This window comes from Oryx dammah, unplaced genomic scaffold (assembly GCF_014754425.2).
Source record: "Oryx dammah isolate SB20612 unplaced genomic scaffold, SCBI_Odam_1.1 HiC_scaffold_21, whole genome shotgun sequence".
Taxonomy (NCBI): Eukaryota; Metazoa; Chordata; class Mammalia; order Artiodactyla; family Bovidae; genus Oryx; species Oryx dammah.
Window position 1 is genome coordinate 62,308,711 of NW_024070205.1, and position 144,179 is coordinate 62,452,889.

Genomic DNA, 144,179 nt, shown 5'->3' on the forward strand with positions numbered 1-144,179 from the left:
TTATCCCCCTACCGCCTCAACCTTCCCCTTTTGTAATCATAAATTTGTTTTCTGTGTCTGTGAGTTTATTTTTGCTTTGTAAATACGTTCATTTGTATCATTTTTGTTTTTAAAATTCTACAGATGAGTGATATCATATGATGTTTCTCTTTGTCTGACATACTTCACTTAGTGTGATAATCTCTAGATCCATCTATGTTGGTGCAAATAGCATTATCTTTCTCCTGCTAGATAATATAAAGTTCTTCCCTTCCTCCCTATACCCCTGATTAATTGGTATGTACAGTAAAGATGCAAACAAAAGGCTCTATTAGTTTAATAATAACTTTAAAAGTTTACATTCTAGAAGTTACAGTGAATTCTAAAGTCATATTTGCCTCATATTATTCGTATTCCAGTTACTTCTTATTTGCTCATATAGTCCAGTGCATAGTGAAAAGAATATGTAACTCAGGTTCCTTCGTGAACATCAGGCTAATGACCCCCTGCAAACAGTTAATGTGGGTACACGTGCATATTCCAGAATTTGGCCTGAGTTGGCATTTGCCAGGCAGTCTGACATTGCAGAGTTTCATGGAAGATAAACTATAGGTATTTATAGAACTGGTCTCATAAAGCCATTTTGTAAAAACTGTTCCTTTTTTCACCTGCTGACTGAGGCAATATTTGACTATTGTGGTACATAGCAGAGATCGATCATACCTTTTTACTAGGATAAAAATAAAAACAAATTCAAGAGAGATGGGGAAAAGCTTTTTTGTTCCCTTTAATACTTATTCAGACTGCTCAGATCTGGGTTTTAAATTTAACTTGAGGCTTTTCAGATTTCTGTTCCTTTCACAGGCAGGGAAAAAAACCATTCTCAGTTTCAATAAAGAAAACAAAAAGTAGATACACCAGCTTAGTGCACACTGCCTTTTTAGTATATTGGAAAAAATGGTTTTCTCATGAGACTCATATAAATTTTCTTTTCTGCTGTGCAAGACTCAGTTTTACCATAAATGAAAGCTATAAAAAAAAAAGTATATAACAAAATTCAGAGACTAGAGACAAGATGGGGACATACAGATAAGTGTAGTTAAACTAGGGTTGGATTAATGAGAACAAAAATCAGTGTTTTCATTATGAATTTCTAGATATGGGAATATACAAATAGCCAGAATGAGTCAAAGTAAAAGCATTCCCTAGAATGTAAATGAATTTTGATTCAAAGATTGTGGAGTTGGGTGGTCCCTGTTATCAGGAAGTAAAAGGGAAACAAGATTTAACACCCAGGTGTTACATCCAGTAGTTTAAAGAGCCCCTAGTCCATGGAATTCCCACGGTGGAGCAGAGTCTCCATATCATTTTTGTGGAGCTCCTGTGAAGACGATAAGATACCACTTGAATTTTTGTATGTATATATAAAGTGTTTTCACACATAAGTAAATACTACTCGTAAAAAGTTCATTTCAGTTTGAAATTTCCATTCTTAAAACCTCGATATGTTCCCCTAAATTAAAGAAATTATTTCTTGGATCATTTAATTTTGCTAAAGGGCTATTCTAACTAATAAAGTAAACGTGACAAATATTTTCTCAAAACTTCTACTTGGATGATGAAACTAGAGTGATTCTGGTCATATCAATGAGTATTTAGTATTTATGAGATAAAAGCAAAGTTTTAGGTAGAAAAGTCCATTCTGAAAAACCAAGCTATAAGCAGCATCTTTCTTGGGGAATTTAAATGGAATTGAAAAAAGTAAGAGAAAAGAGAGGACAGAGGACCAAGATTTAGTCATTGGATTTTTTTTTTTTTTTTTGAGAGGGAGTAATATTTTATAATGCTCATTGTTTCCATGTTTATCTTTGTTCGTGCATGCACACTCAGTCATTTCCAACTTTTGCAAGCCCATGGACTTTGGCCCACCAGGCTCCTCTGTCCATGGGACTTTCCAGGCAAGAATACTCTAGTGGGTTACCATCTCCTCCTCCAGAGGATCTTCCCAACCAAGAGATCAAACCTGTATCTCCTGCATCAGCAGGCAAATTGTCTTTGTTCGGGAAGTGATTAAAAAAAAACAAAAATAGGTTGGCAACTTATAAACAGCAGAAACTTATATTTCCCAGGTTCTAGAGGTCAGAAGTCTGGAAACAGCATATCAACATGGTGAGGACTCTCTTCCAGGTGGGAACTGCCATCTGCAGACTGTGTATCAAGTTGCAGAAGGGGCAAGTGAGTTCTCAGGACTTCTTTTTGTTTTGGTTCAGTTGCTAAGTCATGTCTGATTCTTTGCAACCCAATGGACTGCAGCACACCAGGCTTCCTTGTCCATCACCAACTCCTGGAGCTTGCTCAAATTCATGTCTATTGAGTCAGTGATACCATCCAACTATCTCATCCTCTTTTGCCCCTTTCTCCTCCTTCCCTCAGTCTTTCCCAGCATCACAGTCTTTTCCAATGAGTACGCTCTTTGCAACAGGTGGCCAAAGTATTGGAGCTTCAACTTCAGCATCAGTCCTTCCAATGAATATTCAGGATTGATTTCCTTTAAGATTGACTGGCTTGATCTCCTCAATATCCAAGGAATTCTCAAAGTTTTCTCCAATATCATAGTTCAATAGCATAAATTCTTAAGCATTCAGCCTTCTTTATGGTACAGCTCTCATATCTGTACATGACTATAGGAAACATCATGGCTTTAACTATAGAGACTTTTATCGGCAATATGGTGTCTCTACTTTTTAATATGCTGTCTAGGTTGGTCATAGCTTTTCTTCCAAGGAGCAAGCATCTTTTAATTTCATGGCTGCAGTCACCATCTGCAGTGATTTTGGAACCCAAGAAAATAAAGTCTGTCACTGTTTCCATTGTTTCCCCATCTATTTGTCATGAAGTGATGGGGCCAAATGCCATGATCTTAGTTTTTTGAATGCTGAGTTTTTAGCCAGCTGTTTCACTTTCCTCTTTCACTTTCATCAAGAGACTTTTTAGTTGCTCTTTGCTTTCGGCTATTAGGATGGTGTCATCTGCTTATCTAAGGTTATTGATATTTCTCCCGGCAATCTTGATTCCAGCTTGTGCTTCTTCCAGCCCAGCATTTCACCTGAGGTACTCTGCACAGAAGTTAAATGAGGAGGGTGACAATATACAGCCTTGATGTACTCCTTTTCTGATTTGGAACCAGTTCATTTTTCCATGTTTGATTCTAACTGTTGCTTCTTGGCCTGCATACAGATTTCTCAGGAGGCAGGTAAGGTGGGCTTATATTCCTATCTCTTGAAGAATTTTCCCCAGTTTGTTTTGATCTATACAATCATAGGCTGTAGTGTAGTCATTAAAGCAGAAGCATGTGTTTTTCTGGTTTTCTCTGAGGAGGTCTTACAAAAACATTCATAACTGCATGTTTCTTATATAAGAAAAAACAAAAACAAGGTGCTATAGATACCAAGGGAACATTTCATGCAAAATCAGCACAATAAAGGACAGAAATGGTATGGACGTAACAGAAGCAGAAGACAAAAGATATTAAGAAGAGGTGACAAGAATACACAGAACTGTACAAAAAAGGTCTTAATAATCTGGATAACCACGATGGTGTGGTCACTCATCTAGAACAGACATCCTGGAGTGTGAAGTCAAGTGGGCCTTAGGAAGTATTACTGTGAACAGAGCTGGTGGAGATGAAGAATTCCAGCTGAGCTATTTAAAATCTGAACAGATTATGCTGTTAAAATGCTGCAGTCAATTTGCCACCAAATGTGGAAAACTCAACAGTGGTCACAAGACTAGAAAATGTCAGTTTGTAGTCCAATCCCAAAGAAGAGCAGTAGCAAAAAATGTCCATAATACTGTACAACTGTGCTCATCTCCCATGCTTCCAAGGGATCTCATTTATAAGGGTCCTAATCCCATTCTTGAGGGCTCTATCCTCATTACCTAATCACCTCTCAAATGCCCCACCTTCAAATATCATCACAGTGGGGAATAGGTTCCAATATGTGACTTTTGGGATGTACAGAGATGTTCAATTTCTATGAGTGCTCAAAGATTTTGGAATTAGGAAACAGTTACAGAAACTAACCATAAAGATTCTTTGGGTGCTCTGCAGACCAAGTTTAAAAAACAATTATCCAGATTGGAAAGTATTACCCCAGTCCTCCCAGAGCATCAGGAAAAGCTTCAGAGGAAAGGAAGACCAGAGTTAAGAGCTTGTCTGGGGCAGAGTCTGAGTGGACAGTGAGGGACCATTTAGCCTGTGCCTCATATTTTAAATAGACACTAGATATAAATGTGTCTTTATCTTCAAACAAGGCAAATATATTAGAAACCTGTGTGTAAGTTTGTATGTGTATGTTTGCCAAGTGTTTTATTTTGTTACGTGTAAGCATTATAAATATATAACATTTTAAACCCTGTCTATAGTTTTTTTTTTTTTAACCTTTTGAATAATAGCAGTATAGTTATTCAGAAAATGGAAGAGATTCAGACTTTCACAGCTCCTTAAAGGACCTAGTTAGGAGTTTATTCATCTTACAGAATTAGATGGAAACATAAAGCCAACATCATACAGGAGTGGTTGTAATAGTTCACTGCAGACCAGGCATTGTTCCTGTATATATTCACTTGTCTTAAATGTACTCACACCATCCTTTTCTACCCACACTATATCACCATCCCACCCTTGAACCTCACTCCTGAACCTCAACTCCCATGATCTTCTTCATCTTAAAAAGTATATTCCACAAGAAATTGTTAAGCCTAAGAAAGAATGTATTCATCTACTCCTGAGTTGAATTTTATATTAAAAACCTCTGGTATTCAATCAATATTTGAATGATACTATAGGCCAGGTAGTATTCTAGGTCCTGTGATAAACAATGAGCAAGATAGAAAAAAAGTCAGTATCCTAATGAAGCTTATAATTTAACCTGTTATTCACATAATTTTATATGCATATGGAACTTGGTCATTAGATGGTTCTCTGGTAATACATTTCATAAAGAAAAAAAAAAAAAAAAGAAGCAATGACCTTCCTGCCAGCCTTCAAAGAGGCAAAGTTTAGAATAAGCATATGGAAATGGTATGTGTGACAAGATTGTTAAGAACCTCAGAAACAAACAAAAAAAATGGTTAGGAGAGATTTGTTCTCTCAAGTCAGACATCAAATTTCCTTGCAAAATTATTCCCTCCAGGAGGAAAATCTCTGTCAGTAACAGTGAAAAGTAACATCGATTTTAACGCAATGTTTCCACAGTTGTCATTTTTTGGAAGTTCACTTGCAAAATATGTAACTTTTCTCCTAAGGTGGAGTTCTGCTTTTCCCAAAGACATACTTAAACAGACTGTCAGTTGGGTGTGGGAGCAGTAAATAGACAGGCTGGCTCCAAATTCTCACATTGCCCACCAACACATGTGTTTTCTCAGAGTCTATTTAGCCCGGCAGGAGATGTTAGGATGCCACTGAGAGCCAAGCTGCTACCCACCAAAGCAGGATATTTGCCACGCCTTCCTTAATTACCTCAGTTGTGCATATGGCTGAGCATGTAATGTATATGAAGAACCTATGATGTGTGGATCATTCTGTGGCAGAACCTATGTTTTAGTCATTTTGTTATGAGCAAAGAAACTAGGTGAAAATGTGTACATGAGAAAAAGAAGTAAATTCAATTAAAAAAAAAAAGCCTACATGCATTTAAAGGTAAAAATGGATGTGTGTACATCTACGTATTATATATATATATATATATATATATATATAGTTACTTTACAATGTTGTGTTATGATTTTTGTGCTCTACAGCAAAGTGAACTGATGATACATATATACATATATCCTCTGTTTTGGATGTCCTTTCCATTTAGGTCACCACAGAGCAATGAGTAGAGTTCACTGTTTTATGCAGTAGGTTCTCATTAGTTATTTATTTTATATGTAGTATCAATAGTGTATATATGTCAATCCCAGTCTCCTGATTCAGCCTAGCTCTCCTTCCCCGCTTGGTGCAGATGTGTTTATTCTCTGTGTCTTTATTTTTCTGCTTTGCAAATAAGGTAATCTGTACTGTTTTTCTAGACTTCATATTTATGTGTTAATATATGATACTTATTTTTCTTCTTCTGACTCACTTCACTCTGTATGACAGTCTCTAGGTCTCTCCACATCTCTTAAAATAGCACAATTTTGTCCCTTTTTATGCTTGACTAGCCTTCCATTGTATATATGTGCCACATCTTCTCTATCCATTCATCTGTCTGTGGATATTTAGGTTTCTTCCATGTCCTGGATATTATAAATATTGCTGCAGAGAACATTGGTGTGCATGTGTTAGCATTGTTTCATAGCAGCATCAGTTCAGTTCAGTTCAGTTCAGTCGCTCAGTCATGTCTGACTCTTTGCGACCCCATGAATCGCAGCACGCCAGGCCTCCCTGTCCATCACCATCTCCCAGAGTTCACTCCGACTCACGTCCATCGAGTCCGTGATGCCATCCAGCCATCTCATCCTCTGTCGTCCCCTTCTCCTCCTGCCCCCAATCCCTCCCAGCATCAGAGTCTTTTCCAATGAGTCAACTTTTCGCATGAGGTGGCCAAAGTACTGGAATTTCAGCTTTAGCATCATTCCTTCCAAAGAAATCCCAGGGTTGATCTCCTTCAGAATGGACTGGTTGGATCTCCTTGCAGTCCAAGGGACTCTCAAGAGTCTTCTCCAACACCACAGTTCAAAAGCATCAATTTTTTGGTGCTCAGCCTTCTTCACAGTCCAACTCTCACATCCATACATGACTACTGGAAAAACCATAGCCTTGACTAGATGGACCTTAGTTGGCAAAGTAATGTCTCTGCTTTTGAATATGCTATCTAGGTTGGTCATAACTTTTCTTCCAAGGAGTAAGCGTCTTTTAATTTCATGGCTGCAGTCACCATCTGCAGTGATTTTGGAGCCCGAAGAAATAAAGTCTGACACTGTTTTCACTGGTTCCCCATCTATTTCCCATGAAGTGATGGGACAGGATGCCATGATCTTCGTTTTCTGAATGTTGAGCTTTAAGCCAACTTTTTCACTCTCCTCTTTCACTTTCATCAAGAGGCTTTTTAGTTCCTCTTCACTTTCTGCCATAAGGGTGGTGTCATCTGCATATCTGAAGTTATTGATATTTCTCCCAGAAATCTTGATTCCAGCTTGTGTTTCTTCCAGTCCAGCGTTTCTCATGATGTACTCTGCATAGAAGTTAAATAAGCAGGGTGACAATATACAGCCTTGACGCACTCCTTTTCCTATTTGGAACCAGTCTGTTGTTCCATGTACAGTTGTAACTGTTGCTTCCTGGCCTGCATACAGATTTCTCAAGAGGCAGGTCAGGTGGTCTGGTATTCCCATCTCTCTCAGAATTTTCCACAGTTTATTGTGATCCACACAGTCAAAGGCTTTGGCATAGTCAATAAAGCAGAAATAGATGTTTTTCTGGAACTCTCTTGCTTTATCCATGATCCAGCAGATGTTGGCAATTTGATCTCTGGTTCATCTGCCTTTTCTAAAACCAGCTTGAACATCTGGAAGTTCACAGTTCATGATTTGCAGAAGCCTGGCTTGGAGAATTTTGAACATTACTTTACTAGCATGTGAGATGAGTGTAATTGTGCGGTAGTTTGAGCATTCTTTGGCATTGCCTTTCTTTGGGATTGGAATGAAAAGTGACCTTTTCCAGTCCTGTGACCACTGCTGAGTTTTTCAAATGTGCTGGCATATTGAGTGCAGCACTTTCACAGCATCATCTTTCAGGATTTGAAATAGCTCCACTGGAATTCCATCACCTCCACTAGCTTTGCTTGTAGTGATGCTTTCTAAGGCCCACTTGACTTCACATTCCAGGATGTCTGGCTCTAGATGAGTGATCACACCATCGTGATTATCCGGGTCCTGAAGATCCTTTTTGTACAGTTCTGTGTATTCATAGCAGCATACAACATACTGTCTCCCAGGAGAAGCCCACCATCATCCCCCACTCCGAGCCCCCCTGCTGATTCTAGAGAGGCACATGGAACCTGGCCAGGGAGTACACATCTCAACTTTCCTTATATGTAAAACTGGCTAAACAACTAAGTTCTGGCCAGTGGATATAAATGAAATGACATGTTCAACTTGTAGGTTTCATCCTTGTAAAGGAAGCTACTTGTCCTCATTTTCTCTTTCCCATTCCCATGATCTAGAACATGGTGGGAGTAGAGGTAAGATAGCTTTTTCTGTGTGGAACAATGAAGGACATTATCTCAGGCATGGTAGAACAAAAAGAATTTTAATTATTATATCTAGTTTATTTATGTACATGTATATGACAGGATACTAATAATTCAACACTATGAATATAATTGCATTAATTATGTCCCCTACAAAAGCAAAATGTATATTTTGTTAAAAAGCTAAATTATAATTGCACTCATCTCGCACGCTAGTAAAGTGATGCTTAAAATTCTCTGAGCCAGGCTTCAGCAATATGTGAACTGTGAACTTCCAGATGTTCAAGCTGGTTTTAGAAAAGGCAGACGAACCATAGATCAAATTGCCAACATCCACTGGATCATAGAAAAAGCAAGAGGGTTCCAGAATAACATCTATTTCTGCTTTATTGACTATGCAAAGCCTTTAACTGTGTGGATCACAATAAACTGTGGAAAATTCTGAAAGAGATGGGAATACCAGATTACCTGACCTGCCTCTTGAGAAACCTATATGCAGGTCAGGAAGCAACAGTTAGAACTGAACATGGAGCAACAGACTGGTTCCAAATAGGAAAAGGAGTACTTCAAGGCTGTATATTGTCACCCTGCTTATTTAACTTATATGCAGAATACATCATGAGAAACACTGGGCTGGAAGAAACACAAGCTGGAATCTAGATTTCTGGGAGAAATATCAATAACTTCAGATATGCAGATGACACCACCCTTATGGCAGAAAGTGAAGAAGACCTAAAGAGCCTCTTGACGAAAGTGAAAAATGAAAGTGAAAACATTAAAGCCTGACATTCAGAAAACTAAGATCATGGCATCCAGTCCCATCACTTCATGGCAAATAGATGGGGAAACAGTAGAAACAGTGGCTGACTTTATTTCTTCGGGCTCCAAAATCACTGCAGATGGTGATTGCAGCCATGAAATTAAGGAACACTTACTCCTTGGAAGGAAAGTTATGACCAACCTAGACAGCATGTTAAAAAGCAGAGACATTACTTTGTCAACAAAGGTCCATCTAGTCAAAGCTATGGTTTTTCCAATGGTCATGTATGGATGTGAAAGTTAGACTATAAAGAAAGCTGAGTGCCTAAGAATTGATGCTTTTGAACTATGGTGTTGGAGAAGACTCTTGAGAGACCCTTGGACTGCAAGGAGTTCCAACCAGTTCATCCTAAAAGAGATCAGTCCTGGGTGTTCATTGGAAAGACTGAGGTTGAAGCTGAAACTCCAACACTCTGGCCACCTGATGCGAAGAGATGACTCATTTGAAAAGACCCTGATGCTGGGAAAGATTGAGGGCAGGAGGAGAAGGGGACGACAGAGGATGAGATGGTTGGATGGCATCATCAGCTCAATAGACATGGATTTGGGTGGACTCCGGGAGTTGGTGATGGACAGGGAGGCCTAGCATGCTGTGGTTCATGGGGTTGCAAAGACTTGGACACGACTGAGTGACTGAATTGATTGATTGATTGATCCTATGATCATATAACAGAAGTTTCTCTTTATAAGTATTCTATTAACTTCTTGATTCATAAGATGAGAAAATTTTCCTATTCATCATTATTTTTTAATGCAATAAGATTTCAAACTATTGACTGTACTAATGCCTTGTGTTTACATCTTGTCTCCTCAGGCAAATTCTGAATCTGTCTTTTCCTAAAATTGTATAGATCACAACAAACTTTGGAAAATTCTTTTAAAAATTGGAATACCAGACCACCTGATCTGCCTCCTGAGAAATCTGTATTCAGGTCAAGAAGCAACAGTTAGAACTGGACATGGAACAACAGACTGATTCCAATATGGGAAAGGAGTATGTCAAGGCTGTATATTGTTACCCTGCTTATTTAACTTCTGTGCAGAGTACATCATGTGCAATGCTGGATTGGATGAAGCACAAGCTTCGTCCAACACCAACTGAGTGACTGAACTGAACTGAACTGAAATTTTAATGGTTTAGAAACTATTGAGAGAATTCTTTTTCAACAGTATCTGTAGGTTAATTTATATGCTTTGCAACTTGAAAGAAACTTTCTCAATGTTTAATAATAGCTACTGGTACAATCCAGTAGCCTGGTGGACTACAGTCCATGGGGTTGAAAAGAGTCGGACACGACTGAATAACTAACATACACTCATACTGGTACAACAGAGAAGGGTGAAGGCATATGCTCAATCGTGTCTGACTCTGGTCCTGCCAGGCTCCTCAGTCCATGGGATTTCCCAGGCAAGAATATTGGAGTGGGTTGTATTTCCTTCTCCAGGGGATCTTCCTGACCCAGGGAGCGAACCTGTGTCTCCTGCAAAGGCAGGCAGATTCTTTACCACTAGCACCATGTTGCTACAAGGTATTTGTTTCCAGATATCCCAGTTTAAACACTGTTGTCAACTAGAGATTATCATAATATGCTTTACGGGATGAACACAAGGCTCTGGAGATGTGTTAATACCCTCATGATCCCTTTCCCCTTCATATATCACTGTCTGGCACTATAGCAACCTGAAACTAGAAATCTCCTTCCCCTGCCTGAGGAAAGAAAATTCCTCCATTTTTTTAATCTCTTAAAAATGTATGTGTATCTTATATAGCAGTTTAAGAGACTCCATGAGATAATCCTGATTTAATTCTCTTAATTAATAGGTCATTTCAAAAGCTAAAACTGGATGTTGTCCAGCAGGCAATATTATCACAGATTCCAAATCATTTTTGGATTATTAGCTCCCAGAAGCTAAATCCATTCAGATGGCTGAATTAATTGACTTTGATTGGATTGCCAGGTAGCAAAGCAAAACGACCAATTATTTATACAAGCTTTACATATGCTCTAGAATGCTTTGGTAACTTCAGTTTGGATAGTGGATTTCCTTTGCTGGTTAACTAGATTTTGCTAGGAAATTTATTTTAAAATGTTGTATGGCATTTTACTGCTGATGCTACTGCTAAGTCGCTTCAGTCATGTCCTACTCTCTGTGACCCCATAGATGGCAGCCCACCAGGCTCCCCCGTCCCTGGGATTCTCCAGGCAAGAACACTGGAGTGGGTTGCCATTTCCTTCTCCAATGCATGAAAGTGAAAAGTGAAAGTGAAGTTGCTCAGTCGTGTCTGACTCTTAGTGACCCCATGGACTGTAGCCTACCAGGCTCCTCTATCCATGGAATTTTCTAGGCAAGAGTACTGATAAAAAGAGTACTGATATTATACTGAATCTTCAGGAAAAAGTAGAAATGCAGATGGAATTCTAAAACCAAAATTGGCAAGAATTCTAGAATGGGATTCTTCAATATGATAGACACTAATCACATGTGGATATTTAAATTTGAATAAATGAAACTGCTGTAAAATAAAAATCCAGTTCTCCAATTGCTCTAGCCACATTTCAAGTGCTCAATAGCTATGGCGGTCTAATAGCTACCATATTAGTTGTAAAGCTCATATTCATTTTTATAAAAAGTCCTATTGGAGAGTACTGCTCTAGAACTTCCATGATTTTCTGTGTAAACCTTGATGATTTCCCCCTATAGGTTTAGAAAAAGACTACCCATGCCCCATTGGAATTTTATATTTGATTAGAGACAATATCCTATAGAAAACCAACAGGAATACAAACAATTCTTATACCAACAAAGTCTTATCATTAAGTCAGAAGAAACAGCCTTTCCAAGATCATCACATAAACAGCTCCTGGAATATCTGAGACAGAGAGATCTCCAGTTTTTAACATCTATGGAAAGGAGTTTATCATATCGTTAACTATTATCACCAAGAAAGATCAACCCTTGATCTTTGGATTTCTGTTTTCTGATTGAAAAGATGCCGTTCTCATCTATCGTTCATTGGTTGTTGTTCAATCCCTAAGTCGTGTCTGCCTCTTTGTGACCCCATGGACTACAGCATTCCAGGCTTCTGTGTTCTTCATTTTCTCCTGGACTTTGCTCAAATTCATGTCCACTGAGTCAGGGATGCCATCCAGTCATCTCATCCTCTGTCACTCCCTTCTCCTTGCCTCAATCTTTCCCAGCATCAGGGTCTTTTCCAGTGAGCAGGCTTTTTGCAAAAGGTGGCCAAAGTGTTGGAGCTTTAGCATCAGTCCTTCCAGTGAATATACAGGGTTAATTTCCTTTAGGATGAACTAGTTTGATCTCCTTTTCCATACAAGGGACTCTCAAGAGTCTTCTCTAGCACCAGTGTTTGAAAGCATCAATTCTTTGCTGCTCAGCCTTCTTTACGGTCCAACTCTCATTTCTGTACATGACTACTGGAAAAACCATAGCTTTGAATGAACTTCCATCATATTTGGGAACCTTGAACTGAGCAGCCTTCAGAATCCTATAGATATAAATAATCTTGGGAGACAGTTAACATCGCCCTCAGCTTGACTACATTTTAGATGGGCTGCTTCCTTACTCTAGGCCTCTTAATTTTCTGAGAGCATTTGCTTTAGAAAAATTGTAGTAATTATATGCCCTTTCTGCTCCCTTTGAGATGTAAATCTTTTTAAAAGCTTCTTTCAAGTTTTACAACCAAGAAATTTCTTTCTCCAGGCCCTGGGAGCCATCCCTTTCAAAAGTAGCCACTGAAGGAAATATAGTCCTTATCTTGCAGTCTCTGGGTTAGGATAGGAGCCTAACTTGGATAATCCTATTGCTCCAATTTTAACATTATCTCCTATCATGAAGGTACAGAAAGTTTGCTTTTCCTTGGGGTAAAGCCAGTTAGTAAAGACATAAGCCCTAAGATCCCTCTAATCCTGCTCTTAAAAACTTTTCAAGCCTATGTCTGAGTATGCAACTTGGCCTGTGCTTTTTCCTATTACTGGAAATCGTGCTGGTGATGGTGTAGTCATTAAGTCTTGTCTGATTCTTTGTGACCCCATGGACTGTAGCCTGCCAGGCTCCTCTATCCATGATATTTCCCAGGAAAGAATACTGGAGTGGGTTGTCATTCCCTTCTCCAGGAGATCTTCCTGACCCAGGAATCCAATGCATTTCCTGCATTGCAAGTGGATTCTTTACTGCTGAGCCACCAGGGAAGCCCACTGGAAACAATATCAGGATGAAATCAATGGCTCTTTGCTTCTCTTGTCTGGTGTATTTTTTCTCTGACAGTAGATAGCTTATTCCAAGACTCTTGGTTTAAATGATAAAATATACATATATTTGAGTAAAAAGCCTCACCACCAACAAAAACCCAAAGCGTACAATTTTCAACCAAAAAGCTGCAACAATACTACTTTTTTAATATTGCTATAGTTTTTCCAGTACTACTAATCATGAAGAAAGCTGAGTGCTGAAGAATTGATGCTTTTGAACTGTGGTGTTGGAGAAGACTCTTGAGAGTCCCTTGGACTGCAAGGAGATCCAACCAGTCCATTCTAAAGGAGATCAGTCCTGGGTGTTCTTTGGAAGGAATGATGCTAAAGCTGAAGCTCCAGTACTTTGGCCATCTCATGCGAAGAGTTGACTCATTGGAAAAGAGTCTGATGCTGGGAGGGACTGAGGGCAGGAGAAGGGGACAACAGAGGATGAGATGGCTGGATAGCATCACAGACTCGATGGACGTGAGTCTGAGTGAACTCTGGGAGTTGGTGATGGACAGGGAGGCCTGGCGTGCTGCAATTCATGGGATCACAAAGAGTCAGACATGACTGAGCGACTGAACTGAACTGAACTTAATCTTATCTATTATCACATTCCCATGTTGTCTGTGATCCATTAAATGGTACTCAATATGCTCCACTCTAACTCGGTCTTTCTACCACCACACCCTAGTTTGTTATCTGTTACTTAAGGAAGGAAAAAAACTCCCTTGTGAGATTTGTTTTTGGACCATAACTACTGATCTGTATCTAATCATTGCTGAATATGTCAGCTTTCAACCTTGATCTTGCTGATAAAAATTCAACCACTATTCTTTAAATTCTTCAGAAGGTTAGTTTTCTTCCTTCACATTTTACTTATGCAACTACTTACATTTTTACCTTATTATTAATCCCTACTTCCATCTCTTTAAGAGTACACTTTGACCCCATGTCCACAAGATGCTTCTATAGTAATCAGTATATTCCTTTCATCAAAACATTACTTGAGAAAAGTAAAACAAATTGCAGGACGATCCTTTTATTTCATATTCTGCTTCTTTGTGGAGCATGTTTAACTTCACTCAGAAAATCCTCTGTCCTGCAGGTGTCAAATATTGTCACTCCCATTGCCACACATAATTCTTACATTTCTGATACATTTTGTGGTCCATGGTGCTTTTCCTTTTGTGGACATCCGTTTTTCTCTAGAAATCTAACAAACAAGTGTACAATGATTAACCAGCACTGTTATGGACACGAGCCCTTGATTTTCTTTTGGCTTGCTAAGAAGTTTGCTAAGTAAACACTTCTTGGTGTTTTTATATGGAATGGTCCATGGTCAGGTCAAGTTAAAAAGAAAAAAAAAAGACACTTATTTTTCTAATAAAGACTGTGAAATATGTGTTTTGTAGTCAGTTTGTTTACCTAGGTTCCTGGCCTCTGTTATAAGGACTAATAAATAGCCTTTTTATTTTTTTCTGGTAATTGCCTATATTGAAGTTGACTGATGAATTCTTTCCTGATCGTAAAAGTTACTGTGTAGTCTTTATCAAATTGGATGATAACTTATCCTACAACAGAAAAGTCTAGCTAGTTAATTAGAGAAATGTTGCCTGCATAGCTTTCTCATCAGTAGAGTCAACAATGTCCTGCAACTTACCTTTATCAGCCCTTGGCCAAAATAAGTACTGAGAAAGAAAAGACCAAAAAAAAAAGAAAAGAAAAATAGAAGCAGCCCTAAGAGCTTTTAGCTACTGGCTGACCCAGTTGCTACCAACTAATATGATCACTTTCATACAGTATCAGCATCAAGCCAGGATGTTCCATGACCATTCCAGTCTCATGGCTGAAAAAAGATAAAAACAGACTACAGACACCAGACTGCTACCATTTTTTGACTGGAGAACAGATTCATGCTTCCTTTGACCTCCTCCTAAATTAAAATAATAAGCCTCTTTTAAGGTAATGGTAAACCCAGAATTCAAACACAAGGAGTCTGGCCCGAGAGTTCATGCTGTCAAATGCCTGTTAGGCTCAAATGATGTGACGTGAGCAGAAGCTATGCCAGCCTAGATCTATTCAAGCTGCCACTACTGAAAACAGGAAGAAAAATAACAGTTTGACAAATTCAACTAAAAAAAAAAATCTCTACAAAATAGATAATCCTGTAGCTCCTGAGTACCTTAGTTCAAAAGAATCTAGCAATTTCTTTAAACATTTATTATTATATATCTTATTTATGAAATTGCAACTCATTCTATTGCCTAGGGTTTAAATAAAAATTGTAAAGAGGATCAGTCATACAAAAATATAAATGTACTCTATCTTAGTGATCTTTCTCTTGTTTATCATCATAGAAATATGTTTCTTGTGGAAGAATTTATATTCTAATTGTTATTAATAAGTCATTTTAGCTGATTATTCTAATTCATATTCTAACTTAAGAGAGCACAAAAGGTGGAAAAAGAAATAAAAGATGGGCCAAAATGAATCAGAGTGATGTCAAGTCAGTTATTTTTGGCTCCACTGAATTATTGTAAGCTCAGGAGAAACTGGCAAACCAACTGACAAGAAGCATTTAATCTTGGTTTTTATTATGAATTTCTTACTCTGTTTCACTGCCTTTATATTTTATGAATTTTATTTCCTATAAATTCTTACTATATGAAATGATTACATCCTAGAACAAATAGCTTTCATCCATAGAAAACACAAAATGTAGTGCAATCCTTGGGGTCAAATGGCTGATTAAAATAGAAGGTAATTGTGGATATAATACGAAATGTGCATTTGCTTTTAAGCATTTTTTTCTTTGAGTAAATTACACCTCTTTTGCTATAGTTTCTGGGCCCTCTGACAGGCTAATTAGTAATCTGAACTATCAGATTCGTTTGGAGATAATGGAGCTGATCGGTTTTTGTGTTATAACTGCTTTTCTGAGGCCCCTCCCCCTGCCTGTCCCCAGTACATTTAATCCTGTTTAAATAGCAACATGTCAAACACGTCTGCTAATCAACTGACTGCATTCCCATGGAGATTTCTGCAGTTTTAAGCACTGTATTTCACAGTGTAAGGATTTTATCCCAAATATTGACTTCTGGTTTTCAAGGTTACCGATGATGTGCTTTGGCACATTAATCATTCTAACCACCTTAACAAAGAAGCTCATTAAAAAGACAAATACATTTATCAAGCAAAACATCAAGCAGATTATATACTTTCTACCCATAATGGATTATAGCTGAATAAATGACTTGAGTATTTTATAATTAAATATGCAGAACATTTAATATTTTAATCCTCTGATCCTTCATTGAGGAATGGGGATGGACTGGGTTTTATAGCACATAATTAATATAGCACAATTTAGTTGCAATTATGTGAGTTAAAATTAGAAATAGTACTTTGAATATCTAGATTAAATAATATTTTGATATCGTGATGAAACATTGAAGACATTTGAAGTTCAAATGATTGGACATTTAATTTCTGTGGAACAACACTTCATATTTCTAGTATCTAACAAATGGATCGTTCCTGCATTAGAAAGGCTTTAGGTTGGAAGACACAGATGTCTAGTCCTTTGCCCTTAGGCTTCCACTGGGACTGGAGTGATTATTTCTTTTGTCAGTCAAATAATGCTTTAAAAGCTTGGAAAAGGCTGAAAGTGTCAGTTTTCTTCTAGGATGCAATTGTATCTCCTGCTAAATCTCCCACTAACCTATCTCACACAGATCACAGTTTCGTTTGGAGAAGTTCACTTTTCTATCTCTGGGTCTCCAAATTAATGGACCATAGATAACCCTGAAATGCAGCCTTCAGGCAGAAAAGATCTCTCTTAGCAAATCCATATTTCCTTATTAATCTGTTTTTAGTTTCAAAGTAAGTATATTGCTTTCTAGTAGAACCTTATTAAAATATGTACAAAAAAACCTAACACATTCAATAATCCTAAAAACATTGCTATCAAATCTCCCAGTGCTGCTCACTGAATTTTAAAGGATAATAGGCTACAGTTTCATTAAAATGTATGTGACCATTTAACAAGCCTTTGCTGACTCCAGTGATTGGTGCCAAAACCAAAACTGCACCAGAGTTAAGCAGATAAATAAATATTCTTCAATGCTCTTGCAGTAGTGGAGAGACTAGAAGGAAGTCTGAGCTCAACATGCCCCACTACCCCACCCCTACTCCGGCCAAAAATAAAGGGGAGGGGTGTGAGAGACTTTTTTAAAACCTGGTAATCAGGAAGAGTCTTCTCCAACACCACAGTTCAAAAACATCAATTCTTCTGCACTCAGCTTTCTTTATAGTCCAGCTCTCACGACCATACATGATGACTGGAAAAACTATAGAATGACTAGAAGGACCTTTGTTGACAAAGTAAAGCCTCTGCTTTTTAATATGCTGTCTAGGTTGGTCATAACTTCCAATAACTTCCATAACTTCCTTCCAAGGAGTAAGCATTCCTTTAATTTCATGGCTGCAATCACCATCTGCAGTGATTTTGGAGCACCCCAAAATAAAATCAGCCACTGTTTCCACTATATCCCCATCTATTTGCCATAAAGAGATGGGACCAGATGCCATGGTCTTAGTTTTCTGAATGTTGAGCTTTAACCCAACTTTTTCACTCTCCTCTTTCACTTTCATCAAAAGGCTCTTTAGTTCTTCTTCATTTTCTGCCATAAGGGTGGTGTCATCTGCATATCTGAGGTTATTGATATTTCTCCCAGAAATCTTGATTCCAGCTTGTGCTTCTTCCAGCCCAGCGTTTCTCATGATATACTCCGCATAGAAGTTAAACAAGCAGGGTGACAATATACAGCCTTGACATACTCCATTTCCTATTTGGAACCAGTCTGTTGTTCCATGTCCAGATCTAACTGTTACTTCCTGACCTGCATATAGGTTTCTCAAGAGGCAGGTCAAGTGGTCTGGTATTCCCATCTCTTTAAGAATTTTCCAAAGTTTATTGTGATCCACACAGTCAAAAGCTTTGGCATAGTTAATAAAGGAGAAGTAGATGTTTTTCTGGAACTCTCTTGCTTTTTCCATGATCCAGCGGATGTTGGCAATTTGATCTCTGGTTCCTCTGCCTTTTCTAAAACCAGCTTGAACATCTGGAAGTTCACAGTTCACGTATTGCTGAAGCCTAGCTTAGAGAATTTTGAACATTAATTTACTAGCCTGTGAGATGAGTGCAATTCTGCAGTAGTTTGAGCATTCTTTGGCATTGCCTTTCTTTGGGATTGGAATGAAAACTGACCTTTTCCAGTCCTGTGGCCACTGCTGACTTTTCCAAATTTGTTGGCATATTGAGTGTAGCACTTTCACAGCATCATCTTTCAGGATTTGAAATAGCTCCACTGGAATTCCATCACCTCCACTAGCTTTGCTTGTAGTGATACTTCCTAAGACCCACTTGACTTCACATTCCAGGATGTCTGTCTCTAGGTGATGATCACACCATCGTGATTATCTGGGTCTGAAGATCTTTTTTGTATGGTTCTTCTGTGTATTCTTGCCACCTCTTCTTAATATAATCTACTTTGGTTCATACCAATTCTGTCCTTTATTGAGCCCATCTTTGCATGAAATGTTCCCTTGGTATCTCTAATTTTCTTGAAGAGATCTCTAGCCTTTCCCATTCTATTGTTTTCCTCTATTTCTTTGCATTGATCACTGAGGAAGTCTTTCTTATCTCTCCTTGTTATTCTTCAGAACTCTGCATTCACATGGATATATCTCTCCTTTACCCCTCTGCTTTTCACTTGTCTTCTTTTCCCAGCTGTTTGCAAGGCCTCCTCAGACAGCCATTTTGCTTTTTTGCTATTCTTTTCCTTGGGGATGGTCTTGATCCCTGTCTCCTGTACAATGTCACAGACCTCCGTCCATAGTTCATCAGGCACTCTGTCTATCAGATCTAGTCCTTTAAATCTATTTCTCACTTCTACTGTATAGTCATAAGGGATCTGATTTATGTTATACCTGAATGGGCTAGTAGTTTTCCCTACTTTCTTCAATTTCATTCTAAATTTGGCAATAAGGTTCATGATAGCCACACTCAGCTCCCGGTCTTATTTTTGCTGACTGTATAGAGCTTCTCCATCTTTGACTGCAAAGAATATAATCAATCTGATTTCAATGTTGACCATCTGGTGATGTCCATGTGAGAGTCTTCTCTTGTGTTGTTGGAAGCGGGTGTATGCTATAATCAGTGCATTCTCTTGGCAGAACTCTGTTAGCCTTTGCCCTGCTTCATTCTGTACTCCAAGGCCAAATTTGCCTGTTAATCCAGATGTTTCTTGACTTCTTACTTTTGCATTCCAGTCCCCTATAATGATAAAGGACATCTTTTTTGGATGTTAGTTCTAAAAGGTCTTGTAGGTCTTCATAGAACTGTTCAACTTCAGCTTCTTCAGCCTTAGTGGTTGGGGCATAGACTTAGATTATGATGATATTGAATGGTTTGCCTTGGAAATGAACTGAGATCTTTTTGTCATTTTTGAGACTGCATCCAAGTACTGCATTTCAGACTCCTTTGCTGACTATGATGGCTACTCCATTTCTTCTAAGGGATTCCTGCCCACAGTAGTATATATAGTGGTCATCTGAGTTAAATTCACCCATTCCAGTCCATTTTAGTTCACTGATTCTTAGAATGTTGACATTCACTCTTGCGATTTCCTGTTTGACCACTTCCAATTTGTCTTGATTCATGGACCTAACATTCCAGGTTCCTATGCAATATTGCTCTTTACAGCATCGGACCTTGCTTCTAGCACCAGTCCCATCCACAACTGGGTGTTCCTTTTACTTTGGCTCCATCCCTTCATTCTTCCTGGAGTTATTTCTCTATTGATCTTCAGTAACATTTTGGGCACCTACCAACCTGGGGAGTTCCTCTTTCAGTGTCCTATCTTTTTGCCTTTTCATACTGTTCCTGGGATTCTCAAGGCAAGAATACTGAAGTGGTTTGCCATTCCCTTCTCCAGTGGACCATATTCTGTCAGACCTCTCCACCATGACGTCCATCTTGGGTGGCCCCAAACATCATGGCTTAATTTCATTGAGTTAGACAAGGCTGTGGCCCATGTGATCAGATTGGCTAGTTGTCTGTGACTGTGGTTTCCGTCTGTGTGCCCTCTGATGCCCTCTCTCGGCACCTACCATCTTACTTGGGTTTCTCTTACCTTGGACATGGGGTATCTATTCACAACTGCCTCAGCAAAGTGCAGCTGCTGCTCCTTACCTTGATGTGGGGTAGCTCCTGTCAGCCACTGCCCCTGACCTCTTGAGAGTCCCTTGGACTGCAATGAGATCCAACCTGTCCATCCAAAAGGAATTCAGTCCTGGGTGTTCATTGGAAGGACTGATGTTGAAGCTGAAACTCCAATATTTTGGCCCCCTGATGCGATGAGCTGAGTCATTTGAAAAGACCCTGATGTTGGGAAAGATTGAAGGCTGGAGGAAAAGGGGATCACAGAGGATGAGATGGTTAGATGGCATCACCAACTCAGTGGATATGAGTTTGCATGAATTCCGGGAGTTGATGATAGACAGGGAGGCCTGGCATGCTGCAGTCCATGGGGTCTCAAAGAGTTGGACACAACTGAGCGACTGAACTGAATTGAATCAGGGAGAGTATCATGAGCCCTTCTGTGTTTGCTAATTGGCTTTACTCAGAGGAAAAACTAGGGCTTCATTGATGGTTCAGTGGTAAAGAACTAGCCTGCCAATGCAGGAGACAAGAGTTCTATCCCTGGGTCAGGAAGATCCCCTGGAGAAGGCAATGGCACCCTACTCCAGTACTCTTGCCTGGAAAATGCCATGGACAGAGGAGCCTGGTGGGCTACAGTCCATGGGTTAGCAAACAGTCAAATGCGACTTAGCGACTAAATGACAGCAAAAAGGAAAATAGGCTTTCTTGCATCTTCATAAGAGGTAATGCTCTAACTTGGAGCAAGGGGCCCATCAAAGTTAGACTTCAACTCTAAAACAGAGCATGGGAGAGTGGGTTCTGTACCTCCTTCAATGGCTACATTTGAAAGAGATGACTCCTAGGTTCTTGAGAAAAACATTCCTGGGTTGTAAAACCAGCAGAGGCTTTCAAAAAGATTTACATCTCAGAAGGGCAGAGAAAGAACTTATAATTACAAGTTTTATCAAGTAAACATTTTTGGAGCTTTAGAGTCAGGAAGAAGCCTGTCTAGAGCAGAATGGAATATTAGAGGTCTTTTGGTTCCTGGGTAAGTTGGTATTTATTGCTTCTACTGCCCAACCCACATTTTAGGATCTGCTTCTTATAAGAATACATTTATTGCATCAATTTCTGTCTCAGAATTCCTTATGGTAATTAAGAAAACTCAGTCTAAATTGGATTAAACAATAGATTGATTGGGGAACTTAAAGACTCAATCAACTAAATTTCCAAAGCTAGGCAGCTTCAGACTTCTGAATCTGCCCACTTCTATGTGTGGGTTGGATTCTCTGGCTGACATCTCATGAGAAAAAGTGTTCTAATGGCAAGAAGGCTATGTGTTCAGATTCAGGGAGAGAAATAGAGAGGGCCTTTTCAGAACTATTAAATAAAAATCTTGAGCTTTACCCTGACTAGACCACCCTTGAATCAAAACTTGTGGCTAGAATATCCCCATGTACTTTAGTTTCCCTGTCCAGATACTGTGAAAATGAAGACAGAGTTTCCATGACAATGTAGAAGACACTCTACTTTGGGTTAATCTCTCCAAACCTCTTATTTGCTACACAACTGAGAGATAAAGACTTATGTTGAAGCTGAAACTCCAATACTTTGCCAGCTAATGGGAAGAGCTGACTCATTTGAAAAGACCCTGATGCTGGGAAGAATTGAGGGCAGGAGGAAAAGGGGATGACATAGGATGAGATGGTTGGATGGCATCACCAACTCAATGGACATGAGTTTGGCTAGACTCCAGGAGTTGGTGACGGACAGGGAGGCCTGGCGTGCTGCAGTCCATGGGGTCACAAAGAGTTAGACACGACTGAGTGACTGAACTGAACTGAACTGAACTGAACTGAATGTACTCTGTAACTCCCTGTATCTTTCTTAAACCTTAAACAGTCTTATAAACTACCAACAAATAAAACTTTTTTCCACATGATACTATGTTTCCACCCAAAGTAAGACTAACCTCAACTGAACTCGTTCTTCCCCTACCCATTCCCCTTGCTAAGTGTCCCACTTTGCTTTAGGGTCACTCTAAAACTACGGTGTTGGAGAAGACTCTTGAGAGTCCTTTGGACTGCAAGGAGATCCAACCAGTCCATTCTGAAGGAGATCAGCCCTGGGATTTCTTTGGAAGGAATGATGCTAAAGCTGAAACTCCAGTACTTTGGCCACCTCATGTGACGAGTTGACTCATTGGAAAAGACTCTGATGCTGGGAGGGATTGGGGGCAGGAGGAGAAGGGGACGACAGAGGATGAGATGGCTGGATAGCATCACGGACTCGATGGACGTGAGTCTGAGTGAACTCTGGGAGTTGGTGATGGACAGGGAGGCCTGGCGTGCTGGGATTCATGGGGTCGCAAAGAGTCGGACACGACTGACTGGACTGAACTGAACTGAAGGTATAGTTCAAATCTAAGATCTATCAATGACTGCTTGTGTGATTGATAGTAATTTACTAAACTCTATTGTTCTATTATAAAACAGGAATTAAAATTTCTTCCTGATTGGATATTATGATAATTAAAAGAATGATCATTTTTAATGTGTCTTACTCTCTACCTGGCTCCTGAGAGAAATTCACTTAAAGTCAATTCTTATCCCTCCTTCACATTGTCCCATTGTCTACCATATAGGCCAAGCCTTTCTGTATGGATTTTCAGATACTTCATCTCCATTAACCTATTCACTTATCACTTTATTTAGTGGAATCAAAATAACTTTTTGCCTGTGCACTAATATGACACTAATGTCATATTCTTTCTTAAGCTTTTGCTCACTCTTCCTTTACCACTTGGGAAGTCCTCTCTCCAGCTCCATCCACTTATATTTCTCTGATACGCCTTATCACTGATGACAATTTCTAGCTAAAACTTCTCTCTTTCTCTTCTTAGAATACCACATGCTCTTAAACCCAAACTGTTGTCTCTGCTTCCAGTTCAGTTCCAGTGAGAAAGAAAATGTAGCCAATCAGTGCTTGGCCTACAGTTAGATAGGCCTGAACCAGGCTTGAACTGATTCTTTCACTTATAGTTTGTATGATTAATGCAACTCAATTTTTTTATGCTTTGTTTCAAACTGCTGAAAAGAAATAAATGAGTACCTATCTCATGGCTTGTCAAAATGAAAGATATACTCTAAGGCTTAGACTACTACTAATACCCAAATTGTGCTGTAATCATCATTTCTGTTCCACACATTGTATACCCAGGGTCCTAGGAGCAAATCTTCCAACTGCATTTATATGGACAATCAACTGAAATTGTTTTAAATACACTTACTTTTTTAATCACTTGATTATTAACTTATTTGAAAATTCCTTGAGAATATTTTAACATTATAAAGAAAACCTGTAAAGCTTTGATGAATTCTTATGTATTTTCCTAAGTTAGTTTGGAGTAGAAAAGAAATCTCTCTTCCATCACTTTTCCGTTAGGACCAAATAAGTTAACACATTCAGAAGAAGAACAAATTCAAGAAATCATTTCAACTGGCTTCTGAGAATCAAGAAACTCCATAAAATCACTAATTCTGGTAAGGGACTCATTCTTGCTGTCCAAAAAGTTGCGAGTCACAGAAGACCACCTCTCAAAAAAATTATCCTCTTCCTTCTCCTGTTTCTGAACAATGTGAGACACAAAAGAGCAACAGATGAGAAACCAGTGCATTATTTTTATTACTCCAAATTGGAGGACATGATTTGAGACAACTTTAGTTAAATGATCGAGCTTATGTTGGACCTTCAATTTAGATAGACTTAATCTACTTCCTCCTGAGATAAATCCAGCAACTCTGAAGGAGAGAAGGCTTCAAAGAGAGTGAAAACCAGCCTTCTGAGTAGCAAAATAGCATCCTTATTCCTCTGGTGCTGCTGGTCCTTCTGAAGAAGAGCAGAATCATTCCTAGCAGGACAGAGGTCCCTGAGGCCATACCTGCCCCCAAGAGGAAAGAGGGAGAAGTTGCATTGCACATGCCCAATTCTTTGTGAGAAACTCTCAGCTGGGAAATGTTCATCCCCTTCCTCATGGTGCAGGAAGAGGCAAGCTAGAGAGACGCCGAGTGTGTTTATGGAAAACCTTCCTTTATGTAAACCAGACGAGTGGGACAGTGTGTTGTTCAGTCATGTCCGACTTTTTGTGACCCCATGGACTAGAGCATGCCTGGCTCCTCTGTCTATGGGATTCTCCAGGCAAGAATACTGGATTGGGTTGCCATTCCCTCCTCCAGGGGATCTTCCCGACAGAGGGATCAAACCTGGGTCTCCTGGATTGAAGACAGATTCTTTCCCATCTGAGCCACCAGGGAAGCCCATTGTATCCAAGGAGATAGCTAAATATTTTGTCCTTTCCAAAGGAATGTACAAGTGGGATCCAGTTCTCAGATCTGTCTAACACACCTGCAAAGAGTTTTATTGTTGATAAAGTACTTCTTACCATACCACATGTGTTAGTTGCTCAGTTGTATCTGACTCTTTGGGATGCCATGGGCTGGGGCCCACCAGGCTCCTCTGTCCATAGGATTTCCTAGGCAAGAGTACTTGAGTGGGTTGCCATTTCCTTCTCTAGAGGATCTTCCCAACCCAGGGATCAAACCTGGGTCTCTCACATTGCAGGGAGATTCTTAACCATCTGAGCCACCAAGCAAGCCCAGAGTACTTCTTACAGGCCTTAAATGAAGAAACATCAAGGCAGATTATTTTAATTTTTATTTTCTTATTTAAAATTTTATGATTCATGCTTGCTTTTTAGTTGGATTCTTTTGTTTCCATTTTATTTATTTTGACAGTTTGTATTTAAGAGAATTTTACCCTTGTTTCCATTTTTGTTTTAGTGTTAGAAAATTTTCATTTTATTAAATAAAAGCACAATTTAATTTATTGACCTTTTAAAGAATTGCGGCACAGAATATAAGCATACAGTAAAATGGAGAAGTCAGGACGTGGAAAACTAAAATTTCAGAAATACTGGTTTCAAGGACAAGAGTGGTCTATATGCAATGTAATACGTTTTATAATATTCCCCCATAGGTTTGAACTAGTAGAGTCAAAAGCAGGTCCATGATAGCTGAGAGAATGATCACTGACAATCTCCTCTGAAAGCACTGTTTACTAATGGGCACACAAATGACAGACACGGCACCAATTTTGAAGACCTTGCATTTATAGCCTCAGCTGTCTCTGTTATCAGATTCTGCATTTTGTCCTGCCTTTTGCTTTGAAAGTGCTTTAAAATTGATGAACATTCTTGGGAAAGACCCACTGTCAGCTTGTGGCAGATGTTTCGGCAGCTGCTCCCAGACTGTAAAATGCCTGCCACAGGACACGGCCCAACACGTGGAGAGCAGCTTTCTGAGTAGTCAGGGCAGCAGCTGTGGCCGCCGCAGACCTTCCAGTGATGGAGCCCGTGGAGGAGTCAGTGTGGTTCCAAAGGACAGGAAGCTGGACTGATGAAAATCCAGTCCTCCTCCTCTCTCTGCTGCCAGGCCGGCTGTGATGAGGGAGAAGGAGCCGGGCCAGTGCTGCTCTTGGGGTTAGAAAGCCTTTATTCTGCAATGAATATCCTTGGGTGTTTCTTTCTCCAAATTCTCATCAGCTTGTTGCATCTGATCCTCCATAGATGAAGTTCTAAGATCAACATTTATTCACTTAACTATTTATTGAGCTTCTGAGGTGGCAGGCTCTGTGAGACCCTAGGAATTCAATAAGAAACAGGAGAACATTATGGGGAAAATAACATATCAGTAAAAAAATCTAGGGCTTCCCTTGTTGCTAAGTCAGGAAAGAGTCTGCCTGCAATGCAGGAGACTCGGGTTCAATCCTTGGGTCAGAAAGATCCCCTGGAGAAGGAAATGGCAACCCACTCCAGTATTCTTGCTGGAGAATCCCATGGACAAAGGAGCCTGACAGGCTACAGTCCATGGTGTTGCAAAGAGTCGGACACAACTGAGCTTTCACTTTAAAAATTCTACATGCCATAACTAAGGTCTTTGTTATTGTCAGATGTTATTGACACAGTTTTTGTCATTCAGAAAAAAGATTCCTAACTAAGGTATCATATAGGAGGAAGAGGGCAAAACTAGGGAAAGCATATAAAAAGTGCAAGTGGATTCTAAGGACAATGGGAAACAACGAAAGGTTTGAAATAGGAGAAGATCATCACTGTCTTATTGGAGAAGGAAATGGCAACCCGCTCCAATGTTCTTGCCTGGAGAATCCCAGGGATGGGCGAGCCTGTTGGACTGCCCTCTATGGGGTCACACAGAGTCGGACACGACTGAAACAACTTAGCAGCAGCAGCAACAGCATCACTGTCTTAAAAAAAAATGTCATTGGAAAGAGGCACCTCTATTAACTTTTTCCTAAGACAACTTACCAATATGTTCAGTATTTACATGTACTTTATTAAAATATACAAGGGAGCCAAACTTGATCCCACGGAGGCTTAAGCAGCCCTGGAGCCAGGAACAGGCCCCCTGACAAAGTTAGTGGTGAGGAAATGATAATTATTGGTACTCACTGACTGCCAGGAACTCCACGGCTCCCAGGGGCTACTGTGGTCATTCTGAAGCAACTAGTCTTTTTTTCCCAACTATCCCCCCAGGCCTGCCTTGTGTTCCCATCCCATAATGTCTGGTCTGTCTGTGACTGAGAAGATCAGGGCTTATTGCTATTTTTGTCATTGGTTAGTTGTGAAGTCATGTCCGACTTTTGCAGCCCTGTAGACTGTAGCCTGCCAGACTCCTCTGTCCATGCGATTTCCCAGGCAAGAATACTGGAGTGGGCACACATTTCCTTCTCCAGGGAATCTTCTTAACCCAAGGATCAAACCTGCATCTTCTGCTTGGCAGGTGGATTCTTTACCACTGAGCCACCTGGGAAGCCCCTATTCTTATTTTTAGGGGATAGGATAGAATGGTGACATCATTTTAGTCTCAAGACCCAGCTCAAATCTAGAAAAGATGGAATTTCAAGGGCAACCTTTTACCACCCTTTATCCTTCTCTCCCAACTCCCAGCTCTTCAGCTCAGATCCTCCCACAACTGTCACCTACAGCTGGAGTCTGCTCATGGACACAAGAACAGGACCAGTGCTCAGAAATGTCTCACACTTGGGTTTGAAGCAGCTTTGAAATTCTCAATACCTTAATCTGTGAATTTGTGTTTATTAAGCAAAGTCAGATGGGACCCATGAGCATGCAGCTATGGACCTGGAGTCTCACTTTACGTGCTGTCTCCCTTCCCATTGCCACCCTCAGGATGAGCTCTCAGCTGCCCACCTTCCTGGCCTTACCCACCAACTGGCTCTTCCGTGATCAGGGCCGGGGCACAGAGAGGGTCAGGTTCAGACACATACCAGACAACAAGTTGCTGTGCAGGGCCCGGGGCAACTGAGGTCCAGCTCAAACTCTGCAAATGTCCCGTTGTCTTAAGGAGTACAACCCTAAACAGTCATTGAAAACACCACAATATACCAGTCATGAGAGAAATCATAGGAAAAATAATGCTTTTTTTCTGCTTTTTGAATATGCTAGTGCTAAGTTGCTTCAGTCATGTCTGATTCTTTGTGACCTTATAGACTGTAGCCCACCAGGCTTCTGTGTCCATGGGGATTCTCTGGGCAAGAATACTGGAGTGGGTTGTCATTTCCTACTCCAGGGGATCTTCCCAATCCAGAGATTGAACTCATGTCTCTTGCATTGGCAGGGAGGTTCTTTACCACTGTACCAATCCTTGAGCCTTTAGTAAATGCTTCAGGATTCATGTACTCTATATATTATATAGACTAAAACATTAAAGGGGAGGCAGTGTCTCTTAAGACCATTGTGGCAGTGGATGTGGCCCACGAGGCTGTGATGGCAAAGGTTATTTCTCCTCTATTCTGTATCCTAGTATGTAGCCCAGGGCCTGACATATGGCTAATACTTGTTAGCTAGTATATCCCTAGTGCCTGAAAGGATGCTGGTTACTATTAGATGCTGAGGAAGAAGCTACATTTCTATTTGGCTCTGGTACCGAGAGCTTATGTAGACATCGATGATCCTATGTAGAGCCAAGTAGCAGGTGTTCTCCTGGGATGTGTCAGGAGAACTCAGGTTTTATAGGCTCCAACCTGATAGCTCAGATGGTAAAGAATCTGCCTGCTATGCAGGAGCCCCTGGTTTGATTCCTGGGTCAGAAAGATCCTCTGAAGAAGGGATAGGCTACCCACTCCAGTCTTCTTGGGCTTCCCTTGTGGCTCAGCTGGTAAAGAATCTGCCTGCAATGTGGGAGACCTAGATTTGATCCCTGGGTTTGGAAGATTCCCCTGGAGTAGGGAAAGACTACCCACTCCAGTATTCTGGCCTGGAGAATTCCATGAACTGTATATAAATAGTCCATGGGGCTGCAAAGAGTCGGACATGACTGAGCAACTTTCATTTTGACTTTCCCCATCATCTCCTAAACCGGGAGATGGGTGTTGGCTGGATTGCTTTTATTCCTTTTGGTCCACCTCACTTGTTGATAGTTTACTGTTTGATTTTAGGAACTTTAATGTGTGATATGTGCTTGGCAAGCATGCTTTCTAGAATATCTATAGTTTGAGAGAAATAATAAATATAAATTGGAAGGCAGACCTTGGTGGGGAAATCCAGCAGAGAAAACATGGGGTCAGGTTCTGAGTCTTGACCGAAAACCTGGCCGATAGATCGTTACTCTTGTAAAATGAACGTTTGAAATTAAGGTGTACATTGAGATTAAGGTCTTCCTTTAATCATCTCATTCCTCTCAGACTTACAGCCACGACATTATTTTGCCCTGTATGGATAAATAACACTACACTTTTACATTGCAATTAGCACACTTGAATTCAAGGAAACTATTTTGAAATACAATTTGCACATTCTGATTAATTTTTAAAGGACTAGTGGTTTCTCAAGTCAGAGTTTGTATCTACAATATGTTTGTGGAACTATTTGAGAGAAGAAATTAAAGGAATTTCTTACAAGAGGGAGACACAATTGGGAACAAAGTTATAAATAAGCATTAGCTACCATTTTTACAAGGGGCCCAATTGCCAGAGTACCAAAGAATTCTTCAAAGTGTTTTATCCATTGGTTGATTTTGTGTGAAGAAAATTACTACTGAGGAGATGTAATGAAGTGTCTTCAGATGCAAAACTCAGAAATTGGGATGGGTTCTAACTTGTATATTGAATCAATGGAATCATTAAAAAAGATTACAGTGATGGGGTGTACACATATTGATAAGAGAAAAATCTGAGCTTAATTTGAAAGCAGTGCCTTATATAAATGCTGCTGCTGCTAAGTCGCTTCAGTCGTGTCCGACTCTGTGTGACCGACAGCAGCCCGCCAGGCTCTCCCTTCCCTGAGATTCTCCAGGCAAGAACACTGGAGTGGGTTGCCATTTTCTTCTCCAATGCATGAAAGTGAAAAGTGAAAGTGAAGTCACTCAGTCGTGTCCAACTCTTCGCAACCCCATGGACTGCAGCCCACCAGGCTCCTCTGTCCATGGGATTTTCCAGGCAAGAGTACTGAGGCCTGCTCAACTCTTAACAGGGTGATTTAACTTAGTTCAGTCTTTCATGAGGGAAAAAATAGATCTTATGTTTTAAATGAGTAAATGAAAACACCTTTATAGTGAATCAAAATTCAACCAGTTTCTTCTGCCTTCCAAAAAATTATATTTTAAGGTCAATTGCATGGAATATGTATAGATGATTGTTTCTGACCTTATTACAAAAATGTCATATTTACATTTTATAAATAATGAACATGAATAAGTTCAATCTGTGGCCATAAAAATCAGAAACTCAGGGTTTCTTCATTTTAGGGCCAGTCCCTTAAGCAAAGAGTGCTGAGTACAGCTCTTTCTGAATCCCAGAAGGGTTCAAGAATGTCCTGAGTGCCGGGTAAGGCTTTAAAGAAGTCACAGAATTGTTTGTTGTCTTCATTGCAGATGTGCTCTGCTCCTGGGACTGAAACAGATGCAGAAAATCAGAAAAAGCACTGTGTATACCTCTAGATTTAAATCCCCAGTGAGCATATCACCAAGGTGAGTTTGGGGTTCAATTCTGTGATCCATCTCAAAAGGATATATATTCATCCTTCTGCATTATATTGTCTTGTAATTCAATGATACATATTGCCTAAACTATTATATGAACAAGGTAATTTTGTAACTTAGAACTGTTGTGATTTTAAGAACCATTATTAAGTGCCTATTAGACAGCAGGCATTGCAAGTTACTGGGCCTACAAAGTAGACCCTATCATTGACCTCTGGATGGGAACAAGGGGATTGTACACATTCAATAAGAGACTCCAAGCATTAGTGAAAAAACAAGGATGCTGGCCTGATACCAAGAAACCAGAAAACAGCAGGAGAGGATCACTCTGTAGAATAAAGCAGAAGTTTCAATAGAAAACTATTTTAAAAGGAAGAAAAAAGTCAGTATTAATAATAATTTAAAAGCCCAAATTTGCTCAAAGATTCTTCAACAAAGCAATTTGCCCTTGCCTATAAGAGAAATGACTATTAGATTATAGTAAAACTGTACAAAGGTACAAGCCAGGTATATATATGAGATATATTCGTGAATAAGATAGATAAAATGTCACATTGTTTTAGTAGATATAATGCAGAATTCAAGCTTTTATTCAATCTTTTCTTTTCCCATCCAATTAAATTTAGTCCCACACAAGCTCATGTGCACGTGTTGAGTGCCTAACACATTTCATGTACTGTGACTGACAGCAAAGAGAAGAAAAAGGAAAGAGTATACTATAATGATAAGCCGTCCTGAAAAACTGGAGGTTAAGACAAAGCAGAGAGTACTTGGATCTCTGAGTCTTTGGGGATTTTCTTCCTAATCTTGCTCATTTATACTAAAATAATTTATAAAAAATAACATACCACTTTTGTTGGTTTGTAACAGATTGATTAATTACAAATACCCTTTCCTTCTTTAACAGTGCTGTGGACTTGGCTAAGGAACTATTTGGTGGATGAAGTGATTAATTTTACAGAGTTTTACACTTATTTTACTTAAAAAGAAATCTCAAATTAAATCACATCATTATTTCCCCTCCTCAGCGTTAAATAACTGCCCCAAATGACCATGTAACTGGCTGATATTAACAACTGGCATGATTATAAACAAAAGTTAATTCTGATTTTCATTTTATTTTATAACTAAATGTTATTAAAATTTCCTCAGGCTTTTCTTACTTGTAAAGAATAAAGTACGAATCATATTTTCCATTTGGAACTGTTCTTATCCCCTAGGAAAAAAATCAATGCATCAAAATTAAATCTCAAAACTGCATTAACAGCATCTTTGAGGTCAGGTATTCTAATAGTCTCTGAGTAGAAAGCAAATTACTAAGGTATTATATATGGACAATATAATTATTTTTACCACCTTTTACTTTATAGAAAACAACAAAAAAAGAATTCAAACTCATGTAGGTTTGTTAGAAAATGGAAGTGTGTTCATCTATATCATCTTAATATCATGAAATTTAATTATTTCCATTTGAGCACTAGTTTAAACTTGTAGAATTTGAACTAAAGGGTAGATATTTAAAAGCTTTAGCAAAATAGTGAAATTAAAGAAAATATAAATTATTAGATTTAAGCAATTGCCCTCTGTAACAGTATACTAATTCCTTAAAGACATTGAAGTATTGTTTAATAGAATAGGAGAGCTGGAAGAAATTTTCAAAATCAATGAGTCCAATCACATTCCCTTTAAATAAAATGAGAGCCATAACAGTGAAATGATAGATATGATCCTCAATTTCACCTCATAAGAAGCATTCTCATATAACCTCCTTTTTTTCCCATTTTTTCCCCCTCACATATTGGTCTCGTATTTGGAGCCTAAATTCTTGGGAAATTCTGTTGCTTGAGATGCCTAGCTAATATCACCATGTCTCCTACTCCATGAGGGCAGGAGCTTGTGTCTGTTCTTTTCTGATGTGTCCCTTGGCACGCCCTTCTTTGTGTAGCTAAGGCAGTCTCAGAACAGGTAAATGGGTTTGGAGAAGTGGGAACACATAGTGGATTCATTGTTGGGACCCCAAAACTGTCTGGCATCATAGCATAAAAAAAAAGCCATCATGATTTTAACCAGATAATTCTTTGAAGATCGTACCATTTTTGATTTTTTGAAGATTACATTGTTTTTCCTTAGTATGACATGGCATAGGCTGCTTATTGAATTCTTCATGTCCGTATTCCCTCCTTAAATTGATCACAACACCTCTACATTTGCCACGACACATGGCTGCTTAGTTAGAGACTGCATTTTCCCCTGTGAACTTAGTTGCTCAGTCGTGTCCAATTCTTTGTGACCCCATGGACTACAGCCTGCCAGGCTCCTCTGTCCATATGGATTCTCCAGACAAGAATACTGGATTGGGTTACCATGTTACCTGAAGATAGATATGCCCATGGAATGAAGCCATCAGGATTGGGTGTGGAGGAGTTTTTGCAGTCTGTTCCCAGAGCTAAAAAGGAAGTAAGTTATGTGCCACCTCCTCTTTCCCTCTCCTAAATGGATGAAATGTGGACACAGTGAAAGTGAATTCATCCTAATTGTGAAGAGAAAGACCATACTGAGTACGGGGGAATGAAAAAAAAAAGTTGAAATTAAACTTCCTTGATAGCCTCATGGAGAACAATTTTCATGTCCCCTGACCTACCTACTTTGTGTTAGTTGTTTAGTCATGTCTGACTCTTTGTGACCCCAAGGACTATAGCCCACCAGGCTACTTTGTCCATGGGATTTTCCAGGTAAGAATGCTAGAGTGGGTTGCCATTTCCTACTCGAGGGGATCTCCCCAACTCAAGGATCGAACCTGGGTCCTACACATTGCTGGCAGACTCTTTACTGTCTGAGCCACCAGGGAAGCCTACTAACTTTAACCAAAAGCCAAATAAACTTTCAACCTTGTTTAAACCACTATTTAGTGTTTTCTGATAAAGCCCTCCAAACTTCATGACTTGTAACCTACAAATTAAGAATATATATATACATATATATATATATATTCTTTATATCTATATATCCTGGGAAATAGAAGTTGTATGTGTGTGAGTGTGCACACTTTCAGAAGATTAACTTAAGTATAACACGAGTCTGTGTGTAGAAAACCTGTATAACCACAGAGGAAATTTTTAACTCATACCTGGCAGGAATGGAGGAAAGCTTCACAGAATAGCTTTAAAGTTTGCCTTTGCTTGCCTGTCTGGATTTTCTAGGTTTTCTAGATTCTTCAAAGCATGCCATCTTTCAACTGGATATTGAGTTCCAATCCCTAAAACATTTATACATTATTAAAGACCTTAGTTTGGTATATTATTTAAATTAACTCAATTCAGCTTTATGCCATACCTATTGGAGGATCTTAGCTCTGACATGTCTCTGATTTTGCTGGTCATCTTCTCTCTGCCACCCTCTTCTAAGATCCCATGCCTGTGGCTCTTGCAGGCACTTAGTAGCAATTTTTATTACAGAAGTATTTATATTAAAAACACACACGTGTGTGTGTGTGTGTAATTTATATATTAACTTATAGTTGAATAGTGGAGTTACAATAATGATACAGGTTTTTGTTATAGGTAAAATAAATTCCTGTTGATTGGCTTGCTCTCTTCAATATGTAGAAGGAAACAAATTTAAGAGCAAATCTCATTTAAGAAATTTGTAGGCTGAGTTGGGACTTTTATTTCCACTTATGAGAGTTGCATGGTAAAGTAGTCCACAAGTCAGAGAATATAGACGATCTCTTCTGAGAACATTATTCTTTTTCTTAAAAATACTATGAACCTGACCATGAAATTGGACCTGATATATGAACTTGAACAATTCATAGTTGCCTCACACAGTTAGGGAGACAGTTAAGTTACATAATAACAGGAAAACTTCTTAAGACACCATTTGTTATTTCAAACTTTCGTTTTCTTTCTTTTTTAGTTTCAGTTTTCATCACCAACTAATGAAGGTAAAACTTTTAAAACTTATTCCTCTAAATGTAGTATAAGCCAGTGAATTAAGTCTATGTGGGAATGAGTTATACTATTCACACTAAAATGAATATCTATATTGGTGGTGGTATTTAATCACTAAGTCATGTTCCACTCTTTGTGACCCCATGGACTGTAGCATGCCAAGCTCCTCTGTCCATGGGACTTTTCAGGCAAGAATACTGGAGTAAGTTCCCATTTCCTTCTCCAGGGAATCTTCCCAACTCAAGGATTGAATCTGCATCTTTTGCATTGGCAGGCAGATTTTTTACAAGTGAGCAACCTGGGAAGCCCAGTGGTCTATATTACTAATGGGGACAATAATAGATGACATAAAATGGAAACTTTTTAGGTGGATTATTTACCATCTGAGCCACTGGGGAAGTCCCACAGGCATCATCACAAAATAATATTATTGCAGAGCTCCAATTAAGTCAGTTCAGGTCAGTTGCTCTGTCCTGTCAGATTCTTTTTGACCCCATGGACTGCAGCATGCCAGGCTTCCCTGTCCATCACCAACTCCCAAGCTTGCTCTAGCTCATGTCCATCGAGTCAGTGATACCATCCAACCATCTCAATCTTTGTCTTCAACTTCTCCTCCTGCCTTCAATCTTTCCTAGCAGCAGGATCTTTTCCAATGAGTCAGTTCTTTGCATCAGGTGGCCAAATTATTGGAGCTTCAGCATCAGTCCTTCCAATGAATATTCAGGACTGATTTCCTGTAGGATACACTGGTTGGATCTTCTTGCATTCCAAGGGACTCTGAAGAGTCTTCTCCAGCACCACAATTCAAAAGCATCAATTTTTGGCACTCAGCTTTCTTTATAGTCCAATTCTCACATCCATTCATGACTACTGGAAAAACCATAGCTTTGACTAGACAGATCTTTGTTGGCAAAGAAATGTCTTTGCTTTTTAATATGCTGTCTAAGTTGGTCATAACTTTTCTTCCAAGGAGCAAGTGTCCTTTAATTTCATGGCTGCAGTCATCATCTGCAGTGATTTTGGAGCCCAACAAAATAAAGTCTGTCACTATTTCCACTGTTTCCCCATCTAATTTGGTAAGAAGTGATGGGATCAGATGCCATTATCTTAGTTTTCTGAATGTTGAGTTTTAAGCTAACTTTTTCACTTTGTTTTTTCACTTTCATCAAGAAGCTCTTTAGTTCTTTTTCACTTTCTGCCATAATGGTGGTATCATCTGCATATCTGAGGTTATTGACATTTCTCCTGTCTTGGTTCCAGCTTGTGCTTCATCCAGCCTAGAATTTCACATGATGTACTCTGCATATAAGTTAAATAAATAGGGTGACAATATATAGCCTTGACATATTCCTTTCCCAATTTTGAACCAGTCTGTTGTTCCAGGTCTGGTTCTAATTATTGCTTCTTGATATGCAATTATGATCCTGATTTTCCACTGAAGAAATTAAATATTATGAACCACAATCACAGACAACTAGCCAATCTGATCACATGGACCACAGCCTTATCTAACTCAATGAAATCAAGCCATGCTGTGTGGGGCTACCCAAGACAAAAGGGTCATGGAGGAGAGGTCTGACAGAATGTGGTCCACTGGAGAAGGGAATGGCAAACCACTTCAGTATTCTTGCCTTGAGAATCCCATGAACAGTATAAAAAGGCAAAAAGATAGGACACTGAAAGATGAACTCTTCAGGTTGGTAGGTGCCCAATATGCTACTGGAGATCAGTGGAAAAATAACTTCAGAAAGAATGAAGGGATGAAAACAAAGCAAAAACAACACCCAGTTGTGGATGGGACAGGTGATAGAAGCAGGATTCGATGCTGTAAAGAGCAATATTGCATAGGAACCTGGAATGTCAGGTCCATGAATCAAGGCAAATTGGAAGTGGTCAAACAGGAGAAGACAAGAGTGAACATCGACATTTTAGGAATCAGCGAACAAAGATGGACCGGAATGGGTGAATTTAACTCAGATGACCATTATATCTACTACTGTGGGAAGGAATCCCTTAGAAGAAATGGAGTAGCCATCATAGTCAACAAAAGAGTCTGAAATGCAATACTTGAATGCAGTCTCAAAAATGACAGAATGATCTCTGTTTCGAAGGTAAACCATTCAATATCACCGTAATCCAAGTCTATGCCCCAACCAGTAGCCCTGAAGAACCTGAAGTTGAACGGTTCTATGAAGACCTACAAGACCTTTTAGAACTAACACCCAAAAAAGATGTCCTTTTCCTTATAGGGGACTGGAATGCAAAAGTAGGAAGTCAAGAAACACCTGGAGTAACAGCCAAATTTGGCCTTGGAATATGGAATGAAGCAGGGCAAAGGCTAATAGAGTTCTGCCAAGAGAATGCACTGGTCATAGCAAACACCCTCTTCCAACAACACAAGAGAAGACTCTACACATGGACATCACTATATGGTCAACACTGAAATCAGATTGATTATATTCTTTGCAGCCAAAGATGGAGAAGCTCTATACAGTCAGCAAAAACAGGACCAGGAGCTGACTGTGGCTCAGATCATGAACTCCTTATTGCCAAATTCAGACTTAAATTGAAGAAAGTAGGGAAAACCACTAGAGCATTCAGGTATGACCTAAATCAATTCTCTTATGACTATACAGTGGAAGTAAGAAATAGACTTAAAGGAGTATATCTGATAGACAGAGTGCCTGATGAACTATGGATGGAGGTTCGTGACATTGTACAGGAGACAGGGATCAAGACCATACCCAAGAAAAAGAATTGCAAAAGAGCAAAATGGCTGTCTGAGGAGGCCTTGCAAATAGCTGGTAAAAGAATGGAAGCAAAGAGCAAAGGAGAAAAGGAAAGATATACCCATTTGAATGCAGAGTTCTGAAGAATAGCAAGAAGAGATAAGAAAGCCTTCCTCAGCGATCAATGCAAAGAAATAGAGGAAAACAGTAGAATGGGAAAGACTAGAGATCTCCTCAAGAAAATTAGAGATAACAAGGGAACATATTATGCAAAGATGGGCTCAATAGAGCACCGAAATGGTAGGGACCTAACAGAAGCAGGGATGTTAAGAAGAGGTGGCAAGAATACACAGAAATACTGTACGAAAAAAGATCTTCATGACCCAAATAACCACGATAATGTCATCACTCACCTAGAGCCAGACATCCTAAAATGTATAGTCAAGTGGGCCTTAGGAGGCATCACTATGAACGAAGCTAGTGGTGGTGATGGAATTCCAGTTGAACTATTTCAAATCCTGAAAGATGATGCTGTGAAAGTGCTGCACTCAATATACAGCAAATTTAGAAAACTCAGCAGTGGCCACAGGGCTGGAAAAGGTCAGTTTTCATTCTAATCCCAAAGAAAGGCAATGCCAAAGATTGCTCAAACTACTGCAGAATTGCACGCATCTCACAGGGGAGTAAAGTAATGCTCAAAATTCTCCAAGCCAGGCTTCAACAATACATGAACCGTGAACTTCCAGATGTTCAGCTGGTTTTAGAAAAGGCAGAGGAACCAGAGATCAAATTGCCAGCATCTGCTGGATCGTTGAAAAAGCAAGACAATTCCAGAAAAACAAGTACTTCTCCTTTATTAACTATGCCAAAGCCTTTGACTGTGTGGATCACAATAAACTGGAAAATTCTGAAAGAGATGGGAATATCAGACCACCTGACCTGCCTCTTGAGAAATCTATATGCAGATCTGGAAGCGAAGCAACAGTTAGAACTGGACATGGAACAACAGACTGGTTACAAATATGAAAAAGTACGTCAAAGTTGTATATTGTCACCCTACTTATTTAACTTCTATGTAGAGTACATTATGAGAATTACTGGGTTGGATGAAACACAAGCTGGAATCAAGATTGCTGGGAGAAATATCAATAACCTCAAATATGCAGATGACACTACTCTTATGGCAGAAAGTGAAGAAGAACTAAAGAGCCTCTTGATGAAAGTGAAAGAGGAGAGTGAAAAAGTTGGCTTAAGCTCAACATTCAGAATACTAAGATCATGGCATCTGGTCCCATCACTTCATGGCAAATAGATGGGGAAACAGTGGAAACAGTGGCTGACTACTTTTCTGCACTCCAAAATCACTGCAGATGGTGGTTGCAGCCATGAAATTAAAAGACACTCCTTCAAAGGAAAGTTATGACCAACCTAGATAGCATATTAAAAAGCTGGGACATTACTTTTCCAACAAAGTCTGTCTTGTCAAGGCTATGGTTTTTCCAGTAGTCATGTATGGATGTGAGAGTTGGTCTATAAAGAAAGCTGAGTGCTGAAGAATTGATGCTTTTGAACGGTGGTGTTGGAGAAGACTCTTAAGAGTCCCTTGTACTGCAAGGAGATCCAACCAGTCCATCCTAAAGGAGAGCAGAGCTGGGTGTTCATTGGTAGGACTGATGTTGAAGCTGAAACTCCAATACTTTGGCCACCTGATGTGAAGAGCTGACTCATTGGAAAAGACCCTCATGCTGGGAAAGATCGAGGGCAGGAGGAGAAGGTGATGACAAGAGATGAGATGGTTGGATGGCATCACCGACTCAATGGACATGGGTTTGGGTAGACTCCAAGAGTTGGTGATGGACAGGGAAGCCTGGTGTGCTGCGGTTCACGGGATCACAGAGTCGGAAATGACTGAGCAACTTAACTGAACTGATCCCAAGGTGTGTGCCCCAGATCACATAGTAATAAAGTCTTCTGTCTATATGAATCTAGAGCCTATATAATTAACCACTGCAACATACTTTCTATAGTGCTTATATGCTTAGCAATTTTGAAAATCTGTATTTTCCTGAAATGTTTGAACTGAAGATGAGGAAAGTCTCAAGTTACTGGACAATGGAAGAGTTTTCAGTTTATTTTGCTGGAAGGCAATAGCAAGCATTTGCTGATCTTTCCTTCCACCTCTGAATACAAGCACGTTAGATTTTTAGAAAAGACCATGACAAATAACTGAATATAGTCTAGATCAATAAAGCAGCTGCTGTAAAACAGCCTTGGGCCACAGATTTCTGCTAAACTATCAACATCTAATGTCAGAGTGTTCTTTGAAGGATGAAAGTCAGACTGATGTTTGAAAGTAATTTTCTTTTTGTATGTCAATGATTGAATTTGGGTCAGTTTTCCAAATTGTTTAACAAGACAATAGAAAATGTGATTACTCATATGTCTTGCAGAGCAGTGATAATTTACAGAATTCTGAAAGATGCCTTAAGGGGGGAAAAGCATCTTGGTCAAATAATGACATATTTATATACAGTGTAAATTACATGTAAACAAAGTGAGATAAGACTGTTTTAGGATTTATATCTAATCATTTAATTTTTTTTTTTTTTTACTATATATGTGTGTAGGTGTGTTTGTGTGTAGTGTAGTGTGTTAGTCTCTCAGTCATGTCCAATGCTTTGCCACCCCATGGACTGTAGCCCACATCTTCCTCTGTCCATGCAATTCTCCTCTGGAGTGGATTGCCATTCCCTCCTCCAGGGAATCTTCCTAACCCAGGGATTAAATCCGTGTCATTTCTCTTATGGTAGTATAAAGATTTTTATTACTATTTCTCTTATGGGAAATATAAAGAATTGAAAGAACATAATGATTATTTCCTTAATAGAGAGGAACACACAGTAGTTGAAAGCCGGGAGCCAAATTCTCCACTTGGCTGGATCTCTGCACTAGGAGATTATGACACATCATATGGCCATTAGTGGCTCTTACATAAAAAGATTCCCTAGATATTTCTTAGTTCAGTTCAGTTCATTTCAGTCACTCAGTCGCGTCCGACTCTTTGCGACCCCATGAATCGCAGCACGCCAGGCCTCCCTGTCCATCACCAACTCCCGGAGTTCACTCCGACTCGGACCTTAGTCGTCAAAGTAATGTCTCTGCTTTTGAATATGCTATCTAGGTTGGTCATAACTTTTCTTCCAAGGAGTAAGCGTCTCTGAGATCTCTTTTGGTAACGTGTTTACTTGGTCCACTTGGAACAGCAAATGGAGTGCTTTCTAAGTTGTCCTTCATGTCAATTAATTACAGAAACTATTTGTTTCTCTTTGTAAAGAAAGCAGATTCTGGACCAGAGTCACATGTGTCCATCCCACAATGACCTCTGCTGCCCAGGGAAAGGGTAAGAACAGGAGTTTACTTCTGCTGTGTTCCAGAGTGTACAGACAGTGTACCACTTCACACTTTTTTGCTTTTCCGATCTCACTCTTTTCATGCCTTTTCATATGAGTGTGAAAGTGAAAGTCACTCAATCGTGTCCAACTCTTTGCAACCCCATGGACTATACAGTTTATGGAATTCTCTAGGCCAGAAGACTCGTGTTGGCTAACCTTTCCCTACTCCAGGAGATCTTCCCAACGCAGGGTTTGAACCCAGGTCTCCTGCATTACAGGCAGATTCTTTACTAGCTGAGCCACAAGGGAAGCCCAAGAAGACTGGAGTGGGTAGCCTAACCTTTCTCCAGTGGATCTTCCTGACCCAGGAATTGAACCGGGGTCTCCTGCATTGCAGGCGGATTCTTTACCAACTGAGCTATCAGTGAAGCCCTTTATATGGGTGATACTATTGTAAATCTCCAGACCAATGAATGAATATATTAGCTGAGTTTTTACTCTTAGGTGGTATGACCTTAATAATGCTCTTCTACATTATATTCTGGACTTAAACAGTGTACCTCTACTGTTGATGTAAGTGATGAGAATGAAAAATACTCAGAAATATCACTAGATTATGAAAAAGGGTTCTGAATTAAGAATAATAAAATAAAAGGCACCAATAGTTCTTACTTCTGTAGCACTCTTAATGAGTGCATTGGAATAGTCCACAGAATATCAGTGTGCCTCAGAGCAGAAATGGTGGGCAAATCCATTATTCATTCCCGATTCATAATTCATTGTGGCTTCTAAGTACTGGCTTCTACACTCACAGCCACCAAAGGGAATAACAGCTTCTTAGACACATGGTTGATTCCAGACCTGGGGTAAGAAATTTGAAGATGAGCCTAGGAAAGCTTATGCCTAAAAGCAAAAAATGATACATTTTGTTAAAGGGAGCAAAGGGTTAGCATTTGACAATTATGTGATCATTTGAACATAAAAATAATAATAAATACAGATAACTAAATGATACTGAATATATAAACCTCCCTAAGTTCATGATGCTTATCAAAGACAGAAGAGAAAAATAAAATGATACACAGCAAATAAATCATCAAAATTATTGGAAGTAACTAAGGCACCTACAACTTACTCTGTCCTCATTCATTCAAACTGTATTTCTGGGTACCCAAATAATTTCAGTCGAGAACAGAATTTATTTTCTTTACAGGTAAACTTAGGTTAAATTGTTATAGGAATGGTAAAATTAGAAAATAACCAATTTACTGTACCTAATTAAATACTTGGTTAAAGTGGTAATCACCAGTCAGTGAAAGCATTTGGTGAAAAGTTGATGGGAAACTTGTAATAGAAGGATCAGATATTTACTGAAACCTAAACCCACAAATCACCAGCTAAATGTGGGACCACAGACATTACCTGCCTCCTGATGTGATACCCATAGTACTACTCATGATCTAACACTCAGAGTAATACTTAGGAAGCATTCTTTCCCCAAACGTGGAACCTGCACCTAGATCTATCTAGAGTTGTAGGAAATGGGGATAATGATTTTACAGACCAACTTAAGTGAGAAAAATGGAAAAATCAGAAGGTGAAGCTTTCCATAGGACAACTGACTGATTTTCTACAACAAAGAGAAAAAATAAATTAAGAGCAGGGAGAGGGCTGGAATGTTCACTTTAGATCAAATGACTTAAGAATCATAACCATCAAATACAATGTCTGGGCCTTATTTCAGATCCTTACTTGAGCCTATAATAAACTGTAAAAAGACCATGAAAATTTGACTCTGGACTGATCTGGTAATAGCAAAATTATTTTACTTTAGTAAGATATAATAACAACATTATCATTACATTTTTAAAAACCATGTTTTTAGAGATAATGTGAAATACCTAAAGGTGAAGTGAAACAATTCTTGGGATTTACTTTAAACTATTTCATTAAATATAGACAGATAGATAGATAGTTATAAATAAAGGAAATGTGTCGTTTGGATAATTGGATGATGTCGCTATTGGAGATCATTTAACTAACAATTTAACTGTTCTTTACTTTTGTGGTATCTTATTGTAATAAAATTAAGCAGTGATATGTTTCTTTGAGTTAGGAATCACATGAAAGTAAAAAGTTTAATTGCTTTATAATAATCATCTCTCAGCTCAGGCATGCACATCCTTTATCTGTATCTCTTGAAAAAATAGGATTCAGTTCAAAATGTATCATTCTGTGTCAAAAATAGTTGATACAATGAACCATATACAACCAGAGGGCCAAAGATACTGAATATCACTGAATTTCATGCCTGTCATAGACGATTAAAGCATAAAACTCCAAACTTAGAGAAATCTGTCTGCAGCACATCATTTCCCCTATAGTGTGGTATTTTTCTAAGTATCAATAACTTAGGATTATGAGTTCTTTCAACTAAATTATAACTTTTTCCAGAGTTTCCCACAATTCTCTGTGGATTAATTTTCTAGTTTTAGTTTTTTGCCATAACAAAGCAGCAGAGGCTGGGAGGCTTGAACAATAGAAACACAGTTCTGGAGAATGGAAGTCCAAGATAAAGGGTTTGCTTTCTTCCAAGGGCCTCTCCCTTTGGCTTGTAGGCGGCGGTCTCCTTCAGTATCTTCATAGGGTATCTTCATAGGGTCTTTACTCTGTGTCTGTTTGTGTCCTGATCTCTTCTCATAAGGACACTGATCCTTGGATAGGGCCCATCCTAGTGACCTCAGTTCAGTTCAGTAGCTCAGTCATGTCCAACTCTTTGTGACCCCATGGGCTGCAGCATGCCAGGTTTCCCTGTCCATCACCAACTTCCAGAGCCTACACAAACTCATGTCCATCATGTCGGTGATGCCATCCAACCATCTCATCCTCTGTCGTCCCCTTCCCCTCCCACCTTCAGTCTTTCCCAGCATCAGGGTCTTTTCCAATAAGTTGGTTCTTCAGCCTTCATAGGAAGCATAACTATGAACAAAACTAGAGGAGGTGATGGAATTCCAGTTGACCTATTTCAAATCCTAAAAGATGATGCTGGGCTGCACTCAATATGCCAGCAAATCTGGAAAACTCAGCAGTGGCCACAGGACTGGAAAAGGTCAGTTTTCATTCCAATCCCAAAGAAAGGCAATGCCAAAAAATGCTCAAACTACTGCACAATTGCCCTCATCTCACATCAAAGTAATCTCAAAATTATCAAGTAATGCTCAAAATTCTTCAAGCCAGGCTTCAACAAAACATGAACTGTGAACTTCCAGATGTTCAAGCTGGATTTAGAAAAGGCAGAGGAACCAGAAATAAAATTGCCAAAATCCATTGGATCATCAAAAAAGCAAGAGAGTTCCAGAAAAACATCTACTTCTGGTTTATTGACTACACCAAAGTCTTTGACTGTATGGTCACAACAAACTGTGGAAAATTCTTAAAGAGACAGGAATACCAGCTCACCTGATCTGCCTCCTGAGACATCTGTATGCAGGTTAAGAAGCAACAGTTAGAACTGGACATGGAACAATAGACTGGCTACAAATTGGGAAAGGAGTAAGTCAAAGATGTATATTGTCACCCTGCTTATTTAACTTATATGCAGAGTACATCATGAAAAATGCTGGGCTGGATGAAACACAAGCTGAAATCAAGATTGCCAAGAGAAATATCAATAACCTCAGATATGCAGATGACAACACCCTATGGCAGAAAGCAAAGAACTAAAGAGCCTCTTGATGAAAGTGAAAGAGGAGAGTGAAAAAGTTGGCTTAAAACTCAACATTCAGAAAACGAAGATCATGGCATCTGGTCCCATCACTTCATGGCAAATAGATGGGGAAACAATGGAAACAGTAATATACTGTGTTTTGGGGGGGGCTCCAAAATCTCTGCAGATGGTGACTGCAGCCATGAAATTAAAAGATGCTTGCTCCTTGGAAGAAAAGCTATGATCAACCTAGACAGCATATTAAAAAGCAGAGACATTACTTTACCAACAAAGTTCAGTCTAGTCAAAGCTAGTGGCGTCACTTTACCTGAATTACCTCTTTTAAAGCTGTCCCTGCAAATAGAAACACATCCTCTTCTTTTGGCCATGCCACATTGTGGGCAGATGGGATCTTAGCTCCCTGACCTGGGGTCAAACATGAGCCCCTTGAGGTGGAAGCATATACTCTTTTTTTAAAATAAATTTATTTATTTTAATTGGGCAATACCAAAAAATGCTCAAACTACAATATTGTATTTGTTTTGCCATACATCAACATGAATCTGCCACAGGTATACACGTGTTCCCAATCCTGAACCCCCCTCCCGCTTTCCTTCCCGTACCATCCCTCTGGGTCATCCTAGTGCACCAGCCCCAAGCATCCAATATCATGCATCAAACCTGGACTGGTGATTTATTTCATATATGACATTATACATGTTTCAATGCCATTCTCCAAAATCATCCCACCCTCTCCCTCTCCCACAGAGTCCAAAAGACTGTTCTATACATCTGTGTCTCTTTTGCTGTCTTGCATATAGGGTTATTGTTACCGTCTTTCTAAATTCCATATATATGCGTTAGTATACTGTATTGGTGTTTTTCTTTCTGGCTTACTTCACTCTATATAATAGGCTCCAGTTTCATCCACCTCATTAGAACTGATTCAAACTGTGATGTATTCTTTTTAATGGCTGAGTAATACTCCATTGTGTATATGTACCACAGCTTTCTGATCCATTCATCTGCTGATGGACATCTAGGTTGCTTCCATGTCCTGGCTATTATAAACAGTGCGGCGATGAACATTGGGGTACACGTGTCTCCTTCAATTCTGGTTTCCTCTGTGTATATGCCCAGCAGTGGGATTGCTGTGTCATAGGAATCATATACTATTAACTACTGGACCTTTCAGGGCATCCCTAGCATTACCTTCTGAGATACTGGGGTTAGGAGTTCATCATAGGAATAGAGGTGTAACTCAACACATAGCACCACATTATGGCCAGAAATGAAAATTAAGGAAGACTTAAGAGAACTAAGATTTCCAGAATGATAACTGAAGTTGGCAGAAGGAAAAATAGGACTTAGCAAAGAAAATCACTACCTAAGAATAGAGGTGGGCTTTGAACCCAGCCTTGGATCTTAGTGTTCTGTATCTATACAGAGCAGTGAAAATCAGCAGGCTGGATATGTAATATCTACTTCATATGAGAAATATCATTTAAAACTTGGGAGACAATTATGATTTTATATTTAACTACCAAGTGATCAGCTCATGAAATAAATTAACTCTTGATCTTTTATAATTCATCCATATCTTACTATACCTTATCAATACTTTCCTGTAGTATTGTAGACTTTTACCTGTTCTTATGCTTTCATTGAAAGGTTTATGTTGTCATGTCTCAGGAGGTTGGACTATTATTCCTCTAGCCCTTCAGTGCTACTTGAGATACTTTCTTCAGCTATAATTTTGCTGGGAGATTAAAGGGAATGTTCCAGTAGTGAATATGTTAGGTACTGTGAACAAGTCAAATTATTTTTTTCAAAGTGGGTAAAGTATAAATGATGTCTATTAATCAACTATAGAACTTGCTTTATTAAACCAAATTGACATAAACCATGCTTCTGATTCAAGAACAATTTGGTTAAGCATCACTTTATTCTAGAATTTCCAGTGCCTGCATTTGATGAGACAAATGTTTGATGGACTTGCTAATTTGATGCTGAAGATTAATCAGGTACTCTGAAAGACTAATAAATATGTAAAAAGACAATAAGAAGTTAACTCTGAAAGCAAGGATTCCACCATTTTAGCAGGAATAAATCTGTCTTCATCAGTAGTAATCACTGAGATTAATATTATAATCAGTATACAAAAGACAGATTACTTCTGTCCTTTTTTTAGCCCCTTCTTTTATTCAAATAATATCTTGGGTCTGAAAAGAGAAACTACTTCTTGTGAGGAAACTGCTCATCCATGTTAGCTGAATTGACTCTTCCAGGACACCAAGGTATAATTTGGAAAGTGGTGATTTTTTGTGCCTGAAATGTTACCCTCAGGTTCTTCAGCTGCTTACTCATCTCCTTACTATTAAGTATGTGTAGTTAAGTCTCATTCACTTTTCCCCTTAAATGAATCTCAGTTTTTAAAACTAGTCCTGAAATAATTGTTTAATTTATTTAATAATTAAAAATATGTTTTCTAGAATACCCATATTGTATTGTTTAGCATTCGGAAATTAGCAGTTAAATATTTGCAAGTGTTGTGTTAGTTTCAGGTGTACAGCAAAGTGAATCTGTTATTCATATACATATGTCCACTCTTGTTTAGATTACTTTCCCATATAGGTCATTACAGACTTCTGAGCAGAGTTCCCTGTGTTATACAGTAGGTCCTTATTAGTTATCTATTTTATATGTAGTAGTGTGTTTATGTCAATCCCAGTCAACCAGTTTATCCCTTTTTCCTCTCTTACCCACTGGTCATCATGTTTGTTTTCTATATCTGTAACTTTATTTTGTAGGTAAGTTCATCTGTATCTTTTTTTTTTTTTTTTTTTTAGATTCCACATAGAGGCAAAATTCCATGTAAAAAGCAATACACTCTCTGACTTACTTCACTGAGTATGGTAAATCATTATTTTTTGAAACAATCCCTTCTATTAACAACCTTGATTGTCCTGTGCTAAGTCACTTTAGTTGGTCCAACTCTTTGCGACCCTGTGGACCATACTCTACCATACTCCTCTGTCCATGGGACTCTCCAGGGGATCTTCTTGGCCCATGGATCAAACTTGCATCTGTCTCCTGCGTTGGCAGGTGGGTTCTTTGCCATTAGTGCCACCTGGAAAGCCCTGATTGTCCTATAGTCTTTCGCAATAATGGGCAACCATCTAACTCCCCATAGCTTCCACCTTTTTATCTTGGCTCTACCATCAGAAGCTACTGAGAATTCTAATCCATTCCCTGAATTAAAGTTGATTGTGTATTAATATGAAAGCCACTCATCATTCTCCTTCTCCCCGTCTTCTCAAATCCTTTCTTCTTAAGAGAAGGTACTTTGGGGCTTCTAAAGGAGTCCTTATATAACACAGCTTCTGACTTTTCATCCTTTTAGTTCTCTGAAGATCTGATTTTTCATTGTCTTGTTCATATTAAATAAAACATTTCTTCTCACCTGAACAATAATTTCTATTGACTGTTTTATTTCAATACCTTCCAACAGTTGCTTTATATTAATGGCTTATGCTGAGATTGAGGAAGACTGAAATCTTTAGGCCATCTTCATTTGAGCACCATCTGGATAATATCCAGTGATTTCTCCCTATTTTCTTAAAGTCTTCATTGAAGTCCCTTCTGTGATTATCAAGACCTCATGCTGGTGTGCAGAAAAATAAATCCTATATTTGGGGTGTAAGAAGCTACATTTTGCAGTGTCCAAGGCATTGGCAAATAGCAGAGAGACCTGGACAGTATTGTTAGGTAGTTAGACTAGGAAAAAGGAGTCCAGAATGGCAGTGGCTAAGAGACAAAGAAGGGGAAAGTCCGCAAAAATAGAACAAAGAAAGGTCCCAGGGCCAAGTGAGGACCTCAGGTAAAACAAACAGCCCTCCTGGCCAGCCCAGTTTACACAAGGCAGGCTCAGGGGAGGAGAGAAAACATAAAAAGAGGAGCCAAAATCAGGCCAGGGGTTTCTCTTCTCTTTGCGCCTTTTGTGTTGACCCACCCTCATGCCTCAAGGATGTATTTTCCTTTGTTTTCTAAATAAAACTGAGCTGTAACACTGTCTGTTTGTAGCTTCAAATTTTTGTTGCAACAAGACAACACCGAGAAAATTACAAACTCCCCTGACAGTATCATTCTGACCTTAGGATAGAAAAAAAGATCATAAACCAATAGGGTGATGTTGACAACTAGAGTGAGAAGTAGATCTGCTTAAGACAAATGTGGTTCCTGACCTCTTAGTCTAGCAAATATTTCTTATACACCAGGAGATCTTTCTTCAAAACAGCGTGTCATCTATTTAAGCTATAGGCCCACTGCTTCCACGTTCAGATTCTAGAAATTCATGTTATTTCTTACGGAAAGAATGTGGAAAACACAGTGTTCTGACATTATTTTACAGCTATTCTTGTACATTTTAATTTTTGCTAAGTGCATTTTAAAATTAAATCTTCAGGACTCCAATAGAGTTTTCACAGTGATTCTACAGTCCATTATATTTTAAGCCCTCAGACTTTCTTCTTTGAACACTGAGAATATGGGATACAATAAATTATAGGTATTAGATTTCTGGCAAAATGCAGTTTAGGACACTGCACATTTTAGCTCAAAGTGCAAAAAAAAAAAAATCAATCTTTTTTGGTGTCATAAAGCTTATTGAAAACTGCTATTGTGCCCTTAAAATTAATGTAATCACTTTTCTCTTTCTCCCTAAGTCAGATTGCCCTTTTGCCCAACCCTTCAGGTCATCTCCCCTCAAAGACAATGAGCCCTTTCTGGTTATTCCACTTGAATTAAATATTGAAAGGAAAGCTGTGAAGTGTTGCTTTTCAAATTGATTTTTTTTTTTTTACACAATAAGATTTAATTTTTACTTAAAATTACAAAATTTCTATTTGGATATTTCTCATACTCTGCACCATTTAAAATTCACTACTATAGAAATGTAGAGGGAAATGGGCTCCCTTTTTGAAATATGCTTGAAAAAGGGATCAAACTTAAAATAATTTATGACAACTTTTTGATTGAAGACAAACCCCTTGGGGTTTTATTATGTTTTAGCATAGGCTTTGGAATTTGGATTTTGGATCTGTAGTATATTAATATTTAAATATGAAGAATATGTGAAAGTGAAAGTCACTCAGTCAAGTCCGACTCTTTGAGACCCCATAAACTATACAGTCCATGGAATTCTCCAGGCCAGAATACTGGAGTGGGTAGCCTTCCCTTCTTCAAGGGATCTTCCCAACCCAGGGATCGAACCTAGGTCTTTCACAATGTACTCAGTATTAACTTAAGCATTTGCTTAAGAAAATGTAGCCTTCCTACAATGTCCTAAAATTTATACTAAGTGTTCCTTTATTGATACATAAGTGACCAGCTTGTGGTTAACCTTGGTTAACTTCACTGACCCTTTTTTTTTTTTTTGCTTTTTGACCACGTCCAAAGTCATGTGGGATCTTAGTTCCCTGACCAGGGATTGAACCCATAGTCCTTGCAGTAGAAGTGTGGAGTCTTAACCACTGGACTGCCAAAGAGATCCTCTCCACTGAACTTTTAACACTGAGAAGAAACTTGGGGGTCACTCGGTTCTTCAGGGAGGTTTGGGTAGACGGCAGTGTGAAATGAAAATGTCTCCTCCCATATTAATAAACCTATCAATAAACAAGAAATGTCACAGCCATTGGTGATTTCTGGCTTTCAAATGTGAATGAGGGCTCCCAAAACTGATCCAGCAGATGCTGCCCTCCCCCATGGTGACTGCTGAGGAGCTGGAGGTGGGGGTGATGGCAGAAGCAGCCATCAGCCACCTCTACCACTCCTTGAACAGGATTTGACCCCCGAGAGCTGAGGTGTGTACAAAAGGAATGGATTCAGTGAGCCCAGACGCTTGCATTTTCCCATACATAGGATGCTAAATTCCTTAACTTGATACCTGATTTTTCTTAACTCACAATAATCTTTGATGCTCAGACTCCCTGCTCCCTCTTTTGCACTCTTGTAGATACCCTAAACACCCCTCCTGCCTCCTTGGAGCAGTTTTCTCAGAGCTACTGAGATGCTGTCTCTTAGGCTGAGTCCTTAACATTCCCACCAAAAAAAATAGCTCTCTGCTTTCAGGTTGTGACTATATTTTTTTAGTTGACAGTTTTGGCAACTACGAAGGTTGTGACTGTATTTTTTAGTTGACAATAGTCACTGAATCGGAGAAGGCAATGGCACCCCACTCCAGTACTCTTGCTTGGAAAATTCCATGGACGGAGAAGCCTGGTGGGCCGCAGTCCATGGGGTAGCTAAGAGTCGGACACGACTGAGTGACTTCACTTTCACTTTTCACTTTCATGCACTGGAGAAGGAAATGGCAACCCACTCCAGTGTTCTTGCCTGGAGAATCCCAGGGACGGGGGAGCCTGGTGGGCTGCCGTATATGGGGTTGCACAGAGTCGGACACGACTGAAGCGACTTAGCAGCAGCAGCAGCAGTCACTGAATAAGGCTCTTTGAACAGTGAGACAGTTGTGTACCTAAGCTCCAGGTTTTTGAACTGGCTTCAGAGGGCACCTGGGTTCTTCTCCTCATAGCTCTTTCCTACAACCCACATTCTGATAAAATATTTCTCAGCTACCCTCAAATTACTAAGCCCTTACAGAAGTGTGAATTTGTCCCAGGTCCCTGCTCAATCTGAGCAATGTCTCTTGACAAATCGATTACACCTTGACTCTTAAACAGTCAGGATTTTTTATCCTAAAATTGTTTTTTATGGACATACATGCTATGGTTAAAATTACAAGTTAGTCTGACGTGACACTTCACAACTTACACAATTCACTACGTAATTTAAATCCCGCTCTTCCCTTGTCAGGTACGCACATACACTCTTGTTGCAGAAACCAGTACTCGAGAAACCAAGCACCACACTCAGATTTATTACGCCAGTGGGCCCAGAGGAGTTAACACACCAAGCTCTGAGCCCCGAACAGAGGGGTTACAGAGTGTTTATAGACAGACTATAGTGGGAAACACTAGCTGTTAACAGGCTGGTTTAAACTGAGGGATTTCGTGTGCACAGGAACAGCAGTCAAGATGGGGAGGGGGATGCCTGACCTTTACATGGACAGGCATGATTAAGCAGGTTTGCAGGGGTTGGGCAATTGCAAAGCGCAGGACAAGGGTGAGTGAGATAAGCTCCAGTTCCTAGGATTCTAAGTCCTCACTTTCTGAGACTATGGGACCTCCATGGTCCAGACTTTGCAAGGAGCAAGCTGAGTTACAGAGCCCGAATGGGCAGGAGGTTATGTACAATTGTAACTTTTCCTCTTCACTCTCACGTTCTATTTGGCAGAGAAAACCTATAATCTGTTTCCGAGCTTGATTGTGTGGTATGCCCTCCTTAATTTTCTTGCAACTCTCAAACAGAAACTGTTTTTATTCTCGTCTAAAAAGAATATTCTTGGTACTTGCCAAATGGAACAAGTGGGGAATTAAAGAAAAGGTTTGCTGTTTGTAAGGCGAGTGCAGAGAAAAAGAGAGTGAGCCAGGCAGTCAGGCAAGAAAAGAGAAATTTATTAGAGGGCAATGAGAGGGTGACAGGCCCTTAAGGAGAACCAGCATCCTCCCTTTCTGATGGGGTCTTTCTTATATCCCACCAATGAAAAATTCTCTGAAGGGGTGGTTAGCTTTTAGCCTGTAGTTGAGTCCTGTGGTCACGTAGCCAGAGGTCTGCAATCTGGTGGTCTTGTAGCTTTGAGAAGGTAGGCGCCAGTGAGAAAACAGAATGTTGTTTGGGCAATTTGGTTTGTCTCGAGGGTCACTGTGATCTTATTTTTTGTTTACAAGGTCAACATAATGAGCCACCTCAACAGTGAGCCCCCATGTAGACCCTACCAACTTTCCCAAGGACTCAGTGAAGAGAGAGTAACTGCAACCTGTTTTCTAAAGCACTGTCGTAGCCTTTCGTCTCTTTCCTTATATACCTGTTTTGTTCTCTCTCCTGTCAAATGACAAAACTAAGATGAGTTAGTGAGGAAATTGATGTCCTTTATTCAAAGGAAATCAGTCCAGGGACAGGGGGAGGACAGTACCTCGTGTGTAGTGGAGCTCTCTTCTGAGTGAATATTATAGAAATTTGGAAGATGCAACACAGACACAGGGCATGATTGGCTCAGAGGTCAGGGATTTACTTATAAGTCAAACAAGTTCTATTTTCTAGGGTAAAATAAGCTGCTGAAGCTGAGTTGGCAGATTGTGATTGGTGTATGCTGTTTCCTGGACTGCAAGGTGGCTTCCATAAAGGTAGGCTGACTTACATTTAGATTTGTGACATAGGCTGAGCCATGGAAAGTGAAAGTTGCTCAGTCGTGTCTGACTTTTTGCGAACCCATGGAGTATACAGTCCGTGGAATTCTCCAGGCCAGAATACCGGAGTGGGTAGCGTTTCCCTTCTCCAGGGGATCTTCCTAACCCGGGGATTGAACCCAGGTCTCCCGCATTACAAGTGGATTCTTTACCAGCTGAGCCACAAGGGAAGCCCAAGAATACTGGAATGGATAACCTATCCCTTCTCCAGCAGATCTTCCAGACCCAGGAATCGAACCAGGGTCTCCTGCATTGCAGGCAGATTCCGTACCAACTGAGCTATCAGGGAAGCCCACGGAGACAGCCTCTATTCTGTGGGTCCCAGCATATGAATTACCTTCCTTACCTACTGTTTGGTGCTAAGCTTGCACTGTTCCATCATATGCTGAGAGTGTAGCCTGCTGAGTAGGAAGCATAGGAAACTAGTGAAGCTGCCTTCTGTTCTCCACCCCTGCCCCTCCCCAACAAACTGGAGCCTTCACACATGGAATTGGGATGCAGGCAACACAAAATACAAACACACCTTTTAGGCTTTCCTATATCATCTCTTTTGCTTTTCCCGATTCATAAAATTGTACATGTAGTAAATGACTGCCTACCTTGAGGTCTCATTTTGATATGAGTGGTATTTTAAAATAATAGCATAAATGGCTAACGGAAGAAAGAACTATTAAGAGATTTGAATTCCAATTAACTGCCAGTGATTGCTTTGTAGCTCTGGGTCAATTGAATTGAGAATTTCAGAGATCAGTGTTTTCTGAGAGTGGCAGAGGACAGGGTCCTAGAGGCTTGCAAAGCTCCTCAATAGCCATTGAGACCATCAGTTAAGCTTCGGTTATCTTGGAAATTTACTTAAGAAGCACACCTCATTTCCTAAAGTCAGAAAAGCAAGGGAGATTTTCTCTTTCTTTCTATGTTCATATTGAACTATTTTCTTCACTTTTCTCAGCTTATTTTGCCCTTTTCCTCTGTATTTCTAATCATTTGATTAATAACAACCCTCAAAACAAAATAGCTGAGACTGTTTAATCAAAAAATTTGAACGGATTGAAGGAGTATGGAGAAAGGAAAATGTTATACGTCAATCATAAGTATATATAAAAGTAGCTGATACTTAATGATGTGCCATTCAGTAAGGGCATTATTTATATTAATTTAAACTTTATAAAAATCTTGTATAACATTATCCTCATTTTGTTGTCGTTGTTAAGTCACTAAAGCGAAAGTCACTCAGTTGTGTCTGACTCTTTGTGACCCCATGGGCTATACAGTCCTTGGAATTCTCCAGGCCAGAATACTGGAGTGGGTAGCTTTTCCCTTCTCCAGGGGATGTTCCCAACCCAGGGATCGAACCCAGATCTTCCGCATTACAGGTAAATTTGTTACCAGCTGAGCCACAAGGGAAGCCCAAGAATGCTGGAATGGGTAGCTTATCCCTTCTCCAGAGGGTCTTCCCAACCCAAGAATAGAACCAGGGTCTCCTGCATTGCAGGACAGCTGAGCTACCAGGGAACCCTTAGTCACTAAGTCATGTCCAGCTCTTTTGTGACCCGGTGGACTGTAGCCCACCGGGCCCCTCCCTCCATGAGATTTCCCGGGCAAGAAGACAAGAATGGGTTGTCATTTCCTTCTCCAGGGGATCTTCCTGATCCAGAGATCGAAACTGCAGCTCCTGCATTGTCAGGCAGATTCTTTACCACTGAGTGACCTGGGAAGCTCGTATTATCCTCGTATTACACATAAAGAAAATAGAATTTGAAATTTTGCTCGTTTAGCTCCAGATTCTACAATACTCACCAAAATACTATGTAAATAGTTGGTATGGCAGTTGCACGAGTATATGAATATGGCTTTTCCTTTAGAAAATGCAGTCTCGGCAATAAACATGGTGCTAGGAAGAAGAAAATGCAGGAAGTGTGTTTCTCCTGTTTTGTGTTCAGTAGCCTAACACAGAATCTTTCCTTCTGCCTCTTCATTGCCTTCTCCCAGTCTTAGCTGAGTGGGCCTTGAGAAGAGGGGTGCTTGGCTCAGCCACCCTTCTTCCTCTGAGGCCCGGCCACTTTGGTGTGATCATGTCCCCTGGTCTGTTCTCAGCCTCGGCACTGGGCTTTTCCAGCCTTCCTGGATGTGTGAGCCTCTATCATGCTAGAGTGCAAAACCAGGGGACCACTTTCTCCAACAGCTCTATCGGTAACGAAGCTGACATTTTGATTTCCATATGGCTGTTTCCTCTGTCTTCACTCAGTACATGTCAAACTTTGAAAGTAGGAGAACAAGGATTTATTAGTCTTGTCAAATATCAACCTAGCACCAAAGGATAAATGATGTTTCAGAGTGATGAAACAAAATGTCCAAATGTTATGGGACCCACTAAAAGGAGTCACCAATTCTGCTGAGTTTGGAAGTGAACTTTGTAGAGTAGGTAGATTTTAACTAAGTTTAGATATCAGTGTAGGGATTTTCCAGAAAAGCTGGGAAAGTGGAGATTTTATGCAAATGAAACATCAATTCAGGCATAGATCATGCCATTGCACCTGGCACCTCAGGGATGTTGCGTGTTTTTTTCAAATTAAAGGCTTGAGTCAAGCCAGCATCCAGCAAGTCTATTAGCACGACTTTTTCAACAGCATTTTCTTACTTTGTGAGTGGGTCATGTTTTGGTAATTCTTGCAATATTTCAAACTTGTCCATTATTATTATTATTGTTATGGTCACCTGAAGTCAATAATCTTTGATGTTACTATTGTAATTGTTTTGGGGCACCCTGAACCATGTCCATACAAGATGGCAAACTTAATAGTTAAATCTGTGTGTTCTGACGGCTCCATCAACCAGCAGGTTCCCTGTCTCTCTCCCTCTCCTTGAGCCTCCCTATTCCCTGAGACACAAATGCTGTTTTAAAATTGGGCCAGTTAATAATCATACAGTGGCCTCTATTTATTCAAGTAAGAAGTATGCTTTAAATCAAAACCTCGGAATGATTAAGCTTAGTGAGGAAGGCCAGAGAAAGATAAGACAGGTTGAAAGCTAGGCCTCTTATGCCAAACATTCAGCTAGGTTGTGAATGTAGAGGAAAAGTTCTTGAAGGAAATTAAAATTGCTACTCTGCAGAATACACAAATAATCAGAAAGTGAAACAATCTTGTTGTGGATTATGCAGCAAGGTTTACTAGTCTGGAGAGAACATCAAACCAGCCACAACATTCTGTTAAGCCAGAGATTAACCCAGAGCAAGGCTCTCACTCTCTTCAATTCTATGGAGGCTGAGAGAGGTGAGGAAACTGCTGATGAGAAGTTTGAAGCTAGCAGAAGTTGGGTCACATTGCTTAAGAAGAAGTAGTCTTGTTAACATAAAAGTGCAAAGTGAAGTGCCAAATGCTGATGGAAAAGCTGCAGCAAGTTATCCAGAAAGATCCAACTAAGATCATTAATAAATGTGAAAACAGATTTTCAGTGTAGATGAAGCAGTCTGTGGAAGAAAGTACCATGGAGGATTTTCATAGCTGGGGAAGAGAAGCCAAAGCCTGGATTCAAAAGAGAGATTGACTCTTATTAGGGGCTAACACTGCTGATGACTTTTAACTTGAAGCCAGTGCTCATTTACCATTTTGGAAATCCTAGAGCCCTTGAGAATTTTACTGAAACTACTCTGCCTATTCTGTATAAGTAGGCTACAGTCCACGGGGTCGCAAAGAGTCGGACATGGCTGAGCAACTTCACTCACTCACTCACTCTGCCTATTCTGTATAAATAGGACAGCAAAGCTTGAATGGTAACACATCTGTTTACAACATGGTTACTGAATATTTTAAGTCCACCATTGAGACCTACTACTCAGGAAAAAAAAAAAAAAAGGTTTCCTTGAAAATATTTGTGCTCAAGCCCATAGATCAAGGACTAATTTTGACTTTCAAGTTTTATTACTCAAGAAATACATTTTGTAAGACTGTAGCTGCCATAAATCGTGCTTCCTCTGATGGATCTGGGAAAAGTAAATTGAAATAATTTTGGAAAAAATTCACCATTCTAGATGCCAGTAAGAACATTTGTGACTCGTGGGAAGAGGTCAATATATTAACGTTAACACGAATTTGGAAGAAGCTAATTCCAGCCCTAATGGCTAATGTGGAGGGGTTTAAGATTTCACTGGAGGAAGTAACTGCAAATATGGTAGGAATAGTAAGCATTAGAAATGGAACCTGAAGATGAGACTGAATTGCTGAAATCTCACAATAAAACTTGAACAGATGGGCAGTTATTTATTACGTATTACCAGAGAAAGTAGTTTCTTGAGATGGAATCTATTTCTGGTGAAGATGCTGTGAAGATTGGGAATTTCCTGGTGGGTTAGTGGTTAGTACTCAGCAGCACTTTTACTGTTGAGGCACGAGTTCGATTCCTAGTTGGGCAACTAAGATCCTGCAAATCACTCAGTGTAGAAAAAAAAAAAAGAAGAAAGTGATGCTGTGAAGATTGTTGAAATGACAACAAAGGATTTAGAATATGACATAAACTTAGTTGGTAAAGCTGTTGTAGTGTTTGAGAGGATTGACTCCAATATTGAAAGAAGTTTTGCTATGGATAATAAATGCTATCCAGCAGCATTACATGATACAGATAAAGTGTTCTATAAAAGAAGAGTCAGTCAATCATTATGGCAAACTGCATTGTTTTCTTATTTCAAGAAATTGCTGCAACTACCCCACCAGTGTGATCCATCAGCAGCTATCAAGATGTAGTCAAGAACCCCCTAGTAGCAAATAGATCATGATTTACTAAAGGATCAGATGAAGTTTATGTTTTTAGCAATGAAGTATTTTTTTGTTATGATACATACAAATTTTAGAAGTTTTACATGTGGCTCAGCAGTATAGTATCCACCTGCCAATGCAAGAGGTGTGGATGATGGCTGGATGATGCAGCAAAGGCATTTGTATTTGTGCAACCAACTCCACAAAGGTCTATGATCCAGGCAACTGACATACCTAGAGGAAGCTAAATCTGGCGACCATGTGAAAGTGGCCCCTAGCTGGGAACATGATCAAGCAGCCTCTTGAAGAGAGAGATGACAAAGGAGTAAAGGATTTACAGAAAGAATGAAGAGACACAATCAGGTTTGAGATGCATAGCACATATATTCTAAGTTTCAGTGTCAGCTTAGGGAAATTTTCATAGCATTTGGCAAATAAGATGTTTATACAGTTTCAGTTGTGTCTTCTAATCATGTAGTTAGGGACTACAACATTTGCCTTTAGTAAAGTACCATGGGCTTTATGGGAAAAAGAAATTATTATAAAATTCAATAAATATATATTATTTTGCATTTTATAAAATGCAAAAATAAGCCTAAAATATGATCTCAAACTTCATTTATAATTATTGTAGACTGAATATCTTATAAACCTGTTCTGTATAGAATACTAAATAAATAATAATAATGTAACACCAAAATTACTAGATAAAATATATTTTTAAATACATGTAAATTCACAGATAAGGGAATAAATTACCAAGGGGGAGGGGTGGAGGAAAAAGAAAGAAAAAAGCAAATAATTAAGGAAGAGGAGAAGAAGGAGAAACAAAAGAAAAAAGAAAGAAGGCTTAACTAGAGCAGATAACAAATGCTGAAGTCAGTAACTGGTTCTTTTTGACCTTCCTAGAAGTCTGGGGATTTGAATTTTTAAGGTTCTCTTCCTGATAAGAAAGATAAAGTTGAGGAAAGATGAAAGAAAGATTGTGTTGTAAGACAATGCCATTCATAAGCTCAGATCTAAAAAGTTACAAAAACAATGAGGAAATTCACAGAGTAGGGGTTACTAGGAAAACAGCAAAATTAGATTCCCAATGACTTCAAAAAGACATTAAAAATCTATTAATATATCAATATAAAGCACTGATAAGATTTGGCATGAAAGAAATTCTTCTAAGCTATAGGCTGGTGGTAAAACAGTAGGACCATAAATTTGAAGGTACACATGCTTTTCATGAGGCTTTCTCAGCTGTGGCAATATTGACATTTTTGAACTGGGCCATTCTTTGTTGTGGGGGCTGGATGTGTATTGAAAGATGTTTAGCAGCATCCCTGGCTTCTGTCCACTAAATACCAGTAGCTTTCCTTCTTCCTTTTGGTTGCAACATCCAAAATGTCTCCAAATTTACCAAATGTTTCCTGGAAGGAAAATTCACCCCTGGTTGAAAACTGCTATTCTACTTTCAGCAATTCTACGCCTAGATATTTATATGGCAAAAAACACATACATTTGTGTTAGGAAGCATGCATATAAATCAGAGTAGCATTGTTATAAAACAGAAAAATAGTTATAATTCTAGAAAACATGTGAGTATAACATGTACATGATACATTAGTACAATGAAATATTATATAATTTCGATATTCAGTTCAGTTCAGTTCAGTCGCTCAGTCATGTCTGACTCTTTGCAACCCCATGAATCACAGCACGCCAGGCCTCCCTGTCCATCACCAACTCCTGGAGTTCACTCTGACTCACGTCCATTGAGTCAGTGATGCCATCCAGCCATCTCATCCTCTGTCATCCCCTTCTCCTCCTGCCCCCAATCCCTCCCAGCATCAGAGTCTTTTCCAATGAGTCAACTCTTCACATGAGGTGTCCAAAGTACTGGAGTTTCAGCTTTAGCATCATTCCTTCCAAAGAACACCCAGGGCTGATCTCCTTCAGAATGGACTTATCGGATCTCCTTTCAGTCCAGGGGACTCTCAAGAGTCTTCTCCAACACCACAGTTCAAAAGCATCAATTCTTTGGCGCTCAGCTTTCTTCACAGTCCAACTCTCACATCCGTACATGACCACTGGAAAAACCATCGCCTTGACTAAACGGACTTTGTTGGCAAAGTAATGTCTCTGCTTTTGAATATGCTATCTAGGTTGGTCATAACTTTTCTTCCAAGGAGTAAGCGTCTTTTAATTTCATGGCTGCAGTCACCATCTGCAGTGATTTTGGAGCCCAAAAAGATAAAGTCTGACACTGTTTCTACTGTTTCCCCATCTATTTCCCATGAAGTGATGGGACCAGACACCATGATCTTCATTTTCTGAATGTTGAGCTTTCATAACAGTGTAAAAAAAAAAAAAAAAACTAAGCAACTGACTCACAATGTTGAAAAATAAGAACAGCACATAAGAATACTTGAATTTGACTCTATGTAAAATCTGAAAAGATGCCAAACTCAAAAAGTATATATATTTCTGGTGCTACCTACTTTCTAAAATATAATGAAAAGAAAGAGAATAAAAAGGAAAATATTTGAAATGGTGACTACTTCTTGAGGTAAGGATTAGGCAAAAAAGAATGGAAACAAAAGTCACATGATAAACTTCAAAAATATCAGTAACATTTGATTTATTTAGCTTGGTAGTTAGGACATTGGTGTCCATTTTAATATTACCTTTCACCTTATTTTTCATTCTTTTACATATTATTCAAATATGAAAATTTAATCATTACCCATATACAGATGATTTGATTTGCTCTCGTTGTTCTTTTGTCTGCTGAAGATTTCTTTCTCTTTCTGGAAATATGCTCCCCCCCAACTTCTATTTACTTGTAGAACTGGTTATTCTTTTTTTTTTTTTTTTAATTATTTATTCTTATCACCACTACAGCTTGCCTCTCTGGTGGGAACTAGTAGTTATAGCATTTTGTTCCCAGTTCTATAGGGAGAGTCAGGGACCAAAGCCAATTGTGGAACTTGTATGAGTTTGCTCCTGCAAAGGAGGAGATGTGGGTTCAATCTCTGGGAAGATCCCTGGAGCTAGAAATGTTAACCCACTCCAGTATCTTTGCTTGGGAAATCTCATGGACAAAGGATACTGGCGGGCTACAGTTCACGGGTCACAAAAGTGAAAGTGAAATTCGCTCAGTCATGTCCAACATTTTTGGGACCCTGTGGACTATACAATCCATGGAATTCTCCAGGGCAGAATACTGGAGTGGGTAGCCTTTCCCTTCTCCAGGGGATCTTCCCAAACCCAGGGATCAAACCCAGGTCTCTCCAGCTGAACCACAAAGGAAGCCAGTCAGACATGATTTAGCGCCACACGCACGCGCGCGCACACACACACACACACACACACACACACGACTTTGCTAGGATTTCCATAAGAAATACCACATACTGTGTGACTTAAACAAAAGAAATTTATTTTCACATTGATCTGGAGGCTGACAGTCCAAGATCAAGATGTCCAAAATTTGGTTTCTGAGACCCCATGGATTGCAGCATGCCAGGCTTCACTGTCCTCCACCATCTCCTGGAGTTTGCTTAAACTCATATCCATTGAGGCAGTGATGTCATCCAACCATCTCGTCCTCTCTTGTCCCCTTCTCCTGCCTTCAGTCTTTCCCAGCATTAGGGTCTTTACTAATGAGTCAGCATTTTGCACCAGGTGGCCAAAGTATTGGAGCTTCAGCTTCAGCATTAGTCCTTCCAATTAATATTCAGGGTTGATTTCCTTTAGGATGGACTGGTTTGATCTCCTAGCAGTCCAAGAGACTCTCAAGAGTCTTCTCTAACACCACAGTTCAAAAGCATCAATTCTTCAGCACTCAGCTTTCCTTATGGTCCAACTCTCACATCTGTAAATGACTACTGGAAAAACCATAGCTTTGACTATACGGACCTTTCTAAGGATACCAGTCATATAACAGAAGGGCCCAACCTAATGGCCTCATTTTAACTTACTCACTTCTGTAAAGGTCCTATCTACCAATGCCCTCCCTTTCTATGGAATTAAGAGTTAGAGCTTTGGAAGAAAGGTTTTAAGAATTGGGAGAAGGATACCATTCAGATGTGACAGTACTCATGACTTCTAAATCCAGTGAAAGTTCATTTTCAGGACTTTTGAGCTCAAGCTGGAGTTCAGGGCTTTAAGCCTCATTATTCCAAGGCTGGGAGGATGGCATTTTGTAAGTGACTTAAACTAGACCCTCCTTCGCTTAGACAAAACTGGTCAATTTCTTGAAGGGAATAAAGAAAGCCTACAGAAGGAAGCATAGAGAGAGAATGAGTTTTGTAACTTTCAAATCTATTTTCAGTCATCTATGAGCTTCTTAAAAGCTGGGTACATGAGCTGAACCAAGACCCTTTGTTACATAAATTGATCAACTTGTAATTATCTCATTTGCAGCCAAAGAATCATACACGACTCAAGGAGTCGGACACGACTGAGCAACTGAACAGAACTGAACTGGATCAAAGAGTACTGAATAATGCTTTTTTTTTTTTTTTGGTAAAATTTCAGTGTCAAAATTATAAATTAAGTTTGAAAAACTTTGCTTGCAAAATAAGGAGTACATTTGGAAATAAATTTACCTCTTTCTCTTATGTTTAAGGACAGTAAAATATTAATAGTGTCATGTGATTTTATTCTACTTTTTGTTATTGTTCAGTTGCTGAGTCTTGTCTCACCCTTTGCCACTGCATGGACTGCAGCACGTCAGCCTTCCCTGTCCTTCACTATCTCCTGGAGTTTACTCAAACTCATGTCCATTGAATTGGTGATGCCATCCAACCATATCATCCTCTGTCACCCCCATCTCCTCTTGTGCTCAATATTTCCACTTTGATTACTAATATGGTATTGATGGATTTTTTTTTAACTGATGATCTAATTTAACCCGTGACTTAGCAGCAGTAGCAGCAGCAGGCATACTTTTTGATGATTATTCTGCCTAAAACAGAAAATAACAACTCAGATGCTATCAGTATTAGGAATAGAGGTAGCTGCAGCATTAATTCTTTTCTGAATTCTGTGACTATATCTGTTAGAGTTCACAATATGTCCATAAAAATAAGACCGTAAGTTACTCATTAATATCACATAGGGTTAACAGTAGCTGACTTAAAATTGACAAGATCTGACATCTCAATTTATTAATATATGCTTTCTTAATACTTAATAGCAGAGCTGGATTGGCAGTGGGAATGAACAAATCTTAAGGGAAACAAAAATCATAAATTTTTAAAAATAACGTTTTAAAATAATTTAGAAATTATTTTTAAACAATCTGTCAGTTAACACCTTAAACTAGAACTGATTTCACTCTAATTGTATAGAATAAGCTCTTTCTGCTATCTTTGTCACTGTTGGATTAAAGACTTTTCTCTTTGACAACAGATGAAAAGTGATCTGCGTATGCTGTTGTGTGCAGCAAGGACCAAAGGGATCTAGTTATTAAGGTTACATCATATTGTGGGCTCTTCATGTTGATTACTTTGAGGGAAATATCTTGGAATAATTCTATAAAATGTTTCACTATTTCAGTAGCATTTTTACTCCATTCTCCTTATCCTGTATTTAGTTAATTTTGCCATTTCTAGGAGACTTCTTTGGAACATATTCATCTATTTTTGTGCAATAAATGTAATGTTAACACAATAAGAAATCTTAAAAAGTAAATAGTACTAGATCATATTTGCAAAATTGATGTCCAAATTCATACAGAAAAAGAATATGCACTTCTTTTTAAAATAACAGACTGAACATGTAGATTTCTCTCTATTACCTCTTGAAATTCTCATAAAATAGCAGTAAGCTAATTGAGAAAGTATAAAGTCCCCAAGTTAATAAAAATAGCATAAGAACCACAACATGCCAACAGAATTTGGTAGCTGGAAAGTACATTATATGATGGTAGCAGACTTATCAGATTAGAGAAAATATTTTTAAAGCCAAAGTGATTCATGTCACAGAACCTAAATAAGTTTTAGGATCTGGAGACACAAGAATCCATCAAGGGTGGTTAACGGCGGGACTGGTTGGAAGTCTGTGTAAGGAATGCTCCTGTGCTGAGATACCTCTTGGTTGTGCTGTGCTGTGCTTATGCTCTGTCGTGTCCAGTTTTTTGCAAAACCACGGACTGCAGCCTACCAGGCCCATCTTTCCATGGGGATTCTCCAGGCAAGAATACTGGAATAGGGAGCCCGGCCCTCTTCCAGGATCTCTTGGGTAGCAGATTATATAATTAATCCTCTGCCAGCTCAGCAGAAAATAAGAGATCAGTCCATAGCAACATGAATGAAAAATGATCTGAATGAGTGGAAACCAGGACTTACTGATTCTGGGAAAGATGTAATAATTAAAAAAAAAAAACAGAATGAGGAAACTGAGGTTTGCACACTGAAATGTGAATGTTCTCTCACCCCTCACCCTTGGCTCCCAGAACAATGGTAGACAGGCTTATGCGCTCTTGGAAGAAACCTGAAAAAAATCCCTCTGCAGAGGAACTGAGTAGTTCTACAGATATAGTTTATGTGGCTAGTATATTAATAAACAACAATAGAAAGTTAAAAAGTAATGGAGAGAACAAACCTAGGTTTCATGGTAAATCAACAGTTTTATTGATGAGACAATACAAAAGAAAGTCAGTCTTTCAGGATGCATGGCAGAGAGCCACAGTCCTTTTCTGAATACCTCGCGAAATGGTGCATAGATTCCCATAAAAGTGCCTGAGTGAGTGAGGTTCATCTCAGAACTCCAAGAAGTGCATTCATCTCTCTCTGAACTCCATCATTGCAGCCTGTGCACAGAGACCATCTCCTCTGAATGAATATACCTCTTAACTCTGCAAAACAAGTGTTACATAATATGGTTGTAAGGTACTGTATAATCTGAACAAAGCAACTTCCCCCCATTAACGTCTGACTTTCCCCCAACTGTAGTTTTTTCTGTATAGTGAAACCAAGGGTTGCTCAGAAATACTGAGAATCATACTAACTAGAACCATTAGGATTGTAATGGTCATCCTTCATGAGATTGTGTAAGACAAAAAAAGAAAAAAGAAAAACAAACTCCTTCCAGGTAAACCCCTGAGCAATATGCCACAGAGTGCACAGTATTTCTTATTGCCATTTCTACCAAGGTCCTCAGAGATTTGAGGAAAGCCTGAAATAGAAAAAAAATAATAAGCAAACAAAAAAATGGAAATCAGAAGTCTCTTTGCTAAGAGAAAAGAAGAAACTTTGAAATAAACCTTAACATCTTAAAGATGAAAGATTTGACTGCCACACTCACAAAAAAATAATAATGCTTGCTTCAAAGGAGATTTGAAGAACAAGATATATTTTTCCTGAAAAAAAAATAGTAGATCATATATATATATACACGTATAGCTGATCCACTTTGCTCTAGAGCAGAAACTAATACAACATTGTAAAACAACTCTGTGTGTGTGTGTGTGTGTGTGTGTGTTTGTATGCTCAGTCATTCAGTTGTGTCCAATTCTTTGTGACCCCATAGACGACAGCCTGCCAGGCTCCTATGTTCATGGAATTTTCCAGGCAAGAATACTGGAAGTGGGCTCCATTTCCTTGTTGGTGGTTCAGTGGTAAAGAACCTGCCTGCCAATTCAGGAGACAGGAGATGTGGGTTTGATCCCTGGGTCACAAAGATCTCCTGGAAAAGGCAATGGCAACCGATGGGCTACGGTCTATGGGGTTCCAAAGAACTGGACACGACTGAGAGACTAAAGATCCTGGAGGGGACCTTTGCGACCCAGGGACCGAACTTGTGTGTCAAGTCTCATGCATTGGTGGGCGAATTCTTTACCACTGTGCTACTACTTCAATAAAAATTAATTTTAAAAAATAAATCACAATCAATTAATTAAAAAATAGAATTTAAAAAATCCAATGGGAAATTTGGAAGATGACATTAAAGAAGCTCACAAAAATATCAAGCACAACAAAACATGAATAAAAGAAAAAAAATGTATACATATATATTTTTTTTCTTTTGTTCATGTATATACATATATATATATGAGTGTTTTATCAGCTTCCCTGGTGGCTCAGCAGTAAAGAATCTGCCTGCAATGCAAGAGACCCAGGTTCGATCCCTGGGTGGGGAAGATCCTCTGGAAAAGGAAATGGCAACACACTCCAGGATTCTTTCCTGGGGAATCCCATGGACAGAGGAGCCTGGAGGGCTACAGTCCCTGGGGTCGTAGAGTCGGCTGTGACTGAGCAGCTAGCATACGTGCCTCACCAAGTGGTTGCAGGCGAGAATGGTATCACCAGCAGCCCAGAGACCAGGGAAGGCAGGGCTGGGGGACTCATTCCCACACCCTAACCAGCTCCTGCAAGGGCTGCTTAGCCTCTAGGGGTGGCCCAGGTAGAGGCCCAGTAGGGGCTTCATCCCTGCCCCCAGCCCTGCATTCAGGCAGCCCAGGCTTCTTAGCTCTCCTAAGGCTGTCCAGATAGGCAAATCCCTCGTTTGGACAGAGGGCTGATGAAACTGTGCAGCTGGGATCAGACCGGGAAATGCAATTCTGTGATCCCAGTGACTCGCGCAGCCCACCCAGACGCACTCGGTGGCTCAGGGAAGGGCCTCCATCACACAGGGAAACCAAAGGAGGTTTGCCATCACACAGGAGGCAAAGAACTGCTGAGCTGTCTGTGGGACTGACCACCTAACCACTCCAGGCCCTGGGCCCTGGGAAAGTGCACTTCATCTGGCCAGAGACATCAACAGAAATCCAGCTAGGAGTCCAGAGAGACCAGAACTGCACTGAAAAGCCTCTGAAAATGAAACTGTGAGTAGACTTACCTCTTGTTTACAGATGAGAGAATTAACATCAGAGAGGCTTAGAGTTTTGACTGGGACAGTTATGCAATATCATTTCCAGGTTTCAGTATACTTTTAGCTACTGCTAGTAACTCTTCTTTCCATTAAAGCTTAATATTTTTAATAAAAAAGTTGAAGAGACACTCAATGAAGCTTCTGATAAATAGGGAATGAAATGTTGTTAGATAACAAATCAAATGTCTACAACGATTTTCAATTATTTAACCAAGGACAAAATAGAGAAACTAATCTGTTTAGAAGGTCTGGGAAAAATTTAAGGGGCAAGTAATACATAAAGATAAATGGAGTTGCCATGAAGAGACAGATGCAACTAGAGTATTTACAGCATTACTGAATCTACTAAAATATAAAGCAGTACAGCTTACATATCTTCTCTTACTTTTGTCACAGTTTAAGACTGCACTGAAAATTATAAGTAGCTATGTTTCCAATCATTAGTGAATATAATAATTAGCAATTAAAATTTATTCATAAATTGTTGTTGTTTAGTCCAAGTCGTGTCTGACTCTTTTGCAAAGCCATGGACTGTAGCCAACCAGGCTTCCCTGTCCATAGGATTTTCCAGGCAAGAAAACTAGAGTGGGTTGCCATTTCTTTTTCCAGGGCATCTTCTTGACCCAGGAATCAAACTTGCATCTACTGCATTGGCAGGTGGGTTTTTTTTATCACTGAGCCACCAGGGAAGCCCATTCATAGGTTATTTATATCTTAATTAAAAATTTTGTATTTTTTCTTATGTATAGATTAATTTTTTTTCCCACTGTGTCTATTTCTGTAAGCTGAAAGACCCATCCAAGTCAGTTTCACTAATGTTATGCTTAATGCTGATAGAGTTTCTGTGTGGGAATTAATAGTTAAGAGCATTCTATTTCTAAGAAGTATCTCCATCTTTCAATTACATAAACTTTTTAGCATATTTTACAACATTCATTCTTGAACTTATTAAACCCTTTGGTCCTTTATAAGTGCAAATTTAACATTTCCTTTCGAAAGAAACTATGAAATTCTAATAACTTTGTCTTCTCCTGTGTAAAAGAAATTAACAAAAATGCATATACATAAATCAGACCAATAAAGGTATATCAACAATCTTCATAGGTAATTAACATGAAAGGTAGCTTTTGCTGGGTGAAATAATCTGCCCATTTTCCCATAAAATATTTACAGTTGTTTGTGTGTTAGCACCAGTACTTACTGAATGAATTCTCCAGATTGTTTGCCATCTATAAATTAAGACATTGTTTTATTGCTATTCCCCCTTGCAGTAAACTTTCAGTTCTATATAATAGCATTAGAAACATTTCCCACTCCCTATAATATTTCTTAATTAAAGATGATTAATGTCACAGAGTCTAGTATCCCATTTCAAAAGTTATACATGTTTAGAAGTACATTAATTACAAAGTTAGCTTCAATAACTAAATATCAAATATCAATCTTTATTTTTAACTCAGAAGCATCCATATTAGCATCACCTGGAGAGAGTTTTAGATCCTGATCTCCAGGTCACACACTAGTCCAAATAAATAGGAATCTTTAGTGATATAACAAAGATATTAGAATTTTTTAATCTCCAGAAAGTTAAAGTGTGCATGTGTGCTCAGTTTTATCTGACTCTGTGACTCCAGGGACTGTAGCCTATCAGGCTCCTTTGTCCGTGGACTTTCCCAGGTGAGAATACTGGAGTGTTGCCATTTCCTTCTCTAGGGCGATCTTCCTGACCGAGGGATGGAACTCACACCTCCTGCATCTTTCACGGGCAGGCAGGTTCTTTACCACTGAGCCACCTGGGAAGCCCAAGTTAAAATGACGTGCAGCCAATTCTAAGAGCCAGTGCATATGCATGTGAACAGGGTTGGTAAATATCCATGTACCTGAATTCTCCTCAAGCTCTGTCATCACAGTTCTTCTGTCGTTTGGCAGCTGAGGAAAGGCCAACACTTACCATGGCTGAATCAAAATAAAACCATAAATCAAAACCGAAAGGAAGAAGTCAAAGCTGCGAACAAATAGCGTGTTAACCTGAAGAAGGAGGTGCAGGACATTTCTGTGATACAGAAGAAGCCTATGCTGCTTGGAACATATTGAAAGCTATTGTGAATTTTCTCATGAGACAGATCCAATTCGGAATTGAATGGAAGCCAACTATGAAGCAGGCTCATGTGCATAAAGACACTAACATCATGTCCCAGCAACAGGCAGACAGCCTGCCAGGTATCTGATGTTTCCCTTGAAGTTTGGGGTCCATTGATTTTCAGAATTCTCCAGTGGAAAATCCCAGTTTGGTTTCTCCACTTTCTGACTTCTACAGTATGTTTTTCTCTTTTATGTTTGCATTCCAAAGTCCTCTGTTGTACATAAAGTTACTGGCAAATGTGCATGAGTTATTAGCCAATGCAATTTTTATTTTTCTGTTGTTGTTGTTCAGTCACTAAGTTGTGTTTGACTCTTTGCAGCTCCATGGGCTGCAGCATGACAGGCTTCCCTGTCTTTCACTGTCTCCTGGAATCTGCTGAAACTCATCTCCATTGAGTCTGTGATGCCATCCAACCGTCTCATCTTCCGTTACCCTCTTCCCCTCCTGCCCTCAGTCTTTCCCAGCACTGGGATTTTTTCCAATGAGTCAGCTCTTCACAATAGGTGGTCAAAGTGTTGGAGCTTCAGCATCAATCCTTCCAGTGAATATTAAGGGTTAATTTCCTTTAGGATGGACTGGTTGGATCTCCTTGCTGTCTAAGGGACTCTCGAGTCTTCTCCAGTACCACAGTTCAACAGCATCAATTCTTCAGCACTCTGCCTTCTTTGTGGTCCAACTCTCACATACATACATGACTACAAGAAAAACCAAAACTTTGACTAGATGGACCTTCTAAAGGAAATCAGTCCTGAATATTCATTGGAAGGACTGATGCTGAAGCTGAAACTCCAATACTTGGACCACCTGATGCGAAGAGTTGACTCATTTGAAAAGACCCTGACACTGGGAAAGATTGAAGATGGGAGGAGAAGTGGACAACAGAGGATGAGATGGCTGGATGGCATCACTGACTCGATGGATAAGAGTTTGAGCAAGCTCTGAGAGTTAGTGATGGACAGGGAAGCCTGGTATGCTGCAGTCCATGGGATCACAGTCAGATGTAACTGAATGACTGAACTGAAATGATATGAACCTTGGTCGGCAAAGTGATGTAATTTTTAATTGACAGTGAATAGAACAGAGTAGAGGAAAGGAATGCACAAAAGTATTTGTCCAGTTAACCCTGTTCATATGTCCTATATTTTAAAATTCAAGTAAATTACACATATTGAAAAATAAAAACCTTTGATCATTTAACATATTCTCAGCAACAAATAGTTACTCCAAAATTGTAACATAGTAACTTTGAAAAATATTGCCTCCATAACTATCTTTACATATCCATAGTTTTGTTAATGTTCATATCCTGTGGATATCTTTGATTCCTTTTAAATTTAGGCCTTTCTCTACAGTGTCTATTCAGTGCATTTTCCCCCTTTTATTCATCATTTATCTTTATCCTGTTTGATTGTATTCATGAGTGAATAAAAGGAGGAAAGGAAAAGACAGGAGCTAGGCAAAATTGTGAGAGTGAGTTTAATAAGAGAAAGTTGACTTAGCACAAAAGTTGCTCAAGTAACACAGTAATGCGCAGGACCTACTTATAATTTAAATAAGGGGCTTCCCTTGTGGTTCAGCTGGTAAAGAATCTGCCCACAATGCGGGTGACCTGAGTTCAATCCTTGGGTTGGGAAGATTCCCTGGAGAAGGGAAAGGTTATCCATTCCAGTATTCTGGCCTGGAGAATTCCATGGACTGTATAATCCATGGGCTTGCAAAGAGTCAGACATGACTGAGCGACTTTCAGTTTCACTTAAAATTTAAATGCCACTTCATTTTATAAATAAGTTAAAAGAAAGATTTTAAGTTGGGTGCTTAAAAAGAATGCTGCTGTGTTTTTTTTTTTTTTCACATAATACCTTTGTTGTATTTCTAAGCCAAATTAGGGTGTTTCAGTGGATCATACAACAATGTGATTTATTTATTTACTACTTCAACATTTGTTTCTTAGCATTTGTTTTTATTGTTCCATTGCTAGGTTGTGTCCAACTCTTTGCAACCCCATGGATTGGCAGCATGCCAGGCTTCCCTGTCCTTTGCCATCTCCCAGAGTTTGATCAAACTCACGTCCGTTGAGTCAATGATGCCATGAACATTTAGTATATGCCAAATATGTTGTGGGCACTGAGAAGTCCACAGCAAAACAAGCTAAAAAATGACTGTCAAAGCCTGTTGACGCCCTCAAAGCGTTTACAGTCCAGTGAGAAAAAGAGAGAGGGGATCAAATAAAATTGACATGAAATAAATAATATCTAAAAATAAATAACATCAAAGTGTCCTAGTAGGAGTATCATACTATTGGGATACAACCTGGAGGATTGAAAAGCTGCCTCTTAGGAAATTGAAAGAAGTTCTAAAGTTTCTCCCAGGTGGTGCAGTGATAAAGAATCCACCTGCCAATGGACGAGACATGGGCTTGATCCCTGGGTCGGGAAGATTCCCTGGAGAAGGAAATGGCAAGCCACTCCAGTATTCTTGCTTATAAAATCCCATAGATAGAGGACCCTGGTGGGTACCGTCCATGGGGTCACAAAAGAATTGGATATAACTTAGCAAGTAAACAACAACTGAAAGTTGAATCATTTTGAAGAAAGGAAGTGGGAGGGATAGAAATGTGGAAAACAGGAACTTAGGAAACATTCTAGTGAGAAAATACATAGAACTTTGGCTAGCATGAGAGAGCAGGAAAATGAAGGTGAGGAAATAAGCCTGCTGAGGCTGTGTGAAGAGTGCCTGACATATCCTGGAACATAGTAAGAAGTCAGTGACAAGGGATTGATGTAATCACACTGCTGCTGATGCTAACTCACTTCAGTCGTGTCCGACTCTGTGCGACCCCATAGACAGCAGCCCACCAGGCTGCCCCGTCCCTGGGATTCTCCAGGCAAGAACACTGGAGAGGGTTGCCATTTCCTTCTCCAATGCATGAAAGTGAAAAGTGAAAGGGAAGTCGTTCAGTCGGTGTCTGACTCTTCGTGACCCCGTGGACTGTAGCCAACCAGGCTCCTCTGTCCATGGGATTTTCCAGGCAAGAGTACTGGAGTGGGGAGCCATTGCCTTCTCTGGATGTAATCACACTAGTGTTTCCAAAAATTCACTTTACTCATATTCATATTCTCATATTACAACACGGTCAATGTTGTGACAAACTAGGTGTAATGGAGCAAGACTGAAGACACAAGACAAGTTAATGAGACCCATGTAGTAATGCAAGTGACATAAGTTAGTAGTAGGCTCATGTTAATATTTTATTAACCAATTTACATCACTGAGAGCCATCATAGTTTGGAAGTATAAACTTTTTTAGCTATAGAATGATGCTATCTTACACTCTGTTAAATAAAATGGATTCTTTGTTAAACTTGTATTAAAATGGAAATCTTTATGCCAGCATTCATTAAAATAGCACAAGAGAAAAAGCAATTTGCAAGATTACAGGGATAAAAATAGAAATTGAGACTATGAGAACAAATGTTGATTGACTCCAGTATTACTCAGTGTGACATGAATTTTTGCTTAAATTATTCATTTTACTTCCTAAACCAACCCTTGACTTCTACAGGAGGCAGTATAGTCATTATTCTAATGCCAGTATTTTAATGTTTCTAATCAATTTTAATTTCTCTTATATGATAAATTTTAACCTGAAAATGGGAAAACCAGGTGGTACTCTAATATGCATTGCATGAAAATATAGGAACTGTAGTCCTTAAGGAAAAAATGAAGGGGATGTTGGATGATGTGGTAGGCACTTTCTCCAGAAAAACAGAACAAAGGTGACTGACTGATTGATTGATTGATTTGTAATAAGAAATTAACTCACCATATTGTGGAGGCTTGTAAGTCCAGAATCTACAGAGCCAGTGCCTCACATTGCACCCAAAGGCTGGAAGCTGCTGTAGAACCTGGAAAAGCCCATATCTCACTTTAAAGGCCACCAGGCAGAGGGGAGATTTTTCAGGTAGTGAAGAGTCAGCTTTTTGTTCTATTTAGGCCTGAACTGATTGGATGAGGTCCAGTTACTTCATGCAGTGCCATCTGCTTTACTTGGTTTACTTAATCTGAAAGCATTCTCATGAAAATACCCAGAGGAATGGATTACCAAACATCTGGCACCTAATGGACCACTCAAGTGGACACATAAACTTGACCATCATAGATGACCTTATGAAGGATGCAGCTAAAAGAAAGAAAATTATGCATAAATTAAAAAAAAATAAAATCTAGTATCTTATTTTTATTTGTCACCTAATTGTTAATTCCAATCCCAAAGAAAGGCAATGCCAAAGAATGCTCAAACTACCGCACAAATGCACTCATCTCACATGCTAGTAAAGTAATGCTCTAAATTCTCCAAGCCAGGCTTCAGCAATACATGAAACGTGAAATTCCTGATGTTCAGGCTGGTTTTAGAAAAGGCAGAGGAACCAGAGATCAAATTGCCAACATCCGCTGGATCGTGGAAAAAGCAAGAGAGTTCTAGAAAAACATCTATTTCTGCTTTATTGACTATGCCAAAGCCTTTGACTGTGTGGATCACAATAAACTGTGGAAAATTCTTCAAGAGATGGGAATACCAGACCACCTAACCTGCCTCTTGAGAAATCTATATGCAGGTCAGGAAGCAACAGTTAGAACTAGACATGGAACAACAGACTGGTTCCAAATAGGGAAAGCAGTACGTCAAGGCTGTATATTGTCACCCTGCTTATTTAACTTCTATGCAGAGTACATCATGAAAAACGCTGGGCTGGAAGAAACACAGGCTGGAATCAAGATTGCTGGGAGAAACATCAATAACCTCAGATATGCAGATGATACCACCCTTATGGCAGAAAGTGAAGAGGAACTAAAAAGCCTCTTGATGAAAGTGAAAGTGGAGAGTGAAAAAGTTGGCTTAAAGCTCAACATTCAGAAAACGAAGATCATGGCATCTGGTCCCATCACTTCACGGGAAATAGATGGGGAAATAGTGGAAACATTGTCAGACTTTATTTTTTTGGGCTCCAAAATCACTGCAGATGGTGACTGCAGCCATGAAATTAAAAGACGCTTACTCCTTGGAAGGAAAGTTATGACCAACCTAGATAGCATATTCAAAAGCACAGACATTACTTTGCCAACAAAGGTCCGTCTAGTCAAGGCTATGGTTTTTTCAGTGGCCATGTATGGATGTGAGAGTTGGACTGTGAAGAAAGCTGAGTGCCGAAGAATTGATGCGTTTGAACTGTGGTGTTGGAGAAGACTCTTGAGGGTCCCTTGGACTGCAAGGAGATCCAACCAGTCCATTCTGAAGGAGATCAACCCTGGGATTTCTTTGGAAGGAATGATGCTAAAGCTGAAACTCCAGTACTTTGGACACCTCATGCAAAGAGTTGACTCGTTGGAAAAGACTCTGATGCTGGGAGGGATTGGAGGCGGAGCAGAAGGGGACGACAGTGGATGAGATGGCTGGATGGCATCACTGACTCGATGGATGTGAGTCTGAGTGAACTCCGTGAGATGGTGATGGACAGGGAGGCCTGGCGTGCTGTGATTCATGGGGTCACAAAGAGTCGGACATGACTGAGTGACTGAACTGAATTGTCAATTTCTTTTCTATCACAAGATGATAGTTCTTTGTGTGGGAGAGAAAATTGAAGTCAACCTTACAGTGGTGGATTCATGTCAATCTATGCCAAAACCAATACAGAATTGTAAAGTAAAAATTAAAAATAAATAAATAAATTAAAAAAAAAAAAGATTTATATTGGATGAAATGCCATATCTTTCCAATGTTTTTTAAAAGAAACTTAGATATCAGGAGATTTGTTTTGGCTTACTAATTGCAAAGCATCTAACTTTAGATATTAATGCTAACAATTAAGTGCGATCACTATAAAAGAAGATAAGAAAATAATTCAAGTTTTCTTTTACTTTTGTACTAATTGGAAAAGATAGTCATTCTGAATAAGAATACCTTCTTTTTCCTAAGTAGCATGTGGAAGTCAGAATACTGAAATATTTCATATACATCTAAAATTTCAGTGTACTACTGTGTAAATTGGCTGCCATGAACTGTTTTCCAACTGAAAGTATACTTTTAATTTTTAGAAGTAATGCAGATAAGAAAAATTTCAATGAATTTTAAATAACTGATATTGAAATTTAAAGTTGTCAGGGCAAGACTATTATGACTTTTCAAGCAAAGGAATAAAAAAAGTAACAAGTCAGGTGCTTTGGACTGAATTGTCTCCCTTCAAAATTCATAAGTCGAAGACGTAAATATCTATAAGCTATTGAGCCTGTAAAGAAATGATTCAATACTTGTTCACCTGGGGAAAGAGCATTCTGTACAGTGTTAGAAGCAATTGCAAATGAACTTACATGGGAACGTGCCTGGTATTTTCGCATAATAGTGGGCAGCCAGTGTGGCTACAGCAGAGTGAATGGGCACATGTAGAAATGGGACAGTTAGAACTAAGGAATATGGCCAGAGAGGTAGTAGAAAGTCAAAACAATGAAGGCATTGTATGTAATAGTGAAGTCTCTAACTTTCACTCTGGCAAAATGGGGAGCCATTCAAGAATTTTGCACGGAGAAGTGTTGTAATCTGTCCTGATAATAACAGGATTACTATGGTTTCTATATTACCATAAGACTAAACAAGGATAAAGGCAGGAACAAGCAGCCGGTTGGGAGGTTATAATGACCCAAGCGAGAGATGATCTTTGCTTGAGAGATGTGACGGCCTTTGTGTTGTGTCAGTTAGACTCAGTTACAGTCCTCAGTTATCTAACTGATCATTATTCTAGGTGATCCTGTGAAGGGACTTTAAATATAATGAGTCTCTAATCAGTTGACTTTAAGTAAGGGAAGTTCTCCTGGATAATCTGGGTGGGCCTGACTTTATCACTTGGAAAGCTTTAAAAGTAGGGCTGAATTTTCCATATAGATGTAGAGAAAGCTCTGTTGCTAAACAGCAGCTTTGGGCATGCCCCTGAATTCCAGCCTGCTTGTCATCTTCCTTTCTAGCTATCTTGCACTGCAGATTTCAGATCTGCTTAGCCAGTCCCCAGTCATGGAAGACATGTCTTTGAAATCTCTCTCAATGTACACACACATACTCACATTCACTTTATATAAAAACAAATATATATTTATATGTATATATACACATATATGAAATGTTCCCTTGGTATCTCTAATTTTCTTGAACAGATCTCTAGTCTTTCCCATTCTGTTGTTTTCCTCTATTTCTTTGCATTGATCCTGAAGAAGGCTTTCTTATCACTTCTTGCTATTCTTTGGAACTCTGCATTCAGATGCTTATTATCTTTCCTTATCTCCTTTGCTTTTCACTTCTCTTCTTTTCACAGCTATTTGTAAGGCCTCCCCAGACAGCCATTTTGCTATTTTGCATTTCTTTTCCATGGGGATGGTCTTGATCCCTGTCTCTTGTACAATGTCACCAACCTCTGTCCATAGTTCATCAGGCACTCTATCTATCAGATCTAGGCCCTTAAATCTATTTCTCACTTCTACTGTATAATCATAAGGGATTTGATTTAGGTCATACCTGAATGGTCTAGTGGTTTTCCCTACTTTCTTCAATTTAAGTCTGAATTTGGTAATAAGGAGTTCATGATCTGAGCCACAGTCCACTCCTGGTCTTGTTTTTGTTGACTGTATAGAGCTTCTCCATCTTTGGCTAGAGATCTCTTCAAGAAAATTAGAGATACCAAGGGAACATTTCATGCAAAGATGGGCTCAATAAAGGACAGAAATGCTATGGACCTAACAGAAGCAGAAGATATTAAGAAGAGGTGGCAAGAATGCACAGAAGAACTGTACAAAAAAGATCTTCATGACCAAGACAATCACAATGGTGTGATTACTCACCTAGAGCCAGAAATACTGGAATGTGAGTCAAGTGGGCCTTAGAAAACATCATTAGGAACAAAGCTAGTGGAGGTGATGAAATTCCAGTGGAGCTATTTCAAATCCTGAAAGATGATGCTGTGAAAGTGTTGCACTCAATATGCCAGCAAATTTGGAAAACTCAGCAGTGGCCACAGGACTGGAAAAGGTCAGTTTTCATTCCAATCCCAAAGAAAGGCAATGCCAAAGAATGCTCAAACTACCACATAATTGTACTCATCTCACATGCTAGTAAAGTAATGCTCAAAATTCTCCAAGCCAGGCTTCAGCAATACATGAACCATGAACTTCAAGAAGTTCAAGCTGGTTTTAGAAAAGGCAGAGGAACCAGAGATCAAATTGCCAACATCCTCTGGATCATGGAAAAAGCAAGAGAGTTCCAGAAAAACATCTATTTCGGCCTTATTGACTATGCCAAAGCCTTTGATTGTGTGGATCACAATAAACTGTGGAAAATTCTGAAAGATATGGGAATACTAGAGCACCTGACCTGCCTCTTGAGAAATCTATATGCAGGTCAGGAAGCAACAGTTAGAACTGGACATGGAACAACAGACTGGTTCCAAATAGGAAAAGGAGTGCGTCAAGGCTGTATATTGTCACCCTGCTTATTTAACTTCTATGCAGAGTACATCATGAGAAACGCTGGGCTGGAAGAAACACAAGCTGGAATCAAGATTGCTGGGAGAAATATCAATAATCTCAGATATGCTGATGGAACCACCCTTATGGCAGAAAGTGAAGAGGAACTAAAAAGTCTCTTGATGAAAGTGAAAGTGGAGAGTGAAAAAGTTGGCTTAAAGCTCAACATTCAGAAAATGAAGATCATGGCTTCTGGTCCCATCACTTCATGGGAAATAGATGAGGAAACAGTGGAAACAGTGTCTGACTTTATTTTTGTGGGCTCCAAAATCACTGCAGATGGTGATTGCAGCCATGAAACTAAAAGACGCTTACTCCTTGGAAGAAAAGTTATGACCAACCTAGATAGCATATTGAGAAGCAGAGACATTTCTCTGGCAAGAAAGGTCCATCTAGTCAAGGCTATGGTTTTTCCAGTGGTCATATATGGATGAGAGAGTTGGACTGTGAAGAAAGCTGAGTGCCGAAGAATTGATGCATTTGAACTGTGGTGTTGGAGAAGACTCTTTAGAGTCCCTCGGACTGCAAGGAGATCCAGCCTGTCCATCCTGAAGGAGATCGGCCCTGGTATTTCTTTGGAGGGAATGATGCTGAAGCTGAAACTCCAGTACTTTGGCCACCTCATGTGAACTATTGACACACTGGAAAAGACTCTGATGCTGGGAGGGATTGGGGGCAGGAGGAGAAGGGGATGACAGAGGATGAGATGGCTGGATGGCATCATGGACTCGATGGATGTGAGTCTGAGTGAACTCTGGGGGTTGGTGATGGACACGGAGGCCTGGCGTGCTGTGATTCATGGGGTCGCAGAGAGTTGGACACGACTGAGTGACTGAACTGAACTGAACTGAACTGATACACATATATGCACATTCACTTTATATAAAAACAAATATATATTTATATGTGTATATACACATATATGTAGTAATAACTGGTACAGGAGGTAAAAAGTGTTAAATCTGTGACTATAAGTCTCTAACTGGAGATCTGTATCTATACCACATAGTTATACATCTATATACCAAGTAAATGCATAATATTTTATCTAAAAATTCTGTGATATGTCCTAAGAATTTATTAATAAACAGTATAGATCTGTACTATCATTTTGATGACTGTTTCCTTTTACTATATGGAAATTATTATTATTCATTAAATGGCTTATTTCCTATTTCAGAATTACAGATAATTTTGATTTGAACTCTTATCTATGTATACATGTGGGTGTTTGTCACATTTAAAGATAATTTTCTAACTAATTTTACAGTGATATACCACTATGCAGCACTCAAAACATAAAGTATTTCAGAAATAAACATTTTATTGTTAAGTGAAATATATACGGTGATAATCTCCTAATACATTAGTTTGGTAAAATTGTGTCTTTAAGAGCCCTGGGTTCTTAAAGTATATGTTGTTGATTATGTTAAATTTAATTATGTTTTAAGTACTTAAATCCATACTTAGATGCATGCATGTTATAAAATTGCACTATAGGTACTTTGTAAAATCATAAATAGAAAGTCTCTGAACATTATATGCCAAATAATGAATTTTGTTTCCCAAAGAACATTCGGAGATTAATCCAGAGTCCATTTTGTTTTAAAGAAAATTAAATGACCCTATTTTTCACTTGTTCATTCATTATTTATGCAATAATCCCTATATGATTTAATGGCTTATTTCCAAGTGGATGCTATAAAGTTTTCTGCAAATGAAAATATTACAAACTGAAAACAGGATAGCTGCTGGGCTTTGGAAAATATAAACAAACTTGTACCAGCACCGTGAACTCCACATCTCATTCTTAACTTATTGCTCTTTCTGTGTGCAAGGCGATTTTATGAATTTGGGGTATTTATGGTAAGATGGAGCCATTCTCTACATATTAAAGATTTCTGCAAGTTGAGAAAAGGACAGATAATAAAGGAGGACTGTTGGGGGGAGGGGGTGTTGTTCCTTGTTCTCACAGCTGTGAGGACTGTTATTAGTGAAAGACACTCTAAGAATATATTTCATTTATGACAAGCAATCTCTGTCAAATGATGGCATGTCAGCATTTGGTGATATTTAAAAAGAATGTCAGGTGCAGTAGAGGAAAGAATCACTAGTTTAGTGGCTGGTTAAAACAATGCATTCCATTTGATTTCTGAATATATTTGATTTCATCAAAACTAAAAGCTTCATTTCTTCTCCTTCTCAAAGCATGTTTTCTCTATTTTGGGGTTGGGAAGAAGAAAAAAATAAAAGTCTGGTGTCAATCTATGCTTGCTTCTTCCTTGCATCTATTTGCAATTCCAAGTACGGCAGCAATATTTTAAACTCGCAGTTGCTGTTTTACTGATCCGAAGCCCTCATGTAGGACTCCCTTCAGTCTGACATATGTAGGATGGCAGTCTTTTAGCTGTTTCATGTATGTAAAATCCTATATTTTTAAAACTCCCCTAATATGAACTGTGTTTTCTTTCACGCTGAGAAAAACAGCGGTACTTTTATCCTGATGTAAAACAAATCACTCAATTATACTCCAATTAAAAAATAAATTAATAATACACCAAACCACTAAACATACAATGAGAAGAGGAATTCTCACCTTGCCATCTACTAACTACACACTAGTTGTTGCCTGATCTGTGGTTTTGCATTCCACTGTTTCAGTTACCTGTGTTCAACTATGGTTTGAATATATTCAAAGGAAATTCTTAGAAATAAACAGTTCATAATCTTTAAGTTTTCCTGAGTGATAAGGGAATGAAATCTCACACCCTCGCACTCTGACCTATCCGAGATGCCCAGTCTTGGGCGCAGTTGGTTCCTGCTATCCAGCTGTCTGTATGGTCATGGCTTGATGACCCAAGATCTTCTGAAGCAAATAATCCTTCTTCTCACATCTTGTCAGAAGGTCAGCAGTAGCCTAAACTTACATCACAATATGCAGTCATTCACCTGACTCCATCTCATCCCCTAGGCATTTTATCATCTCGCATAATCACAGGAATAAAGAGGAGTGTTGTGCAATATAGTATCTTGAAAGAAAGAAGGAGAGAGACCATATCCACATAACTTTTATTACAGTATATTGTTATAATTGTTTTATTTTATTCTTAGTTACTGTTAATCTCTTACTGTGCACCTTTGATAAATTAAACTCTATCGTAGGTATGTATATATAGGGGAAAAAAAGTATATTTAGGGTTTGGTACTCTATGGTTTCAAGCATCTATTAAGGGGTCTCGGAAGTCTGTGGATAAGGTAGGAGGGCTGCTCTGTAAATTAGATAACTTGGGCATGTTACTGTGTGTGTGTGTGTTTGTGTATGTGTGCACGTTTACACATACCTGTTTTTCATTCTTTAATGGAGATACTATAGGACCTACCTCACTGATGTGGATTCAGTGAGTCAATGTGAAGTCCTTACACTATTGCCTGGTAGTAGTAAATGTAGGCTTCTCTTACATATTATGTGCCAGTTGGAGTCCTATGCAGTATTTAAAGGTGGTACTGCAGGCTCTCATTACTGAAAGTGATTTGATTAATTAATAGTAGCCAACAGGAAAATCCCATGGATGGAGGAGCCTGGTAGGCTGCAGTTCATGCGGTCACTAGATAGACCGAAATCAGATTGATTATGTTCTTTGCAGCCAAAGATGGAGAGGCTCTATACAGTCAACAAAAGCAAGACCAGGAGCTGACTGTGGCTCAGATCATGAACTCCTTATTGCCAAATTCAGACTCAAATTGAAGAAAGTAGGGAAAACCACTAGACCATTCAGGTATGACCTAAATCAAATCCCTTATGATTATACAGTGGAAGTGAGAAATAGATTTAAGGGCCTAGATCTGATAGATAGAGTGCCTGATGAACTATGGAATGAGGTCCGTGACATTGTACAGGAGACAGGGATCAAGACCATCCCCATGGAAAAGAAATGCAAAAAAGCAAAATGGCTGTCTGGGGAGGCCTTACAAATAGCTGTGAAAAGAAGTGAGGCGAAAAGCAAAGGAGAAAAGGAAAGATATAAGCATCTGAATGCAGAGTTCCAAAGAAGAGCAAGAAGAGATAAGAAAGCCTTCCTCAGCGATCAATGCAAAGAAATCGAGGAAAACAATAGAATGGGAAAGACTAGAGATCTCTTCAAGAAAATTAGAGATACCAAGGGAACATTTCATGCAAAGATGGGCTTGATAAAGGACAGAAATGGTATGGACCTAAGAGAAGCACAAGATATTAAGAAGAGGTGGTGAGAATACATGGAAGAACTGTACAAAAAAGATCTTCATGACCCAGATAATCATGATGATGTGATCACTAATCTAGAGCCAGACTTCTTGGAATGTGAAGTCAAGTGGGCCTTAGAAAGCATGACTATGAACCAAGCTAGTGGAGGTGATGGAATTCCAGTTGAGCTGTTTCAAATCCTGAAAGATGATGCTGTGAAAGTGCTGAACTCAATATGCCAGCAAATTTGGAAAACTCAGCAGTGGCCACAGGACTGGAAAAGGTCAGTTTTCATTCCAATCCCAAAGAAAGGCAGTGCCAAAGAATGCTCAAACTACCGCACAATTGCACTCATCTCACACGCTAGTAAAATAATGCTCAAAATTCTCCAAGCCAGACTTCAGCAATACGTGAACCATGAACTCCCTGATGTACAAGCTGGTTTTAGAAAAGGTAGAGGAACCAGAGATCAAATTGCCAACATCCGCTGGATCATGGAAAAAGGAAGACAGTTCCAGAAAAACATCTATTTCTGCTTTATTGACTATGCCAAAGCCTTTGACTGTGTGGATCACAATAAACTGTGGAAAATTCTTCAAGAGATGGGAATACCAGACCACCTGACCAGCCTCTTGAGAAACCTGTATGCAGGTCAGGAAGCAACAGTTAGAACTGGACATGGAACAACAGACTGGTTCCAAATAGGGAAAGCAGTACGTCAAGGCTGTATATTGTCACCCTGCTTATTTAACTTCTATGCAAAGTACATCATGAGAAACGCTGGACTGGAAGAAACACAAGCTGGAATCAAGATTGCTGGGAGAAATATCAATAACCTCAGATATGCAGATGACACCACCCTTATGGCAGAAAGTGAAGAGGAGCTAAAAAGCCTCTTGATGAAAGTGAAAGAGGAAAGCGAATAAGTTGGCTTAAGCTCAACATTCAGAAAACGAAGATCATGGCATCTGGTCCAATCGCTTGATGGGAAATACATGGGGAAACAGTGGAAACAGTGTCAGACTTTATTTTGGGGGGTGACTGCAGCCATGAAATTAAAAGATGCTTACTCCTTGGAAGAAAAGTAATGAGCAACCTAGATAGTATATTCAAAAGCAGAGATATTACTTTGCCCACTAAGGTCTGCCTAGTCAAGGCTATGGTTTTTTCTGTGGTCATGTATGGATGTGAGAGTTGGACTGTGAAGAAGGCTGAGCGCTGAAGAATTGATGCGTTTGAACTGTGGTGTTGGAGAAGACTCTTGAGGGTCCCTTGGACTGCAAGGAGATCCAACCAGTCCATTCTGAAGGAGATCAACCCTGGGATTTCTTTGGAAGGAATGATGCTAAAGCTGAAACTCCAGTACTTTGGCCACCTCATGCGAAGAGTTGACTCATTGGAAAAGACTCTGATGCTGGGAGAGATTGGGGACAGGAGGAGAAGGGGACGACAGTGGATGAGATGGCTGGATGGCATCACGGACTCGATGGATGTGAGTCTGAGTGAACTCCGGGAGATGGTGATGGACAGGGAGGCCTGGGGTGCTGCGATTCATGGGGTTGCAAAGAGTCGGACACGACTGAGTGACTGAACTGAACTGAACATGACCTCTGGCAAGTCACTTATATTTATGACATACCAGGCATTCGAACCTGTATTTGAAGCTAGTAAATTGAACTAATTATAATTAGAGAAATTGAAGTCAGAAATCACACAGCTAATTGGTGATGAAATTTGAACTCTCTGTGCAGTGTTATTCAATTTTACTGCATTAATGCAGTCAGCAAATATTTATTAGCAACCATGCTAAGGCAGTCAATCAGTGTCAACATCTATAAACTGAGATTGGGTAGACACCTTATGTGATGGACTTTCAGACTCTCAAATCTTCTTACTCTGTGAAACAAAATTAAGAATCATTCTAGCCACTTAAGTGATTCATTAAGTTTTTCTGAAGTGTGAATTAAACTTTGAGAAATTTTTCTTAAGGCATGGAGAATTCAGAAGCCCTATCATCTACTAGCTTGGGGAAAAGAAGGCAGTTTCTGTGAGTTCCAGAGTTTTCGGCTGAAGAACTGGGATAATACATAAATAGGCTATGATATATAAAAAAGCCAGTGTGACTTGGCTCTACAAATTAGAGCTTCTCACCGTTTCTACCCCTGGAAGCTGGTGGATGTATAGAAAGATTAACACCAAGTTTGGATGTGAGAGTTGGACTGTGAAGAAAGCTGAGCGCTGAAGAATTGATGCTTTTGAACTGTGGTGTTGGAGAAGACTCTTGAGAGTCCCTTGGACTGCAAGGAGATCCAACCAGTCCATTCTGAAGGAGATCAACCCTGGGATTTCTTTGGAAGGAATGATGCTAAAGCTGAATTCCACTACTTTGGCCACCTCATGCAAAGAGCTGACTCATTGGAAAAGACTCTGATGCTGGGAGAGATTGGGGGCAGGAGGAGAAGGGGACGATAGAGGATGAGATGTTTGGATGGCATTACTGACTTGATGGACGTGAGTCTGAGTGAACTCCGGGAGTTGGTGATGGACAGGGAGGCCTGGCGTGCTGCGATTCATGGGGTCGCAAAGAATCGGATACGACTGAGCGACTGAACTGAACTGAACTGAACTGTGAGGTTGGGTTTGTAAGGTAGTCCCTCTTTAGATGTCAAAAGTTTCTCTGTCTAAACTACTTTGTAACACTATCACTGCTTTTCCTTCTTTACAATAGCAAAATATAGTGCTGTATGAGATCCAGTCCTCCAATTTTGCGGGAAATGGAGAGATGGAAGTCTACATATCTGGCTGTTTGCAGCACAGGAAGTATATCCAAGTTCTTCTGAACTCTATTTCCTGAGTTGGTGTGAGTGATACAGCATACTTACTTTCTCATACATTGCTAGGTGCTTTAACACGGATCATCTTGAAACAAATATCACTATATTGTCTTATATTTTTGAGGTTATGTGATATCTTTGGATTTAATATTTTTATGTCTTACTTGAGAATTGATACCTTTATCACTCTGAAATGTCCACATTAATCCCTAGTAACAACTCAACTTAAATTGGCTCTGCTTGATATTACTATAACTATAGAAGTGGGATTTACATAGTATAAGTTTAGCCTTTCACTTTTAATCTCTCCATTTCCAATGTTTTAGGAGATTCTTCCAAATAATATGTATGATGAGGTTATAAAAAGATCTTTCATCACAATTCTGTATTTTTAACTTTAAAAATTAGTCTAATATATCTAATGTGATTATTGATAAATTGGATCCATAACTACTGCACAATTTGCTTTCTCTTAGACCCTCATGTTTTAAGTTCTTTCATCTCTCCTTTCTTACGTACTTTTGGGATATGTAACATTTCTAACATTCTAAATTTCTCTTTATTAATATGCTTTTTATACTTACAGATATTGTTGTCCACTATTGAATGTATTAGTTAATCCTAAATATTACTTCCTGCCTGACAGACTTATTCTAGTCTAATATAAATCATGACTTTTACAAAATTCTTGACTCTGTTAGGACCTGTTGTTGTTCACTCAGTAAGTCGTGTCTGACTCTGTGACCTTGCAGCATGCCAGGCTCCTCTGTCCTCCACTATTTCCCAGAGTTTGCTCAGATTTCATGTCCGTTGAGTCAGTGATGCTATCTAACCATTTCATCCTCTGTCACCATCTTCTTCTTTTGCCTTCAAGTTTTCCCAGGGTCTTTTCCAGTAAGTCAGCTCTTCACATCAGGTGGCCAAAGTATTGGAGCTTTGGAGCTCCAGCTTCAGCACCAGTGCTTCCAATGAATATTCATGGTTGATTTCCTTCAAGATTGACTGGTTTGATCTTGCAGTCCAAGAGACTCTTAAGAGTCTTCTCCAGTGCTGCAATTCAAAAAAAATAATAATAATAATAAGTTCTTTGGCGCTCTGCCTTCTTTATGGTCCAACTCTCTTATCTATACATGACTACTAGGGAAATCAGAGCTTTGACTATATAGACCTTTATCAGCAAAGTGATAGCTCTGTTTTTTAATACACTGTCTAATTTTGTCATACCTTTACTTCCAAGGAATATGTGTCTTTTAATTTCATGGCTGCAATCACCATCTGCTGTGATTTTAGAACCCAGGAAAATAAAATCTTTCATTGCTTCCACTTTTCCCCCTGCTACTTGCCATGAAGAGATGAGATCAGATGCCAGGATCTTAGTTTTTTGAATTTGACTTTTAAGCTAGCTTTTTCAGTCTCAACTTTCACACTCATCAAGAGAGTTTTTAGTTCCTCTTCACTTTCTGCCATTAGGTGGTATCATCTGCATATCTGAGGTTGTTGATATTTCTCCCTGCAATTCTGATTTTAGCTTGTGATTCATCCAGCCTGGCATTTTGCATGATGTACTCTGCATACAAGTTAAATAAGCGGGGTGACAGTATACAGCCCTATTGTACTCCTTTCCCTGAGAAAACTTTAACTATTTTAGCTATTTGACTATTCCTACCCTTTGTGTTTTATTGTTATGAATTCTTGTTTTTGTTATATGCCACATGACAGTTTTATTACTCTTTTGACAGACAGTTCTCTGGTCTGGTAGGGATTACAGTTGCCCTTTTTCTTCATAAAAATATCCTATAGTCCTGGGACTTCCCTGGTGGTCCATTAGTTAAGACTTTGCCTTCTAGTGCAGGAGGTGTGGGTTTGATCCCTGGTTCAGAGCTCTGATCCCACATGTCTCAGCCAAAACACCAGAACATAAAACAGAAACAATATTGTAGCAAATTCAATAAAGACTTTAAAAATGGTCCACATAAAAAAGTAGTCTATAGTCCTAGCACTATCATTTGATATGTTCTTCTTTTTCCAACTTAAACTAAAATCTTAGATTATTGATTTTATGTATATTTCTTCCTTTCTAATCTTTAAAATTTAGCTGCAACTTCCAAATACTTTTATTTGGGAGTTTAAAATTATAAATTTTAACTATTCTTTTAGCATATTTATATTTTGCCTTTTGATTTTTCTTAGACTAATAGGTTCTTCTGAGGTGTCTTTACTTATTTTTTTTTCTGCTAGATAGCTTAATGTCATTATTTCTACTATCATTTTGTCAGTGAGCATGTTCCATATGATTTCAGTCCTCTGAAGTATATTGAGACACGTGTTACAGACTGGCATATAATCTGTCTTAGGGAACATCTCTGTGCAGTAGGAAAAAAAGTATATTTTTTGATGGTTGGATATAGTTTTTTATAAATGCCAATCATGTCAAGTTAATTGACTGTGGTTTTCAAATATTCTATATATTTGTTGTTATTTTTTTTCCTTGACTTGTTCCATCAGTCACTGAGAGGAGTATTAAAATCTTCAACCTCACTTATTGCTTTGTCTATTCTTGAATTCTGCCAGATTTTACTTAATGCATTTAAAGCTCTGTTCTGCGAAGAAATAAGCATTTTGAAGTTCATCTTGATAAACTGATGCTTTCGTCATTGCAAAATGTCCTTCTTTATTTCTTTACTTTGAAACCTATCTTCAGTTCAGTTCAGTCGCTCAGTCGTGTCCGACTCTTTGCGACCCTATGAATCACAGCACGCCAGGCCTCCCTGTCCATCACCTTAATTATAGTCAAAGCAATTTCTTGTTCTTGGTGTTTATATCCTTTATCTCATTTTTAAATAAAATATTTTATTTAAAATTAAAATTATATCTATATAGAATTTAGATATAATTCTAAAAGTAGAATTATAATATGTCACACAACTGCTGATGTGTCTCTATGATTCCTTCATCTTCTGAAACCCTTTATTTGAGCTAGGTAGTATCTTTAAAGTATTTATCATGAACAATGTATCATTGAATTTTCCTTTTTTAAATATCCACTTTGATAATCTCTCTTATCATTGCAGTGTTCAGTGCATTTATGGAAAACTTTCTTGCCTCTAAATTTCCTGTAATCATTTCAAGATCCAACTATCTAAGGTAGACTAGAGACGTGTATTTACTTAGGAAGAAAAATGTCCCCTGAAGACAGGTGAGCAGCTATTGCAGGGCCAATAGAGAGGCAGGTAGGCCAGCTTCTCTTTTGCAGGCAGAGGGATAGCCTTCTTGCAAGATATGCATGAGATGACAAATAATATCTCCCCCTGTAGAAACCCACACCAGCTGCTGCTGAGGAGCGCTAGCTGTCTAAATGTCTCCTGCACAACTGTGGAGAATGATTCTGAAAGCTCCTACAACAAAACTTGAGCGAGGCTTAGTGATTGAGAGGTACGTGATTATCTTAGTGATAAAAAGATAATATCTTAGTGAAAAAAAGGTAGGTAACCCAGGATTTGATTATAGCTCTGTTATAAGTTAAAACACATTAAACAGAATATGGCTCCACAATGGGGCTTTCGGCTTCCCAGTTCCCCAGAGTTGGTGTCAAGATTCAAGTAGAATACAATCACTGCTATACTTTTTGAAATTCTGTATAAGCTATAATAGTCTGTTAGTGTTAACAGAACTTGAAGTGCCCTGTCAAAACAGTTGTAGCAATGTTATGTGTAAAATATATTAAATAAACTATGCAAACATATTTTTCATTACATTTGTTTTCAGTTTTTCTTTTTTTTTTTGCCTAGGGATGAACTTAAAAATAAGTTTGTTTCTTAATTAAGATGCTATGCATGAAGCTCCTGAATAATTTAAGACAATTGTTCTTTTAAATGGTTGTTAATTATACCCTCCTGGCACAGTTATTGTATTATTACTACACTTAGGAAAAATATGCTGTGATATTTGGTCTCAAAAATATGTCTGACATTTTAATGAACACACCACTTAGTTATATTTTATGGAGCTTTCCAGTGAACCACAAAGGATTAAAAAATGTCATTCAAGGGTTGTAGATAATTAAACTGACTCCATATAAGATGCTTCATATGGAAATGAAAATTATGTGTGAATTTTGTTAAGCTGGAAATGTGTTTTACTAAATGACTTTAGATTTGTTAATTTTAAGTACAAGATGAAGAGAATCAAGGGGATACCTTGTTCTCACTTCAATTTGTTCCATTTGCATAAGCTATTTTATCTTTCAGTAGCCATTTTGATTTTTCATTCTGGCATTTGAATAAATTAAGCACCATTTTAAATAAATAAATGTCGACTTTGAGGTACTATTAAATATATTTGTTATAATACACTTGATGGGAAATTGGTGCAAATCAGTCTCAGAAGAACTCATAGATCAGGGTTCCAGTCAGATGTTCATAGAAATAACTTTTAGATAGATATGGTTTTCAGAGGAGAAAAGGTAAGAATGCTTGTCAGTTCCAGAATAATGGTTTTACTTGCTGTTCTGCACAGTTCACCTTCCTCTACAGTGTCATGGTCCTCTAAGTACCTCTGCTACAATTATCACTTCCTACATCTGCAAATTTGATTATTGTTCTATTTCCATGGATCATTAAAATTTTCTACTCCAGCAGACATCCCTGTAGTGAAGTTCCTGAGGGATTTCTGCTTGTTATTTTCCATTTCAACCATGTGCATTTTACATTTACTATTAAAGATTTGAATAATGACACGTTCTCCAAGTGGCTGTTTAAGTTTGATTGTAATAAAACTCTCTGGAGAATTCTGTGTGCTTTCACATCTGGTTGAAAACTCCAATGAGAACATGTCTAATGAAGAATCCCTGAGAACAAGAAATTACAGATTATCTGTTTTTCAGAAGGCATGATAAGCTAGTGAATGCCCACATTTTTTGTTTGTTTGTTTGCTTTTTTTTTTCAGGTAAACAATCAACTTCTCAATTCAGTAAATATTTCCAAACGAATTACTGTTTTATCTATGTTAATTGATCATGTATTTCCATTACATTAGCTATTTCTGTCTCTAAAATATCATGACATAAACATTGTTTCAAAATGTACAGTACTAACATGATCATGTATGCCTGTACTTAAAGCATGAAATTTTTCTATTCTAGTAGATATCCCTTTAGTCAAGTTCATATTGACTGCATGTTCATTATTTCATAATTCAAATATCTTTAACATATTTTATCAAACTTATACCACTTTTCTCTATTTAGATAAAATAAAATTCTTAATATTTACTAAATTTTATCAAAGTAGTGAATTAAAATGAAAAACTTTTATAATGCAGTTCCATAAAAGTAATATTTTCTAGCTATTGCTTTTGATGAGATTAGCAGTCTAAATCTGTGGAAAGGAACGAAAAGACAATGACAGATATGTGTTTTGCAGTATACCTAAAATGTATTTATAAAGAGTTATACACTACTGCACAGAAATTATGCACCCACTCCAGTATCTTGTCTGTAAATTTAATGGACAACAGAGCCTGGCAGGGTACAGTCCATGGGGTAGGAAAAAATCGGACATGACTGAGCACACAGACATATTCTTGAAAAAATGATTATTTCTTACCTCAGAGTTTCCTAAATTTCAAGTTGGGCTAGCAGAGTATTTTCTTCTAAATCTGAACTTTTTTCCAGGGGAAGTTGCTAAAATATCATCATTAAGTTCAAATTCTTTACCAGTTCTTGATTTGAACACTGTTCTTAGAAACTTAAGAGTAAGAAAGAAACACTTTGCATTTGCCCTTAACAGGCTAGGAAATGCTTCAATAAACATCACGAAATGTCAGTGACTTTATGGAAGACACATTTATTCTCCCTCACCATACAAGTCTTGCCTGGGTCAGCAGGATCTACAGGCAGGCTGATCCAGAATCTACATGGCAACTGAACCATGTGTTATAGTCTCGTTTCTCACTGCTGTAGGAGAGGAGGCCTCATGGGATCTAAAGCTTGGAAATTTTACCTCCTCTGGCAAGAATTGGTATGGATCACTTTGTTTGTATTTCATTGACCAGAACTAGTGACATGGGCATGCTTAACTGAAAGGGTGCCAGGAAATGTGTGCGTGAGTTTGGGGAGGATAAGATATTTGGCAAACATCACTGACCCTGCCATCATTGACACCCTGGCTATCACAATATATGAACACAAATGTAAGTCCCCCAGGCAGAAGTCATACATTATCAAACAGAAACTGAAAACTTGAGAACAAATGATTTTTCTCTATTCACATAAATAATCTGAAAATTTAATAAAACAGGAAAAAATCATTTTATTTATAGAAATGACATATCAATTTGTTGTTTTCATTTTAAATGTGAGTTGCAACTTCCTGATAAAATATGCTCTTAATTTTTCTTACCTCCTTCCTTTCTTCCTTTCTTTTGGAGAATTACATGGACAGAGGAGCCTGGACACGACTAACACTTTTACTTTCTCTTTCTTTTTTTTCCCCTTTCTTTCTTTTTCCATGATGTGAATTTAACAGAGCCTTTTAGATTTGAAATAGACAGAAATTAAACTAAAATTTACACATAATAAATATGCGTGGAAGGTCGAAAAGCCAATTATATACAAACAACATGCAAAGGTAAAAGAAAAGTATAAGAAAGGCAGATTTTGACTCATGTGAATTAGTTTTCTTATTTTTTTTTTCTTTTGTGAATACTGTAACACAATACCACATTCCTGGTAGCTTAAAACAATAGAAACTTATTCTCTCACAGTTCTAGAGACTGGATGTTTCGTTTACAGGCACTAAGAGGGAGTCCTGCTCTGTCTATTCCAGCCCCTTGTGAAAAAGGGAAGTGAAAGTGAAAGTCGCTCATCTATATCCTCATGTGAAAGTCACTCAACTGTGTCACTCTTTGTGACCCCACGGACTATAAAGTCAATGGAATTCTCCAGGCCAGAATACTGGAGTGGGTAGCCTTTCCCTTCTCCAGGGGATCTTCCCAACCTAGGGATCCAACCCAGGTCTCCCACACTGCAGGCAGATTCTCTACTCACTGAGCCACAAGGGAAGCCTGAGAATACTGGAGTGGGTAGCCTATCCCTTCTCCAGTGGATCTTCCCGACCCAGGAATCGAACCAGGGTCTCCTGCATTGCAGGTGAATTCCTTACCAGCTGCTGGCCAGCATTTCTTGGTTTGTGGACCTATCACTCAGCCTTCGAGTCCAGCACCTTCAGATCTTTGCATGCCTTGTCTTTACCTCACCTTCTCATCTGTGTATGTGTCAAATCTCCCTCTACCTTGCTCTTTTAAGCATACTTGCTATGGCACTTAGAGTCCACTGAGATCACCCAAGATAATCTTGCCATCTCAAGATTCAAAACTTAATCACATCTGATGCTTTTAATAAATTATTGATCGATTGGGCTGCACTGACTTTTAGCTGCAGTATGTGAGATCTAATGTCCTGACTAGGAATCAAACCAAGGACCCCTGCACTGGGAGCTTGTATTCTTGCCCACTGGGCCACTGGGGAAGTCCCTGAAATGATACTTTTGAATGTAAGGTAATGTTCACAAGTTCCATGTATGAGGACCTGATAGCCTTGGGAGTCATTATTTAGCTTACTGCATTGAGGGAAAAGTTTCTTCAATGTGTGCCCTAAACCTAAAGAAATCTTGATAGACAGAAGTTGATTCAAAACAAGGACATCTTTAAATTAAATAATCTAGGAAGAATGAAAGCCCAGCTGGCCTTATGCCTGGGGGCCCTGCAGCTTTCTTTGCAGTATCAGTTCAGGGGTATTGAGAAATCTATCTGATCAAAGGTAAGTATTAATGCCTTCCTAAGCTTGTTGCTTTCCCAGATTCACTCTAGGCGGAAAGGGAGCACACGGAGAATACCAGTAAATGGAAAATACTGTAAGTAACTGATGAAAATGGTGAAGATAGTATTGCTTGATTCTTTATTTCCTCCGTGATGAATGGTTTCATCTGGCTTCCAGACAAAAAGGAAAGAGAGATATGGAAGTCATGGCATTACTGAAGCATCATGGATTTTTAGTAAAAACTTTCAAAGGGGGCACACTTATTATTAATTGACCAGCTCTACAAAATAATGTTTTATGTTCATGTTGAGAGAAGGAACCAGCAAGGCCTGGCCTTGTGACCCTACAACTTTATGCTGTGTATACTCTCCCATTGGAAGGACTGGAGCTGAAGTTGAAACTCAATTACTTTGGCCACCAGATGCGAAGAACTCTCTCATTGGAAAAGACCCTGATGCTGGGAAAGATTGAGGGCAGGAGGAGAAGGGGACGACAGAGGATGAGATGGTTGGATGGCGTCACCGACACGATGGACATGAGTTTGAACAAGTTCTGGGAGTTGGTGATGGGCAGGGAGGCCTGGTGTGCTGCAGTCCATAGGGTTGCAAAGAGTCAGACACGACTGAGCAACTGAACTGAACTGATACTCTCCCATGCAATTTCTTGTGGTCCTATTGTTTTAATGCCCATCCACGTGCTGCTGAAGTTTGATTATGTACCTCCAGCTATACCGGTGGTGAAAATCTAGACACCATATCGCTATCTAAGTGTCTACTGGTCATAGCAACCGGCATGTGTTCCACAGGCGCCTCAAACATCAGGGCTCTTTGTCTCTTTCATTCCACCTCAGTCTCACCACTTTAACATCAGTGCTTCCTTTTTGACCTCTAAGTTCAGGCTTCACTGGGCAGTCAATCTTCATCCCCATCACTCTCTCCCTTACTGTATTGGCTGAGTAAATTTAGGAATTTAGGTAGAAGTATCTTAACATGTTCAGCTGGACTCTAGAAAAGCCACACCCATCTGTGGCTCTGTCAGTTCTAATTCCAGTAGCAGCATCTGCCTCCTTCTCTAACCACTCCCAAAACTGAGGACACTCAGTCTTTTAACTCAAGCAAAGAGAGAGAAAGCTCCATCTAAGTAAATTTCATTCAAATTATGACTTAGATGAAAATAGAGCAGAGATAGGGAAGGTGAGCAGAGGGTAAGAAAAAGATGTGGTGACTGGTGGTGTACATGTTACATGCGTATCAGACCATGCTGCTCTCTGACCCCAATTTGCAGGAGACAAGACTGTGCCTGATTCGTAGATGACACTCCTCCAGCCACTGTTGGATGGATTTGCCACCAAAGAATATATGGCTACTAACAACAAATTCTGCAACTCTGTGAGTCAAGATCCCATGCTCTCTCTTCATTTGTATAAGAATGAGATGTTCTAAACCTTGCTGTCTCTTTTCTGTCTTCATTATATCTTTTGGCCAAACAGAAGGCATACTTTCACATTATCTCAGCTCCTTGCCACTTTGGAATCTTGGCACAGCCTAGTCTAATACATCTACATCTATTCAGTGAATTAATTTGTCAATCGACTCTTTTGTTTCAAGTGGTAGAAACCCCACTACCATAAATACTTAGGTAAATTGGAAAATTCAAAGGCTAAGACTAGAGTATCATACATACCCACTGTTGCTCTTGGGTATGTGCTTCTAGGGAGAGACATCTCAGGATTCACTTTACTCCTCACCCTGGCCTCTCTCTCTCTCTTGTGTGTGTGTGTCTGTCCGTTCCGTTGTGTCTGACTCTTTGCAACCCTATGGACTGTAGCCCATCAGGCTCCTCTGTCCATGGGATTCTCCAGGCAAGGATGCTGGAGTGGGTTGCCATTTGCTGCTCCGGGGGACCTTTCTGACCCAGGGCTCGAACCCATGTCTCTTATGTCTCCTGCATTGGCAGGCAGATTCTTTACCACTGCATCACCTGGGAAGCCCTTACTTCTCTCTTACTCCAGATTCTCTTCTTTTCTTTGAGAAGGAACATAAAGCTGTTATGTGTCATGGATTTAGAACCACTAGGAGGAAATGCGTTATACACATTGGCTTGAGAAATCCCACAAAAGACATCAGTATGTCAGTTTGGGTGAGGTGCTGCTCCAGGTGGAGTGAGTGGTGAAGAACATATCTGCTAACGTAGGAGATGGAAGAGATGCAGGTTTGATTCCTGGGTTGGGAAGATCCCCTAGAGGAGGGCATGGTGACCCACTCTAGTTGCTTGCCTGGACAATCCCATGGACAGAGGAGCCTGGTGGGCTATAGTCCATGGAGTCACAAATAGTTGGTACGAGGAAAGTGACTTAGCATGCATGCTGCCCATGGAATTCTCAACTGGCTACAGGACAGAGTCCTCAAATGGGAAAAGCATCTTGTACAAAGGGTGACCCCATAGAAAGGGTCACCCCCTTCCTAGAAGATGGGGGAGTCTTGTTAGAAAGGTAGCCCTCCATTTTATATATACCTCTATTTTTATTACCAACTTCTATAAAAATGTCTCCTAAATAGCTAACCATTCAGACACATTCCTGCCAATCCCATATTACATAATATCAACCCTTCCTCATTTCCAGGTCCTCCAATCAGGCCTTACTCTGCATTTGAATTCGTGTTTTCTTTGTCTGGAATGACCACTCTCCTTCAAGCTCCCCTAACACAGAAAAGTTTGACTTAAAACTCAGGTCTTGGCTTCACTGTCCTTTCCCCAGAAATCATCCCTGCTGACCACTCCAAACCACACACTGTGCTGCCTAAGTTGTCCCCCAGCACCTCTGCCCCCCCATCACATTCTTTTTAACTCCCTAGCTCGAGTGTATGTGGTTTCAGGGCAATGGCTGTGTTTTGTTGCCAGGTAATACAGTGCCAGCATCATCCAGATGCTTAACAACATATTAATTCACTTCCTAAAAAATGCTTCCTTGTTCTGTAACCTCCTTATATCTCACTTGCACATTTCCAAAACAGAGATACGGATCGAACCTTCTAATAGAGTCATTATGTGATCAAAGCAAGAAAATACACACAAAACACAGAGCAGTACCTGACCAGGGGTAAAAGGACAGTCTTGGTCATACTTTGAGGATATTTCATGGCCTACATGTACTTAGTTGCTCAGTTGTGTCCAACTCTTTGCAAAAACCCTTTGGACTGGGGAATGCCAGGCTCCTCTGTCCATGTGGTTTTTCAGGCAAGAATACTGGAGTGGGTTGCATTTCCTTCTCCAGGGGATCTTTCCAACCCAGGGATCAAAACTGCATCTCCTGTGTCTCCTGCATTGCAGGCAGATCTTTTCCTGCTGAGCCATTGGGAAAACCCTTAAAATACGGAAAATGTGTACTAGTACTATTACTGTGCATTGATGAGAGAAGTAAATAGTGGTCAGGTTACTCTGAATTTTATAACTTATATAAGTTATTTTACTCATCATCAGATTATGTATATATGTTTGAAAGTTAATATTATGTTTATTTTGTATTTAAAGAATGCTCAGTGTAATTTTGGGTTTTAGGACTGTATGAATATCTTCTTGAATATTACGGTGTCGTTTATTATGCCACATCATTAGTCTTGGACTAGTCTTTTCTGCCTCCCCCAATACTTCATTCATGTAGTCATTTATTTATGGAGAAAACACTTACAGAATACATCTTATGTACAGGGCACCCAGCTAGGTGATAGTCTCATTTGTATCAACTCTGGATCCCAATTCTAGTTACAATTATGTTGCACCCAGCATAGGATATTTCAGGAAGGGTAATTCACCCTTCAACAACGCTATAGCTAAATCCTCTTATTTGCTGTATTACGGAAATGGTCACATCATTCAGTTCAGACCACATTGCAAGATTATGAATCTGATACCACAGTAGAGGAAATTTAACAACAAGCCTAAATAATACTACAGAAGGAGAAATAAAAAAGCTCTTTTACTATCTAGGTAAAAGAACATTGTATGTCTGATACACAGACTTTTCAAATAGCTTGATTCTGGTATGTCTGGTGCAACAAGACAGAAGATTGATATAGTTTTCCTCTGTAAAATGATAGTCCACAAGAAATAAATTTTCATGAATCATATTCATACTTGAGCAAAATTTTCCTCATCTCTTCAAACTGCTGTTCATTGAACTCCAGGCTATAAAGGGATTTTCATCTGCTTTATCTTCTTGGCTTTTCCTGCTGTTTTTAATTAAAGTTTAAAGAATTAAATGAACCAAGGATGCTGGGGTTACACCACAATGAGAAAAGATCAGCCGCAAAATCCACTGAGGTGTAATGGGTCACAGGCTGATTCTGAAATTATCATTCATGATGCTTTTTTTTCTTTTTGTCCCCCAGTCTAATGACTAAACATTAATGTCCTTAAAAACTAGACAGATTATGGAGATCATAGTTATAGGTCAGTTTCACAGAGTAATACTATCTGGGAAAAGAAATGCTTTTAAAATATGTTAAAAAAAAGTATTTTGAGGCTAATTTATGCATCATCCCTCTCAATTTTGGCTCTCAATGAGTAATAAAAATTTCAGTTTCTCACATAGCTTAAGAATATAAAATGGCAGTTTGGGAAATTTGAATGGATGTTCATATTTATAAAACTAAAATCTATGAAAAAAGTGTAGTGCTGAATATGGTTTTGGGCATTTTTGAACATTTAGTTCAGTAAAAGTATAATACAAATAGCTGGTTGACAGTGTAGGAGTGGTCAGATGGGAGCATAGCAGGAATATCTGTGACCAGCAGGGGGAGCCACAGGCCCCTGACTGCCTAGACCCCCATGCGTGGGACTTGGAGACCATGGCTTCTGCTTCTTAAACCTGGCCCCCTTTTTAAACTGAAAAACAGTTGCTGTATAATATCATGTAAGTTACAAGTATATAACATGTGATTCACAATTTTAAAAGTCATGCTCCTTTTATGGTTATTATAAAATATTGGCTGTATTCCCCATGTTGTACAATTTGTCATTGTAGTTTATTTTATACTTAATAGTTTGCACCTCTTAATCCCCTCCCCCTATACTGATCACCACTAGCTTGTCCTCTGTATCTGTGAGACTACTTTTTTGTTGTTGTTATATTCACTGATTTGTTGTATTTTAATTCCATAATAAGTGATGTGATGCAGTATTTGTCTTTCTCCGTCCAACTTATTTCACTTTAGCATAACACCCTCCAAGTTCGTGCACCCTGCTGCAAATGGTGCTTTGTCCCCTTCTGGGCTTGCACCCACAGACTGGCTCTGCCTGGGCCCAGGCTGAGATGGGGTGGTGTGGAAATGTCTCTGGAGATGGCCTCCAGGCTGCTGCAGAAACACAAGTGCAAGGGCAGAAGTCTGCCCCTGCTAGCTACAGGCTGTGCATCACCCCCACCATCCTTCCTGTGCCTGGAGGGTGACCCCACTGCGTAAGGCCAGAGGAGATGAAAGGTCTGCCTGATGCGGCAGGTGTTAGGAGGGCCCCAGGGGAGGCAGGGGCAGCCGGGAGAAGGAGAGGAGGTGGCAGGGACTGATCAAAATAAACACTGCCACTGGTTTTTATCCCTCCATCCTCAAAGCTAATCCTTGGCTGGCCCCAGACCCAGCAGCACTGATATGACCACTTGCTTGTCCTCAGAGAGTAAGAACAGGTTTTCCATTGCTTGCCCTGCACACCACCCACCCCCAACCCTGCTTTCATCTTCAAAAGACTAGTCCCTTCTTTCTGGGCCTCAGTTTCCCTAGATGCAGAGGAAGTGACTAGGCTCCTCAACCGTGGCATCAGGTTCAGCTATGGCCGTGACCTTCCCCTCTGCTCCAGCCTTACACAGTTCTCTTTGGCTGCTTGGTGACACCCTGTTCCAACCATTTTTTATTTCCATATTTCCCACAAGTATGTTACCTGGAGTTTCCAGATCTCTTTGGAAACCTGCTTCTCCAGCCTTCTCTGAGCCCTTCAGCTTCAATATTCACTGTGCTATGCCCCCCTCAACACCCCAGCCCGATTCCTTATGGCTGGTGTAGTTTTGCAGCATGAAGAATGGAGTCTAGCAAACCTCCATGTCTTAAAGACAGTATTCTTTATGGGAAGTCACCCTCTGCTCTCACCTGGAGACCTTGGCACCTTGTGTGGTCTTTTGCATCTCACTTCTGCTTACACTGGATGCAGATCACTGATATCCAAGTCCTCTGACTTCTCTGCCAGAGGGGTCTTTCCATGAGGGCAGGCCTGGGTCTCCTCCTCTGTGTGCCCTGGCTCAAAGCAAAATGGAATGAGAAACAGCCACTCCAGTGGCCCTGGTTCTAACCGAACAATTTCTCCAGTGATGATTCCTATAAATCTGGAGAGGCCATGTCTTGCTCAGCACCCCAAACTGAGGAGGGTCTGAGCAGGAATTCAGAATCCCTCAAGCCCCTGTGAGCTTCCAGACTTGAAGAAATGATGTTAAAAAATAAATAATTAGTGAAGTCTGAAGCCATTAGGGAAAGAATCACTTTCCTCCATTCATTCCCATTATGTATTTAGAGATGTGTTACTAAATGTGTGTCTATGTAGCAACTATGCATTAATATATATAGATGTATATGTGTCGGGGATGTATATGTGTCGGGGATGTATTACTATAGGACTGTCTCTGTTGCAGCTGTTATAACAAAATACCATATACTGTGAGATAATAAACAGCATCAATTTATCTCCCACAGTTCTGGAGGCTAGAAGTCCAAGATCAAGGTCCAGAACATTCAGGTGCTGATCTGGGCCATTTTCCAAGTTGCAGACCCCTGACATTTTACCTCTTCACAAGGCAGACAACAGAACCACTGAAGCAAACTTTCTACTGACACTTGGAAGAGCAAGAATCCCATCCATGAGTGCTCCACCCTATGATATCTAGTTACCTTCCAAAGGCCCGCCTCCTAATACCATCCCAGTAGGAGTTCAATTCAGTTGCTCAGTCGTGTCCAACTCTTTGAGACTCCATGAACTGCAGCCCGCAAGGCCTCCCTGTCTATCACCAACTCCTGGAGCCTACTCAAACTCATGTCCAGTGAGTCAATGATGCCATCCAACCATCTCATCCTCCATCATCCCCTTCTCCTCCTGCCCTCAATCTTTCCCAGCATCAGGGTCTTTTCAAATGGGTCAGCTCTTCACATCAGGTGGCCAAAGTATTGGAGTTTCAGCTTCAACATCAGTCCTTCCAAAGAAATCCCAGGACTGATCTTCTTTAGGCTGGACTGGTTGGATCTCCTCACAGTCCAAGGGACTCTCAAGAGTCTTTTCCAACACCACAGTTCAAAAGAATCAGTTCTTCAGTGCTCAACTTTCTTTATAGTCCAACTGTTACATCCTTACATGACTACTGGAAAACCAAAGCTTTGACTAGACAGACCTTTGTTGACAAAGTAATGTCTCTACTTTTTAATATGCTTGTCTAGGTTGGTCATAACTTTCCTTCCAAGGAGTAAGCGCCTTTTAATTTCATGGCTGTAATCACCATCTGCAGTGATTTTAGAGGCCCCCAAAATAAAATCAGCCACTATTTTCACTGTTTCCCATCTATTTGTCATGAAGTGATGGGACCAGATGCTGTGATCTTAGTTTTATGATTGTTGAGCTTTAAGCCAACTTTTTCACTCTCCTCTTTCACTTTCATCAAGAGCCTATTTAGTTCTTCCTCACTTTCTGCCAAGAGGGTGGTACCATCTGCATATCTGAGGTTATTGATATTTCTCCAGGCAATCTTGATTCCAGCTTGTGCTTCATCCAGCCCAGCATTTCTCATGATGTTCATCCAGCCCAGCATTTCTCATGATGTACTCTGCATATAAATTAAATAAGCAGGGTGACAATATACAGCCTTGACGTACTCCTTTTACTATTTGGAACCAGTCTGTTGTTCCATGTCCACTTTTAACTGTTGCTTCCTGACCTGCATATAAGTTTCTCAAGAGGTATTCTCAAGATGGTATTCCCATCTCCTTCAGAATTTTCCACAGTTGATTGTGATCCACACATTCAAAGGCTTTGGCATAGTCAAAGCAGAAAAAATGTTTTTCTGGAACTCTTTCACTTTTTTTGATGATCCATCAGATGTTGGCAATTTGATCTCTGGTTCCTCTGCCTTTTCTAAAACCAGCTTGAACATCTGGAAGTTCACGGTTCACATATTGCTGAAGCCTAGCTTTGAGAATTTTGACCTTTACTTTACTAGCATGTGAGATGAGTGTAATTGTGCAGTATTTTGAGCATTCTTTGGTATTTACTTTCTTTGGGATTGGAGTTCAGCATATGAATTTAGGAGAACACAATCAATTATAAGGGCTTTCCTGGTGGCTCACAGAGAAGGCAATGGCACCCCACTCCAGTACTCTTGCCTGGAAAATCCCATGGATGGAGGAGCCTGGAAGGCTGCAGTCCATGGGGTCGCTGAGGGTCAGACACGACTGAGTGACTTCACTTTCACTTTTCACTTTCATACACTGGAGAAGGGAATGGCAACTCACTCCGGGATGGGGCATCCTGGTGGGCTGCCGTCTATGGGGTCGCACAGAGTTGGACACAACTGAAGTGACTCAGCAGCAGCAGCAGCTGGTGGCTCAGATGGTAAAGCATCTGCCTGCAATGCGGGAGACCTGGGTTCAATCCCTGGGTTGGGAAGATCCCCTGGAAAAGGAAATGGCAACCCACTCCAGTATACTTGCCTGGAAAATTAAAGGAACATGAAGATAAAATTCTTATATTAGTACGTGTAGGGATTTTATCTCCTAGTTTTGTTTGTTGTTATTCAGTTGTTAAGTCGTGTCTGACTCTTTGCAATCCCAGGAACCACAGTATGCCAGGCTCCCTGGTCCTTCACTGTCTCTTAGAGTTCACTCATATTCATGTCTATTGAGTTGGTGATGCTATCTAACCATCTCATCCTTTGTCACCCCCTGCTCCTTCTGCTCTCAATCTTTCCCAGCATCAGTCTTTTCTAGTGAGTCGACTCTTCTTATCAGGTGGCCAAAGTATTGGAGCTTCAGCATCAGTCCTTCCAATGAATATTCAGGGTTGATTTCCTATAGGATTGATTTGTTTGATCCCCTTACAGTCCAGGAGACTCTAAAGAGTCTTCTCCGGCACCACAGTTCAAAAGCATCAATTCTTCGGTGCTCAGCCTTCTTTATGGTTCAACTCTCACAGTTTATCTCCTTCTACAAAATACCTTCTGGATCTTTGATTTTTCTCTATCTCTTACATTCCCCTGTATTTTAAAAACATAAAAAGATATAATAAAATATGTAAAGTTTTGAAAAGTCACATCTGTACAAGCTGATTGTGACACTTTTCATTTTAGGCACACTGTTTACTGTACTTCTGTGTTCCCTTCATGCTGCAATAGTAATACACAGAATATTATTTTGTTCTGAAGTTCAAGTAAATTTTTTGAAACAAGAAGAAAAAATATAATCAATTTTAATAGATGTCTAATGCATCACTTGGTGGTTTCATGAACAGTTTATGAAATGTTAAAATCGATTTTTATTTAGTAACTACTCTTTAGTTGATCAGGCATTTTATTGAGCAGGCACTGATTTAATCACAAAATTTACATTCAATTTAATTAACATATCTAAATCTGGTATTTTTTCTTAGGCTTCAGGACTTCTTTCTTGCTTTGGGGGCATGATAGTTTCAATTTTTTTTTTTTAAGGAATCAAAATAATGTCCTGTTTGTGTAGTGACTTATAAATAAAGACCATGTCTACTTATGTTTCATCAATTAAAAGGAAAATACTCTGAGTCAGGAAGGATATTTATTTTTGTTCCAATTCTCAACATTAGGAAACAGAATCAGTTAACCATGCCAATTGTTGGCTTGCACCCATTTGCCCTCATCTCTGGCCACCAACTATTCCAGAACAGTAGGAAAGGTTCTGCTTGCATTTTTCTATGCCATTCAATTACAGTGGCATAGAAAATATGCAGACCCTTATAGACCAAGCTGTCATCAGAGGTTGTATCTGGGAAGTTATTTTGGAGGTGAGATGAAAAGACAGGTGTTATTTCTATTTTTATTTGATCCATACTCTACTGTCTGCATCTTTTCAACAGACATACGCTCCTATGGAGAAGAAAAATGGGTTCCTCTACAGTGTCCCTACATGGCAGAGACCACTATGCTATCAGTCATAAAAGCCGCTTTTCCATATATTCTTGGTCATTTGATGATGCTCTTCAAACTATACCAATATGTTCTACATAGCACATTTTTACTATTATGCTAACTATTCAGCTAGTAAACAGTCATTTACTGCACATCAGCAAAATACACCGTAATGCACTAAGTACCACGGAAAGCCATAGCAAGCCCAAATATTTTTTATGGCACTCAAAACTTTCCATAGAAAAATGAAGACTGGAATACTTCTTTTAACATGACTGACCAAATAAAGGTGCACTGACATCTCTGCTTTATCCCATTGATGCCCTGAGCACAGCTGCATTAGGAACCAAACACCTACCAGGTTCAAACATTATCTTAATGCAGTTATTTTATCTGGGGAAAAGAAAAATGAAAATAAAATCATTTATGGACAGTGGTTTTTTTCCAATTATTTTATTTTAATTGGAGGATAACTACTTTGCAATATTGTGATGGGCTTTGCCATTAATTAACATGAATTGGCCACAGGGATACGTGTGTCCCCCCATCCTGAATCCCCTTCCCACCTTCCTCCCCACCCTATCCCTCCGGGTTGTCCCAGAGCACTAGCTTTGGGTGCCCTGCTTCATGCATCAAACTTGCTCTGGTCATCTGTTTTACATATGGTAATACACATGTTTCAGTGCTGGTCTCTCAAATCATCCCACCCTCGCCTTCTCCTATTAAGTCCCAAAGTCTGTTCCCTACCTCTGTGTCTCCTTTGCTGCTCTGCATGTGGGATAATCAGTACAGTCTTTCTAAATTCCATATACATATGTTAATATGCAGTATTTGTCTTTCTCTTTATGACTTACTTCACTCTGTATGATAGGCTCCAGGTTCATCCACCTCATTAGAACTGACTCAAATGTGTTCCTTTTTATAGCTGATTAATACTCCATTGTATATGTGTAGCACAACTTCCAAATCCATTCATCTGCCGATGGACATCTAGCTTGCTTCCATGTCCTAACTACTGTAAATAGGCTACAGTGAACCTTGGGGCACATGTATCTCTTTCATTTCTCGTTTCCTCAGGGTGTATGTCCAGCAGTGGGATTGCTGGGTCATATGACAATTCTATTCTCAGTTTTTTAAGGAATCTCCATGCTGTTCTCCATAATGACTGTACCAGTTTGCATTCTCACCAACACTGTAGGAGGGGTCCCTTTTCTCCATACCCTGATGATGGCCATTCTGACTGGTGTGAGACAATACCTCATTGTGGTTTTGATTTGCGATTTTCTAATAATGAATGAAGTTGAGTATCTTTTCATGTGTTTATGAGCCTGTATCTTCTTTTGAGAATGTCCATTTAGGTCTTTTGCCCATTTTTTGATTGGGTTTTCATTTTTCTGTTTTTGAGCTGCATGAGGTGCTTGTATATTTTGGAAATTAATTATTTGTCAGCTATTTCATTGGCTATTATTGTCTCCATTCTTAGCCTTATGAGGATTGTTTTATCATGTAATACCTATCAGATTTTAAAAGAATAGAACATATTCAAAAAAACATATTCACATTCCCTTAAAGCTACATATTTCTGTAATGTAGTATAAATACTCATGCATTTTGAAACTTTAAAATTCATGCAGCTGCTTTAGTCAAAAGCACATGCATGTGTTTTAATAGGTGCAAGTAGGATGAATCAGGATGTGGGCTTTGTGGGTTTTGTCTTCTTCCTCTCACTGTTTTCCTCTACCTCACATATCCACCTCTTCTCTGCATCATATGGACAAAGCATTGAATTGTAGAATCTGTCTCGTATATAGGTTCATTGTTACTATCTTTCTAAATTACACATGTATGCATTAATATAATGTATTGGTGTTTTTCTTTCTGGCTTACTTCACTCTGTATAATAGGCTCCAGTTTCATCCACCTCATTAGAACTGATTCAAATGTATTCTTTTTAATGGCTGAGTAATACTCCATTGTGTATATGTACCACAGCTTTCTTATCCATTCATCTGCTGATGGACATCTAGGTTGCTTCCATGTCCTGGCTATTATAAACAGTGCTGTGATGAACATTGGGGTACACGTGTCTCTTTCAATTCTGGTTTCCTCAGTGTGTATGCCCAGCAGTGGGATTGCTGGGTTGTATGGCAGTTCTATTTCCAGTTTTTTAAGGAATCTCCACACTGTTCTCCATAGTGGCTGTACTAGTTTGCATTCCTACCAGCAGTGTAAGAGGGTTCCCTTTTCTCCACACCCTCTCCAGCATTTATTGCTTGTAGACTTTTGGATCACAGCCATTCTGACTGGTGTGAAATGGTACCTCATTGTGGTCTTGATTTGCATTTCTCTGATAATGAGTGATGTTGAGCATCTTTTCATGTGTTTGTTAGCCATCTGTGTGTCTTCTTTGGAGAAATGTTTTTTTAGTTCCTTGGCCCATGTTTTGATAGGGTCATTTATTTTTCTGGTATTGAGCTGCATGAGCTGCTTGTATATTTTTGAGATTAATTCTTTGTCAGTTGCTTCATTTGCTGTTATTTTCTCCCATTCTGAAGGCTGTCTTTTCACCTTGCTTATAGTTTCCTTTGTTCTGCAAAAGCTTTTAATTTTAATTAAATCCAATTTGTTTATTTTTGCTTTTATTTCCATTACTTTGGGTGATGGGTTATAGAGGATCCTGCTGTGATTTATGTCAGAGAGTGTTTTCCCTATATTTTCCTCTAGGAGTTTTATAGTTTCTGGTCTTACATTTAGAAGCAAAGTGCTAGATATCAAAGCTAGAAAGAGAAATTGGGCATGACTGACTCTTCTTGTCCAGCTACGTACTGACAGATGTCATCTTATCATACTTTGCTTTACTGGAGAACGAAATGGCAACACACTCCAGTAGTCTTGCCTGGAAAATCCTATGGACAGAGAAGCCTGGTAGACTACAGTCCATGGGATTGCAAAGAGTCGGACACGACTGAGCGACTTCACTTTCACTTTACTGAGCTACAAAATATTGTATTTTTTTTTTTACAAATTCAAAGTTTGTAGCAACCCTGTGTTTTCAGATGATAGGAGTTTTAAAAAATGTATTAGAGGATAGTTGATTTACAATGTTGTGTTATTTTCAAGTGTACAGCAAAAAGAATCAGTTATGCATATACATGTGTCACCTCATTTTAGATTCTTTTCCCATATAGATCATTACAGAGTATTGAGTATAGCTCCCTGTGCTATAAGGTAGGTTCTTATTAGTTATCTGTTGTATGTATCAAGTGTGATGAAGCATGTGTACTCCATCGTATCTAACTCTTTGTGATTCTGTGGACAGTAGCCTGCCAGGCTTCTCTATCCATAGGACTTCCTGGGCAAGAATATTGAAGTGGGTTGACATTTCCTACTCCAGAGAATCTTCCCAACCCAGGGATCGAATCTGTGTCTCTTCTGTCTCCTGCATTGGCAGGCAGATTCTTTACCACTGAGCTACCTGATGTGTATATGTCGATCCCAATCTCCCAATTTATCCTTCTGCTGCTTCTCCCCAAGAAGATGGTTAGCATTTTTTGACAATAAATTATTTTTTTAATTAAAGTATGTACATCATTTTAAACAAATTGCTGCTGCTGCTGCTAAGTTGCTTCAGTCGTGTCTGACTCTGTGGGACCCCATAGATGGTAGCCCACCAAGCTCCCCAGTAGACCATAGTATAGTATAAATGGGCTTCCCTGGTGGCTCGGATGGTAAAGAATCTGCCTGCAATGTGGGAGACTAGGTTTCGATCCCTGGGTTGGGAAGATCCCCTGGAGGAGGGCATGGCAACTCACTCCAGTATTCTTGCCTGGAGAATTTCCATGGACCGAGGAGCCTGGCAGGCTATGGTCCATGGGGTTGCAAAGAGTCAGACACAACTGACTGACTAAGCACAGCACACTGCGTAAACATAACTCTTATATCTACTGAGAAATGAAAAATTTTGTGGGACTCATTTTGTTGGGATATTTGATTCCTTGCAGTGGCCTGGAACTGCGCCCACAAAATCTCTGAGGTATATCACAGCTTGGTGTTAGACACATACATGTGATAATTTAATATGCCTGTTTCAAACTGTGAGAGAGGTATATTTAGATTGCAGTGAGCGTACCCAACTCCATCTGATGTATTCTTTGATGGTTGTCAGTTTACAACCTGTTAAAAGAAATAATGTCATACATATGTTGGGCTCTTGATGGATGAGATCAGTGATGTAGAAAAGAAAGGAAAAATAAATTGTGTTAGTGCAGACCATATAGTTTGATGTTTGTGGAGAGCTGCATGGAATCCTATATCTGTAGAGCGTGAAGTTTAATTCTGAAAGTGGTGGTGGTGGGGTAATACAGCTAAAGAACAAGGCAGTAAAGAGGACATGAAGAACTATAGAGCCTGGACCTTATTTTTCAAGCTGTGGCAACACCTGAATTATGTTGAGACAATCAAGATCGTCAGTGTTTCATTTTCCATCCTGTAGTCAGAAGTTTGAAGAATGGGTTTAAGGATAGCAGACTGAGAATCAATGAAGATTTTGCCTCATTCCAAGAAATAGGCAGTAGACAAGTGGGCTGCACTTCTTTTACTGATAGATACTTGAAATCAACAGGATTTGCTGTTTAGTAAACTAGAGAGTGACAAGACTAACTGTCTTCTTCTTTTTTTAAATTAACTTTAGTTGATTTAGAATGCTGTATTAGTTTCAAGTGTACAGCCAAGTTCGGTTGTACACACACACACACACACACACACACACACACACCTCTAAGCCTGCACTCAGTTGAGCCAATTTCACAAGTCCGTCTCTGGTGATCCTCCCTCCTGAATAAATGCCTTACTGATTACAACTAGATCATGATTACACATGTACTGGAAATATTCTCTCATTTGATACAGATACTTCTTCTCTAATTATTTTAAATTGTTATATTTTTAATTGCCCACTAGCTTTAATATGTCGGAGAAGGCAATGGCAACTCACTCCAGTACTCTTGCCTGGAAAATCCCATGGACGGAGGAGCCTGGTAGGCTGCAGTCCATGGGGTCGCTGAGGGTCGGACACGACTGAGCAACTTCATTTTCACTTTCACTTTTCTGCACTGGAGAAGGAAATGGCAACCCACTCCAGTGTTCTTCCCTGGAGAATCCCAGGGACAGGGGAGCCTGGAGGGCTGCCGTCTATGGGTTCACATAGAGTCGGGCACGACTGAAATGATTTAGCAGCATCAGCAGCCTTAATATGTATTTGTATGTCTATGAAAATCCCAAGTTCTTAAATCCCTAGATTGAAATGATAGGATCTGGTAAAGGAAACCTATTTCTGTCACCAACACTAAAATAAATCTAGGGTTAAATTTTCTGATCAGCCTTACATGGTGATGGTGATGATCATTAATGTTAACTTTTCAAATACAGAATGTATTTTTAAGTTGTATAACATTTAATGACATTAACTGGGTTGAATGGTTGAAATATTTACCTAGTAGATTCGTGTGTCCCAAACACATAGTAAATCAGAAAAAAGTAGATTTTTTTCCACAGTATACTTGGAGTATTTCTATCTCTGCTTTTGAAATATAAATACATTATTTTCCTGCAAAAAATACTATGTACACCAGATTTTTTTGTTCATGATATATTTAAATGTCAGAGTCAAAATAACTTGAATTTAATTTTTACTCTTAAATTGCACTAAATCATTAATTTCACATATGCTATTGGTTGATACATTGTTCAGTATTTTTTCATTAGTAAGATATTTCATTACTATAAATTAGTACTAATTATAAGATAATTAATTAAGAAAAAGCCATATCAATCAAAAGAGTTAACAGTTCCTCACTAGCCACTGAGATATCATCTATTAAACTTATAAAACATTAATTTATACTAGTTAAGAATGAGATTTCAATTTCAAACAATTATACTTTGCTTTTGGTGTGGGTTTAAACTTGATCAAAGTAATAAGACAATGTATTCTCACTATAAAGTTAGACATTAGCCAATGATTCTTTATCTTTCTACTTAATATTAAAATAAATTGACTCAGATCATGTACTGGTGGATGGAAGAAGTAGGCTATGGCATAAGTTAAGAGTCAGAAGAATTAGTTCAGGAAACAAATCATCCCACAGATTTTATACACTCTGAGAAATGGAAAAACCATAAAAATATGTCTCAGCAAGATGTAATGGTTTATGATCGTCACTGTTGGGTTCATGGCCTCGGAAGGAGAAGAGTTCACTCTGGACCAAAGACACAGTCTCAGTCACTCAGAACTTTGTGTAGGAGAGATTTTATTAAATTGAAAGGAAAGGGAAGGCTTCTGACATCAGCAGGGGGTAGAAAGAGTATCCACCCTAACTAGTTTGAGGAGGGCATTATGTACTTTTCAACTGGCTGCTGAAAATAGATAAAAAGCAACTGGCTGCTCAAGGTTGTAAAAGTTCCAACAGACCCTTTCCCAAGGCATACATCTTGAGATAATTTTAGTACAAGATTAGCCAGAAGGAGCCAGTTCTAGTCAATGTGTCTCTGGACAAGATATATTGTTGCTGAGAAAACAGGTTCTGAGGCAAAATTTGTTACAATTATAATTATTAACATAGAGCCTAAGAAAAGCCTACTCATGAGTAAGATATATTATTATGCTGTGTAATCATTAGCTCCAAACCTAAATAAAGACCAGGTCTCAAGCAAGACACATTGTTGCAGTATCAGTACAGGGTGTAAAAGAAACATGTCCTAAGGCAAAGGAATGTATAAAATAATGTTTGCCTCCTCCTTGGTTAAGGGCCTTAGGCTGCCTATCAACTTGTATAAGCTTTACCTCTCTCAGATGGAACAGAAGAATTAGTATCAAGAGATTTGCAAAACAGCTCCATAACTCAAAGACTTACCCCAGCATGAAAGAATGAATGTGAGAAACACAGAAGAGTTGAAGAAAGAGCTTCCTATCCAAGCAAATTTCCACCAATACTGTCTTCAAATATCCAAAGATGACCCAGACTACTGTGGATGGGTCCCACATGAAGGCCAGAGTTCTGGCGGCAGGATCCGTCTTCTGGACAATATGGTGGTTTTAATGTTTCAGACCTTGTGGCCCAAGTGGCAAGGGGTATTGGAATACCATCTACCAAGATGAACGACCAGAAAAGGAGTTCAGACAATCATTTGTAAAATGTGGCAACTGATCTTTTCATCCATGTTTTTACCTTCTAAATTTGTCTCCCTGTTTTAGTCTCCTGAAGTTGATATTTATGTTTAAAAGTGTTAAAAGATTATATACATATATGAAAGTGAAGTGAAAGTGTTAGTTGCTCAGTCGTGTCCAACTCTTTGCAACCCCATGGATTGAGCCTGGCAGGCTCCTATGTCCATGGAATACTCCAGGCAAGAATACTGGATTGGGTTATCATTTCCTTCTCCAGGGGATCTTCCTGACCCAGGGATCAAACCCAGGTATCCTGTATTACAGACAGATTACCATCTGAGCCACTAGGGAAGCCTGTGTGTATGTGTGTAATATATTTTGAAAATTACTAACTTGAGAGTATTGACTGTGAAGGAGGAGGCAAAAAATTTACATTGTCATGAGAAGGAAAAAATAGTTTGATACATTGTGTTTACAGTTTTGTTCCTCAAGTTTATTATTAGTTTATTATTTCTTCTAAGCTTTAACAGTAAATAGTAAGATGAAAGTAGATGTAGGATATTTCCTTTACATATTTCAAGTACCCTGTCCTTTAGAAACTAGCAGATTTAGAAACTGCATTTTTAAAAATTTCCTACTGTGAATTGTTTTCTGTGTTATCAGATATCCTGAGTATTTGCTTGAAAAGGCTATCTCTAATAAAGATCCCCAATTACAATGCTTATAAAAGATTAGTTTGAGAATTTGGGCTGTGAAAGATATCTCAGATATATATTTTGAATATATATGTTTTCATTTAAGGAAATATATATATACGTTTTCATTTAAGGAAAAAGAAAGTTATCTGTTTTTAGGTTTACCATTGGGCAAGAAAAACAAGGTAATCACTGAGGAGAAAAAAATTCTGGAGGTTGGGAAGTTTGGGTATGTAAAGTTGCATTGACTGTATCTTAACACTCATTTTCATAATTAGCTTGCTTTCAAAGTAGTTAAAGGATTCTGATGTTTCATTCTCACACGGTAGCATTTTTACAGGGCATTAGCAGTTTGTTACCTGGTGACAAGATTTTGAAAACTACTAACGGAGAAATGAGAAACAAAGCCAAGCAGATGAAGATGCTGCTGCTGCTGCGTCGCTTCAGTCGTGTCCGACTCTGTGCGACCCCATAGACGGCAGCCCACCAGCCTCCCCTGTCCCTGGGATTCTCCAGGCAAAAACACTGAGGTGGGTTGCCATTATCTTCTCCAATGCATGAACGTGAAAAGTGAAAGTGAAGTCGCTCAGTCGTGTCTGACACCTAGAGACCCCATGGACTGCAGCCTACCAGGCTCCTCCATCTATGGGATTTTCCAGACAAGAGTACTGGAGTGGGTTAGATGAAGATGACCAGGTAACAGAACTATACTCACCTGAATCAAATCAGGATGCACTGGAAATTTAATGAGCACTGATAAATTCAGTGTAAGCAATTTGATTCCAAAATATTAATTCTTAATCATATTTAATGGGAAAATAAATTAGTATTATACATGAAGAATTCAACATGGTGTTACCAGCTGATTGTGCCTAGGCTGATTTCTACCTGCATATGTATTTTCTTTGGCTAGAGCATTGTTTTATTTATTTTTAAGTGTGAATGTTTTCTTTGGCTAGAGCATTGTTTTATTTATTTTTAAGTGTGAATGTTTTACTTCAATGTGTTTCAAAATTTGAAAGCTACTCAGACTTCCCTGGCAGTCCAGTATTTAAGACTCTGTGCTTCCAATGCAGGGAACAGGGGTCTGGTCCCTGATCAGGGAACTAAGACCCCATACGTCATAAGGTGCTGCCAAAAAAAAAAAAAAAAAAACACTTTTTTTTTTAATTTGACAGCTACTCACAATATAAGAAACATATTTTATATTGTTGCACAGACTCCCTCCCCCACCCACACATATGTACCAACATGCACACAGACAAATACAGAACGGTACTTATCCTCATTTCATCTGTGGAATATATTCTGATGGTTTTAGTCTAGTCTAGTCTACCCTGTCCTATCCTACTCAATTGTATTCTTTCATTTAAAAGGGCTGGCTGTGGCCCACTGAAATCAAACTGAAGTCTGAAAAATATGACCTACTCTCTTATCCTTGGCAAATGTTGACATTTTCATTACCTTTTTTGCCCTCAAAAATATTTGCAGTTTTGAATCCCTAAATAAAGGAAGAAAAATTTGCTCTAAAATTTGGAGAGAATAATTTTCAAAACTGGCCAGCTGACCAGAGTGAGAGTAATAATGTTACAGGGAGGAGCAGAATCTTAGATTCAGGAAAAGAAGATCAATATTTTAAATATTACTATTTACAATTAAGCACCATAATAGCCAGTGAAGCTTTTACTCTTGCTTTTAACTGCAAGAGTAGAAAAGCCCAACACAAAGTACATTGAACAGTAAGGGTATAAACTAAAAGCATACTGGATTAAGCAATAAAGATATTTATTGTCTCCTATGTCTAGTAGTCTAGAGGTTGGGTGACTTTCTGCATGATGATTTAATGATGTTAACAAGCAACTGTCTTTTTTTTTTTTCCATCTTAGCATTTTACTATTTTGCATATTTGATTAATCCCAAGGCTTGTTCTCCCTGCCAGATAACTGCCGGTGATAATGGCATGCTTTGTTGGTCACAGAACAAAAGAAAAAATCTGTCCTCTAGGCATGGAGTACATGCTTCAAGGATATATTGACTGGGTTGATTTAGATCATTTGCTCACCATTGGACTAATAGCAACCTTCAGGAGATTACCATCAATTGATTGGCTCAACTAATTCAGATATCTTCCTAGAAACTAGAATGAGTTCATCTTCCCCTAGTCACAGACTTCCCTCATAGCTCAGTTGGTAAATAATTCACCTGCAATGCAGGAGACTCCCAGTTCAATTCCTGGGTCGGGAAGATCTCCTGGAGAAGTGATAGGCTACCCACTCCAGTATTATTGGGCTTCCTTTGTGGCTCAGCCAGTAAAGAATCCACCCACAGTGTGGGAGACCTGAGTTTTATCCCTGGGTTGGGAAGATCCCCTGGAGAAGGGAAAGGCTACCCACTCCAATATTCTGGCCTGGAGAATTCCATGGACTGTATATTCCATGGGGTTGCAAAGACTTTCATTTTCACACAGCTGAGGGAGTAGACTTTGCATCAAATCCAGGATTCTGTTGGAATGAGAAACGATGGAGGTGGGGACTAGATAGTAAGTGCTGGCAATGAATATCCATGTTTTGTTTGTTTTGTTTTGTTTTAGCAGTTCTCTCTTTGGGACCATCTTGTTTCATGGCTTCCACATTCTTCAAGTGCCTATAGCTGAAGAGTTCAACTCTTTTGGTGAAATTCATCTTTATCCTAGGATCTGGGATCCATACCATCCTTAACTGTATACCAGAGGAGAGGCAAGTTAGCTCCATTTTATACCAAGTTTGCTTAACATTAAATATTTTCATTTGTGTAATTTTTCTAACCATTTAGAAACTACAGTTACAGTGATTGAGATTCATCTCTTTTACTACCAATTCCTTCCCCTATTTTATTTTTCATTCCCTTGTATCTTAGTATATCTGATGAAAATCATATATAATTTCTTTTTTAATTTAAATTTATTTATTTTAATTGGAGGCTAATTACTTTACAATATTGTATTGGTTTTGCCATACATCAACAAGAATCCACCATGGGTATTATCATATTTAGGATTTCAGCCTTATCTTGTTTGAGTCAATCTGATTGCCTAAGGGTTTGAGTCTTCCTCTGATACCAAATTTTTTATTTACATAAGACTATGTTTCCTAATGAAAGACATCTCCTTGCTTATTTGGAGTTCTGAATATCTCCTGACCCTTGTTTTCCAGTTGCCATAGTTCTGGGTACATTGTTGATTTCTGCTGAATTTATTTAATAATAACGGCTTCTGTTTAAATCTTCTTCACACATCTTGCCACAGTTTCTAAGAACTACTCTCTGATCCACTAGAATTCTTTTTATAATCTGTTTCAGATTTTTTCCAAAATTTATTGATACTTTCTATAGTTTTTAAATTATAGTTGATTGACAATGTTGTGTTAATTTCTTCTGTACAGCAAAATGAATCAGTTACACACCCAAGGAGCAAGTATCTTTTAATTTCATGGCTGCAGTTACCATCTGCAGTGATTTTGGAGCTCAAGAAAATAAAGTCTGTCACTGTTTCCATTGTTTCTCCCATCTATTTGCCATGAAGTGATGGGACTGGATGCCGTGATCTTAATTTTTTGAATGATGAGCCAGTTTTATTTTTCACTTTCCTCTTTCACTCTCCTCAAGAGACTTTTTAGTTCTTTATTTTTGCCACTAGAATGGTAACATCTGCATATCTGAAGTTGTTGATATTTCTCCTGGCAATCTTGATTCTATCTTGTGTTTTATCTAGCCTGGCATTTCTCATGATGTACTCTGCATAGAAATTAAATAAGCAGGGTGACAATAAACAGCCTTGACATACCCCTTTCCCAATATTGTACAAGTATCTAAGAATCTTGAGACTGGGATTATGGCTCATTAATTTTTTCTATTCCACTCACTGCTACAGAGTTTATCATTGAGACTGAAAGACATTCAATCAATATATATTCAATGAATGCATGAAGCAATAAGTCTATCGAGCCTTTATCTTCATTTAGCTCTGCACATACCTTTTGGTACCTGTAAGTCTCTTTCCACTATTCCTAACATCCTTCACTAACTCTGGACAACTCTACTGTTGAGAGTCCTGGTTGGTGAAAAAACTGATGCACTATACTGCTGGAGGAACCTGCATAATATTTAAATGGTGGTTATGTATCCAACCCTGCTACTCTTTATTGAAGAATATCTGATCCCTAAGTCATGAGCCTGGCAGAAATGAACAAGTAGAACCCTGTTATTCATGGAATTACCACTTTCTAAAGTATATGAAAATATTACTTCTGGGACTTCCCTTATGGTCCAGTGCTTAAGACTCCATGCTTCCAATGCAGGGGACTTGGGTCCAAGTCCTGGTTGGGGAGCTACGATCCCACAGGCTGTGGGGCATAACCAAAAAATTAAATTAAATTAAAAAATAAAATACAATTATTTATTAATATGGATGTTGGAAAATATCCTTTAAAATATTATTTCTGAGATCAGTTCTAGTCAGTACAATACTGAGTAACTTTCATAAATGAAATGGATTGAGGAACTTCCTTCAAGGCTAATTGATGTGCTAACATGATATAGAGCTTGGAACAGTTAAAAAAAAAAAAAGATAGGACTACAGATGTTACCTGAACTTGATCTCAAATAGTATGTTTTAAATTAAATCACAGAAATATTTAACAGATCTTCATCGTATACCTAAAATACATAGAGTGGAACTGAGGAAAAAATTTACAAAATTATGACCATTTTTAGGAATAGTATGTGAATTAAAACTACAAATTCATCTTCATGCAAGGATTTAAGTCTCTATGTGGACATTCAGGAAAGAGCTTGGAAAGATTTTGTTTACTTATATAAATATTCAGAGTACACTTTAGCATTATATTTTTTATTCAATAGGAATGTAAGTGGAATCTCCTTTCTATAAATGTATCTTGCTTGTTTTATTTTGATTTCTAACAGAAGGATAATTTTGTGACAGCAGACCTTTATGGGAGGCACAGCAAAGGAAAATACATTACAAGATTGACAGAGAGATCCTCATTTGAATAGGCAGTAGCACAAGCTGGAAAGTGGTTGAAAACAAAAAAAGTATGTTTAGAATTCATGTTTTTCATGATCACATTTAACTGATACTACCAAGACTGAAGAAAACATAAGTTAAAAATGCATTTTAGGTCCTCTGCCCATTTTTTGATTGAGTTTTTTTTAATCGAGCTGCATGAGCTATCATTTCTCCAAAGAAGACATACAGATGGCCAAAAAGCACATGAAAAGATGCTCAACGTCACTAATTATAAGATAAATGCAAATCAAAAGTACAATGATGGTATCATCCACACTGATCAGAATGGCCATCATCAAAAAGTCTACAAGTAAATGCTGGAGAGGATGTGGAGAAAAGGGAACCCTCCTACACTGTTGCTGGGGATGTAAATTGGTACAGTGGCTATGGAGAACAGTGTGAAGATTCCTTATAAAACTAAAAATAGAACTACCACATGACCCAGCAATCCCACTCCTGGGCACAAACTAGGTGAAAATCAAAACTGAAAAAGAAACATGCACCCCAATGTTCATTGCAACACTACTTACAATAGCAGGACATGGAAGCAACCTATATGTCCAGAAACAGAGTAATGGATAAAGAAGTGGTACATATATACAATGGGATGCTATTTAGTCATAAAAAGGAAAGAAACTGTGCCATTTGCAAAGATGTGGATGGATCTATAGGCTGTCATATAGAGTGAAATAAGTCAGAAAGAGAAAAAACATGTTGTATAATATTACTTATATATGGAATGAGAGATAGCGTACAGATGAATTTATTTGCAAAGCAGAAATAGAGACACAGATGTAGGGAACAAACGTATGGATTTCAAGGGCAGGAAAAGGGGTGGATGAATTGGGAGACTGGAATTGCTGTATAAACCAGTTCAGTTCAGTTCAGTTCAGTCGCTCAGTCGTGTCATGAATCACAGCACGCCAGGCCTCTCTGTCCATCACCAACTCCCGGAGTTCACTCAGACTCACATCCATTGAGTCAGTGATGCCATCCAACCATCTCATCCTCTATCATCCCCTTCTCCTCCTGCCCCCAATCCCTCCCAGTATCAAAGTCTTTTCCAATGAGTCAACCTTTTGCATGAGGTGGCCAAACTACTGGAGTTTCAGCTTTAGCATCATTCCTTCCAAAGAAATCCCAGGGTTGATCTCCTTCAGAATGGACTGGTTGGATCTCCTTGCAGTCCAAGGGACTCTCAAGAGTCTTCTCCAACACCACAGTTCAAAAGCATCAATTCTTCGGCACTTGGCCTTCTTCACAGTCCAACTCTCACATCCATACATGACCACAGGAAAAACCATAGCCTTGACTAGCTAGACCTTTGTTGGCAAAGTAATGTCTCTGCTTTTGAATATGCTATCTAGGTTGGTCATAACTTTTCTTCCAAGGAGTAAGTGTCTTTTAATTTCATGGCTGCAATCACCATCTGCAGTGATTTTGGAGCCCCCCAAAATAAAGTCTGACACTGTTTCCAGTGTTTCCCCTTCTATTTCCCATGAAGTGATGGGACTGGATGCCATGATCTTATGAAATAGATAACTAATGAGAACCTAGTGAATAGCACAGGGAACTCTGCTCAGTGCTCGCTGGAGACCAAAATGGGAAGGAAATCCAAAAAAGAGGGGATATATGTATATGTATAGCTGATTCACTTTGCTGGACAGTAGAAACTAACACAGTACTATAAAGCAAATATACCCCCCCAAAATTAATTAAAACACATTTTACCTCTTAAAACAGTACTAGTTTGAGAGATTTAAATGCTCCCTTCTCCATCTCAAAAGATCTGAATATAAGTAATAGTTTCATTAAATCTTGGCAGATAATCAAATGCAACAAAATTTGTAACAACTAAATATTTTAAATAAGAGAATCTTAATTTCAAATGTTTTATCACCTCTAAGTATATTTATACCTATCAGTTCATAGTTCTGATTTATATTGGATTGGCCAAAATGTTCCTTTGGGTTTCCCATAAATCTTATGAGCCTTTTTGGCCAACCCAATATTATTAAAACACATTCACTCTGCCAGTGATGACAATACCCACAAAGGCATGAACTTTAATTTTATAACTATTATCTTGCTTTGGAACCTTCGTATTTAAAATAAAATTTTCTTCTTTTCTCCTTCAACTACACTTCTCCACTAAGAATTAAGATGTATTTCTAGCATTTGTTATAATCAGAAATGCCAAACTTCTAATTTTAAAGCAGTTCCAACCTGAATTTCATGTTAGAATATCAAGTATTAAAGAAGTTTTATGTTGTGACATTACAATTCAATGCATTCATAATTGTATGTTTTTCTTTATTGTAGGTTCCAGCTTTAAAGAGAAAGCTGTCATAATCCATCTAATGAATTATCCAAAAACCAACAGTCTACATTGTAACAAAGTAACTTTTGGGGAATGAAAACCTCAAGTCAAGGAAATTTTTAATAAAATATAGTATGATTAAAAAAACTGCCTTCCTTGCTAAATATAAATACAAATGTTATAAATAATTTAAAATCAAATTAATTTATATATGTAACTAGAGGTGGCATTTCATTTTACATTTACTTCTTCATGCAGTAAAGAACAATGTGTATTGGAAATCAATATTGTGAGGAAAAAAGAAAAAATACCCAGATTTTGTTAATTTTGCACCTTTAATCGAATCAAAAGAATTAGAGAGAGACAGTACAAGCAGTTAAGGTTAGCACATTGACTCTAAGTACATTCAGAATTGCTTTCCAATACTAGCTGTGTCACTCTGAACTGTCAGAAAGTTGGAAACATCTTGTAAACAGGTTGTGAGGATAAAAAGAATTACGGTATCTAAAATTCTTGGACATTTAAAGTATAAATATAGTTATTATTATTTTATTATTATTACCTACACAGTCTACAGAATAGCATCTATATCATATGCGTACAGAATTAATCAGGCAGAATGAAAAAGCCACATTGAAAAGTTTGTTAGTAACTTTGACTTTTGGCATTTAGCAAAAAGCTTTTCTGCAGAGGAGTTTCATGTATTTAACTGAACTCTTGGAAAAGGAAAAAGGATATAAGCAAAGTTGAAAGTAGTATATCCATGCATTATCCTGGTATAATATTTTATTTATTTTTCCTATAGATTTTTAAAATGAAATGCTCACATGCAATATGTCTTACAGAAGGTGAAAGTTAGTATTATATTTCTTGTTCTCTACTTTGTTTCTCTTTGGGTAGAAACTTCTTTAAGGGGAAAAATCACATATTAAATACTTTTGTTTTGTAATTATCTTAAAGTATGTAGTAAAATATATACATATAAAATAAAATAAAATTTAAAAATTGTAGTCCTGAGTTTTAGAATGTCTTCAATATAGTATATTCTATATCACTGTGAAATGGAAATCATTTTTAGTTATGTGACAAAAAAATCTCATAATATCTAGCTTCTAAAATTATTTCTAAACCAGCTGGTTTTCCTTGAAAGGGAATACTGAAGTATCCTAGGATAAAAACAACAACAACAACCAAAAAAAAAAACTCTAACCTTTTAAAAATATGTTTTAATCCTTGACTATTTGAGCCATTCTGATAAAACAAGAGAAAATGTAAACTAGCCAAAAGAGAAAATCAAAGCAACAAAAACAACTAAAACTTCTAATATCAGCTAAAGCAGAAGGTTCTAATTCATTGAAACTTATTTATTGTATGCTTTGAGAGAGTCTTTGAGCTGCAAGAAGCTGGGTATTAATCCATGGACAGGCACAAGACGGACAAGGCAGATGTTGCATTAACCAAAACTCTCTGGAATTGGCGAGCAGCTGTGAAGTTTGAGATGGCCATTTTGGCACATAATAAAAGCAAGGACCAAAAATGATGCTACTTTATGTTAAAAAATGTGTATATATAATGTGTATATGTGTGTATATATAAAAAATGTATGTATATAAGAAAGTAAAGAATTTAAGGAGGAGAAAAAAAAAACTAAATTGCGTAGTAAGTCCTGGCTAAAATCAAATTATAACCCCCTAACAATGGAGTAGTAGTCAATCATACTTTATGAGGATTAGGGTTTTCCCCAGGCAATAAACCCTAAATTCCCAGAGTCAATTGAAATGTAAATCACCTAGCAATCATTTTAAAATCTAATATATCTTCATTAATCTAAAACTATAGCTAGCCAATACAGGGACCATCTCAATCATAATTCAGAATTGTGCTGTTAATTCACAAATGACTTCTAAATTCTCATCTGTCAAGAAATTTAAGACCCTGACAGCTCTCACATTCTGCATGTAGGCTGCATGCTGTACCTGAAAGAGAATCCGACAAAATCAGATTCTCTTGATATCATTATTTAATAGTAAAGTTTTGGTCAGGGGTAAACTTTCTAAATGTCCTGACCCTCAATTCCCCCAAGTCTATTGGAATATCTCTAGTTGTTATGTCCTTTGTCTTCCTCCCTTCCTTCTTGAACCCATACTTACCAATCTTTCATTTCTATCATTCCATTGAGACAACTCATGCCCAAATCACGAATAAACTCTATCATACTAAATCTGATCAGGGTGCCATCAGGGTGTATTTCACTCCATTGCCAGGAACAATTCATGGAGTAAAATTCATTTAACTTGACTTCCTAGAGTCCAACTCTCTTTCAGTAAATAAAACTCTTATTTTATTGGCTATTCTTTCTCAGTCTCTATTTCAAATTATCTTCATTTTAAAGTAACCAATACAAAGAAACTTAAAGTGAATGTAAAAACATATGTTGCTTTATATTTCAAGAACATGCAAAGGATCTGAGTGTTTTATTGTTTGCAATTTAATTATTCAGATCAGTTCAGTTCAGTCACTCAGTCTTATCCAAGTCTTTGCGACCCTGTGGAATGCAGCACACCAGGCCTCCCTGTCCATTACCAACTCTTGGAGCTTGCTGAAATGCATGTCCATAGAGTTCGTGATGCATCCAATCATCTCATCCTCTGTCCTCCACTTCTCTGCCTTCAATCTTTCCAGGCGTCTGGCTCTTTTCCATTGAGTCAGTTCTTCGCATCAGGTGACCAAAGTATTGGAGTTTCAGCTTCAGCATCAGTCCTTCAAATGAGTATTCAGGACTGATTTCCTTTAGAATTCACTGCTTTGATCTCCTTGCTGTCCAAGAGACTCTCTAGAGTCTTTTCCAACACCAAAGTTCAAAAGCATCAATTCTTCAGTACTCAGCTCTCTTTATAGTCCAACTTTCATGTTCATACATGACTACTGGAAAAATCACAGCTTTGACTAGATGGAACTTTGTTGGAAAAGTAATGTCTCTGCTTTTTAATATGCTGTCTAGGTTTATCACAGCTTGTCCTCCAAGGAGTAAGTGCCTTTTAATTTCATGGCTGTGGTCACCATATGCAGTGATTTTGGAACCCCCCAAAATAAAGTCTGTCATTGTTTTCATTGCTTCCCCATCTATTTTCCATGAAGTGATGGGACTGGAACCACAATCTTAGTTTTGTGAATGTTGATTTTAATTCAACTTTTTCACTCTCCTCTTTCACTTTCATCAAGAGGCTCTTAGTTCCTCTTCATTTTCTGCCATAAGGGTGGTGCCATCTTCATATCTGAGGTTATTGATCTTTCTCTTGACATTCTTGATTCCAGCTTGTGCTTCATCCAGCCTGGCATTTTGCATGATGTACTCTGCATATAAGTTAAATAAGCAGGGTGACAATATAGAGCATTGATGTACTCCTTTTCCTATTTGGAACCAGTCTGTTGTTCCATGTCCAGTTCTAACTGTTGCTTCTTGACTTGCATTCAGATTTCTCAGGAGGCAGGTACGGTGGTTTGATATTTCCATCTCTTTCAGAATTCTCCACAGTTTGTTGTGATCCACAAAAGTCAAAGTCTTTGGCATAGTCAATAAAGCAGAAATAGATGGTTTTCTTTTTTTTTGGAACTCTCTTGCTTTTTCGATGATCCAGTGGAAGTTGACAATTTGATCTCTGGTTCCTCTGGCTTTTTAAATTGAGCTTGAATATTTGGAAGTTCACATTTCACATATGGTTGGAGCCTGGCTTGGGGAATTTTGAGCATTACTTTGCTAGCAATTGCGCAGTAGTTTGAACATTCTTTGTCATTGCCTTTCTTTGGGATTGGAATGAAAACTGATATTTTCCAGTTTTGTGGCCACTGTGGAGTTTTCCAAATTTGCTGGCATGTTGTGTACAGTACTTTCACAGCATCATCTTTTAAGATTTTAAATAGTTCACCTGGAATTCTGTCAACTCCACTATCTTTGTTAATAGTAATTCTTCTTTAGCTCCACTTGACTTCACACTTCAGGATATGTGGCTCAAGGTGAGTGACCATGCCATTGTGATTATCTGGGTTATTAAGTTCTTTTCTGTACAGTTTTACTGTGTATTCTTGCCACCTCTTTTTTCAAATTAACTAATTTATTTTAAATGGAGGATAATTACTTTACAATATTGTGATGATTTTTGCCAAAATCAACATGAATCAGCCACAGGTATACATGTGTCCCCTCCACTTTTTGTAGTCTGTATAGAACTTGTTTGTATAGTTCTTCTGTGTACTTTTGCCGCCTCTTCTTAATATCTTCTGCTTCTCTTAGGTTCTTACTGTTTCTGTCCTTTATCGTCCTGCATCCTTGCCTGAAATGTTCCCTTGATATCCTGCAATTTTCTTGAGGACATCTCTAGTCTTTCCCATTCTATTATTTTCCTCTATTTCATTGTGTTGCTCATATAAGAAGACTTTATTATCTCTCCTTGGTATTCTCTTGCCAGTATATATTTTGGCAGAAGAGGTGAGTATCCAGGGTAAGAGACAAAAGATAGTTTATTACTCACAGCAACAGCAGTAACCAGAGTAACACTGTTGTGTCAGTTAACCCATCCTCTAATCCCCCAAGACTGAAATGATGGGATCTTGTTGCTGCCTATGTGCACAGTAGACAGTCTGGCAGGGGAGGAATCCTGATACTTAATTAATCTTTGAGTGCTTAGTCATGTCCTACTCTTGGCGACCCCATGGACTGTAGTCCACGAGGCTCCTCTCTCCATGGGATTATCCTGACAACAATATTGGGGTGAGTTGCCATTTTCTCCTCCAGGAGATCTTCCTGACCCAGGGATTGAACTTGCAGCTCCTGCATTGGGTGGTGGATTCTTTACCTCTGATCCACGGATACTAATAAGGCCCAATTTTATAAAAGAGGCTGTTGGCAAATCTGTTCACAGTTTTGTCCAAAGAAAGACAGTATCTTTATCACTATGTAATATTTTGAATAAGCACATATGCAAGGTTTGAGGGAGGTATTCTTCTTATCATCCTGAAATGGAAGAAAATCTACTAGGGGCAGGAGAGAAAAAGAATCTTTGGGATGGGAGATATCTCTGTCTCCTTTGATAGCTTACTTATACAAACAAGCTTGAAAATGCCATTTTGAGCATATTGGTCATCAATGCTCTATATGCATTTGTCTGCATATGCAGTTGTCTCCCAACACATAAACTTAATACCTTGTTAAATGATGAAACTGTTATCTGCTTATTCTGATTTGACTTTGCCATTAAAATTAATCACTTTTGATGAGTCTCTGATTGCATGTTGGACAATTCCATACTAATATGCACATTTTCTTCTTTGCAATTTTTCTTCTAAAGAAGTTACAAGGAATGAAGCCTCTAGTGAATATTCAAACACTGGAAAACACCAGTGGACATTATTAGGCAAATTTTGAATAATGTAACATTTAGAAGACCATCCCCATGGAAAAGAAATGCAAAAAAAGCAAAATGGCTGTCTGGGGAGGCCTTACAAATAGCTGTGAAAAGAAGAGAATAGAAAAGCAAAGGAGAAAAGGAAAGATATAAGCTTCTGAATGCAGAGTTCCAAAGAACAGCAAGAAGAGATAAGAAAGCCTTCTTCACTGATCAATGCAAAGAAATAGAGGAAAACAACAGAATGGGAAAGACTAGAGATCTCAAGAAAATGAGAGATACCAAGGGAACATTTCATGCAAAGATGGGCTCGATAAAGGACAGAAATGGTCTGGACCTAACAGAAGCAGAAGATATTAAGAAGAGGTGGCAAGAATACACAGAAGAATTATACAAAAAAGATCTTCACGACCTGGATAATCACGATGGTGTCATCACTCACCTAGAGCCAGACATCCTGGAATGTGAAGTCAAGTAGGCCTTAGAAAACATCACTATGAACAAAGCTAGTGGAGGTGATGGAATTCCAGTTGAGCTCTTTCAAATCCTGAAAGATGATGCTGTGAAAGTGCTGCACTCAATATACCAGCAAATGTGGAAAACTCAGCAGTGGCCACAAGACTGGAAAAGGTCTGTTTTCATTCCAATCCCAAAGAAAGGCAATGCCAAAGAATGCTCAAACTACCACACAATTGCACTCATCTCACGCGCTAGTAAAGTAATGCTCAAAATTCTCCAAGCCAGGTTTCAGCAATATGTGAACCATGAACTTCCTGATGTTCAAGCTGGTTTTAGAAAAGGCAGAGGAACCAGAAATCAAATTGCCAACATCCGCTGGATCATTGAAAAAGTAAGAGAATTCCAGAAAGACATCTATTTCTGCTTTATTGACTATGCCAAAGCCTTTGACTGTGTGGATCACAATCAACTGTGGAAAATTCTGAAGGAGATGGGAATACCAGACCACCTGACCTGCCTCTTGAGAAATTTGTATGCAGGTCAGGAAGCAACAGTTACAACTGGACATGGAACAACAGATTGGTTCCAAATAGGAAAAGGAGAACGTCAAGGCTGTATATTGTCACCCTGCTTATTTAACTTCTATGCAGAGTACATCATGAGAAAAGCTGGACTGGAAGAAACACAAGCTGGAATCAAGATTGCCGGGAGAAATATCAATAACCTCAGGTACACAGATGACACCAACCTTATGGCAGAAAGTGAAGAGGAACTAAAAATCCTTTGATGAAAGTGAAAGAGGAGAGTGAAAAAGTTGGCTTAAAACTCAACATTCAGAAAATGAAGATCATGGCATCTGGTTCCATCGCTTCATGGGAAATAGATGGGGAGACAGTGGAAACAGTGTCAGACTTTATTTTTTGGGGCTCCAAAATCACTGCAGATGGTGACTGCAGCCATGAAATTAAAAGACGCTTACTCCTTGGAATAAAAGTTATGACCAACCTAGATAGCATATTGAAGAGCAGAGACATTACTTTGCCAACAAAGGTCTGTCTAGTCAAGGCTATGGTTTTTCCAGTAGTCATGTATGGCTGTGAGAGTTGGACTGGGAAGAAGGCTGAGCACCAAAGAATTGATGTGTTTAAACTGTGGTGTGGGAGAAGACTCTTTATAGTCCCTTGGACTGCACAGAGATCCAACCAGTCCATTCTGAAGGAGATCAGCCCTGGGATTTCTTTGGAAGGAATGATGCTAAAGCTGAAACTCCAGTAGTTTGGCCACCTCATGCGAAGGGTTGACTCATTGGAAAAGACTCTGATGCTGGGAGGGATTGGGGGCAGGAGGAGAACAGGACCACAGAGGATGAGATGGCTGGATGGCCTCATTGACTCAATGGATGTGAGTCTGAGTGAACTCCGGGAGTTGGTGATGGACAGGGAGGCCTGATGTGCTGAGATTTATGGGATCGCAAAGAGTCGGACAGGACTGATCGACTGAACTGAACTGAAGTGAACATTTGTATCACCTAGCATGTTTAATAACATTATATAAAATTACTTGCTGAAATTGCAGATTTACAGACATATTATTCTCACCAAATATATTAATTCTTGGAACACCCATCATAGGGATTTCAAAAAGTACACTATGTACTTAAACTTATTAAAAATTGTTATTTGCAACAATGAATCATTGTTAGCATCATATAGAACCAAATACTCACACATAATACGTGGTAACTGCCATAAATCTGTGAGAAGCAATCACCATGCTTACAGCACTTGCCATGGTGCCTCCTTCTCACATGCTTTTGACCCAGTTTATGCAAATGATGGCTTTAAACCTCACACCCATGTGTTAGTGTCTTCTGTCTCATCTTTCAATTTGATATTAGTGGATTCATTCATTTTATCTTTATGTTGAGGAAAAATTTAATACTTACAGAATTATAAATTTTTTCACATTTTTCCAATTTCTCAACTGTTTTGTCTTAATTTTTGCATTTGGAAAAAAATCATAAACTTCCTAAAAATTACTAAGAAAGAAGCCCTATACAGAAATGCTATGACACCAAGACTGAAAAGTTTTCTCTTAGATTTTGTCTAGAACTTGAATAGTACTGAGGCTTATAATTTATTTTTTTATGCAACACATTTACTATTGTACAGTTTTTGTGGTCAAAGTCCAAAATGGGTCTAATTGAGCTAAAATCTAAGTGTTATTAGGATTTCATTCCTTTGTGCTGTCTCTAGAGGAGAATCCATTTTCTTACGTTTTCTGGCTTCTCGAGGTTGCCCACTTTCCTCAGTTCATGGCTTCCCTCCATGTTAAAAGGTATCAATAGCAAGTACAGTCTTTCTCATGTTTTGTCCTTCTGATGTTAACTCTTCTGCTTCCATCTGCCAATGTAGGGAGGCTGGTGATTGCACTGGGCTGACCCAGATACTCCAAAATAATCCCCTTATTTTAAGGTCAGCAGACAATTAAGTTGATTTAAGTTAATAATTGAGCATTCCTGGTGGCTCAGACAGTAAAGAATCTGTGCAATGCAGGAGACCTGGGTTTGAACCCTGGGTCAGGAAGATCCCCTGGAGAAAGGAATGGCTATCCACTCCTGTATTCTTGCCTGGAGAATTCCATGGACAGAGGAGCCTGGTGGGCTATAGTCCATGGGGTGTCAAAGAGTGGGACCCAACTGAGTGACTAATACTTTTACTTTCAAGTTAATAATTGAGTTTAATTTTGTATGTAGCATGAGACAGGAGTTGATGTTCATTTCTTTCCATATAAATATCCAGTATTTCAGTACCACATCAATTTGCACAGTGTTTATTCCTTAATGTATTGATTCTTGCAGTTGATGAACATGGCCTATCTCTTTATTTTAGGTCTTCTTCAGTTTCTCTTAGCAGAGTTTTTTATTGTTCAAAGATTTACCACTATGATTGTTAAATATATTTCAAAGTATTTTATGCTCTTGAAGCCAATGTAAAACAGATGACTTAAGATTTTATTTATTTATTTTTTAAAAATAATTTCTCAACAGTATAGAATTTTTTATTATCTCCTTAATCAAGAACTTATTTTAAGAACATCACAGAGAATGTTCGATATGCATCGGATCCCTTGAAATCTTACTTTTTATAAATACATGATTTTACATAGAATTATTCTTGTGCAATTAGTACCCTAATCTTTACTTTTATTTTATTTTTTTAAATTTTACTTTACAATACTGTATTGGTTTTGCCATACATCAACATGAATCTGCCACGGGTGTTCATGAGTTCCCAATCCTGAACCCCCTTCCTACCTCCCTCCCCATACCATCTCTCTGGATCATCCCTGTGCACCAGCCCCAAGCATCCGGTATCCTGCATTGAACCTAGACTGGTGATTCGTTTCTTATGTGATATTATACATGTTTCAATGCCATTCTCCCAAAGCATCCCACCCTCTCCCTCTCCCATAGAGTCCAAAAGTCTGTTCTATACATCTGTGTCCCTTTTGCTGTCTTGCATACAGGATTATCATTACCATTTTTCTAAATTCCATATATATGTGTTAGTATACTGTATTGGTGTTTTTCTTTCTAGCTTACTTCACTCTGTATAATAGGCTTCAGTTTCATCCACCTCATTAGAACTGATTCAAATGTATTCTTTTTAATGGCTGAGTAATACTGCATTGTGTATATGTACCACAGCTTTCTTATCCGTTCATCTGCTGATGGACATCTAGGTTGCTTCCATGTCCTGGCTATTATAAACAGTGCTGCGATCAACATTTGGGTACATGTGTCTCTTTCAATTCTGGTTTTCTCAGTGTGTATGCCCAGCAGTGGGATTGCTGGGTCATAAGGCAATTCAATTTTCAGTTTTTTAAGGAATCTCCACACTGTTCTCCATAGTGGCTGTACTAGTTTGCATTTCCACCAACAGTGTAAGAGAGTTCCCTTTTCTCCACACCCTCTCCAGCATTTATTGCTTGTAGATGTTTGGATTGCAGCCATTCTGACTGGTGTGAAATGGTACCTCACTGTGGTCTTGATTTGCATTTTTCTGATAATGAGTGATGTTGAGCATCTTTTCATGTGTTTGTTAGCCATCTGTATGTCTTCTTTGGATAAATGTCTATTTAGTTCTTTGGGCCATTTTTTGATTGGATCATTTATTTTTCTGGAATTGAGCTGCAGGAATTGCTTGTATATTTTTAAGATTAGTTGTTTGTCAGTTGCTTCATTTGCTATTATTTTCTCCCATTCCAAATGCTGTCTTTCCACCTTGCTTATAGTTTCCTTTGTTGTGCAGAAGCTTTTAATTTTAATTAGATCCCATTTGTTTATTTTTGCTTTTATTTCCAGTATTCTGGGAGGTGGGTCATAGAGGATCCTGCTGTGATGTATGTCGGAGAGTGTTTTGCCTATGTTCTCCTCTAGGAGTTTTATAGTTTCCGGTCTTATGTTTAGATCTTTAATCCATTTTGAGTATATTTTTGTGTGTGGTGTTAGAAAGTGTTCTAGTTTCATTCTTTTACAAGTGGTTGACCAGTTTTCCCAGCACCACTTGTTAAAGTGATTGTCTTTAATTCATTGTATATTCTTGGCTCCTTTGTCAAAGATAAGGTGTCCATAGGTGCGTGGATTTATCTCTGGGCTTTCTATTTTGTTCCATTGATCTATATTTCTGTCTTTGTGCCAGTACCATACTGTCTTGATGACTGTGGCCTTGTAGTAGAGCCTGAAGTCAGGCAGGTTGATTCCTCCAGTTCCATTCTTCTTTCTCAAGATTGCTTTGGCTATTCGAGGTTTTTTGTATTTCCATACAAATTGTGAAATTATTTGTTCTAGCTCTGTGAAAAATACCCCTGGTAGCTTGATAGGAATTGCATTGAATCTGTAGATTGCTTTGGGTAGTATACTCATTTTCACTATATTGATTCTTCCAATCCATGAACGTGGTATATTTCTCCATCTATTAGTGTCCTCTGATATCTTTCACCAGTGTTTTATAGTTTTCTATATATAGGTCTTTGGTTTCTTTAGGTAGATATATTCTTATGAATTTTGTTCTTTTCGTTGCAATTGTGAATGGAATTGTTTCCTTAATTTCTTTTTCTATTTTCTCATTATTAGTGTATAGGAATGCAAGGGATTTCTGTGTGTTGATTTTATATCCTGCAAGTTTACTATATTCATTGATTAACTCTAGTAATTTTCTGGTGGAGTCTTTAGGGTTTTCTATGTAGAGGATCATGTCATCTGCACACAGTAGAGTTTTAATTCTTCTTTTCCAATTGAATTCCTTTTATTTCTTTTTCTGCTCTGATTGCTGTGGCCAAAACTTCCAAAACTATGTTGAATAGTAGCGGTGAAAGTGGGCACCCTTGTCTTGTTCCTGACTTTAGGGGAAATGCTTTTTTTCACCATTGAGGATAATGTTTGCTGTGGGTTTGTCATATATAACTTTTATTATGTTGAGGTATGTTCCTTCTATTCCTGCTTTCTGGAGAGTTTTTATCATAAATGGATGTTGAATTTTGTCAAAGGCTTTCTAAGATTTTATTTTCTAATGATTTGATTCTTCTACATAAAAGCAATCAATTTTTATATATTAAACATCACATGATCTGCTAAATTCACATATGAGTTCTGTTAGGCTTTTTAAAATGTACAGGTTTCTTAAGATTTTCTGTCTAAGTGATTATGTCATCTGCAAATAGACAAGATTTTGCTTCCTACTTTTCAATTGTGATAGCTTTTCTTTCTTCCTTTCTCTTTTTGGCTTTATTACAGTGGCTTGATCCTCTAGTGAGTGGGGTTTCCTGGGTGGTGCTAGTGGTAAAGAACCTGACTGCCAATGCAGGAGACATGAGTGTGGGTTTGATCCTTGGGTCAGGAAGATCCCCTGGAGAAAAAAAATGGCAACCCACTCCAATATTCTTGGCTGAAGAATCCCATGGACAGAGGAGCCTCACAGGCTACAGTTCATGGGGTCATGAAGAGTCAGACACCACTGAAGAACCTCTAGCTTGATATTGAATAAAATGGGTGATATCGGACATCCTTGCCTGTTCAAAATCTCTGGGGAAGGAAAATGTTTAATAGTCATCATTGTATATTTTGTAAATGTCCTTTATCAGACTGTAGAAGTTGCTTTTTTCTCCTTGTTTGTTTAGAATTTTAATAATGAATAGATGTGAAATTTTTTGAAAAAGCTTTCTGCAGTCTCTGACTTTTGGCTTTCATGTTTTCTGTTAAAATGTTGACACCTGTTCACTGTAGTGTTCCCTTTATGTAATGTGATTTTTTTCCCTGTTATTTTAGAATTTTTATCTTTACAATTGAAATAATATCTTTAATTCAGCAGTTTGACTATGGGATACCTAGACATGTTTTTTTTTTGCATTTATTCTAATCATTATTAGCTAAGCTTTCTGAATCTGTAGATTCACTCCATTATTTTTCAGATATTTATCTCTGCCAAATTCTCTTGTTTCATTTCCTTCTGGGTCTCCAAACACTTACATGTCAGACCTTTCAGATATTGTTTCATAGGTTTCTGAGGCTTTGTTAAATTTTTAAATGTTTTTTTTGCTCTCTCTCTTTCCAGTTGCATTATTTCTGTTGGTTTATCCTCAAAGTCACTACCTTCTTTCCTCTGTCATTTGCATTTTCTTTTTGTTCAGACTATCAAATTAATTTTTCTTTAAGAAAAAAAAATTTCTTTAAGTTTTGTTTTCAATTTCAAAACTTTCATTTCCAACATTTTTATACATTTTATTTTCATATCTAGATGCATGCTTTTCTAATAAAAATTTTCATACTTTTATTTATTAGCAGTACTTTTGTTTTTCTATCACTGAGCATAGTTACAAAATCTTTAAAATTCTTATTTGATAGTTTCAACATTTGTATCATTTCTAGGTTGATATCTGTTTATCTTTTTCCTTGAGGATGGAGTAACTTCTCCTGAATTATTGCAATCCAATTTTTTTTTTGTATCCTAGACTTTATGAATGCATGTAGTAGAGACTGTGTATATAAATATAAATGAATATGTATATTTTATAAATTAAAGTTTTTATTTTTTATAAAAAATAAATATATAAATATTATTTATATTCCTCTAAGGCTAAAATTTCACTTTAGCAGTTGATTAACTGGTTACATTTTGACAATAACTCTGTAAGACTTATTTAACTTATATGCAGAGTACATCATGAGAAACACTGGGCTGGAGGAAGCACAAGCTTTGCTGAGAGAAATATCAGTAACCTCAGATATGCAGATGATCCCAACCTTATAACAGAAAGTGAAAAAGAACTAAAGAGCCTCTTGATGAAAGTGAAAGAGGAGAGTGAAAAAGTTGGCTTCAAGCTCAACATTCAGAAAACTAAATTCATGGCATCTGGTCCCATCACTTCATGGCAAATCGATGGGGAAACAGTGGAAACAGTGGCTGACTTTATATTTTTGGGCTCCAAAATTACTGTAGATGTTGATTGCAGCTTACTCTTTGGAAAGAAAGTTATGACCAACCTAGACAGCCTATTAAAAAGCAGAAACATTACTTTGTCAACAAAGGTCCATCTAGTCAAGGATATGGTTTTTCCAGTGGTCATGGATGGATGTGAGAGTTGGACTGTAAAGAAAGCTGAGTGCCAAAAAATTGATGCTTTTGAATGGTGGTGTTGAGAAGACTCTTGAGAGTCCCTTGGACTGCAAAGAGATCTAACCAGTCCATCCTAAAGAGATCAGTCCTGGGTGTTCACTGGAAGGACTGATGTTGAAGCTGAAACTCCAATAATTTGGCCACCTGATGCGAAGAGCTGACTCATTGGAAAAGACCCTGATGGTGGGAAAGACTGAGGGCAGGAGGAGAAGGGGACCACAGAGGATGAGATGGGTGGATGGCATCACTGACTGAATGGACATGGGTTTGGGTGGACTCCAGGAATTGGTGATGGGCAAGGAGACCTGGCGTGCTGTGGTTCTTGGGGTCACAAAGAGTCAGACACGACTGAGTGACTGAAGTGAACTGAAGGCCTATGATGGGCAGTAACTCACACTTCAATTTCATTCTTAGTTTTTTCCAGAAATATAACAGCTTGGTGTCTTGCCATGGATGTGGTGGGCATGTGTGTGTATGTGTGATTAACCATGTCTGACTCTTTGCAATCCCATGGACTGTATACCTCCAGGCTACTTTGTCCATGGTATCTTCCAGGCAAGAATACCGGCATGGGTTGCCATTTCCTGTTCCAAGTGATCTTCTGGACCCAAGGATTGAACCCTTCTCTTGCATCTCTTGCATTGGCAGGCAGATTTTTTACTACTACTGTGGCACCTGGGAAGCTTAGGTGATGGGCATAGATGACATCAACTTATATGCATAAAACTCTAAAAATATTAAAATTAAAATTTCAGGAATGTTTCATAATCAAAAATCAACACAAAAAGATTAGATGTACTTCCAGCAATCAGTCTAGAAAAATAAATAAAAGGCATCCACATTGGAAGGGAAAGAGTAAAACTGTCACTATTTGAAGATGACATGGCATTATTCATGACTCAGACATTGAAGAATCTGCCTGCAATGCAGGAGACCTGGGCTTGATCCTGGAGTGGGGAAGATCCCCTGGAGAAAGAAGAGGTTACTCACTCCAGTATTCTTGGGGCTACAGTCCATGAGGTTGCAGAGAGCTGGACATGACTGAGCAACTAACACTTTCACTCTTTTGCATAAGAAACCCTATAATTGCCACAAAAACATATTTGCACTAATAAATAAATTCAATAAAGTTGCAACATACAAGATTAACACAAAAAAGTCCATTCCTTTCCCATATCCTAACAATGAATTCTCAGTAAGAGAAATTAAGGAAATAATCCCATTAACAATCATATCAAATAGGATAAAATACTTAGGAAAAAGTTTATCCAAGAAGGTAAAGGACCTATTCCTGAAAACTATAAAATACTAATGAAGTAATTTGAAAATGATACAAAGAAATGGAAAGATAATTTATGTTCTTGGATTGGAAAAATTGATGATGTTAATATGGCCATACTACCCAAAGTAACCTACAAATTCAATACAATCCCTATCAGAATCTGCTGTGCTTATTCGCTCAGTCAAGCCTGACTCTTTGCAACTGCATGGACTATAGCCCACCAGGCTCCTCTGTCCATGAGTATTCTCCAGGCAAGAATATTGGAGTGGATTGCCATGTCCTCCTCCAGGGGATCTTTGCAACCCAGGGACTGAACCCAGGTCTTCTGCATTGCAGGTGGATTCTGAGCCACCAAGGAAGCCCAAGAATACTAGAGTGGGTAACTTATCCCTTCTCCAGGGGATCTACACAACCCAGGAATACCCATGACATTTTACATTTTACTAACATTCATATGAAACCACAGAAGACTTCAAATTCAGACCATACTACAAAGCTACAGTCATCAATATAGCAGGTTGATCATATCACTTTGTTGTTCAAAACACTCTAGTTAGTCTCCATTTCACTCAATGTAAAAGTCAAAGTCCTATGTTGATGTACAGCAGAAACAAACACAATATTATAAAGCAATTATCCTCCAGTTATAAATTTTAAAAAGGTCAAAGTCAAAAATTCTATATGATTTGTTCAGTTCAGTTCAGCCACTCAGTCATGTCTGACTGTTTGCAACCCCATGAATTGCAGCACGGCAGGCCTCCCTGTCCATCACCACCTCCTGGAGTTTACTCAAACTCACGTCCATTGAGTCAGTGATGCCATCTAGCCATCTCATCCTCTGTCGTCCTCTCCTCCTGCCCTCAATCCCTCCCAGCATCAGAGTCTTTTCCAATGAGTCAACTCTTCGCATGAGGTGGCCAAAGTACTGGAGATTCAGCTTTAGCATCATTCCTTCCAAAGAACACCCAGAGCTGATCTCCTTCAGAATGGACTGGGTGGATCTCCTTGCAGTCCAAAGGACTTTCAGGAGTCTTCTCCAACACCACAGTTCAAAACCATCAGTTCTTTGGTGCTCAGCTTTCTTCCCAGTCCAACTCTCACATCCATACATGACTACTGGAAAAACCATAGCCTTGACTAGATGGACCTTTGTTGGCAAAGTAATGTCTCTGTTGTTTAATATGCTATCTAGGTTGGTCTTAACCCTCCTTCCAAGGAGTAAGCGTCTTTTAATTTCATGGCTGCAATCACCATCTGCAGTGATTTTGGAGCCCCCCAAAATAAAGTCTGACACATGAAGTGATGAGACTAGATGCCATGATCTTAGTTTTCTGAATGTTGAGTTTTAAGCCAACTATTTCACTCTCTTCTTTCACTTTCATCAGTCCTAAATACCTATCTCTCTGACCTCATCAGCCATAATTTCATCCTTCTTTTCCTACTTCACCCACTGGCTCCCTGCTATATCTGACACACATCAAAACTTTCCTGACTCCTGGATTTGCCCTTGTTCTTCCTCCCATCATGGGCTCTTTCAGAGAATACCACAACATGGTCTCTCACTTCTTTTCAGACTCTGCTCAAATATCCCCTTAGTGGGGCCATCTCCCTGATTCCCTTGTATAAATAGCAAACCCCTGTTTGCAAACTCTTGTTTCAACACTTACTGTTACTTAAAATGTTATGCATTATACTGTTTATTGCTTGTCTCTTCCCAAGTAGAATAGCTGAGAAAAGAAAAGAAGTGAAAGGCAAAGGAGAAAAGGAATGATATAAGCATCTGACTGCAGAGTTCCAAAGAATAGCGAGAAGAGATAAGAAAGCCTTCCTCAGTGATCAATACAAAGAAATAGAGGAAAACAACAGGATGGGAAAAACTAGAGATCTCTTAAGAAAATTAGAGATACCAAGGGAACATTTCATGCAAAGATGGGCACAGTAAAGGAAAGAAATGGTATGGATCTAACAGAAGCAGAAGATATTAAGAAGAAGTGGCAAATATACACAGAGGAACTATACAAAAAAGACCTTCATGTCCCAGATAACCACAATGGTGTGATCACTCACCTAGAGACTGAGATTCTGGAATGTGAAGTCAAGTGGGTCTTAAGAAGCATCACTACAAAGAAAGCCAGTGGACGTGATGGAATTCTAGTTGAGCTTTTTCAAATCCTAAAAGATGATGCTGTGAAAGTGCTGCACTCAACATACCAGCAAATTTGGAAAACTCAGCATTGACCACAGGACTGGAAAAGGTCAGTTTTCATTCCAATCACAAAGAAAGGCAATGACAAAGAATGTTCAAACTATTGCACAGTTGCACTCATCTCATATGTTAGCAAAGTAATGCTCAAAATTCCCCAAGCCAGGCTTCAACTGTACATGAACTGTGACCATCCAGATGTTCAAGCTGGATTCAGAAAAGTCAGAGGAACCAGAGATCAAATTGCCAACATCCATTGGATCATTGAAAAAGCAAGAGAGTTCCAGAAAAACATCTACTTCTGCTTATTGACTATGCCAAAGCCTTTGACTGTGTGGACCACAATAAACTGTGGAAAATTCTGAAAGAGATGGGAATACCAGACCACCTTACCTGCCTCCTGAGAAATCTGTATGCAGGTCAAGAAGCAACAGTTAGAACTAGACATGGAACAACAGACTGGTTCGAAATCGGGAAAGGAGTATGTCAAGGCTGTATATTGTCACCCTGCTTATTTAACTTATATGCAGAGTACATCATGTGAAATGCCAGGCTGGATGAAGCACAAACTGGAATCAAGATTGCTGGGAGAAAGATCAATAACCTCAAATATGCAGATGGCACCACCCTTATGGCAGAAAATGAAGAGGAACTAAAGAGCCTCTTGATGAAAGTGAAAGAAGAGAGTGAAAAAGTTGGCTTAAAACTCAATATTCATAAAACTAAGATCATGGCATCCAGTCCCATTGCTTCATGGCAAATAGAGGGGAAACAATGGAAACAGTGACAGACTTTATTTTTGGGGGGGCTCCAAAATCACTGTAGATGGTGACCACAGCCATGATATCAAAAGACAATTGCTCCTTGGAGGAAAAACTATGATAAACCTAGACAGCATATTAAAAAGCAGAGGCATAACTTTGTCAACAAAGGTCCATCTAGTCAAAGCTGTGGTTTTTCCAGTGGTCATGTATGGATGTGAAAGTCGGACTATAAAAAAAGCTGAGCACCAAAAACTTGATGCTTTTGAACTGTGGTCTTGGAGAAGACTCTTGAGAGTCCCTTGAACTGCAAGGAGATCCAACCAGTGAATCTTAAAGGAAATGTGTGTGCATGTGTGTCAGTTGCTCAGTTGTGTACAACTCTGCGACCCCATGGACTATAGCCCATCGGGCTCCTCTGTCCAAGAGATTCTCCAGGCAAGAGTACTGGAGTGGATTGCCTTGCCTTCCTCCAGACGATCTTCCCAACCCAGAGATCAAATCTCCATCTCCTGCATTAGCAAATAGGTTCTTTACCAGTAGCACCACCTGGGAAGCCCTGTACATTAATGTAAAAATGAACAAAAGGGACCCATTTATCTTGAGCCCTGTTTCTAATGTTTTACTGAAATATTGTTACTTTTCAATAAAAGAACAACATTTTCAACAGCAATACAAGTTTGTTAGTGGAGATCTTTCTACTCTAGATATAAGTGTCTGGGGTAATTAGAATTTCACAGTAATTATTTCTTCAAGGATTTTAAGTTTTATTTTTTTAACTCATGCCAATCATTTCCTTTATCTACCAACTTGATTTTTTTTAAATAAGGAAAGAAGAGAAAAATCAAGAAACATGAGGAAAATACTTAGATTTCCTTGAATGTTTTATTGCTGAAATTTTATATCCAGGAAAAGTATTTCAGATGTTTATGAAGGATCATCAATCCTTTTCCACCAAAAAAAAATTTCATTGTGCCAGATATTATCCATATAGAGTATTTTGACATTAAAGTGGCTAAGTTGTATGGAGTAGAACAAAGATTTAAAAAACACATTTCCTGTTTTAGAATAAATTAAATATGAAAAGAATTTTCAAAAGCAACAAAATCAGTATCAACATGTCTTAATTTTGTATGAGTTCTGTCCATCTGTGAAGAGGAAGCAGAGTATAGGAACAGTTGCTTCTGGGTGCTTTATTTCCCCAGGCATGTCCCAGAGTGCTTGGAAGGGTGACCAGTTTGTACTAAGAGCTCCATGAATATTTGTAGAATATAAAAGTGACTGTATAAAGGGTAATAGAGACACAAGAAAATTTCCTTTCTACACCTTTCCTCTCTCCTCCCCCCTCCTCTTTTGACTGTACTACACATAAATAAGTTTTATATATGTTTTATGAAACATATTGAAAGTTTCATTATGAAGTAGTAGTTTAGTGTTGCTTACTCCTTAATCTTTACTAACAAGAGTGTCCCCCTAGTTTGCAAACAATATTTAATATCGTACTGTCAACCTGGTAAAGGTGAATGCCACAGTGAAATAAGAGAAATAATTATACTTTTAATTCCCTAAGCACATATACTGAGATATCTTTTATACAATTATCCTTTCCAGGGATTATAAAATGATGAGTTTAAGATGGTTTTCCAAATGTTTACTATTAACACTGATGAGGGAAGATACATTATATTATATATGATATAATGCAATATAATCTATATGTATATATCCATATCAGGAAATATGTTATTGGAAAAATCCTGATGCTGGGAAAGATTTAGGGCTGGAGAAGAAGGGAAAACAGAGGATGAGATGCTTGGATGGCATCATCAACTCAATAGACATGAGTCTGAGCCAACTCCAGGAGATGGTAAAGGACAGGGAAGCCTGGTGTGCTGCAGTTCATGGGGTTGCAAAGACTTGGACATGACTGAGCGGCTAAACAACAAATAACTATATATACAATATGTATGTATTTGTGTGTGAATGTGTATATATCTATCTATATCTATATCTGTACCTACCTATTTATTTGATCATATTTTTCAAAGTGGGCACTGACTGTTGCTGATATAGTTGGTTCCTTTTGATCACAGCTTGCCTGATTTGCTTTCAATTACTACAAACTTTTAGAACTTTCCACTTTTCTCCAACTAAAGTAATTATTTTCTTTCTGAAACAGAATATGTCATGTTTAAAACCAGCATCTTTGAAATTGTTTTCATTTGTGGTTGTTAGATACACATTTCTTCTTGGAAAAAGGAAAATGTGTCATGACTAAACTACCTTAATTGAAGAGAAGGAGCAAGAAGGAAGAGCAAGAGAGAGAGAAAGAAGATTTAAAATGTTCTAATCATTGGTTCACATAACCATAATGAACAATGAAAGCTGTTCATTTTCTCTGAGTTTCTGTATTACACATCAAGTACAGCACCTGGATCCTATCTCAAGAGACAGTTTGTCACTGTATAATTGCCTTGCAGCATAGCAGACTCAAACGATTCATTACGTTGGTTTTCGGAAAGAAACAAAAATAGTCAAAGGTTTCCTTCCATTTCCACCTTTGTAAGGAAATCAACGATTGCTCTTCAGTGAAGCTGGAGATGATTTGACTCTCACTGGACACAAGTGAGGACATGTATACCTGTCCTTGTTTGATTGCCTTCTGACTGCTCATTCCACTGGAGCTGGAGAGTTACTCATTGAGGGATCACAACGTGGACAATAAGAAATCATCAACACCAAGTTTTAAAAATACTTTTAATGTACAGAGTTTATACAACACTCTAAGTTTGCATAGCCTCCATGGATTTCAAGTAGTATTGTTCTAATTATAATCTAATTATAAAAACAGATTTGTGACCCATATAAAGGTCTAAAATATATAAATGAAAAGTAAAAAAGTAAACACCCTCTGTAATTTTTCATTCACTATTAATGAGAGCAGCAGTGGGCAAGAATGCCCACAGGGTGCACCCAGTGGCTGATCTAGGCAGGGAGGGTCAAGACCCAGTGAAGGCAGGGGGAGTTTAGGGAGGCTGGGTTGACAGGCACTGGAAAGGGAGGTTTTGGTAACTGGGTTCTCGGACTCCTGAACTCTGCCCTCCACATGTCCTACAGTACACCTCTGAGTATTTCTCCCCAGGGCCAAGACCTCAATCCTTACTACCACCATCAGCCCTGCTACAGAGGGCTACTGAATCAGAAGGGTTAAGTATGAGCTGAGTGAGGGAAGTTGGTCCTGCCAGAAGCAGAAACACAAAGAGTTGACCCTACTGTTAGCTTAAAATTCTTTCTAGCAATTTTCTATTAGGGTAATTTGTCACATAATTTTTCATGACTGTTAACAATTTTATTTTGTAATGTAGTAATATAATAATAATATGATATAATAATGTAAATATACATGAAATTATTTGTTAAGTGTCTTATTCAAGGATTTGTTTTCCATTTTTGATTTTCAACTTGTTTTCAATTTTTGAAATAAAAGAATACTAAAATCAATATTTTGAACATAGGCATTTGTCTGAATGCTAGTAAATCAGGATAGATTACCATGTTAAATTACTAGGTTAATATTTTAGAAATTTCTTGATACATATTATCAGATATTTTTCTTACACCCTGTAGATATTAACAACTTGATCTATTTTACTCTAAAAAAATATTAACAACATTTGACAATAGCTTCTGAGTGTTAAATGAAAATAAATTCTTATCATTGCACTAATTTGACTACCTTTCCGATTAATGAGGATAAACATTTTTCCTATTTTTAACAATTATTTTTATTATTTAGGTACATTGTTTAGGTAGAGTTGCTATTTTTAAAAGGAAGTTTCAGTGTTTTCATTGTTGATTGAAAAGATCTTTACATATTAGGAGTATTAATCATTTCTTTCAACATTGCAAATTATTTTTATAAAGTAGGTTTCTAGGTCTTATATCTTTTATTTAGCTTTTAGTAATTAAGAAAATTTATTGCCTTATAGTTGATTTACAATGCTGTATTAATTCCAAGTGTAGAGCTAAGTGATTCATTTATACATATACATGTGTTCATTCTTTTCCAGATTTTTTAACCCACATAGGTCATTGCAGAATAATGAGTAGAGTTCTCTATGGTATACAGTAGGTCCTTGCTGATTATCTATTCCATATATAGTAGTGTGTGTATGTTAATCCCAAGATCCTAATCCATTACCCATCTCAACATTTCCCCTTTGGTAATGATGTTTGTTTTTGAAATCTCTTGAGTCTGTTTCTGTTTTTCAAATAAGTTCATTTGTATCATTTTTTTTTCAGATTTCATATAGCATATGTGTCTTTCTCAATATAACTTACTTTACTCAGTATGACAGTCTCTAGGTCCCTCCATGCTGCTGCAAATGGCATTATTTTGTTCTTTTTATAGCTGAGTAATACTCCATCCTGTATATATACCACATCTTTATCCATTCCTCTCTCAATGCACATTATGTTGCTTCCTGTCTCGGCTATTGTAAATAGTGTTGCAATGAACACTGGGGTGCATCTATCTTTTTGAAATAGAGTTTTCTCCAGATATGTGCCTAGGAATGGGATTGCTGGGTTATATGGTAGTTCTATTTTTCATTTTATAAGGAAAATTCATACTGTTCTCCATAGTGGTTGTACCAATTTATATTCTTACCAATAGTTTAGGAGTAGGAGGATTCCCATTTCTTCATACCCTCTCAAACATTTGTCGTTTGTAGACTAGATTTTAGTAGTTCTTCCTGGGCAGAAATTTTGTCTTTTATATCTACATTTCTACTGACTTTTTTTGTAATTTCTTCCTATTATTTAATACTTAAATGCCACCCAATTTAGACTACAAGGTCCTTATTTTCTTCTAGTTCCACTTTGTGTATTTTAAACTTGTTAATTTGTCTCCAAGTGACTGTACTTTTTCTATCACAGGTAATTCATTTTCTTGCTTTGTGTACTAACTGTAGCAGTAATAGTACTAGAACGGTAATAAAAGCAGCATAGTTAGTGTGTATTTACTATGTACAAAGCATACTGCTTAGTGAATTACTTGTTTTACTTTGCTGAATCCACCAATACACAGGGAAGTTTATTAGTACTATTTTACAAGTGAAAAAAAAAATGTGCTTACACTAGTTAGAACCATATGCTCCAAGGACTAAGAATGAAATTCAAATTCCAGTTGTTCTCATCCTCCTAATGGCATAGTTTTATGTGAGACATTTTGAAAACACACATGCACATGTCAGTGAATGAATACTTACTAGCCATTAAATGAATATTTTTAGAGCATAGGCTTCTCAAATTAGCACCAGTCAAGCAACTGGCAAGTGGCATATATGCAGATGGATCACAGGAGCCTCTCACCAGATGTGCATGTCAGTCACTTAAGCAAGTCTGACACTTGTGAGACAGATGGTAAAAAGACTATTTTAAATATATATTCTGGATTTTTTAAGCTGCCATAGTACTGTCTATTTTGTCAGTGCCTCAGTTGGCATATCTTGCTTGTCACTCATCTGACTTTAAAATATATAGAGAGATACTGTACACAATCCTACCTTAATTTTATGGTCACTACAGGTGGATCAAAGTCTATCTACTTAAAAAGATAACTATCTGAGTAATTTATATCTTTTCTGACCACCTCACCATCAACCTAGCTAGGCTATACTATACTGAGGAATTGATGGATTCTATTCTGGTCTAAAAGGAGAAATGGAAGTGTTATGGTGCATTAAAAGAGCATGAGTTTTGTGTCACAAAAACTTAAATTCGGATTGTAGCTCTGAAACTATCTAACTGTGGAAATATAAGCAAATTACTTAAATTCTCTCCCCTTTTGCTTCCTTATAAATTCAAAATAAATAATAACATCTGCTTGTAGTATGGATGACTATGAACATATTAATTATGTCATTAATAATGGTGAGAGTAATAAAATAGTAAATACATTATATATATGGTAATGTATTATCTTATATAAAATTTATATATATAAATTATGACTGGCAGTGTGCTGATGGCTAGATTCTATGCCAAGTATTTCAAATATACTGTTGTTGTTTAGTTGCTAAGTTGTGTCTGATTCTTTTATGACCTCATGGACTGTATAGCCCATGAAGCTCCTCTCTCCATGGGATTTCCAAGGCAAGAACATTGGAGTAGGTTGCCATTTCCTTCTCCAGGGGGGTCTTCCTGACCCAGGGATTGAGACTGTCTACTACTTGGCAGGCACATTTTTTACCACTAAGTCACCTGAGAAGCCCTTCAAATATACTGTCTCTTACAGTATTTCCAACAATTCTTCATGGTGAGTACTCTTAATAGCCCCCTTTTACAGATGAAGAAATTGCAGTTCATAATGTCTTAAAATCAGGGTCAATATTATATGAAGGTTTAGCTGAGAAACCAGAATTCAAATCCTGACCTGAAAAACAGAAAGCTAAATTCTTCAACCTTCCATAGATCCTTTATTTTTTCTTGCTACATATTGTGCCTGTTTTATTCTTGTTCAGCAGCTGCCACCATTCCTTATATCATTTGGCATTTTCCCCCCTGAATCTATGATTCAGAGTTGTACCAGAAGCCAAAGAAGACAAGTAAAAAGTATTTTTCATGGTATAGATTTTTGTTATATTTTTTTCTTGAGAAACAAAAGGTTGGCTTTTTTTTTTTCTTTTTTAAGAAAGAACATACATATTGTGATTTTAAGTTTTCTGGAAACATAGGTAGTTTTTCTTATAATGTTATATTGGGTTGGCCAAATATTTGTTTGGGTTTTTCTGTGCCAACTTCTTTGCCAACCCAATAAAAAGTCTCCATATTTTTATCATGAACAAGTCCCATTTGGGATTCCAATGAAATTAGCAACCTTTGCTGAAAAATAATAACCATCTTATTACATACTAGCTGGAAGCACTATTGACAAAGATTAAATTTCATAAAATGAAATTCACATTGAAAATTGTATAATGAAGAAAATAGCTTTATAGAATGAGTTAAAATATGGTGTGCCACTATTATCAATAAATGAGTCATTTTTTCAATATATTTAATTTATGTCTAGGACCATAGGATTACTTTGGCAAAATCTGTAATACTGTGTGCATAGAATTTTGTTCCTAAAAGCTGCCAGTCCCCAGGAATGTGAGTTCTTAAAATTTCTAGTTAGAAATTAAACTATAAGAATATAGCAGACTTTTACAATAACATCTGTCTAGAAACAAGTTTTCTAAGTTATGGACAATACAGTACATGAAAATATGCTGAACCCCATATTTGAATGTGGACATTTCATGTTTGTGCATTTTCAGGGGTTTATCTAACAATACTAGTTGTTGTTTCTCATATTTTCAAGTGTTATGAGCCCATAGTTTTAAACTTTACCATGCTCTATCAACCACAACCTAATTGCAGAACCATAAAATTTATGAACTGATCATTTCTTTCCTCATTAGAAGTTACTCCTTTTAAAGTTTTATGGTTCAATTTATAGTTTTATGGTGTCAAGTTATCATATATGTTCTGATAAAACCTGAATTTGCATGATGGCCATTATCCTGCAAATTTTCTATAACTTTCATACATGGAAATAACTTTGTTAAATACCAAGGACTTATCATTTCATTAAAAAAGGCAGATAAAAATTAGTGAGTCCTTGAAAATGTCCCCTGTGAGTGAACAAAAAATGTCATTATTGTATGAGGTATATTTGTTTACAAATTCATGATTCTAATTTGCTCTATATTATTCTTAGTACAACTTTTTGAGGTTCTTGCCTGTATCATTGGAGCTACTGATTTGGCACAATGTGAAATTATGAACTGCTGTGATTTGTTAAATTCATGTTGTGTCAGCAATTTGTATAATTGTGATTTCTTCTCGGTTCAAAACTTTAGCACCCATATCTCTACCTGATCTTATTGGACACCAAACTTAATTTGTTTATGAATAATATTTTCTAGCAATGAATATATATACATTATATAATGATGTAATTTATGCTGATTATTTCTAATCTTTCATAAAAAGTATTTTCTATCCATTCTAACTGCCTTTATTTGGGCAAATATCTAGTGTTTTCATAACTAAGCAATCTTACTCCAGCTGTATTAGCTATCTAATGCTATGTAATAAATCATCTGTAAATATTAGCAAATTACAACAATAAAATTGTATTATTTCATGGGTTGGGAACCAGGGAGCTGCAAAACTGGGTGCCTTTGGCATATGGTGTCTCCTGAGATTGTAGTAAAGATGACAACCAGGGCTGTCATCCCATTTGAAGGTTTAACTGGTGGAGGGTTCCCTTTCAACATCATTTACATTGTGCTTCTCTTGATCTCAGTATTTTCTTGATTATTTTTGAGTGACTTTGGTTCCTCTCACATGAGTTCAGTTCAGTGCAGTTCAGTTGCTCAGTTGTGTCTGACTCTTTGCGACCCCATGGACTGCTGCATGCCAGGCCTCCTTGTCCATCACCAACTCCCATAGCTTACTCAAACTCATGTCCATAGAGTCAGTAATGCCATCTGACAATCTCATCTTCTGTGGTCCCCTTCTCCTGCCTTCAATCTTTCCCATCATCAAGGTCTTTTCCAGTGAGTCAGTTCTTCACATCAGGTGGCCAAAATATTGGAGTTTCAGCTTCAGCATCAGTCCTTCCAATGAATATTCAACTAATTGTCTTTAGGATGGAATAGTGTTGGATCACCTTGTAGACCAAGGGATTTTCAAGAGTCTTCTCCAACACCATAGTTCAAAAGCATCTATTCTTCCATGCTCAGCTTTCTTTACATTCCAAATCTCACATCAATACATGACTACTGATAAAACTATAGCTTTGACTAGATGGACCTTTGTTGGCAAAGTGATGTCTGCTTTTTAGTATGCTATCTAAGTTGGTCATAACTTTTCTTCTAAGGAGCAGTGTCTTTTAATTTTCTGGATACAGTCACCATCTGCAGTGATTTTGGAGCCCCCCAAAATAAAGTCTGTCACTGTTTCCATTGTTTCCTCATCTATTTGCCATGAAGTGATGGGACTAGATGCCATGATCTTCGTT